Consider the following 144179-nt stretch of genomic DNA (forward strand, 5'->3'; position numbering starts at 1 on the left):
AAAAACCAGTCCAGTTTCGAAATATAGGATCATCAGCAATAAGAAAAATATATATATATTACTTTGACATTCCTGTTTAAAATCACCGCTTATTCACTTCTGTCAAAAAACTTTTACAGATTCTTTCTTTCCCTTAGGGTGTCCTCTCAAATCTTTAAATAAAGAAAAGTTCTCACCAAACCGGCACACTTTCTCTTTCGTTCTCTTTCGTTTCGAGCTGTCCCAACTTCAGCAGCTTTAATGGCTGCCTCTTTGCCGCTGGCAAAAAGAGCTTCTCCTGGATCTACCAGGGACTTTGTGATATCCCTGGGATCGACAGGATGCGCTCTTACATTCACCGTCTCTTCGGGATGGTTTAGATCCACTTGGACCGTCCAGGAGCAAAGATATCGGCAGCGATCTCAGACCTCCAAGATCGCATGCCGTATCGTCACGACGCCAGCTCCGCCCCCGAAAAACACATCTCTTGTAGTATTACTACATCAGTTACCAATACCTAAAATATTTCTTTTTCCTTTTTTAAGCTCCATTTTTTTAAAATGAGAGGTACAGAATCATAAGTTTACTTTACTTTACTTTATTGTCATTGCACCTCGTACAACGGAATCAAACACCATCTTCAGTGACCATGACCATGAAAATAAACACAAACACATATCCTTCACCCTTCACACATTGAACCGGAAACCCCCGACACCACAACAACACCGCACTATACATCAGAATTCAAAAGAGCGACTGCCCTGGGACAGAAGCTGTTTTTCAGCCTAAGCATACAAAACTAGCAGTTTGTATTCTGGGAACTTCTTCTGCAATCAAAGACTCAGGTTGCACTTGCTTCAACACAGAAGCTTTGGCATGCCGGACACGTTGCTTTTTGACTCACAGTTGTATGAGAAATTAACATGGAAATTCCACATTATATATAATAACTGGCTCCAGACATCACTTTAAAATGATAACTTGGTTAAATGAAGGAGTGTAGCAAGGTGAATTTCTTGCCCCCTCATGTTTTTCTTTTTCAGCTGAATGATAACACACACCCAAACCTATTCTTTTCTGTACACAGCAAAAGCATACATTTGAGATGCATGTTACTTCTGTTTTAGTCTCTGGAAATATTCAGCAACTTTTACCAGAAGCTTCCATTTATATTGTCTGCTACTGTTTAATAATGCCACAGTAATTGCCACGGTCTGTTTTTATTCATTTTTGTTCTTCACAGTAAAAATGTTTCTCCCACAAATTTTACTTTTCTAATGAAATTGGCGGCATAAATAATAAAAACAAGAATACAATAGTACTATTAATGAATGGAAACAACTGAAGGCTCTTTCACTCTTTTCCAAACACCAGGAATTTACATAGTGAAAGATAATTAAATCTAGTTTCTAATCTAAAACAACTACAGGGAAAATATTCTAATTAAAACTAGGAGACCTGGACATTCTCTATAACTTCTTGATTCACCTCAGACAGGCTAATACAGCAACATATAAATGGAGGAAATTATCCTAAAAGGCTTTTTAAAATGGGATGCTAATACAGAAATCATTATAATGTAACAGATGGTCAGTGTTTGTATCCTTTACAAAATTTGTGCTAATAAAAGAACAACTCCAGACTATTGTCGAAGCAACCATATTCTGGTTTTAACCAGAAGTGAGAGAAAAGTTATAAAAAACATGAGAGTCATGACTTAAAAATATATGGTCTTTATTTTAATTACAGTAATCAAAACAATAATATGTTTGGGTACTTAGCATTTTATGATAAAAAGGCCTGGATGTGGTTATGGAGAGAACTTAAAAAGCCGATAATGCAATAAAGAACAAAAAGAAGGTCCTTTTGATATTTAGACAATAAGTGATTTCAAAAAATTGCATCTTGTAGATGTAAATTTGCATCTGTAAGTTGACCAGAATCCTTGGTCCTAAATGTGCCACTCATGTAACTTAAAGGTAGGGCAGGATACTTAAAACAATGAACAAATTGCAGCAATTACTTTATAGCTTGGGTCCTATTAAAAGGTTGGAGGACAGTTTGGGTACAGCCACAGTTTATTTGCCTGTATCAATTGACTACTAAAACAAGTTTTATAAAAACTGAATTGTATTAGAAAAGAAAAAAACAGGAACAAATTACTGGAGTTGCTTCACATCCTTCCTCACCAGTTTCCACATTGAATTTGCAGATGAGAAACTGGTGGGGAAGGTCACAAATGATGATCACATTACTATGGCTCTTTGCAACATACAGTAATTACCTGCTGGACACACAAATGCCCTGATAGTGATCATATGGCTGTGGGGATACTACTACAGCTGTAACTTGGAGGACCAGTTTTACGTACATTTTTTTCAGTGACACTGTAACTTTAAATAAGCAAAGTTACGGTATCACTGAAAAAAATGGCCATAAAGCTTGACCTCCAAGTTATAGCTGAGCAAATAGACGTAAACTGAGGGCTACCTATAGTGCCTCAAACTTGTCAATGGAAGTACATCATGGTACAGTATCCTAGGCACAATCTTCATGGTGTACCAGGTTTGCTGATCAGTTTGCTTTAGTGTTGCCTTCTATATAGAAATGATATCTATACAAGATTGCACATTGCTGGCTGGCTTGGAATGTTTTTCTAAATAAGATTTCATTTCACCTAAATAGGTCAGGCTTACTCTTCTGACCTGAGTAAAGGGGGTGGAATTAAGCATAATTTATAGGCTCCTGGTAATAGTGGGAGGCATTCTGAACCTTTTGGAAGACAAAATCTTTGACTTTAAACTCAAAAGCTTCAATAAAATCGAGAATCTGGTCAATCTCCAAAAGTGGCAGCTCCTTATATAAATGATCATTGTGCCTATGATTTATTAGTACATTTTATTGTGACTTGTACATTGTCAACAGTCAGTTTATGTGTGCACATAGGAGGCTGATCTATATGTATATGATACCCTTCTCCTTTTGTGAGTTTTACTGCCTTCTCTCATGCTTGTCCATATAGAAAGTCTGTGTATGGAGCTGGAGAGCAAGCGAGCACCAGAGACGGCTCTTCCATGCTAAAAAGGCAGGAGGAGGGATCTTTGTAGCTCACGTGTCCATTTTCTCCCTCGCTCCCACCCCCTGCAATTCTCCACAGTTCTCCCTCACATCATATTAGGCTCTTCTATCCATCACTGCATAATCAAGAGGAAGAAATTTTTGTCTTTCTCCTGCCTGTTTCCAACTCTTTGCTGATTCTGATTTGCCTCTACAAAAGATTCCATCGCCTGCCCTGAACTGCTTTTTCTTCCACTCCTCTTCTTCCACCCTTCTCTTTCTCAGAAATATTCCAGAAGAAAGAGCAAAGAGGAAAAGCAAGGAGAGGCAAGGCAAGGACCAGTAAGAATCCTAGACTTTCAATGCAAAGCAAAAGAAAACGAAGAAAGGGCACTGCAATCTGCCTCCCTTGCATGCCACACAGCTGGTGCCAACTCTGGTTCCGATTATGAAGGCATTATGAGCCGCTCGCTCCAGAACTGGGTGTTGACAGTTTTCTGCTGCTTGCTGCTTTGTCATTCAGGTGAGGAAAAAAAAACTCTTTCCTTTGGCCTCCCAACTTCCCCCCCCTTCTCCCCCCGCATCTCTCTTTGTATTGCTTTGGAGTAGTGAGCACTGTACGAGGTAGGCAGCTAGGTACAGGCACTGGAGTACCAATCAAGCAGTGGGAGTTACATTGCATACATTTCTCAAAGTGACAGGGAGCACCATATTCCAGTACTGCCTCCTTTCTCCCTCCAGCAGTGGCTTTAATTTCTCACCTTTTGGAATGGGGCACATGGGGAGGGGGATGATGCGATTTGCTGTTTGTAAATATATTCCTTGTTTAAAATCCATTCTCTTCTTTATAGACACGTTTTTTACATTCCATCAGCTCTGGGACTGCAGTCTTTTCTGCTGCATCGACACATTTTCTGCAGTTCCTTTCTGAGGTGGAGAAAGGAGCAACAGCTGGGGAGAGTGGCTGAAATCGCCTGTCAGATTTACCTGGGAATAGGGCAGGGGGTGGAGGATTCCTCTCGCATATGCCATTCAAGCTTATACGGGTAACAGCCATGCCCATAGATTTCTTGATAAACACGAATGAATGGGATGAAAGAAGCTGGGGAAATGGGAAAAAGACCGAAACGCTTAGGAATGCAGTAACCCAGGGTTCAGCCTAAGTATTTTAGATGCTGGGGCCAGTCAAACAAATGATTGTAACGAACAAAAGGAAACACAGTCCTTGAGTACATGCAGAGTGCATTCCCTTCATTGTTGTCCAGTGGCCTGGAGCATATCCAGGATTGAAAGGTAGTAGATGTCAATTGTAGGAATGGGTTGACTTTTCTTTATACTAGCTATGTGCAAGTGTTCTTGCCAAGGATTGACTTCTTTTAGTATACACCAAGGTTTGGCTTAGCTTAGCTTGATTGAGAATGTGTTAGAATTTAGCCCTCAGATATCTTCTGGGGTTCAGCCTGCAATCTAGAGCAGCTTATCTGAGTATATTCAGATTTTTGCCTTCTCCTGATGTCAGAATGACCTGTTTCCCTTCCGTACCAGAATTTATGCACAAGGATTTTGACTTCCAAGTAGATTAAACTCCTTTGTTGATCTTCCCGCTACTCTTTTCTCTTTGCTTTGATTGCAGCTTGGACAACCATTGTTGATTTTGTTCTGTTTTTTCTTCTTGGAGGTTTTGTGAAGGCAGATCCCCAACCTGGTGATTTGCGGAGGTGGATCCCAAATTCCAGTTGGCGCAAAAGATGGGGTATTTCAGAAATCACATATCCCACTAGGCTGGTGAAACACAACTCTGGGGGAGAGATCCAGAAGTATCACCTGGACACAAGAGTGAGAAAAGAGATTGGTGGCAGCAGAGGAGGCGACCGAAAAGGAGGAAGCCCTGTAAGTGATCCCAAGAAGCTTCTCCCATACACCATTTCATAAGCTGGTTTTCTTTTTCTTACAGCTTTGTACTGAGGTTCCTACCAATAAGGCACAGGTGGCTGTAGGAGGGAGAGAGCAGACTCCAAGCTGTTCTTTGAAGCCAGATGGTATACGCATGTAATGGTTGGGTGGCAAGAGTTACTTCCAACTTTTTAACTGGATACTAATATTCAGTGGTGCAGCGCTTTGGCCATCAATTTTAGACAATTCAAGCATTTTTCTAGGACAAGACGTGAAATATCTCAGCTGGCATTACATCTCCTGCCTCCTGTTGCCAAAGCCAAATCTTGCCAGCATTCTGAATTAGATATGTCCGTGGGAAGGGACTTTGGACAAGTTTACCCTTGTTCAGCAAGCAAAAGAGGCTTTCACCCCAACACATCACTTATATTTATCTTTCCTATGGGATCAGTAGCAATAATTGCTAAGCTATAATTTATTGAATCATAACTTGTTAAACAAAGTACTATTATTTGGATTTCCATGGCATAAACAAATGGTTTTCCTTTCTGCAGACCACTAAATTGTCATAAAAAAATACTGGGGACTACTGCATATGCCAAGGGCTGGCAACCTACTGACTTTGAGCACTGTGGTAAATGCATTCCCCAGATAGTACCCCTAGGAGTCCAAATTAAATAAAAAATAATCAAAGACTGAATGGCCATGTCTCATGATACTTGGGTGCTTTCACCTAAAACACCTTAAGAAATTTGCCAAAACTACCACACTCTTGATAATTTCTTGATACTGATAGTGTATATGTATATGAAAGATCATAGGGGGCAAGTGATATACACTGCAATGTTGTGGCACAAATTCTGCCCCTTGTGTATTTGTATGGAGTGCAAGTTCAAAAGCCAAAGCTTGTGTCATGATCTCACAACTCACATTTTATCATTTTGATGTCACTGATACCGTGTTTCTCCAACAATACAGCCTCCACCAATAGGAAGGCCCAGCATGATTTCTAGGCATGAGGTGAAATTAAGTCCCTCCCCCAAAATTTAGGCCTATTTAAACCATGCTTTTCCCTGCCATTTCTCACATCGTTCGTTAGAACTACACAAGGTGAAGAGAAATGGGCGGGGGAAGGGCAGGGGGGATGGGGAGAAAACTTGCCTTTAGGAGTGCCCTGCAGGTAGCCTAGGCTAGAATACCCCGATAGCCGATAGAAGCTCCCTGAAGGCAGAGTCCCCAGCCGCTTTGGGGCGAGGCAGGGCTACCCGTGTCCCCTCACCTTTAGGTAGTCTCTTTCGGGCGATGGAAGCTCCCCAAATGCAGTCACCAGCCACTTCGATCGGCCGGTAGAAGCGGCCTCGGGGCGAGCGCACACACACACACACTCCCCTCGCTGCGAGGCCGCTTCTTTCGGCTGACGAAAGTTCCCTTGAAGGCAGAATCCCCAGCTGCTTCAGGGTGAGGCATGGCTGCCCGTGTCCCCTCGCCTTTAGGCAGTCTCTTTCGGGCGATGGAAGCTCCCCAAATGCAGTCACCAGCCACTTTGATCGGCCGGTAGAAGTGGCCTCGGGGCGAGCGCACACACACACTCCCCTCGCCGTGAGGCCACTTCTTTCGTCAGACGAAAGCTCCCTTGAAGGCAGAGTCCCCAGCCGCTTCAGGGCGAGGCGTGGCTGCCCATGTCCCCTTGCCTTTAGGCAGTCTCTTTCGGGCTATGGAAGCTCCCCAAATGCCGTCACCAGCCACTTTGATCGGCCGGTAGAAGCGGCCTCGGGGCAAGCGCACCCACACACACTCCCCTCGCTGCGTGGCCGCTTCTTTCGGCTGACGAAAGTTCCCTTGAAGGCAGAATCCCCAGCTGCTTCAGGGTGAGGCATGGCTGCCCGTGTCCCCTCGCCTTTAGGCAGTCTCTTTCGGACTATGGAAGCTCCCCAAATGCAGTCACCAGCCACTTTGATCGGCCGGTAGAAGTGGCCTCGGGCGAGCGCACACACACACTCCCCTCACCATGAGGCCACTTCTTTCGTCAGACGAAAGCTCCCTTGAAGGCAGAGTCCCCAGCCGCTTCAGGGCGAGGCGTGGCTGCCCATGTCCCCTCGCCTTTAGGCAGTCTCTTTCGGGCGATGGAAGCTCCCCAAATGCAGTCACCAGCCACTTTGATCGGCCGGTAGAAGTGGCCTCGGGCGAGCGCACACACACACTCCCCTCACCATGAGGCCACTTCTTTCGTCAGGCGAAAGCTCCCTTGAAGGCAGAGTCCCCAGCCGCTTCAGGGCGAGGCGTGGCTGCCCATGTCCCTCGCCTTTAGGCAGTCTCTTTCGGGCTATGGAAGCTCCCCAAATGCAGTCACCAGCCACTTTGATCGGCTGGTAGAAGTGGCCTCAGGGCGAGCGCACACACACACTCCCCTCGCCGCGAGGCATCTTCTACCGGCTGATTGAAGTGGCTGGTGACTGCATTTGGGGAGCTTCCATCACCCGAAAGAGACTGCCTAAAGGCGAGGGGACATGGGCAGCCACGCTCGCCCTGAAGTGGCTGGGGATTCTGCCTTCAAGGGAGCTTGTCTGCCGATAGAAGCGGCCTCGTGGTGAGGGGAGTGTGTGTGTGTGTGTGTGCTCGCCCCGAGGCCACTTCTACCAGCCGATCGAAGCAGCTGGTGACTGCATTTGGGGAGCTTCCATCACCCGAAAGAGACTGCCTAAAGGCGAGGGGACATGGGTAGCCATGCCATGCCTTGAAGCAGCTGGGGACTCTGCCTTCGGGGAGCTTTCGTCAGCCGATAGAAGCGGCCCTCGTGGCGAGGTATGTGTATGGGCCGCTCTAGGTGGGGGAGGAAATTAAGTCACCCCCGAAAAGACGGCCTAGCCGTTTTTTCAGGGGTCAAAAAAAAAAAAAAAGGCCTGGCCTTATTTTGTGAGAAACACGGTAGTTGCAGATGCTTATGTGTATCTCTGTAGTTTATTAGAATGATTTCAGTCTCTTGTTCAGGAACTACTAATGGATGATAATTAATAAACATAATAAAACTTTCAATTACTATATTCATGGCCTCCCTATGGTCCCTAATTATAGACTGAGATCACTGACAAAAAGTCATGGTTTAAAAAGCACACAAATTCTAAATCCAAACTAACAAAAATTTACTTGCACTGCTTTATTATAATTTGCTCAACTGATTTGATTGTGCCTGGAAAAGCAGCCGATAGTTTCCTAGTTGGGTGGGTAAATTTTTCCCATCCATCTTTTTCCACTTTGCAGAAGATGAATATAGAATTCCTTTAAGAGGGCATTTAGAACATGAGCCCACTTGACAGTTGTCAATAGGTTTTTCAGTATTTTGTTTCTGTATTATTATATATTCTGTATTTTTTTCCTTTTTGTAAGCTGCCATGTATCTGTTTAGATCAGTGTTTCTCATCCTTGGTAACTTGAAGATGTGTGGACTTCAACTCCCAAAATTCCCAAGCCAGTATGGTTTCGATTGTGATGAGATATAAATAAATAAACCACAATTGCTATATTCCCACAACAAGCTGTGTCTTCTCCAATAAACTGTATCATGGCTGAAGCACAAATTTACCAATCTGTTTTAATCTAGTCTAATGTGTTATGTGAACTTAACTCTTGAGGTGATGGTGCACTGCAGCTAACTTCATCACCCCAAAAGAAAGTAATATGGTATGGATAATGGGATCCGGGATTATTTTTCCAGCTTTTGGGGTAGATGATAGACATTGCTCTAGAATCCAATCTAAAGAATTCAAATTATGACAATCATGGAGAGACATCAGAAAAGTATAATATCTAAGGAAGTTAAAATTGCAACTCTCAGCTTTTATATAGAAAATAGCAGCAGTTTAGGATTACCTCCACTTTCCTATTTTCTTTACTAGTCAAATTCATCTTTGTCAATGTTTCTTGAAGTAGTACTGTTGGTAATTAAAGATGAGCGTTACATACTGAGCACAATATAAAAGCAAAATATTTCACAATTAGTTCTCAATTTCTGTCCATGACAAAAAGAAATGATGAAAGGCTAAAACTGCTAGAAAATAGAACTATTGTGCTTACAAGACATCTCGGATATCCATATTCCTTTTTAAAATTTGAGTTTCTAGATAGTTGGATTTCAAGATTCTACAAGCAGATATTACGAGGTCATCATTTATGTACCGTGTTTCTCCAACAATACGGCCTCCACCAATAGGAAGACCCAGCATGTTTTCTAGGCATAAAATCAAATTAAGCCCCTCCCCCAAATTTAGGCCCTAGTTTAAAACATGCAAAATAGGGGGAAGGGTGGGGGACTGCCATTTGGAGTGCCGTTGGAGCTGCCACCGCTGTTTGGAGTGCCGTTGGAGCTGCTGCCACCTTTTGGAGCTGCTCTGCCGTTTGGAGCCGCCACTGCCGTTTGAAGCTGCCGCTTCCGCGTTTGAGCACTGCCGCTGTTTGGAGCACCACCGCCACTCCAAACACGGGCGGCAGCTCCAAACACGGAAGCGGCAGCTCCAAATGTGACAGCGGCACTCCAACGGTGGCGGCGTGACTCCAAACGGCAGAGGCAGTTTCAAGACGAGTGAGCCGCCGCCGCGTTTGGAGCCGCCATCGCCGTTTAAAGTGCGCGCGTCACGCTTGCCAGGCTGCCGCTCCGTGTTTGGAGCTGCTGCTGTGTTTGGAGTGGCGGTGGTGCTCCAAACAGCGGCAGTGCTCAAACGCCGAAGCGGCAGCTCCAAACGTGACGGCGGCACTCCAAACGGGCGGCAGCAGCTCCAAACGGCGGCGGCGGCTCCGCTTCCGTGTTTGGAGCTGCCTCTGCCATTTGGAGCCGCCGTCGCCGTTGGAGTGCCGCCGTCACGTTTGAGCTGCCGCTCCGTGTTTGGAGCTGCCGCCGTGTTTGGAGTGGCGGTGGTGCTCTAAACAGCGGCAGTGCTCCAAACGCAGAAGTGGCAGCTTCAAACGGCGGCGGCGGCTCCAAATGGCAGAGGCAGCTCCAAACGGCGGTGGCAGCTCCAACGGCCTCGGCTAGAGAAAAGACCCAGCCTCTCGGAGCACGCCGGCGTCTTTCCTCTCTCTCTATGTATGAAAGAGCTCGCCTTGCTCGGAGCGTTTGGCGAAGCACACGAGTTTCGCAGTCGGAGAGGGAGGCGGCGGCGAAAGGACGCGGCGGCAACGGCAGGATGCTGCAAGTCAGGACCTTGCATTGAAGCAGCCGGGGGCACGTAGCCACCTCCTCCAGCCCACCTTGAGGATTTGCCTTTTGTTGTTGGTATACTTGGCTTCAGGCGCCTGTCGGCACCTTCCCTTTGCCGAAGGTAAAGTGAATTATTTTAAAAACCTCCGCTCATCCCGCCAGGCTGCGGCAGAGCCGTACAGGCTGGGCAGAACCAGGAAATACCCGCGGCTCACTTTCCCGGCTCTGCTCAGCTCTCACGGCTCGGGCGGCCCTGATGGGATGAGCGGAGGTTTTTAAAATAATTCACTTTACCTTCAAGGCAAAGGGAAGGCGGCCACAGGAGCGCCTGAAACCAGCAATGTCTCCTCAGGGCTCCGGTTGCAGGGAGGAGCCCTGACTGGCTGCACGTGGCTGCGCCTAAACGCCGCGGCGTTGCTGTAACGCCACGGCAGCAAGGGAGAAGGGAAAGCAACGGTGATGGAAGGTCTCCGAACATCCAAGCTGTCGCCGCCCGCCCACCCGAGGATGCAAGGGGAGGAATAGTCACCCGAAAAGACGGCCTAGCCGGTTTTTCGGGGGTCAAAAAAAAATAAGGCCCGGCCTTATTATGTGAGAAACACGGTAGAAGCATATTAACTGAACAAAATCTTACTCAAAGCTGATCAGCTTTGCAATATAGGACCACTACAAACTTAACAGATGCAGTTTTTGATTTAGCATTCATGTAGACATTAGATCAATTATTGTTTAATATCAGTGCAGCCATCTTGATTGCTAGTTGTGCTTGCAGATAAACTATCCAGTTAACCGAACCATAGTTTACTGAATTCACTCAATTATCTATGATGGCATAATGCATGGAACCAAAAGCTAGCCAAACATTTTTTAATGTGCAAATCCAATTTCTGGATTATAGAAAGAAAAAGTAGACAAAAGTCACAGAACATTTGTAGCATGAGCTGCGGTGGCGCAGTGGTTAGAGTGCAGTACTGTAGCTATTTCTACTGCTGGCTGCCTGCAATTTGGCAGTTCAACTCTCACCAGGCTCAGGGTTGACTCAGCATTACATCCTTCCGAGGTTGGTAAAATGGGGACCCAGATTATTGGGGCCAATATGCTGACTCTGTAAACTGCTTAGAGAGGGCTGTAAAGCACTGTGAAATGATATATAGGTCTAAGTGCTATTGCTATATAAAGCAATAATATGTTGTGTAGCAGTCTTAAGTCATTCTAGATTGTTCTCCCACTTTTGATGCTCACCTCTGAAATGAAAACTTTTTTAAAAAATGGAAAATTTAATTTAATAATTACATTTATCTTCTCTCTCTCGCCCATACCTTTTCTAGCATTGTTGGATTACAACTCTTATCATACCTAGCTAATTATATTGTGCTTCATATCTGGAAATCAGCAAGTTAGGAAAAATAGTCTGAATAGAGATGTCATTTACTTCCTGATGTCAGTTCATCTTTCACCCTTTCATGTTCTGCTGTCTCTGCTTTCTGTTCCTTTCTCAAAGGCTGTGTTAACATAGAACCCTGGGTCCCTGCTTGATCACATTTTAACTATGCACACATACCCACCCAAGTTGTCAATGCGTTATGTGAACTCATATTGGGTATGCTAAGAAAAAAAGAAAAAGTTGATAAATTGCCATGAATTTATGAATTGCCATGAATTGTGCCATGCAAACTCAGCCAGTGAGAATTATGGCTGCTGTTTTTGGATTCAAAAAGTTGGGAGCCTAGATAAGATGGTGATACCTGCATTATGTTGCCATGATTCAAATGGTGTGACTTACATTCTTGCATCATGAACATTTCATTTTTGTGTGTTGATGTGATGATGCACAAATCAATATTCTGATGCACGGAGCCTGTTATGGACATGTATGGCTGTCATAGATAGTTTCTTCAGGAAAGATATACCTTTGTAAGGATACTTGCATAGCTATTTACAGTGTAATACAGTGGGAGATTTTTAAAATGTTTCAAAACATAAAGGATCACTAGTTAAATATTTGTGAGAAACTTGTGCATTCCGCTCACATTTTCATCTTTCTCTTGTTCTACTGACCTCAGTATGCCAACTTCATGGATAAAATTAGAGATCTAAAGCAATTGAGGGAAGGTTTATTTGAAGAGCTGCCTTAGTTTTAAAAGTCCTGCCAAGCATAACTGGCTAGGGATGAAGCTGCAGGGAGAATTGGATATTTTTGACAGTTTTTCTTCTGTCTAAAAATAAACAATTAATTAATTTTAAAATTCCAGATAATATCTACCGTATTTGCCGGCGTATAAGACGACTGGGCGTATAAGGCGACCCCCAACATTTCCACTCAAAATATAGAGTTTGTTATATACTGCGTATAAGACTACCCCCTCTTCCACACACCTTCCACTTTTGCACTTTTTTTTTTTTTGACGCACTTTTCTGCTTTGGACAATTTTGAAATGAGCTAATCCAATTTTGAACCAGAATATGCAAATAGCTATGGAGTTTAGAAATGAGTTTTAAAAATATTTTTCATTGCTTACCATTAAGCGTAAAATATGTTGTAAATAAAATGAGAACACAGGAAACGTTCTCTTCTCAATACAGCTGATCTCTCTCTCTCTCTCTCTCTCTCTCTCTCTCTCACACACACACACACCAAAAACCCGGACACTGAAAAGGCTGCCAAGGAACAGTATATTCAATGCCTTCTCTTTAATCAAGAAACAAGGAATTCCTTAGAATCTTTTTTTTTCCCCAAGTGGCCCTCTTTAAAAAAAAAATGGAGGTAACACTTTCATTCAAAAAGTCTTCCAGTATCTGGAGTCGCTCAGACATATTGAAGTGAGGCAGGAGAGTAAGTGAAATTTGAAATGATCCAGCTACCGTTTTCTTCCCCTCCGCCCGAAGGCCATTATCTCCACATCAAAACGAGCGAGGGGAGGCAAAGAAGCCAAACACGCTAAAAAGGATCTCTTTATTTTCCTACACAAGGTCACACCTACTTTTCCGCATTCAAAGGACAACCTCTCCTCACCACCACCACACACACACACACACCCCAATACCCGCAAACAATGTTCTGGGCATTAATCACCATTGCTACATTAACCTGGTAAATTTATACCCTGCCTCCCCAGTGTTGCTTTGACGGCAGGATTTCACACAGCGGGCGCTCGCTCGCTCTCTTCTCCGCTCTCTCCCACCGTTCGCACATGTTGGAAGCACCGTAAACCTGATAACCCACCCGGGCTCCCCATCCTTAACCTACAGCCGCCCGCATGCAAAACCTGCGTGCAAAAAGAAAAAAAGAAAAAGAAAAGTACGCCGCACGTGAGGATCTTGAATCCTCTCCTCCCCACACCGCTAAGGAAGGAAGAGGGGAAAGGTTGCGCAGCGCGTGGCGAGTGACACCCGCCACACACACACACACACACACACACACACACACTCCCCCAGCGTCCCTCCCGGCTGCAACTCAAGCTCGAAGTGGGAGTCGGAGTCCTCCCGGCGTATAAGACGACCCCCCCACTTGGAGGCATGTTTTTCAGGGCAAAAAAGTCGTCTTATACGTCGGCAAATACGGTACTTCAACTTCTAGGTTCAGAAAGTTGCTATACTCTTAATAATTTCAGAGGGGAGACAAAATGTTATACACAGATAATTGTTTTTTTTTCCATTCATAGTTCAGTGAAGAAATAGAAGTTCTTCTTTGTCCCCAGAGTAAGGATATGTTAATGGATATGGTCTGTTTTTAATTTATCTTGTTAGATATTCTAGGTAAATGAAAGCTGTTGCTATTATTAGTTTATCCAGCCTTTTTAAAATATATATAGGCATATGTCAGATATATTGGGGTTTGGTTATAGACCATAGAAAGTAAATATTTCAATAGTGGATTTTTTTTTGTTTTTAAAGTTCATATATAATTGTACCATACTGTACTCTACTACTAAGTGTGCAATAGCATTATGTCTGAAAATATACGTACCTTAATTAGAAATGCTTGATTGCTAAAATACTAATAATCTGAGCTTTAGTGAGTTCTAATCTTTTTTCTGATGGAGAGTAAAGTTTTTTCTGTGAAGTGCAATAAAGCGTAGTATAATATAATGAGGTATATAACTCAAGAAGCTGGACATATTTAATAGTTCTGCTCCTGTTTTCTGCACAACAACCCTGTGAAGGCTGAGAGAGAATGACTGCCCCAAAATCATCCAACTGCCTTTCATGCCTAAGGGAGACCTAGAACTCACAGTCTCCTGGTTTTTAAGCCTGTACCTTACTATTACAGCCAAGTTAAGTGGATAGGAGAAATTCTCACTCAAATTCACACATTTTAGAAATTGATGCCTGGCCATTTTTCATCTCACAATATATATTTTCTATTTTAATTACTTCCTAGATTTAAAATATTTGCAAAATATTATTTCTATGCTATTCTAGGATCTCAGTGTCTTTTATATCATATCTTCTTCTGTGGTAGCTATTCCAAGATGATAGTTTTGTTAGATAGAGTGTAGGATTGTTCCTCAACTATGGGGTTTACAAAAGCACCCATTTGCAAAATGTAGATAATTTTTGTTTCCTGGAATGGCTTTGGCTCTGCCTTCCTTAAGACCTACTTAAGTAGAGAGAAATAGAAGAAATAGTCACACAGATTATTTTGCTTTAATGCATTTTAATTCTGGTTCTAACCACTGTGAGATCCCCTGGAGTTGTGACAGGAATTAACAGTTGGTGGCATTCTGGGAATTTAATTTCAGAGAATAATATTAGAGATGGACAGTGAAGTATTTTCTGGCAGGACATGCAGAACTGGCTCACTTCCCTATGCAAAAAGACCCACTTGCAAAATTAAAATGCTTCCAGATGGACTGCTCAATGTGCTGCTAATAGAAAAATATTGTAGAAGTAGTCTATCTGTGGTAAGAATAAAAAAAGGAGGATTATAATACAAGAGACAGGATGATCGTGCAATGAAAGCTTAGTCAAGAAACATTTGTGAGATTGCTGGAGAGGTAGTCTCAGAGTGGAAAAGTTATTTCCTTCAAACTCATGAATGTAGTGTATTATGTTTCCCTTATTTCATTAACTTGAGGCCCTCTTTTAAAAACATAAAATAGCATTTACCATGCTTTAGTATTAAATGCATTGTGCTGAGTCCGGTTTCCAATTAATTCAGTGTGAGAGACTTGCCATTGATTTTCTTGTAAAATATATTTAGCTAGCTTAATTTGTGAGCCAGTTTGGAGAGTTGGTAAAGCACCAGGCTAGAACCTAGGAGACCAGAATTCTAGTCCTTCCTGAAGCACAAAGCCAGGTGGGCGACTTTAGGCCAGTCACTTTTCTCAGCCCTAGGGAGAAGGCCATGACAAATCACTTGGAAAATTGCAGGAACTACACCAATCGCCAGGAGGAAACACTGACACAAAGGCAGAAAAAAACTACAATAAACAGTTACCTTAATTTGGATCTAACACTGTCAATGTAAAAAAGCAAGAACATTCAGGTTTTAGAACAGTGGTCCCCAACCTTTCATGGACCAGCAGCAGTGGCAGTGGGGGTTTGTGGGAGGGAAGGATGGTTTCTAATGCAAGCTACTGCTTGCACAAATGGAGCTCTGTGTACTCACTTGCCACTTGTACAGCTTGGTCCCAACAGGCCCCTTGTTTTAGAAGGGGAACCCCTGTTTTAGAAGGTTCCCATTCTATTTCAAATCTCTCTTCTGGAATTATTTTCTGATGACAAGAAGTATTTCCCCCCCCCCCCCAAATAAGTATCCCTATCCAAAGTCATTGTCATATATCAGCTACAAACTGAACATTCAGATCCTCTTAATGCAAAATAACTCTAAAGGAGGCAGGGTAGAATGGTAATTCATCCAGAGATACAGCAGCCTTTTTCTTCTGAAGATAATGTTATGGCAATAATTACATGATCAGTATGTCATTACATATTATCCGTTCTTGTGGGCATATAACTTGGCAATTACTTAATGTCAAACTAAGTAAGACCACAAAGATTTATTATTGCCTTAATAGATCTATTTATTGTCATAATTGAGACAAGAGTGGAGTAAGGTAGACTACAACTGGAAAGACCGAAGGAAGCTGGACATATGGCTTTGCACCAATTTCACAGGTTGTTCTACGGGAAAATAGAAGGAGAGAAAGCATTGTCTTGAGCTGTTGGGATAAAATAATGGTATGAATATTAATAAAAATAGTAAAATATACTTAATTGATACTCAAGATTACCACCCTACCAAGACATTCATTTCACAAAAATAAATTAAAACAGAACAAGTAGAAGTGAAATAATACAACTTAAAAAGTCAGCTTCCCCAAACAGGAAGATTTTGTAGAATCATTGAAAAGATGGAAAATTGACAAAAATTGACAGAAGAATGTAGTTAGAGGCAGTTGTTGGGAGACAGACCTCTCTCCCTGCTGTCTCTACACTCTTTCTGTAAGAACGTTCCACCTTTTATTTCTTTTTCTGATCCACTTTTGCCTTCTACACTTTCTTCACTTCCAAACCTTTTTGATTGAACTCTCTGTTCTAGGTGTATGCAAGTGTTAAACTAGATTTAATTGAAGGTGCGTAAAAGATCTCACCCATAATGAATTAGATAATCACTGTGCCACGATGGGGGCAAAGGTGAATTGCTGCTGCTGCTGCTGTGGCTGAACGTGGCAGAGTCATACAATCTATATAACAATGCATGCAGTATATGGCCAATGAGAGTGGATAGGTGTTTCAAACTACAGATCCACCTTTCTGTTTTGTGTTCTATCAAGTTTCTCCAGAGGATTATTTATCCCAGAACTAATCTTTTTTTTTTTTTTTTGAAAACAATTTTATTGATTTTCTACAAACAAACAAGACAAACAAAACATTAAAACATCAACTCTCTTATGTACGTACAGTGTGTCGGTTGGTTCATCAGTTTTGTGCATTCATTTCGTAGTCTCAATTACAGTTATGTTACATAACAACTCATATTGTCAATCCAAACTTATATATCCTAATATCACTATTAATAAATCATTTGACTATACTTTTAATCATTCATGCTTTATGGGATAACAATACTTTAAACAGTTTATTCTATAACAAATCATATAATCATACCAAATCTATCCTAAAAACACTTTATAGATATAATGTCAAATAACATAGGCAAAAGAAAAAATAAAGGTATTCCTTGCTATGTAACTTTCTAAATATTCTATTATCGTATTTTGTCATCTAGCCACTGATAAAAAAGATCCCAAATTTCATAAAATTGTTTATCCTCTTGCTCTCTAATTTCAAATGTCAATCTACTCATCTCAGCACATTCCAATATTTTCTTAATAATTTCTTCCTGTGATGGTATTTTCTCATTCTTCCAGTTTTTAGCAAATACAATCCTAGCCGCTGTTAACACATTTACAATCAGATATTTCAAATCTTTACTATATGTATCTGGTAAGATTCCCAATAAAAAGAACTCCGGTTTCAAATCTATACGTTTCTTTGTCATTTTTCCAACCACATGCGAATTTTAGTCCAATATTTTTTTGCGTCCTCACAAGTCCACCACATATGGTAATATGAGCCAGGTATCTGATGACATTTCCAGCAGTTTTCAGATTTGTTCTTGAACATTCTTGCTATTCTTGTCGGGGGAAAGTGCCACCTGTAAAACATCTTATACAAATTTTCCTTATATGCTAATCTTTTTGTTGTCTAGATAAGTAAGTGGGCAGAGGACAGATTGGGCAAGGCAGGACAGTATTAAAATTCTAATTCTGCATAGTGCCCTGTTTATGATAAAACTTGATTTTCTGGCATTGGTTTGTTTTACATTTTGGCAGGTTTGCATTTCCAAAGTTAAGCAAATCTAGGATTGCTACCCAACGTTTTTTCATTCGAGATTTTTATGAAAGTTCACATGATTTCATTGTAGAATGGTTATATTTCAAAGTTGTATCTGTAGCCTTCTGATCTTTTTCAGGCCATATTTCTGCAATAAAATGTCATCCTTTGTAAAGCTTGGAAAAAAGTACTGATTGGATTCAATATCAGTAGTGCCTTAAATTAAAAACTTGTTGCATATTCCTTTGAATCAACATGGTTGGCTTTATACTGGTGGACAGTTGATTAATTAGTCAGGTACTGTTTTTGCATGAACATGGATCATTAATTTCTTACAAAAGAAAAAAATGAGATCAGTAATTAAAGCCTTCTTCATAGGAACAGGAAGAATTAAGAAGTAATTCAATGTTCTGAACAAAACAAAACAAAAAACAAAACAAAACAAAAAACAAAACAAAACAAAAACAAGACGTGGAAACCGAAGAAAACTACTAATTTCATCAATGTAGGGAAACAAATTTGTGGTTTACTAGTCATTATAGAATAAATTTAGTTATGGAAAAAGGGAATTGTATATAGTATTATATTGACTACTATATGGATCTACCATTTAATTCTAAATCAGTCAGTGAAAACCAGAACTTTGGTTTTGATAAAAGACTGAAATATAGAAGGAACAGTATAATATCCATCTGAGATTATTTTAATAGTTTATTATAATAAATGGTTATATTTCTGTAGGTAAATGTGAGTTTCACTTTGAAGTGGAGATTTCAAGGTTTGTAATTTTATTTCATTGTTCTTTTTCTGTGGTAATAGAATAGAATACTTTATTGGCCAAGTGTGATTGGACACACAAGGAATTTGTCTTGATGTAAATACTCTCAGTATACATAAAAGAAAAGATACATTTGTCAAGAGTTGAGAACATAAGGTACGACACTTAATGATAGTCATAGGGTACAATAAGCAATCAAATCATACTAGGAAACAGTCAAGTTACAGTCCTACAGTCACAAGTGGGAGGAGATGAGTGATAAGGAGTGATGACAAGATTAACAGCAATAGTAATGCAGACTTTGTAATAGTTGAACAGGGTTGAGAGAATTATTTGTTTAGCAGAGTGATGGCTTTCAGGAAAAACTGTTCTTGTGCCTAGTTGTTCTGGTGTGCAGTGCTCTATAGCGTCATTTTGAGGGAAGGAGTTGACATAGTTTATGTCCGGGATGTAAGGGGTCTGTAAATATTTTCACAGTCCTCTTTTTGACTCGTGCAGTATACAGGTCCTCAACTGAAGGCAGGTTGGTAGTAATTGTTTTTTCTGCAGTCCTAATTACTCTCTGAAGTCTCTGTCTGTCCTGTTGGGTTGCAGAACCAAACCAGACAGTTATAGAGGTGCAGATGATAGACTCAATGATTCCTCTGTAGAACTGGATCAGCAGCTCCTTGGGCAGTTTGAGCTTTCTGAGTTGGCGCAGAAAGAACATTCTTTGTTGTGCTTTTTTGATGACGTTTTTGTTGTTAGGTGTCCATTTTAGTTCATGTGATATAGTAGAACCTAGAAATTTGAAGGTCTCTACTGTTGATACGGTGTTTTAAGATCAAAGCAGAAACAAAATAGAGATGAATATAGCAAATTAAGTGCCATGTTCAGTACACATATATAAACATGTATTCCCCCTTCAAGTTTAAATAATTTTTAATAACATCATCTCCTTCTAAAATACAAGAAATATTCCAGGGCACTTTCTTGGTTTATTATTTGTATATCTCTTTTTATTATTAGACATCAACCAGGTTTTTTTATGTGTCTTGCGTAGCATCTTCTTTCATTTCATTCTTGTAGCATTTTATTTTTGAATTCTTTTTCAATCAGTGTCAGCCTTGTCCAGTAAATCTGTTGCATAACATCTTGTAAACACAATTGATCTATAGAGGCAGGCACTCTTAAAATTAATTTGTATATCCATTGTTCAAAAATACCCTTCAATAAGTCCAATTTTAAAATATTTTGCACTATTCTCTTTTAGTAGATCTTTAGTTCCTTCTAGTTCCCTTTAGTGTCCAATTTTCAAAATATCATCCTATGTATTTTGTTGAATAATTCAAATAAGAGCATTTATACATGGGAAGAATTATTGTAATTAATTCTAAAATCACATTTCAAATGTAGCTGGACTCTTAGTCTATTTATAGGTTTTCAAAATCAAAGTTCTAATTATCCTTTTGTGTTTATTTCTTTCCCACCCTAAACATGCATTTTAATATCCTTAAACTTGTATATTAAAATTTCTTTCTCTAAGAATTGAAGGAAACTCACCTAATGTTTTCAGACTTACTGATCCAAAGCTTCCTAATAACTGAAAACCGGTTATTAAGCAATTCCTGAAAATGTTTAGAAAAAGAAGTATGCAAAACCAATCTCCTTTTACAGACACCAAACATGTTTTGAACAAGATGGTTATTCCCTTGTCCCAGAGCCCTAAACCCATTAGAGACTGTTGTCTTGCTGTCTTCTCATGAGAAGCAACTATCTGGAGCACTTGTGGGAAATCTCAAGGCCTCTTCTTGTCCAAAGAGGAATTACAATGATCTGGTATTTGCCAGCTCTTCAACCTGCCTTGGTTGTTCATTTCTTCACCATTTATTTTCCAAGGATCCAAAGATATTGTTTATAATGTATATTCAAAAATGTTGATATGCATGATGAACTTATTTCTAATATTCCTGCTGGACCATATATAACTCCAGTATTAGCCATGGGTGGCGCAGTGAGCCATAGTGGTGCAGTGGTTAGAGTGCAGTACTGCAGGCTACTTCTGCCGACTGTCGGCTGCCTGCAATTTGGCAGTTCAAATCTCACTAGGCTCAAGGTTGACTCAGCCTTCCATCCTTCCGAGGTGGGTAAAATGAGAATCCAGATTGTTGGGGGCAATATGCTGACTCTGTAAACTGCTTAGAGAGAGCTGTAAAGTACTGTAAAGTGATATATGTCTAAGTGCTTTTGCTATTAAACTTCTGAATCAAATGAATCACAGTGTAGTGTACTGTAGAGAGTTCAGAATTCCATTTCTAAAAATCTAGCAAAGCATGCAGGAACACTTAATTACTACCAGTTAACAAATAATACATATAAAGTGATACTTATGTGCCACCATAAATACACTTGCTTGCAATGATCCATAACTATGACATGGTTACACATTCATCATATAGAGACACTTGGAGCTCTTTAAGTTTTTTTGCCTTTTGGTTTTTTTTTAAAATTTAGTTTTCACTATTTTGAAATCATTTGCAAATGTGATTGCTTCACTGTATATCTTTTTATACATAAATTTTTTATTTACTTCATTGACCTCAAGAATCTTTCATTGTGTAAAATAGGCTGGCCATTTCTGGGGTAAAAGATCTAGCCAACCACTAAAAAGTGCCAAAGAGAAATACAAAATTCTAGTTCAGGGGTGTCAAACTCAAGGCCTGGGGGCTGGATCCGGCCCACGGGGTGCTTATACCTGGCCCATGAGGCTGCCCTAGAAACAGAGAAGGCCCACGGTGCCTTTGCCAGTGAAAATTGAGCTTGTGAGGGCCATGTGTGGCTCTCCCAAGCTCTGTTTTCCTGGGCAGAGAGTTGCAGGAGCCCATCGCAGCCAAAAATGGAGCTCAGGAGCCTGTTTTCACTGGCAGAGCGCTCGGGCCACCAACACCAGTGACGTTGATCTGGCCACGCCCATCCTGGCCATGCCCACCCTGGCCCCCCGAGGTCAAAAACAACCCTGATGTGGCCTTCAATGAAATTGAGTTTGACACCCCTGTTCTAGATCGTATTTAGTGGTTGATGGTTTTTTTGCTAGTGAGATAGGATAAGCATTTGATATTTTGGAGCTTATTATAAATGAGAAAAATGGATGTCACATATGTGTCTTACCACAGATGATTGTCAAAAAGTTTTAAAATATTACAAGAGTTTGGGATTTTTTTTTCTGTTGCAGTATTTTGGAACAAATTGCTATTTGGACATGTGCAAAATTCAGATAACCAATTGATGGCAGAAAGAAGATAGTAAAAAAGACTGTTTTTTTGCAGACCTGGTTTATAAATGAGTAATAGAATTTATGTTTTCATTCAGGGCTTCTCGAGTTTGTTATTTTGTTATTTGAGTATACTATTTTAATATTTAAAATTTTGTAAGCTTCCTAGAACAATCCAAAAGTTGATGACATATCAGTTTGTGAAATCAAGTGACAAATAATTCATTAGCAAGAGGACTGTTAAATACCAATCCCTGGAGTTCTTTTGTGATCCCAACTTACCTTTATTTATTTCTTTTCTGAGCAGTAAAATCCTGGGCTGTTTTATTTCATTATGTTTGTCTCATGCCTGTGGGATATGCGATACACATAAAAAGTGAGGGAATGGTGCCCTGGTTGCATTTTGCAATCACCCTATTAGCATTCTCGATACTCCCCCACCCCGCAATGGATGCCATATCAGTCGGTAATCTACGCTCATCCCAAGGTTTTTCATGAGCTTTGCATGAGAGACTTTCTCCAAATATTTTTGAAAACATTGAATATACAGTATATTTAACCATCCAACTTGTTTATTTGATTGTATTCTTTAGGGAAAAAGAAAGAGAGATGGTCTGATGTTCTTTCTCCTACTGTAGCTTTTAAATGAGCCCCTCACCATGACTCAATATGAGCAAAAGGAGTCACTATGTAAACTGAAATTTGGAGTGACCTTTTTCCTCTGTCTAAATATGTTGTAAATACCAATCAAAAGGAAGTGTTAAATATATTTCTTCTCTTTGCAATAGATACTGAACTTGTCTTATCCTTCTTTTGTGTTGAGCCTTCTATGGTGTTTTCTTCAAAAATCATGTTTTTCAGCCTTTGAAATATTCTCACCACTTCACACTACAATTCTCCTGCAGGAAAAGGAATGAGTAAACCACAGATCAGAACTAAGCCCCATGTTTGAGTAAATTTCTTTTTCTTAGCCCTTATTTTTAGCCTTAGCCCTTCCCTCGTCCGCTATTATAAAGCCAAAAATTGTATTAGTTCAATAAGTTGCAGCAGCATTTTAGCAGGATTAAATTTGAGCCAGGATTCAGTCCCAGGAGCTTTTAGTCCGTTGTCTACATTTTTTCCAATCGTGCTGATGATCCATCTGATTTCACATTCCATTACCAAACCTCCCTCCCATTAGCACACTGTTTATGTTATGTTTATGGGCATTCTCTGATATAATTTCATATCCCAATATTGAAGAAATCTTCAGAACATATACAATCAGTGCTAATACACTCTCAACTGAAGGGAAAATAGCATGTCACAAAATACATTGTTTGCTTATGGAACTCTTTGCCACAAGCTTTTATTTATCACTACTGAAAGAAGGCTTTAGAAAGGAGAGGACTCATTTATTGAGGACCCTCTAGCAGCAGCCAACTTCCATCCATTCTTGCAGGTTTTTATAAAGGATCTTTTGGCATTCTGTCATCAAATAAACTGCAACATTTTAAGACGAATGCTAATTTAAAAAGGTGAGAGAGAAAGAGGGAACAAGTAGGATGCAGCAGCTTAAACTGCCTTCTAACATGGAAGGCCATTCTTTGTGAGAAATAGAACAGAACTTAAAATGGTATTCCAATTTATGATTTCATGCATTTTTATTGAGCTTTGTGAAACCTTTACACTGCATATAATTGGAACTTTGGAATTCACTGCCACAACTACTGCTGGCTGTCATCTTGACTGGGTTCAAACAGGGTTGGAATAATTCACAGAATTCATGAGGCTCAATGGCTATTAGCCTTAATGGCCATCCACATGCAGACTAGTGGGCTTCCTTGCATAGTTGGTTGGCGGCTGGTTAGCCACTGGTTAGCAACTGTGAGAACAGACTGCTGGACTAAATGGGTTACAGGTCCAATTCAGCAGGTCACATACGTTCCTATATTTCTGAATACAAACTTGTGCAATAGGAACATAGGTGTGTTGTTAACTAAAAGTGTCATTTGTTTGTTTCTGCCCAAATTCCTGCCAGTTTCCATTTCCTGACCAGGCTGTGTGAAACTATGTTTATGAACATCCTCAGGCAACTGTGGGAAAGATATACACAAAAGTTTGAGATGTATGCAGACTCTGGAAGAAGCTTAAGAAGAAGAAAAAAGCCAAATAAAAGCTGGAAAGGAAGCAAACATCTCCTTTGGCTAGACACTGCTATTCTAAATACTGTACTTATTTGTAAAGTGCAGTTCTCTAAGCCATTACATTGCAGATCTTGCAATTCTAGTACATTCCAATAAGCCCATTAGATATTGATTGATATTTTGTCTTACTAATGTTCAAGCAAAAGTGAAATCAGAGTGCTAGACTACAAAGTGGTACAAAGATCTAGATGCCAAGTAGCTATCCCTATAATCCAGGGGTTTCAGTTGTGCTACTGCATAGAATACAGTAAATACTGATTCATCCTTTGACCTGACACCAGAACTCATAATGGCTCCTGCATCTTCAAAAAAATATTTTGGAAAAAAAACAATCATAATATTGACTCTGTGTCAGCGTTGGTTTGTGCCTGCTTTAATTAGTCCTTGCAGGTGGTCAGCTGCAGCAATTCAGTTCAACTTCATTCATTGAGCTTTCTCTTCCCTAAAGATTGCTGTGTTTGGGTGCCTGTAGTTTCCTGCAGTTCCAGAGAAGGAATGAAATAGACTGGGCCTGTATATAAATTGGTTGTGGTATCCAGAAATCATCTTCTATGTTCACCATCCTTTAATTTTTAAATGTTAATAAAATCCAGAGTTGGGCAGAAGTCTAATTATATCAATTATATCACCATATTTGTATTTTTTATAAAAATATTCTAATGAAGGAATTGCTTCATTATCTATCTACAGGTAGTTCTTGGTTAACAGCCAATCGTTCAGCAACTGTTCAAAGTTACAATAGCATTGAACAAGTGGAGTTTATGACTGGTCCTCGAAGTTCTGACCATCCTTCCATCTCTGTGGTCATGTGATCATAAACCGCCCCACATTTAAGACAGTTGCAGCATGATGAAGTCATATGGATTGCAATTTGTGACCTTTCTTGCCAGCTTCCCACAAACAAACTCTCTAGGGGAGCTGACAGAGAAGATCACAAGTTGCTCTGGTAAGTCTCCCCCATATTGCACCTTGAGTCTCGTTATGCTTGTGTCATGCCAACTTGGCTACTTGTGCACCCTGTCCCATCTCGCTGCTTACTTAACTACTGGTCTGCTTGAAACTCCCCTGGGACTGGGACTTTGGCTTTTAGAAGCTGGCAGGAAGTAGTAGTAAGGAAGTGCTTACCTGATGACACATGATCCTCATTTAACTACAGCAACAGAACTGCAGAGATTGCTGTTGCTATGCAAATGCAGTCACGGACATTGCGCTTTATGACCACATCACTTAGCAATGGAAATTCTGGTCCCAGTTCCAATAGTAATTCAGAAACTATCTGTGTCTCTTTCTCTAGTCAAAAATTGCCAAATGTCCATTTCCAAAATCTCACATCATTCTGTTTTTCCAATACAGTTAGTCCTCCTTAACAATCACATTTGGGATCAGAAAATCTGTCATTAAGTGACATGGTCATTAAACAAGACTTCATGTAACTTCAGTGCCTTATGACCTCACTTTTACTGTGGTTATTAGGTTATTAAGTTAAGCAAATTGCTGCAGTTGTTAATCAAGAAATCACGTGACTGCAACTTGCAATTTTCCTGCTGGCTATTCCATTGATTCTGCTTCTTGGAAGCCATCTGTGAAATGTGCAAGTGATAACCATGTTACCTTGGGGCTCTGCGGTGGTTGTAAGCCCCATCAGTTGTGAGGTGCCCAGATCTTGGGTGTATGGATGCTGCAATGGTTTAAGTGCAAGGACTGGTTCAGCACTCCTCATGACTTCAAATAGTTACTGGATAGGGCATTTGTTAAACAGGAACTACCTGTATCTTACTTTCATTCATTTATGAATTTTTATAAGATTCAAGGGGGAAAAAAACCATAATATTTACCAGGTAATGAGGGGGTGATGAAGTCCTATTCTCATCTTTTAATATATGATAGGCAGCTTTGAGTTGACTTTTATCCAAGCTGCTTCTAAAAACAGGATTTGAAGGTTGAGGAGTAGTGAATAGCTAGCTACTTATTGATTAGCCAAGATGGTTGAATGAAACTTTCATGCAAAAAGATGTGTACTGTTTGAAGATTGGAGTCAGAAACACACTCATTCAAAACTAGCTGAAGAAGCTATGCTTGGTTCCACTAAAACATTGAGTTGAGCTCTAAGCCAAATATAGGGTTTGGTTATTTTTTTTTCTGCATTGTGGATAGAACTTGCCTGATTACTGAGATTAATAAAAGACTTTAGGGAGGTGATCCCATTTCAAGATGGTTAGATACCTGATACTCAAGAAAAAGTCGTGTCCTGTTGGGCTCCCAGTTGTTGAATGCTTTCCTCCGGGAGGAGTGCTGGTCTTACCAAGTTTTTAACTGAATTGATTTAATTGGATTTATTTCATTATGCTGTTTTATAATTTGACTTTATTTTTTGTTTTAAGCTATCTTGATCATTCCTATAAACAGAAGGGGATAGCTTAACAAACAGAGAAGCAGCAAACAAGACAATAATTTGGGCTGTTTGGCATTGGGATATAATATCTTGCAAATAATAAGTCAGAATTAACAGAAGCCTATTTAGCAGCATGGAATTCAAGCCCACCAGCACTAAAAGCTGGTATTTTAGAGAAGGGGCTGCTATTATCTAACTAATAAGAAGGAAATGTTTTATCTCACTATTCTGCTATTTCTATTTTGTCCAAACTTGTTTGGGGTTCCAGAAGCAGGAAGTTTGCATCTGAGAAACCAAACTTGTGCCTTGTGCTAATCTTTGGGGTTTTGAGGTCTCCAGATTTTTTCCATTGCAGAGGTGAAACAGGTGGGAATGCCTTTTTCCCAGGGTCCTGAAGTTTGAAGAACTTAGATCTGTGTACTCTTCTGACTCTCACATGTACTCCCTTGAGCCTTAATTAACCAGGGCAACATGCAATTTCTGACTGTTCTCTGATGCCATCTTTGCTACGGGATGAGGTGTGATCTTAACCAGGGCAAGGTTAATTTTTATTTGCTCCATCACGATCCATTTTTCCTACTGTACAGGTACCTAAGATTGACCCTTGGGACTGCAACTACCCCAGAGCGAGTGGTTCCTTGTTCCTAGTTCATCCTCAGACTGGGGTATGGCAGAACTGAAAAAGCACAATGAAGGGCGTATCTGAAGAACACCTGCCTATGGGATCCTTCCTCCTTCCCTCTCTCCCTTCGAAGTTTTTATATCACTCCCTCAATATAGATTCTGGGCAGTTGACAAAGTAAAAACATTAAGCATGGAATGTTCTCCAAACCACAGCTCTTACCCCTCAATTAAAATAACATCAGAACAAAACCATAAATGGTTCCCAATGACCCTCAGTCAGCAAATCCGGCTGAGAATGACTTTCAGTGCCTTTTCAAAGCCAGGACCAGTTATCTCTGTGGGCCAGTATTGTACATCAGGGAGGCCCCTCCTATAGAGACCAGCTTCTTGCCCTCCTATCGCCCAACAGAACAGGAGCGTAAGGAGTCTTTCTTTAGATGACCTCATGGGATAGGCAGAATCATTTTGAGCAAGTAAGATAGTTCCTAATAAGTATTAATTCTATATTCCTCTCTTTAATATCAGATGTATTGGGTATGGTGGTTGTGAATTCAAATTCAGTGATGAGGTATTCTGTATTTTTATAAAGGCACCTGTGTCTTTTGTCTTATGTATGTGATGATTGCAATAAATTAATTTCTCGCTGTATGCATATGAAGGAAATGGAAAAGGAGAGGAGAGTTAAGTTTAAGAAGGAATATGTGTAATGAAACACAGTTAGTTACATAAACAGTATTGCAGAACAACTCTTGTCACAATTAATATGCAATGGATAAGAGCGTATTTAATATCACTGCAAATGAAGGCAAAATTCAAAGAAAGCTCTGCCTTAATTTGTTCTTGTTCTTTTAGGTTATCCATCTGGCCCAAGTGAGTTTCCTCATCCCTGCCTTTGGTTCATCCTTCACTTTGGATCTTGAACTGAACCAGTAAGTATTTACTACCAAAACGATTGTTCTTGTGTTCAAATGTAAGATTCCATTTTTTGATTGGGTGATAAAGGAAGGGGAAAGAGTGATTGTTTGGAGCCTTGCTGATAATTGGAGCCAAGAAACACATTCAGCAAAATTAGATATAGAACTGTAAATCTTGAGAAAATAGAAATTACAAAGAATAAATAAGGAAGTAGTAAAAGATGTCCATATTTAAAAAAGAAATAAATCTTGTCCATGGAAAGTTGTGTGTCATCTCAATTCTAAACTAGAATTCTTCTTTATGGTTCTTCTTTATGGTTCTTATGCTTCTTATGGTACAGTGGAGAACATTTGGGTGTATATTTTCAACATATATAATAAAATGCTTTCATGTAAAAGGATGATGAATATTGAAAACCAGAGTTGTAAAAATACCTGAAATCTTACCAATTTGCTATCAGAGGACAATAAGTAATGCTGGTTAGATAGTGTATGTGTGTTTTATGTTTATATGTGATAGCAGAACTTACAGTGGACAGAGCCATAGTCTGCCCAGAGTCACATAAGGAAATCTTGTTATTGCCATAATGGTTTCAACATCTTTTTTTAAAGGACTGATCACAGAGAAAATAAACTCTTAGGAATTCTGTTATGTAAAACTGAGTAACTTGGGTTAATACACCATGCTGAACTCTAAGTAATTTGTTAGGTTTGGGTTTGAAATATAGGTGGTCCCAGCTGTTATGATTTATAAATAATGGATTAAAGCATAATGTGTGAACCAAGCCTTTGTGACATATTTAGTAAATTGTTATCAAACTGTGATTTAGCATTTCACATGTCCAGTGTAACAAGTAAGATAACAAAAGGTATACTGTCTGCAATTTTCATCAAACTGAAATAGTAAACAATTATTGTAAGTGCTTCAGGTTATGCATTTTTTATAGTTTAATCTGGCCTATTTATATTTGTTTATTTATTATTTTGCTGTTTTTTTTTTTAATTCTGTAAGCCAAGAAGAATCATCTGTGAGATATTCAGCTATGTGAATTGAATAAACAAAAATAAGGAATTATCATTCTGGAAAAGATAATCAAGCAACCAATCAGTGAACACCTAGAGGCAAAGTAATAACCAGAAGCCAACATGGGTTTGTCAAAAACAGATCATGCCAGACAAATCTTATTGCATTCTTTGACAAAATGACAAAATTAGTGGACCAGAAGGATGCTGTGAATATTATTGACTTAGAGTTCAGTAAGGCATTTGATAAAGTAGACTACAACCTACTACTAGATAGAAAAATGTGGGTTAGACAGCATCACCACCAGATGGATTCATAACTGGCTGACCAACTGCATTCAGCATGTAGTCCTCAATGCAACTGCATCTGTATGGAGGGAAGTATGCAGTGGAGTACCCCAAGTCTCTGTTTAGGGCCCAATATTCTTCAACATTTTCATCAATGATTTGGACAAGGGGATAGATGGGGAACTCATTGAATTTGCGGACAACATCAAGCTGGCAGGAATAGCCAATACTCCAGAAGATAGGCTTAAGATACAGAAGGATCTTGACAGATTGAACATTGGGAGCTATCTAACAAAATTAAATTCAATAGTGAAAAACTAAGGTTCCACATTTAGGCAAGAAAAACAGAATGCACAGGTACAGTATAGGTAGTACCTTGCTTAATAGTAGTAACTGTGACAGGGATCTTAGCGTCATTGTGAACAATAATTTAAATATGAGCCAGCAGTGTGCTGCAGCTGCCAAAAAAAGCCAACACAGTTCTAGGCTGCAAGAACAGAGGGATAGAATCAAGATCACGTGAAGTATTGATACCGCTTTATAATACCTTGGTAAGGCCACCCTTGGAATACTGCATCTAGTTTTCATCACCACAATGTAAAGATACTGAGAGTCTAGAAAGAGTGCAGAGAAGAGCAACAAGGATGATTAGGGGACTGGAGGCTAAAACATATAAAGAATTGTTGCTGAAATTGGGTATATGTAATGAAAATAAGGACTAGGGATGGCGTGATAGCAGTATTCTGATATCTCAGGGGCTTTACTTTACTTTATTGTCATTGTACCTCATACAACTAAATCAAACACCATCTTCAGTGCACATCATGACCATGACCATGAAAATAAACACAAACACACATCCTTCACCCTTCACACATTGAACCGGAAACCCCCAACACCACACCAACACTGCACTATACTGCCACAAAGAAGAGGGAGTCAAGCTATACTCCAAAGAGGGTAGGACAAGAAGCAATGAATGGACACCAATCAAGGGAGTGAGAAATTTCCTTTCAATTAGAACAATTAATCAGTGGAACAACTTGCCTCCAGAAGTTGTGAATGCTCCAACAAGAACCATTTGTCTGAAATTTGTCTAAGCAGGGTCTCTTCCAGGTCTATTATTCTATTCCATCATTGTACAAATCTAGAGTGTGATCCTTTGTAAAATATGTTTTTATACCATCCTTTTTTCATATACAATTCAAGGCAGCAAACATATCAATATTCCTTTCTCCTCGTCTTTTCCATAGAACAGCAACCCTGTAAAGGAAATTGGGCTGAAAGACTGACTGGCCCAAAGTCACTCAACTGGCTTTCATGGCTAAGGCAGGATTAGAATTCACAGTCTCCCGGTTTCTAGGCTAACATTACACTGAATTGATTCTCTAGTTATTCAATCACAATAGTCTTAGATTAAATTTTTCATAATTTAAAGATCCAGAAAAGAAATAGAAATAAATAAGGATTATTGACGGAAAAATGAATAGATTTCTCTTTAAGCATATTTTAAGACTATAAAATAAATTTGAATGATAACAAATTCAGGACAATTAAAGGAAGGTGTGTCTTCATACCATACAAATAAATATGTATAATTTATTGCTGCCATATCTAATGTCCATTAATAAGTGATGCCCAATTTATGATGGATAAGTTCATCAATGATTCTTAGCTCCAATAGCAAAATATTCAGGAGAAGTATATAGTAATAGATTCTGGGGCAAATTGCAAGAGATTCTTGTGAATGTGTCCTTCCCCAAATGTAGAAAGAGAAAGCTGAAATAGAGTAGAGTAGAGTAGAGTAGAGTAGAGTAGAGTAGAGTAGAATAGAAATAGAATAGAATAGAATAGAATAGAATAGAATAGAATAGAATAGAATAGAATAGAATAGAATAGAATAGAATAGAATTCTTTATTGGCCAAGTGTGATTGGACACACAAGGAATTTGTCTTGGTACAAATGCTCTCAGTATACATAAAAGAGGTGGATGTTATCATGCAAAATATGTTTCATTCAAGTGATCCTTCAGGCAAATAAATAAGCAGAAATAAATAAATTAACCTCTTTGATTAAACAAAAAAATACCTATATTAATGACTGTCTGGAAGAGACTTTTTGCATGAAACAAAAAATGCACCCATGACTTCTGGTTTTGATGACTATAAAAAACTGGATAATAGAAAAAGTTGGCTTTTTTTGGAATCATAGAGTAAGAGAATATTGTTATTGTATTTATATCAATTGCAGAGGAAATTGGAAGCTTCTTTTGATTTTCTCTATGCATTTTTCCTCTTTTTTCTTCTTTTACTCTTACCAGTTTGTGTCAGTTTTTATGTTCTTTGCAAAACTTTTAATGATAAATAGATACATGATAGATAAATGGATGGGTAGATGGATGGATAAATAGGTAGACAGATAGACAGACAGACAGACAGACAGACAGATAGATAGATAGATAGATAGACAATGGAACAATGGTCATTTGGGCAAGTTTCTGAATATTTTATCCCATGATACCTTACAGAGGAATTAATATATTAAAATATAAACTTTCATCAACTGCAAGACACCAGTCACATATAAAAGTAGAGAAAATAATAGAAAAATATAAATCTCTTTTTTTTGGCAGGAGATAAAGTCTGTAATTATCTACAAATATGATAAATTATTAGACTTTATCTCATATTGACCATTCAGAGTACAATAATAGATGATAACACAATTATCATAATTTTAATTTGTTAATTAACAGCAAATATGAGATTGAACAATGCTGTTATCTCAGTTCAGATATTTGTTTTTAAAAACTGTGTATGGAAGAAGCCATGGTTTATCTTAGATTATACACCATGTTCTTCCCTCCAAAAGAAGAGACCCAAATCATATGGATGGGTTGCGATATGGGAGGTGTGAAATTTTTAACGTGGGAGTCCTCACATATGTCAGCCTCTCCCAATGTGGTATTTTCTAGTGTGTAGATTTCCAACACTCTTTTAATTCTCAGATATCTTGTGGGCATATTGGCTGGGAGTTGTTAGAACTGAAATTTAAGGCTACTTTATTGGCAAATTCTGAGGTAGTAGTAGGCAAATCATAGGCATGGATGTGGGTGCATACTTTTTATTAACATATGGTTGTAACAGTGTGTGTGTGATTAGGATAGGAGTTACAATGTGCTGGTTTTATATTTCTGATGGTAAGCCAAAATATGTGCAGCAAATGTGTAAGAAGGGGTGTTTGTCTTCCTGTTCGCTAATGTAGGTGGGTGTGCATATGTTTGCGTTATAAAACTGAATGCTTGTTATGAGTGGAAAGGACCACTTCAGTTATACTAGCTTTGTCCCATCTGCTTTTATTAAACAATTATGAAACATAGCTGAATATAGCTAAAAAGAAGAAGAAATGGAGATGTCTGGTTCCAAAGAATGTTCTGTATACAGTGATTATGCTGATCTATGTAATAAAGATTTAATTTAATTTACATATGTTAATAATTCTTGTGCTAATTAAAATATTGAGATATGGAAGGAGATACGGAAATTTCTAAAAAGGAGTTTCAGTGCCAAAGAACAAGTATGCATCTCCTGCATATGTCTTACCCTTCATTTTTGATGAATTCAGAGATGTTATAACCACATAATAATGAGAGAAAAATCACTCTGTACTTCTTTAGTGACACTACCCTTGCTATTTATAACTTCAGAGCTGTCTTGTCAATGAAAAACAGTTTTATTGCTTATGTTTCATCAAATTTCAGTCCTTCCATCTCTGAAACTATTTTACAGTATTACATCAGTATTTGTCAGAGGTTTTTTTTAATGTGTGGATGCATGTGCACAAATGTGAAACAATGCAAGCAAACTATTGACTATGATTGACATCATATTTGCTCATTTTGGGCATGTGATTATAGTCATAATTAATCCCACTCAGATCCCAGTGTTTGTACATTTATTATTATTCGTTTAAATTTACTAACTACCTAAGGAGTCAGGGGACTCCTGAAAGTATGATTATGTGCATAATGTATGTATCAATATATGAGCGTCTATGTACATATTGCAAGTTTAAATAGGATATAAATCAGGGTGTGGCTGTGAGAAACCAGAGATATTTTTCATGCAGTGATTTATTATTATATGAGCCATGCAATATTGTAAAGATATTTGGCTTTTTTTCATACTAGCTCCTAAATTTGTGTGTAAATATATATCTGGGATGAATATAGTTTGAAACACTATGCTTGAAAGGTGTGATTAGGTGAGTGCCTTTTAATATTTAATAAGGCATCTGGAAACATTTCTGTTCATCTGTTCTTCTGCTCTATCCTGCAAATAAATTAAGTTGAGGGTTAGGCACTAGATCACTGTAAGATGAGGTTGCTGATGATGAGTCTTAGTCTGTAACTAGATATGGTGTGGTAAATGAGCAGGTCAGGTAACTGAGTTTCACCTCTGGACTGTGCCTGCTTTTACCCAGGAGCCCAGATGCCCTGAAAAATGACCTGAGCAAAACTCAATGTTCATGTTCAGTCTTGGAATTGGCTTGGGACCACAGAACTGAAAAGAAATATGCAGGACTATTTGCCAGAGACTAATAGTTGCCGATAATAGTGCATCCAGGAAGAAAGTTTGAAGAATACTACAGTATTGAAGAAAGGCAAGCTATTTCTCAAACTAGATTTGCCAAGCACTGAATTCTGGTTCCTGGCTCAGTTAATCCATTACTTTTTCACTCAGGGAATCTTCTCATGCAAATCTTTGCATGAGAAGATCTGTATTCAGAAGCTAAGGTGGGAGATCATAGAAGAAAGACAGTGTGGGAATCATCGGAGACCAACAGCAAGAGATTGTTCATGCCATTCTAGAGAGCTCACAATGTAGTTCATACTTTGCATGGTAAGATCCCGGTCACAATAGTGATTCAAGAAATTTCTTATGACATGCACACGTACAAGTGCCATGATTGTCGACTAGACGGTAGTTTAGACTAGTTATACTGAGCAAAGGAGAGTGGGCAAACAGGGATAGGATCAATCACACAAAAGAAATGACAAAGGTTTTGGTGTCCTCAATCCTGTTAATTTTATAAGAATGGATTAGGAAAACAGGAGACTATGAGGCAGATTTTACCTCAAACATTGATGAAAGTGTTTATATAACTTTCATCTTTTTTCTTCTCCCATCAGCCATCTATTGTCCTTAAATTATGTGGAACGTCACTTTGGACAGGATGGAAATGCCAGCCACACTATGGTAAGAAATCTAAAGATCTATATCTGTACTGTTTGACTTAATATTTAAAAATCTGTAGAGTACCTTTGCATCAGGAGAGAGGGGGAAGGAAGGGAGGGAGGGAGAGAGAGGGAGGGAGAGGGAGACAATATTGTTACAGGATCTTGATCTGCATTTGTTTCAAGCTGATTCTCCCATCTGTTAAACATGAAAGAACTAATTGGGTGGGGCAGTGGGAAGATTGTGGATAGGAGGAGGAGTGCCGGTTGTACTTTGCAGCTGCCAGAGCAAAGATGTAGATTGCAGATGCGGAGTCTGAAAAATAATGAATGGATGATCCAGAAATAGCCCTGCTCTCCCTGCAAAAGGAAGCCTCACAAGTAGAGCATCAATAATACTAAGTGCTTGCTAAGTGGTTGGTCACACACAGCCTCCCAAGCAGCTGCAGCCAATCCTTGAGGCCATCCACATCATTTCCCTGCTTTGGCAGGAGCGATGGCTTCCCCCATTCTTGTCTAAGTTAACCTGAACCATGGTGTCTCTATAAATAGTCATGAGAGGGAGGTGGTGGCTTGCTCGCTCATGCTGCAACAACCTTGAACACAACAGGCAGTGCAGGGACACTTGTGAACTGTTTCATAGAAAGACGCAAGCAGGCAAAAGAAGGTCAACAGACAGGCATGCCTCTGCACAGAGGGTACAGCTGAGTATTGGTGTGCCAATGTCATTTCAAGTATCATTTATTGTTCTTCACTGCTGCTGGTATTGTTCAAGTGCAGTATTACCCACATTGATTTTTACATTTTAAATGTCATGCTTCTTGAGCTGTACATTCAATATCACCAAGTCATACCTGAAAAATAACACTCTGCCCCCTGTCTCTCTCCAACAGTGTTGAACTATTGTTCTATTAAAATTAAGTAATGGGAAATATGATGGGAGTCATAGTCCAACACATCTGGAGGTTACTGGATGGTAGAAAACTAGAACATATGAACGCCATATTTGGAGAGTGGAAAGTCTGCCTGTCCGCATACATTCTGACCTATTCTCTGGTTATCTCGTGTCTTGGTTCCTGTAATCTTGTCTCAGCTTTTTCACCATAATTTCAGAAGACTTTAGCCAGTTCCTTTAGTCCTCTGCCTGACTTCTGTGTAGTTTGTATCTCTACATAGCCATCCTATGTAAATCCTCTCTTTGTTACCTCCCCAAAAGCTGAAATATCAAGATCTGAATTATGCAGGACAGGGGTAGACAATTCCCATTCAAATGAGATGGTCATGCAGTCCACCCACAGAGAACATGTGAAAATGTTTTGTTTAACAGATGTGAGGACCAGATTTTTGATACTTTAAAGGCCATGTACGTAAGAAAGGAATTCAAGGGATCTGAAATGATCTTTCAACAGTGGACTTGACTGAGCAGATAATTATGATAATCTGGTCATAGGTTTTTCCACTATGATGAGAAGTATTATGTTTCCAAATTTGTATTAAGCTTGTAAACTATCATATGCAAATTTTAGGCAGCTCTGAAAATTTTGTTCTCTTTTTGGCTATGCAAAGATGTGTAAGTGTAACTGTGTAACAACAAAGAAATTGAATTTCTTCTTCCACTTTACCTTGGTGGTTTTTTGCCATTTTTTTCATGCCTATTTACTTTTTATATTAGAGCAATAGTAGTTTTGGATTGGTTGATTTAAAACAACAATAGCAAAATGAAACAAATTAAATTTAATTCAAAGTTTATTTAGCACATACTAAAAGACAAATCACATATTACATTTATATTTCTACTGCTGTAATAATGTTATTCCAAATAATGATATTTTTTTTAAAATACCCATTTTGTTTTAACTATATGGTTTAGAGCAAGTTCTGAAAAAAAGAGCTATCTAAAATAGTAACATGCAAAAAGCAAAGGGTATGATCTTTTAAAAATAATTAAGAAAACAAAACCTAATGCCAGAAAAATACAACTGAACGCTCACAGGTCTTTGATGTAATAAAATGTAAGTCATTAAATTTGTTTACCTTATATGCAGGAGGAGCATTGTTCAACAGCAAAGTGCACCCATTTGCATTTGGAAGGCATCAAGTTTAGTTTATTGCTTATTTTCATAGCAATTTGATTAGAAATTACAGTAACAAAAATACAAACTAAAAAACAGGAAAAAATTAGATACAAAAAATAGAAAAGAAAACAAAAAAATAAGAATATAGTAAAGAAAAAAAGATATATAGAAAGGAATGCCTTCTTTGTTTATTACAAGCATAAATAATTTTAATAATTTGTTAAAGGTAAAGGTGAAGGTTTCTTCTGTTCCAGTCTTGGGGGCAGTGCTTATCTCCATTTCTTAGCCGAGGAACCCAGTGTTAACTGAAGACATTTCCGTGGTTCATATAACCAGCATGACTATCACTGAAGTGCACAAAATGCTGTTACCTTCCCACTAAAGTGGTGCCTATTTATCTACTGACATTTGCATGCTTTCAAATTGCTAGGTGGGCAGGAACTGGGGCAAGTAATGGGAGGTCACCCCATCCTGCAGGACTCAAGTCTTGAATTCAGGCTGCATACATCCAGCTGCCCAATAACTTATTATCTTCTTTTAAATTAAATAAATTATCTCTTCTTCCCATATATCATCTGTTATTTATAAACCAATCTTTAAAACCGTATCATTAAAGAGCTGTGGTGGTGCAATGATTAGAATGCAGTACTGCAGGCTACTTCTGGTGACTGCCAGCTGCCTGCAGTTTGGCAGTTCGAATTTCACCAGACTCAAGGTTGACTCCATCCTTCCAATGTCAATAAAATGAGGACCCAGATTGTTGGGGGCAATATGCTGACCATATAAACCACTTAGAGGGCTGTAAAGCACTATGAAGCAGTATAAATGCTATTACTATTTCAACTCCAATCATTAAAAGTGCATGAGTCATTATAGAGGTAACAATATATGTGTTTTAACCTTGATAAAAGAAACTAACTGTATATTTCTTAGATTTATTTCTAATTTTCTGATGTTTAGTCACTTCAAATAGTGTCCTAGAATTTTATTTCTTTTCAATTTTTTCTTTGTCCCCTCTCATAAAATTTTTCAAACCTTCATAAAATATTTATCTGGGCTTACTCTCTTGGTTTGTTATTTGTATATCCCTTTTAATTATGAATATATTAACTAGGTTTTTTTGTACGTCCATGTAACATTTTGCTTCATTCTTATTTTTAAACCCACTTTCAAATTGGTCTCAGTATTGTCTGATAAAAATGTGTTCCTTTTCCATAATACCTTTTAAATAAAGTATCTATAGAGGTAGTCACTGTTAAAACTAACTTCTGGGTCCATTGTTTAAAAATATCCTTCAATATGTCCAACATTAAAATATTTTGTTCCATTTTGTATTTGTAAGTCAAATGTAAGTGTTCTTCCCTTTTAATTGTAATCTTATTTGCTTCTAGTTCATTTACGGTCCGATTTTTAAAATCTTATGTTTAAAAAAAAAAAGAATTAAAACAAAAGTATTTTCCTAGGGGAAGGATTTCTTATAATTAATTCCAAATTCATATTTCAAATTTACCTGCATTCTTAGTCCACTTGTAACTTTCTAAATAATGCTTTGGCTCTTCATTTCAAACAGTTTTTAAGTCCTTAAACTTGTAGTTAAAAAGTATTTCTTTATTTCCCTCCCCCAAAAATATTCCCATTCTTCTTGCTCTGTTGGATACTCTATTTCTCTGATCTCCAATAAATCAACTGCACATACTTTATTCCACCCATCCTTTGAGTGAGTGATGACATCAGTCACTATTTTCTACATACTCCCTTCTTGCTTCTGAAGTAGCATAGAGAATCTGAATGGTAGTGCTATGGTGGAGAGATTTGATTTGTCCCTTGCTAGTTGGTTGCTTATTTTTGCTTCTTGTATTGAAGAATGAATCAATTTTCATTACAAGAACTTAAGCAGATAAAACATGTTTTTTTAAACATTTCTTTTAGGGAACAAGTGAGCACTGTTACTATCAAGGCAATCTCCGTGGAGAAGCAAACTCTTTTGTGGCTTTATCTACTTGCCATGGCCTACAGTAAGTAAGGAATTGTGAAATGGGAAAAGAAGCCATGACAAAGAAAGTTTGGTTTCCATCAAGGCAAAGTCAGTGTGGCTGTGTTGTGTGTGTGTTTTTAAATTCACTGTTGGATATTGTCAGATATCTTGGGATCCTTTGTAGATAGAAATTTAAAAATTAATAATTCTGATAATAGACATTTAAAAATAATAATTCTGATCAATCAGAAACTAGATTAAAGTTACTTCTCCAGTGCTGAGTTGGCTTGGGGGTACAATTGTGCCTTCTATCATACTGAAAAGGCCAGTTTAGTGCCTATGAATAATATTTCCTAGTAATTCTTAAGAGTGTGTAATTTGTATATAAACGTTTCTAGGCCTAGGTTCTGTTTTTATTTCCCTGAGTAAGAATAAGGAATGTCAGCTATGACTGCTTCATGGAAATGCTTAGCATGCAACTGTTTAGAAGTGTGCAACTTTGTCCTGAATGAAGTTACTGGTGCCTGCCTGAATATTGTTTCTTATTTTTTTCCTCCTAATGTAAACATAGCCGCTTTTGTGTTTTATGTAACCTCTTCATATTTCTTTGCATTTCTTCAGTGGTGTTTTCTCCGATGGAAAAGACGTGTACCTCCTGAAGCCTCATGATTCACTTGAATATCAAGCGGTAAGGAAAGCCTGGCCTGGGCTGTAATTCCATCACTGCCATGGAGATACCTCACTTGTGTTTCATCCCCAGAGGTGAAAGGAAGTTCGTGTTGGTTCCCTCCCTCCCTGTAAACTTTTGTAGATATTGGAAGTCTGTTCTAATACAGGGTCAGTGTCAAGTGAGGTGTCTGGGCAAAATTGCTGGCATTGAATTGCAGAGGCCCAGAGTTCAAATCTCTCTTGAGCCAGAAAGCCCACTTGAAGGATAACAGCAACCATTGTCCATCAGACCAACTAACATCACTAGGTTATTCCTAGGATAGAAGGTAACAATTACAAGGTGCACAGCTTTTTTTAAGCAATAGTGACATATCAGAATAATACACATCAATTCTGTTTAGACTTTATTGTCAGAAAGAGAAAAATGCCAGCTTTAAAACTGCGAGGTCAGATCCATGCAGAGCTAATTAACTCCAACCTTTATCAAGAAGTTGTCACGTGTTTTATTTTTCTCAACACTTTTTGTTGTATACTACAATTGATATATTGATTTCAAAATTGCCTTTCTTTCTCCCTAGGGGATAGGGGGGCTATTATGGTTGCAAATCCTCCAGAAAATGCTAAAGAAAAAACAATCATATTCAGATTCTAAAATTTCTGCTCCAATATATGGAGCTATATCATATTTGATTCCGAAGAAATTGGGATCATTTTCAACAGTGCTAAATGGCTTAGGGAGCTTCTAAATCTGCTTCTCTCTCCCCCAACTTGACCTAATATATTTCCAGCAGGCACTCTTTTTGTAAAAGCCATGACAAGGAGTTTTCCAGGGTGCTTCCTTTGAATGTTGTTACCATAGCAGCAAAGGGAAAGAAATTCCATCTCCCCCAAATAATCTGCTTCCTCTACCTTCTTACTTCTCATCTACCTCAATTTGCATACATTTTACTATTGCTTTATTCCAATTAATCATTTTAGAGATTGCTCAATGAAAAACATGGTAGGGGAACATTATAAAATTTTACCCAAAACGTATTGGAGAAAAAAGAAATTGTGATAACATAAACATGAACTCCAACTTAACATAGTAGGAGGAAACTGATTTTCAACATTAGGGATCTTTTAAATATTGTAATAAGTGAACCAATAAGAAAGAAATGATTTTTAAGCATGAACAGGCTGTTCTTCAGTCTTGAAAAACATAACACCTTGGTGCATATGGCACTTCTATAGAAAATCTTTTCAGCAGTTTAGAAACAGTTCAAAGCTGTGAAATCTCACAATATTGGCTAAGAGAGAACTGATTCTTGCTTCTTTTGGCTTTTCACCAGTTCCGCTAAAATTGGGGCAAAGCTAATGTTTTATTTTGCAAAGTTTCAGATATCTAGAACATGTAAATGGTTTGATCTCTCATAGATAGAATGCTTGCTTCCACTTTGACTATTCCTATGCTGTATCTGCATGCTATTAATTCTCAGGTCCTTTAAGAGAAAAGATGGCTTAGTAACTTTGTGGCTTTCATAACACATCACAAGGTTCTCTGCACACAATTGAACATTAAAATGAAAGCAAGAACATGGATAGTGATGCTAGCAGTTGTTTCCTTTCTCCTGTATATGGAGGTGAAATTATTCTAAATGGATCAGTCAGTGTTAGTTCAGGACGAAGCCGTGATTGACTTCTGGGAAGGTGTTGTTGTTGTTTCTTTTTACATATACCCTGTAAAAGTTTTTTTTAATCATTTAAGTTTTGCCAGATAATATAAAGAGGAATAACAGAAGAATAAAAATGCAAAAAAGGAAAGAAGATAAAGTACTAATAAAACATAAGCAAAAAATATAATAATAACCAACTTTTGGTAGTGCATTCGCTCATTCCTTTCCATTTATTTTCCCAACTGTGAACCACTACCTAGATATTTTTGCTCTGCTTGAATATAAAATGATGGAGGTTATTATTAGTACCTAAGAATTTTAATTATTATTTTTAATTGATATTTTAACTCTTTTCCTAGAAAACATTCCAAAGGTCTGAATTTACCTTGCTGTGTAATGTGATTTTTTTTAATGGAGCCATTCCTGCTTGAATTTATTTATTCAATTTATATAGCCGCCAATCTAATATATGTGACTCAAGGTAGCTTGGAATAAAATACAAAGTATGAAAAAAATAAGGCAACAGTGGAGCCTCATACAGCTGGGAGACCATCTCTGTCACATGCGTTAGGGTCCTGGGCTTGAGCACAAAACTAAGTTTTCATATCCTTATGGAAGGCCAGCAGGGATGGAACTAGGGGTGGGATGCTATCGATTCTGCGCGGCTCTATAGAACTGGTAGTTCTGAAGAGCAGCAGACACTGAACCGGTTCTGTGTCTGCTGCTGTTTGGACCACCCGCCCGCCCGGGCTCTTACCTGACCTTTATTTCTGCTTTTTTCAACCTCAGCTGCTTTGCGCGGCAGCGCTTATCAGCCATCTGGGTGGCACAGCATAAGGTTTTTTTTATACAACGTAGTCACCGAACCAGTAGTAACACCGGTTAAATCCCACCCCTGGATGGAACCAGTCTAATCTCATGGGGAATGATACCTCAAAGGGTGAGCCCCGTAGTAGAAAAGACTCATCTTCTGGATCCCATTAGCCAATGCTTCTTAGCCGACAGTATCCAGAGCATGCCAGTAATCCAGTCCCTTTGTCTGATATTAGAATTAGTACCATGTGGAATAAAACATTCATCTTGGGACACCTTTAGGATCTGAACTCTGATGTAGGGTGCCTTCAAGCCACTCCCCAATAAGGAATGTAGGAGGGAGTTTAATAGTAAACATTGTAACTGGGGGACATGACACAGAAAGAAAAAAGAGCAAAAGAGAAATACAGATAGTCCTCAACTTATAACAGTTCATTTAGTGACTGTTAAAAGTTACATCACTGAAAAAAGTGACTTCTGACCGTTTTTAACATTTACAACTATTGCAGCATCCTAATGTGACATGATCAAAATTCAGAATTTTGGCAACTGACTCATATTTATGATGGCAATATCCTGTGGTCATGTGGTCACCTTTTGTAACCTGACGAGAAGTCAATGGGGAAACAACTGTAGTGATTCACTTAAAAACTGTGGCAAGAAAGGTCGTAAAACATGGCAAAACTCACTTAACAAATGTCTCAGCAACATAAATTTTGGGCTCAATCAAGGACCTAAATCAAGGACTACCTATAAAGCTAGAAAAAGTAGAGACTGGTGGATGGAAATGCACATGTACATGGACGGTTGAAAACTTGACGAGAGAGCAATCAAAGAGAGCTATGTAGCAGTACATCTTCTTTATATGTGGATATTTCACATTCTTTGTTATCTGTGTTAAAAGATTTATCAATGATCAGGAAGACTTAAGACCTTGAAGAGCTGTCAGAATATGTGATGGTAGTTGTAACGTTATGTTAGCTCTAGTATGATGCAGTTTGTTGCAAATTGACCTACGAGAGTCTGAAAAATAAAATGTTATGTGGTATAAAAGTAATGGGGTAGCATGGCAGGTAGAGACCAATGTAGGGGTAGGGTGGGGGGTATGAAATTAGCTAAGGGATGGAATCCTGAAAATTGAAATCTATGCCATACAGACGGGAAGTCTGAAAAGTGGGATTGCAAAAAATGAGGCAGTAGCAATCTTTATTGTACACAGAAACGTAAAAAGAAAAATAAAAGCAGTTTTGCACTATGCGATTACAAAAAAAAAAACAAGTGCTGTCTGATGTGGAGAAATTCAGAGACGAGAGCTAAAAGGAGACGCCCAGAGAAAGAGGTGGTTAATTGCTAAATTGGGACCTTTCTACAACACAATGGTTCCATTCCCCAATCCTTCAAAAGCAGCTTGAAGTTCATTTGCAGTAATTTTCACTTCTACTGAACTCAAAATGCTGAACACAGCATGAGCCAATCAGTTCTTCCTACCAGTAGTCCACTAGAAGGTTAAATGGCATTCAATCAGTACAATACCAGCAGGTTGCACTCATATGGTGCATTGGTGATGTAAAAAAAAAAATGTTGCTTTTACTCTATGAGAACTTCTGTATGAAGCAGGGACAATTTAGTTTGAGTAGGACCTTGGAGTCAAGGTGAGGTACATTCTCACTGATGGAAAATGGCATGCCTATAAATTCTTCAGAGTTCTATCAGTACAAATGGAAAATTCGCCTTTGACCAATTCTAGATATGGTAGCAATTGAGCCAAAAATAAATCAATTTAGCTGCTGGCCTTACAACATGATAGTGTACATCTGGATACATCTTCTGAAGCAAGGCAAAGACACTGTCATTGTTCTGAGTAATGAATTCCGCCACACTTGCTTCGGGTTGTTGTCTGCTAGATGGCTCTCCACCTTTTGTTTGTATTTTTGTTTTGCCATCTTAATGCCTCTTCAAAGGTTTGTCCTGGCCTCTTTGTCTTTATCACTGTCCCCTGCCTTAAAAGCAGAATCCCAGGCTCTCAGAAGCATCTGTACCTCTGCAGTCATCCAGGTTTGCAATTCCCATAGATTCTGATGCACTTGTCCACTGTTACGTTGTCTGTGCACACTTTGATGTAAGAGAGTATGGCATCAGTGTATTCCTACAGTTCTAGATGTTCGAATATGCTCCACTCAGTGGAGCATATTCACTTTCAAAACAGTCCTGCAGCTGACTGAGAGCACCCTCTGGTCAGGTTTTAACAGTTTTCATAACTGGCTCAGTTCTTTTCCTGAGAGGGACATAGTTTGGGCATAACAGCAGAGAAAGATGGTCAGATATAGCCAGGTGGGGAAGGGGGATTGCTCTGTAAGACTGTTTCAAGTTAGAGTACATACGGTCTAAAGTGTTCTTCCCTCCGAAACTGCACATACTACACAAACTTAGGGAGAACTGTCTTTAGACAACCTTGGTTAAAGTCCCCAGCCACGACAAGTGTTCCCTCTGGATGAGTTTGCTGCTGCTTCGAGATGACACCATATAGCTTAGAAAGCGCCATGCTGACATTGGCCTCAGGTGGAATATAAACAGCTATAATAATTATCACAGTGATTTCTCTAGGCAGATAAAAAGGCCTACATGTGACAGTCATCAGTTCCACGTCTGGGGAACAGTACGTATATATTACGCTGCTGTTAACACACTAGTCGCTATGTATACACTGCTGCATCAGGACATAGCCAGGCCTCCGTGACAATCATCACACAGCTTTCATGGATAAGCCTGTTTGCTGCCATCTGCAGATCTAATTCATCATTTTTCTGGATAAGAGATCTGGCATTGGTCAAAACGATGCTGGGCAGCGCTGATCTGTGGGGCTGGTTTCGAAACTGAGCCAACAGACTAGCTCTACAGCCATGCTTTTATTTCCGCTCCTTTTGTCTCTGTCCCAACCCGACAACAATCCATGGAGATTCTGGAAGCCTTGCCATGTAGTTCAGTATATTGTGGGACTGCTGAAAATCGCTGGTAATCCTGGATTGACTTGCGAGCCCGATATTTAATATCTCTGCGTGGTTGTAGGCAAGTTTTGCCCCTTGCACTTCACTGTGCACACACATCCATACACACATTATTCCAAGTACCACACAGTACCGTACACCACACAGTACCGGGAGCTTGGGGCCGCTGTGTGTGAATGCGCTGCCATTTTGGGAAAAACCCCAAGAGTTCAGTCCTGGGTAGTGGCAGATGTTTGTCTCTTAAAATGCAAGAAAATTTTTTTTCATCTCCAGTCGCCCAGACTCTACCCCGAATTAAAATATTATAGGCTCATCAAAAAGGGAGTTTAGTGAATGAAAATGCACAGTTCTGACATAGGGATATAAGCAGCCTGGTTTTAGTAAAAAAAGTAAAGGACTTTATGTTGTATACTTGTTTTTGCATACTCGTAATACTGCATTCCTATTGGACAGATACTGCCGCCTAGCGATTAGTAGATAACAACAGTTCTGATTGGCCGCCTAAGCGGCAGGAGTTTTAAATAAATGCCATTGGTTGCGAGCCGCGAGCAACCGCTATAAAAGGGGCTGCCGCGGCTCGACTTTAGTTGAAGTTACTGACAGTTAAATAAAGAGCTGAACTCAACTCCGGTCTCGAGTCTACTTTGTTCTGGCGATAGAACACTGGTGACGAAGGTGGGATCAAAGGAACAAAGACCGTAAGCACGTGGCAACGGAAGCCAAAAAATCTGCGAGATGGCCGGCAACAACTCGCCACCCGCACCGTTCAACTCAGCCGAAGAAGACTGGGAATCATATATCAACAGGTTCCTGATGTTCCTGGAAAGCAACGAACAACAAGGAATCACTGACCAGAGGAAGAGAGCCGTATTCCCGACACATTGTGGTCCGACCATCTTTAAGATGGCGAAGGCATTGGCGAAACCGAACGATGTCAAAAAAATGGCATGGCCGGACCTGAATCGAATGCTGAGAGCCCATTACGCGCCAGTTGTGTCAAACCTCATTCAAAGACACGAATTTTATAAACAGGATCAACAAGAAGGCGAGAGTATTGGGGACTTTGTAGCAGCACTAAGGGATATTGGAGGAGCATGCGAATTCCTCAACATGGATGAAGCCATGAGGGATCGCATAGTCGGATTGAGAGACGCTACCCTGCAGAGCAAACTGTTTAATTGACCCAACATTACCGTAAATGAAGCCATCGCTGAAGCAACCGCAGCTGAGGCAGCAAAAAAATCTGTGGCGAAAATGAAGCCAATGAATACGGCCAACAGCCCAAGCCAGAGCAGAGAAAAGAAAGCGGAAGGTACCCAGAAACACACTACCGCAACCACCCAGCAGGAAGACATCAAGTCATCAACCGACTCTGAGGAAGAAGACGAAGAGGTAAACAGACTCCAGTCAGAATGGAACCGGCGAGAAAGAAGAGGGAGAAAACCTGAATTTCAGTGTGCCGGATGCGGAGGGAATCACCCGCGTTCTGAGTGCTGTTTTCTGGACGCCATCTGCAGACACTGCGAAAAACGGGGGCATATTGCAGGGGTCTGCCGAAACAAAAAGAGCTATAGTCCAAAAAGACGAGGCAGTACCCGCCCCAGAACTAAGGAGAAGCCAACCGGAAGTTGTTGGAGCTGGGAAAATAGAAGTCAGCGACTCAACGAGAAGGAAGAAACACATCAGACAATTATTATTGGGAATGCCAGAGCAACTGATGCTAAGAAGGTTCGAATAAATGTCAAGAGAGAAGGAGAGCCATGCGAAATGGAAGTAGACTCCGGCTCATATCTGTCAATGGTATCATGGAACACAATAAAAAACTTGATACCAGACATACGACGAAAAGAACTTGAAGAGCAAAGCCTGACATTAAAAGACTATCAAGGAAACAAGATTCCAGTAGTTGGATTGGGACATTTCAAGGTAAAATTCAAGAAACACACTGAAATTCTTCCGTTGACCAAGACCGCCCCAGCCTACTTGGTTTAGAATGGTTCGCGCCTCTGGGAATCGAAGTGACAGGAATCAACAGCGTCACTGAGACAGACTGGGAAAAAGACCTGATGGAGGAGTTCCAAGACATATTCGATGGGACGCTAGGCAAGTACAGTGGGACCCCTATCTCATTTAGCCTAAACCCGAACATAGCCCCCATCCGGCTAAAGGCCAGGCGCGTCCCCTTTGCGTTAAAGCCAAAAATCGATGAGCAGCTGAACAAACTCATCGCACAAGGGGTGCTAGAGCCAATCAACCATGCAAGGTGGGAAACCCCGATTGTGACTCCCGTGAAACCAGATGGGTCCATGCGCATCTGTGGTGAGTATAAGGCCACCCTGAACCATGCATTACAGCAGAGCGCATACCCCGTTCCAGTAGTCCAGCACCTCTTGCACTCGTTGGGGGAGGAAAAGTTTTTGCAAAGCTCGATCTCGCGCAGGCATATCAACAATTGCCGGTTGATTCCGAGATGGCAGAGGCACAAACTATTGTAACACATAGGGGGGCTTTTAAATGCAACAGATTGCAATTTGGTGTCAGCATGGCCCCCGGCGTTTTCCAAAGCCTGATGGAACGCCTCCTCCATGGACTAAAAGGGGTGGTTCCCTATTTTGATGATGTATTGATATCCGCCGGAAATAAAAAACAACTAAAGGACCAGCTAAAGGCAGTCTTGCAAAAGTTTAGAGAAGCAGGACTCAAGGTCAAAAAAGAAAAATGCCAACTTGCCACAAATCGGGTCGAGTTCCTAGGATATCTTATTGATGAAGCAGGAATCCACCCCACTGGGAAAAAAAATACGAGCGATAAAAGAAGCACCCAGACCTAAAAACAAAACGGACTTGCAGGCATTCTTGGGACTCATTAATTTTTATAATGTCTTTTTGCCGCAGAAGGCAACAATAGTGGAACCACTGCATAGACTACTCGATAAAAAAGCCATCTGGAAATGGGGCCGACAAGAAGAAGCTGCATTCCAAAAAATTAAGGACTTAATTACATCCAAATCTATATTAATCCAATACAGTGACACGCTACCACTGACTGTCACCTGCGACGCTTCACCATTCTGTGTAGGCGCAATACTTAGCCACACATTACCTGATGGCAGAGAGGCACCGATCGCCTTTTATTCCAAAACGCTGTCCAAAACTGAAAGAAACTACAGCCAACTGGATAGGGAAGCCTTGGCTGCTATCTCAGGGGTAAAACGTTTTCACGAATATCTTTATGGTAGGACATTTTCTTTGATTACCGACCACAAGCCACTTCTAGGAATCCTGGCAGGAGACAGGGCCACTCCCAACATCCTGTCTCCAAGAATGACAAGATGGTCGGAATTTCTTGCCGCCTACAATTACAAGCTCGTCTATCGGCCAGGAAAAACCATATCCCACGCCGACGCATTGAGCCGCTCACCCTTACCAGACCACGACCACGACCCAGCTCCCACCACTTGCACCCTGCAAATTGAAACAATATAGAACCTGCCCATCACCGCATCGGACATCGCAAGGGAAACCACAAAAGATGCACTAATGGCCCGACTCCTGAACTGGGTGGGGAGGGGCTGGCCGGAAAATGACAAAAACAAGACTTTTAAACCATTCAAAACCCACCAAACTGAGCTGTCAATTGAAAAAGGATGCATCTTGTGGGGGGATAGGGTTGTTGTTCCACGAAAATTACAAGAAGACGTACTGAACAGACAAAGACATCGAAACCTGGGTAAGAACATGTAATAAATGCCAGTCATCCAGACCTACCCCCCCTTTAGCACCAGTCCTTGAATGGGAGACACCCAGAGGTCCCTGGTCAAGGATCCACATAGACTTCGCCGGACCCACAAAGGGATATACATTTTTAATCATCGTCAATGCCTACTCGAACTGGTTAGAGGTCAGCATCACGAGTTCAACAACGACTGAAGCCGTCACTAAACAACTAAAGAAACTCTTCGCCACTCATGGTCTACCAGATGTATTAGTATCGGACAATGGCCCACAGTTCACAGCTTTAGCTTTCGAACAATTCCTCGCAGAGCAAGGTATACGACATGCTCTGACAGCGCCAGCTCATCCGGCGGTGAACGAAAGGGCGGAACGCATGGTTCGATACACGAAAGAAGCATTAGAAAAACTTGAAGGAGGCGACATGCAAGACAAAATCAATACCATGCTCACCATTCAACATATAACACCGTGCACATCAACAAACCCAGCTGAACTTTTAATGGGCAGAAAATTGCGCACATATCTGGACAGACTACACCCCACCTACAACCCCGAGAAGCCACCAGACTCCTCCAGTAAGTACTGCACGTTCATACCAGGCGACCTGGTATACGCGAAAAATCTTACTGGAGACCCGTTGTGGTTACCGGCCACGATAACACAAATCACAGGCCCCCGATCGTACCGGCTAGAGACAACCGACGGCAGAACGTGGAAAAGACACATCGGCCAACTACGGTCTCGACACATCGAACGCAACACCGATACACCCCGGAACATGGAGCAAACACATCCACAAAACCCAATAGACAATAATAATAAAACCAGAGAGGGGGGGGACCCTTAAATAATAAAGGAAAGGAAAACCCTCCATTAACAAACCACTAACCAGAAACTGAAAACCCAAAAAGAAATAAAAACTACTTACCATTTGGCGAATTCGAAAGAAGAGAGCTGGAGGAGAACCAGGGAAGAAGCAGCCGAGCCGACTCTACCTGCCCGAGCATGCCAGAAGGGAGCGACAACGCCCGCCCAACCAAACCAACAAAGCACGGCGGGAGAGGCATGGCTGAGTCACCCTTCCAGGAGGTTCCAGAGAGAAGAACAGGAGAGACGGCGAGCCTGTCTGAACCGACCAAGGTCAACGCAGAGACTGAACTGCGCAGGTTAACTAGGACCCACAAAAGCCCCGCCTACTTACGCGACTACATCACGTAATGTTGGATCAAACCAAGAGGGGAGGGTTGTTGTATACTTGTTTTTGCATACTCGTAATACTGCATTCCTATTGGACAGATACTGCCGCCTAGCGATTAGTAGATAACAACAGTTCTGATTGGCCACCTAAGCGGCGGGAGTTTTAAATAAATGCCATTGGTTGTGAGCCGCGAGCAGCCGCTATAAAAGGGACTGCCGCGGCTCGACTTTAGTTGAAGTTACTGACAGTTAAATAAAGAGCTGAACTCAACTCCGGTCTCGAGTCTACTTTGTTCTGGCGATAGAACACTTTATGTAAATAACAATACTATGAATATTTTAATTAAACTGAACTGAATGAAGTATTGCCTGATACCAGTGTAAATACATGCTTTTTGTGGCAATATTTTTTTCTTTTTTTAATCCCATGCAGCAGGAGCCACTTCCTCACCAGATCTACCAGACACCAGTACCTCGCATGAGCCATGGTTGCACAGAACCAGGTAAAATGCCTTTCTATCAAGAGGTTTTGGTACCTTTTAATTAATTGGGAATTGGGGTAAATGAGTATTTCTGCATTCCTTTAAATTTTTGGAATTCTGTTCTTACCATAGTCTGAATAAATTACACGTATTTATTTTTGTGAAAAATAAATACAGTTAGGAATTCCTGGACACATACACACTAAAAATGAACAGTGTGTATGGTTATGAAAAGTCATGGAAAATTAGAATTAAATATGTAGCAAAATTGAAAAGTAGATCTAATTAAATAATAATTGATGCCCTTATTTTAAAACTTAGAACATATAAAGGGCAAAGAATCTAATTCATTAACTCCAACCCTACCTATTCTCACCTCTTAGGAAAATGCTTTTCACCAATGAGCACCCAGCCAGGCAGTGTTTCATAGCCAGAGTGCTTTGATCTTGACAATAAATAGATTCAGTCTGTCATGTCTTTGAGTGTCCAGTGATAGAGATTTATCTATGGAATTTGGAAAACTTCAGGAACAGACTGTTCTAGAAGATTTCTGTTAACTGAAATGAAGCTCTGCTTTGGGTACGCTCCATGAAAAGATATAGCCATTATTTGTTGCCAAGATTTTTTCTTACCAAAGAAGAAAGATGGGTTTAGATGATTACGGGTCTTAGGTACCCAGAAGTCCTGATATAGATAGCTCTGACACTGATCTGTAATTCTTAAGACATGTTTTCTGAAAGGAAGATAATAACTATCTCTTGTGTTTTTGCACTGAGTTTGAATATTGTTGTTAGTTACGAAGTCGTGTCTGACCCATTGCCACCCCATGGACAACGTTCCTCCAGGCCTTCCTGTCCTCTATCATCTTCTGGAGTTCATTTAAGCTCAGGTTTACTGCTGAAGTGACTCCGTCCAGCCACCTCACCCTTCTTCTATTGCCCTCAATCGTTCCCAGCATTAGGCTCTTCTCCAGTGAGTCCTTCTTTCTCATTAGGTGGCCAAAGTATTTGAGTTTCATCTTCAGGATCTGGCCTTCTAAAGAGCAGTCAGGGTTGATTTCCTCTAGGACTGACTGGTTCGATCACCTTGCAGGAGTCTTCTCCAGCACCATCGTTCAAAGGCTTCAATTCTTTGGCGCTCAGCCTTTCTTATGGTCCAACTTTCACAGCCATACATCACAACTGGGAAAACCATAGCCTTGATTATACACACTTTTGTTGGCAGGCAGTTTGCTTTTTAATATGCTGTCTAGATTTGCCATAGCTTTCCTCCCCAGGAGCAAGGGTCTTCTTTTAATTTCTTGGCTGCAGTCCGCATCTGTGGTGATCTTGGAGCACAGGAAAATAAAATCTGTCACTACATCCATTTCTTCCCCATCTATTTGCCAGGAATTGAGAGGACCAGATGTCATGATCTTAGTTTTACTTAATGTTGAGTTTCAAGCCAACTTTTGCACTCTCCTTCTTCACCCGCATCACCCGCTCTTTAGTTCCTCTTCACTTTCTGCCATTAAAACGGTATCATCTGCATATCTGAGGTTGTTGATATTTATCCTGGCAATCTTAATTCCAACCTTTGATTCACTAGCCCTGCCTTTCTCATGATGTGCTCTGCATATAGGTTAAATAGGCAGGGCGACAGTATACAGCTTTGCTGGACTCCTTTCCCAATTCTCACTGTTGCTTCTTGACCAGCATATATATATGCTTCTTAAGAGACAAATAAGATGGCCTGGTACTCCCATCTCTTTAAGAACTTGCCACAATTTGTTGTGATCCACACAATCAAAGGCTTTAGCATAGTCAATGAAGCAGAATTATATGTTTTTCTGGAACTCCCTAGCTTTCTCCATGATCCAGAGTATGTTGGCAATTTGATCTCTAGTTCCTCTGCCTCTTCGAAATCCTGCCTGTATTTCTGATCGTTCTCGATCCACATACTGCTGGAACCTAACTTGCAGGATTTTAAACATAACTTTATTAGCATGTGAAATGAGTGCAATGATGTGATCGTTTGAACATTCTTTGGCATTGCCTTTCTGTGGAATTGGGATGTAAATGTAATCTTAAAAGACGATGCAGTAAAAGTGCTACACTCAATTTGCCAGCAAATTTAGAAAACTCAACAGTGAGTTTTAATAGAAAGCAGCAAAAATATTTCTTCCAATCGGTGGTGAGTATTTAGATGATTTGTTTTCTCGGGCATCTCTACTGGTGTTCTGACCAAGGTTTCCTGAGACCATAATTAAGCACACGCTTAGTCCAAACAACTCTTTTTTTATTTCAACACTGGGAATTATTTTCATTCCCAGCCCATAATGAGTCCTAAACAGTCCCTCAAACAGTCCCACCCACCTTTATCTCCTTTGAATTGCTGCCAACAACTAAAATGCCAAATTAACTGTAAAAAAAACCAACCAAAGTACAAAGTCCACACAGAGCTTCAAGGTTTAATTCAAACAGAGCGAACAAGTTTGCTTTCTGCAACGACTTTGCTTCCTCTACCTTTACACTTCCTTTATACCTTAGGAGAGGGGCAATCACTCCCGAGTCGCCCCTTTTGTCTTAGCTGCTCTTGCCTTCTAGCAGCTCTGTGCACACGCACACTGGGAACAGGCTCCCCTTGTTCCTCTGCCTCACTGCTGCCAGACTCTGGAGATTCTGGAGTCAGCACAAACTCCCAGATGGTCCTGGCCCCATCTTTGCATCAGATGCAGGGCCCTCGTCTGACTCCCGGACTGGTCTCCGTTCTTCCCACTGTCCGATTCCGCTGCCATCTGCACAGGCTGCCGGCAAACCACAACAACTGGTATGAATTGAAAGAAATCATATCATAAATTGGTATGATATAAACCACAACAACTGGTATGAATTGAAAGAAATCATATCATAAATTGGTATCAGGTAGTTATGCTAGATATTTCAGTATAATTGTCTCAGAATGGTACCATAAGATTATAAGTCAGTATATATAGATTGTTTTACTGTCTCTTACCCGACCACATCTTTTGTCCCAGTTTAAATATCTGAAAAATCTGATTACCTATTTTTCCATATATTATATTCCTCTCCAATATCTAATATGTATTCTTTTATCCCAGGGTGTTTATTTTCTGCATTGAACTACCACATTCCTCCTGGGCTTCCTAAACTGCGTCGACGAAGACAGGTAAATTTACTACATGACAGTAATAATCAGTTTTAAAAGCAGAGGACCAAGAATATGAATTTATTGTACCTGAAAAACAGAGCACTATTTTTTTACGCATAAACTCCTGGCATGACCTATTATGCTGGGATGGTCCAGACCTTTCTCTACAATCTTTTTTTTTTTTTTTCAACCGAGAATCAAGATCATGTGAAGTGTTAGTACCAGTTTATAATGCTTTGGTAAGACCACACTTAGTACATCCAGTTTTGGTTGCCACAATATAAAGAAAATGTTTTATTGAATGAAATGTTAAAAACATTGGACGTGGTATGATCGTCCTGACAATCCTGTTTGTCATACGTGTTATGGTATAGAATAAATGTTTTATATACATTTATACAATATTTTCTATTTCTAATAATCCGTTCTGCCAACCCTGCTTTATTTTGATTCTAGATCCTTCTTTTTTCCCACCATTGATAAAATTTATCCCATACTTTATAATATTCTGTCTCATCTTTATTTTTCATTTCCAAAGTTAATTTATCCATCTCAGCGCAACTACATATCCTTTTATTACTTCACTTTCATCGGGAATTTCTTATCTTTCCACTTTTGAGCAAAGGCTAACCTTGCTGCTGTGATCACATGTATTATTAAATAAATCATCTCTTTGTTATATCCTTCTGTTATAATTCCGAGTAAGAAAAATTCCAGTTTATATTCCACTTTATGCCCAACCTCTAGCCACCTCTGGATCCTGTGCCAAAACTCCTGGTTTTTTCTACATTTCCACCATGTGTGATAATATGATTTGTATTCCTGAGTACATTTCCAGCAGTTGAGTGATATTTTGATACATTTTGGGCAATTTTGCTGGCGGGAGGTACCACCTATAAAACATTTTATATAGGTTTTCCTTATATGATACGACCAATATTATTTTTTTATTTACTCTCATAAAGTTTGCCATTTATCCAAATTAATACCATGCCCAAAAATTTTAGCCCACGCCAATATTGTTTCTTTTACCTGTTCTTCCTCCAATTTATAATGCAGTAAAAATCTGTAAATTTTTCTTATCAATTTATCCTCTGATCCAAGTAGTATTTCATCTAATGTTGTTACCTGTCTATTAATCCCCCATTCTTTCATATCTTTTCCATATCTTGATTGGATTTGTAGATAGGCCCACCATTCCAATTCCACCCCTTGTTCTATAAAGAAAATGTTGAAACTCTGGAAAGAGCACAGAGAAGAGCAAAAAAGATAATTAGGGAGCTGAAGGCTAAAACATATGAAGAATAGTTACAGGAATTGGGTATGCCTAGTCTAGTGAAAAGAAGGACTAGGGATGAGATGAAAGTATGTCTTCCAATGTCTGAGTGCCTGCCACAAAGAAGAAGGGATCAACCTATTCTCCAAAACACCTGAAGGCAAGATAAGAAGCAATGGATGGAAACTAATCAAGGAAAGAAGCAACTTAGAACTAAGGAGAAATTTCCTGACAGTTGGAACAATTAATCCATGCAACTGTTTGCCTCCAGAACTTGTGGGTGTCCTATCACTGAAGGTTTTTAAGAAGAGATTGGACAGCCATTTGTCCAGAATGGTATAAGGTCTTCTGCTTAAGCAGGGGGTTGGACTAGAACAGTAATCCCCAAACTTTTGACCTTGGCAACCTAGCCTGGCACAAGCAGAAGGCGCTTGTGTTCACATACAAAGTGTGATGACCTGGGGCAAGGCACAGAGGCAACACAGTCAGCTGATAGTTCAAAACGTCCCTTTATTGCTCCGACTTTTCCCCAAACAAGTCCCAGAGGAAAGGTCTCACACAGACACCTTCAGCAGCCTCTGGCTGTGAGTAGTCCAGCAAAATGCTGTTAGCACAATGGCTTCAATGCAAGAAGTCCAGCGGGGCAAGGGAATAAGTCAGTGAGTCTAGAAAGCAAAAAAACAATGCAATGAGTCCAGGAGCAAAAGAACAAGGCAATTAATCCATGGAGCAAGGAATAAAGCGAGAAGTCCAGCAGATGCCAGGCACCAGCACCAGCACACAAAACTCCATGAATTCAGCGTTTGTTCCTGACAAACGCCCCTCCCTACAGCACCTCCTTAAGCCTCAGTCCTCAAGTGTGCCTTGTGAAGAGGAGTGGGCTGCTCTCCTCCCGAGTCATTGGGTTGGACTGCATTGTTCCTGCCTCCTCTGCACTCTCCTTGCTCGGGGATCAGCAGGAGGCAATCCTTGCTCGTCGCCTGAGCTCCATCGCTCGTCTCCCCTGCCTGCCCTCTCTCAGTTGTCCTGCCCCCGTTCCTCCCTGCTGGCAAGTCATCCCAAGCCCAAGGGGCCTGGGGCTGCCTCGTCCTGCTCCTCCCAGTGTTCCTCTGAAACCAGGCCGCCACCTCGACCTCCGTTGAGATCCAGCTTTGGCTTGTCCTTCTCTGCAGATTCAGGCTCCAACAGTAAGGGCATGATACTAAGCTCCACTTATGCAAGTGGAAAGTGCTTGCATGCAAAGCTCCATTCGTATGTGAGTGGAGCTTCATGTGCGCGTGTTTGCCCACTGCTCACGCAAGTGGTGCTTCGCACATGTGCTTTCCTATCGCATGTACAGCCTGGTTTGAAACAGGCTGCCGCCTGGTAGTTGGCTGTGGCCTGGGGGTTGGGGGCTCCTGAACCAGAAGACCTCTAAGATCTCTTCCAACTCTGTTATTCTGTTATCTTCATGGAATTTGCTTCCCATTCAATATAGGCCAGACATAAGCAGCATTAATACTTTACACACATATCAATCTAAAAATCTCAGAGCCCCCATACTCAATGAACTGTCATGACTTTTTCAAAATATAGGAAGATACCATGTTGAGGAGCCTCTGTGGCGCAGTGGTTAGAGTGCAGTACTGCAAGCTTCTGCTGCTGCAACCAGCTGCCTACAATTTGGCAGTTCAAATCCCACCAGGCTCAAGGTTGACTCAGCCTTCCATCCTTCCGAGGTGGGTAAAATGAGGACCCAAATTGTTGGGGGCAATATGCTGACTCTGTAAACCACTTAGAGAGGGCTGTAAAGCACTATGAAGTAGTATATAAGTCTAAGTGCTATTGCTATTGTTCCCTTTCTTCCACTGAGTGCAATACTATGCTAAGCAATCTATTAGTGGCCATTTATGCTTTTCAAAAAAAGAGGAAATGTTTCATAAGAACAGAAGTTGTATTTGTATTCAAGTTTTGTAGGTACTGATAAACTATGCCTATTCAAACTAAGCACTGATAATTGCAACAATTTGTAAATCTTCAGTTGTCTAACTAGGTCCAGTTTACTTCATTTATCTATTCATTTAAATGGATAGCACAAAGCAGGTACAATTCTCTTCCCCTATATTTTTGTATATTTTTAAGGGTGCTAGTCTAGAAACCAGAAGACTCGTAAGTTCTAGTCCTGTTTTAGCTATGAAAACCCAGTTGAGTGATTATCTTGAGTTACTTATAAAGTAATAAAGGCAAGATAAAAATCTAATAAATAAAATAAATAAATTAGTTCGAACTGAGAACGGAGCTGGAAAGCAGGTTAGTGGGGTGGGGAGGTAATGGAGATTTTACAGTATCCTTCCCCTGCCACACCCACCAAGCCACGCCCCTCAGGCCACACCACACCACGCCCACAAGCCACATCCACAGAATCAGTAGTAAAAAATTTTGAATCCCACCACTGATGTAGATGTATCTTCTTCCAATCCTAGGTTCACCGAGGTCATCGGACTGTCCACAGTGAGACCAAATTCATTGAATTGATAATTGTTAATGACCACCAGCTGGTGAGTACTGATAATGGCCTAGAAAGACAAATATGGATAGGTCTGCTGTTGCAGATCCTTTAAAATTCTTCCTGGAGAGAAGCAAATGAATTGCCTGTCAAGCCTGTTTCTTTTAGCAATTTGGCAAACAATGATCAGAGTGTTTTTCCTTTCCGTGTCTTAAATCTGATTTCTTTTCTTTTCTTGTTTTTAAATTGGTCACTATATCCTCTGTCAGGATCTCTTCCACAATGCCATTCGCAATTCAGATAAACTGTCCATCAGCTGAGCTTGCTGGATCAAAATAATTATACTGTCAGTATGACCAGTGTAGATTGATAAAGTATGCTCAAAGCTTTCTAAGTCTACTGTGTCTTCCATTGGTAGATTTTTTTTGTTTGTTTTGTTACAGTTCTTATTCTTGTTTAGTGCTATGCATTCACTGCAGAGTTACTAAAGAATCCCTGGTAATTGTTCTGAAATAAACAATTCAAAATTGTGATAGGGGCCTTTAATTTATGATTTTATTATTTTCTTTTCATTTTTAAAATGCAAAATGATGTTATTCTTTCTATCTTGTTCAAATAACAGTGAAGAAGTAACATGTATAATGAAAGGTTCTTTCTCAACATTGAACAGAGACGGGCAAATTGACCCTGTCCTTTGGAATATTTTCCTGCCAGAGTTGAGATGGGCCTCTATTCTTCTGGCCTTTTCAGAACAGCTTTAAAATCTGGCACTGCTGGGGGACCTGATAGGAATGCCAAATGACTGGCAGGGTAGAGAGAAAATTTCCACCCCCTTTTTTGCCTGTCCACTTGATTTTTTAACCTCCATTTATTTGTTCTTAATTTTAGTCATTTAATATTATCTTTTTAACATTTTGTAAGCTTCCCAGAGTTGCTGCAACAGTGAAATGCTGCAACAGTCAAACAAACAAACAAATAAATAATTCAGTATAAGTTAATACATTTACAATCAAATATTTCAATTCCCTACTGTATATTTCAGGTAAAATTTCCAATAAAAATATCTCTGGTTTCAAGTCTATGTGTTTTTTTGTCATTTTTTCCAACCATGTGTGGATTTTAGTCCAATATCTTTTAGCATCCCCGCATGTCCACCAAATATGGTAATATGAATCAGGTGTCTGATGACATTTCCAACATTTTCCAGATTTGTTATTGAACATTCTTGCTATTCTCGTTGGGGGTAAGTGCCACCTGTAAAACATCTTATTCAAGTTTTCTTTATATACTGTTGACATTGTCATTTTATAATTTTGAGACCACAATTTTTGCCATTTCTCTAAGTCAATCCCATATCCAAATATTTGTGACCTGGATTTTCAAAACATCCGCCAATTCTTCCTTTTGTCTTAATAACATATTCTTTGTCAAAATCGTCGTTTTATCTTTGTTTATTTTCAAACCAGCTACTTTTCCATATGCCTCTATCTTTTCTATCAGTTTAAATGCTGTTTCTAATGGATCTTCTAAAATGAAAACCAGGTCATCTGCAAATGTTTGTAATTTAAATTCTTCCTTTTTAATTTTCATCTTCAGTTTCTATTTAACACTTCCAAAGTTAACACAAACAACAGAGGTGACAATGGGCAGCCTTCTCTTGTCCCTTTTCTTATATCAATGGAATCTGTCAATTTTCCCTCTATCACTACCTTTGCTGTTTGGTTATGATATATAGCTTCTATGGCATGGATAAATTTCTTACCAAAGCCCATCTGCTCCAACTGTAATAACATGAATCGCCAGTTCACATTATCAAAGGCCCTCTGCATCTAAGAATGTCAAAGCCATTTGTTTTTCGGGATGTACCTCATAATATTCCAAAGTATCTAAAATTATTCTCATATTGTCTTTAATTTGTCTTTTTGGCAGAAACCCATTTTGATCAGGATGAATAATGTTGTTCAAATATCTTTTAAGTCTTTCTGCCAATAATGAAGCAAAGATTTTATAGTCTGAGTTTAACAGGGAAATAGGTCTATAGTTCTTAATTTGTTGTGGGTCAGCATCCTCCTTTGGGACAAGTGTAATATATGCCTCTGAAAACGATTTGGGTATCCTCTTCTTTGACATAACTTCATTCATAACTTCTAGCAATGGAAGATTCAACGATTCTTGTAGTGTCTTATAGAATTCTGCTGGAAGTCCATCTGGACCTGGTGCCTTTCCATTGTTTTGCTTCTTAAGTGCTTCGGTTAACTCCATCATCATTATGTTAATTTCTAACATTATTTCAGTCTCTTTAGGTATCTGGGGTAGATTAGCATTCTGCAGGTATTGTTTAACTCTTTCATCATCTATATTCTCTTGTTCATACAGTTTCCCATAGTAGTCTCATATAATTTTTTTCTTCTCTTTACTTCCATAACAAGCTTGGCCTTGATCATCTATTAATTGCAATATTTTTCTTGATTCTCCCTCCTTTCTCAATTTATATGCTAACCATCTACCTGGTTTATTTGCGTCTTCGAAATAGTTCTGCTTTGCACCTCTGATTTTCTGTGCTAATTCTTTTTTTTTCTATTAATCCCATTTTATGTTTAATTGTATCCATTTTTAACTTAATGTCCTTTTTCTGTGGCAATTTCTGTAACTCTTTTTCAAGTCTTTTATACTCATCCTCTAATGTCTTAGAGGCTTGTCTTTTCATAATATTTCTTTTCCTTGTATAGTCTATTATCAAGCCTCTAGCATAAGCCTTCATTGTATCCTATAAATTCTGCATTGATGTATCTTCTTTTTTATTTTCTTTGAAGAAAAAAGCCAATTCTTTCTCCATTTTCTGTATAAAGTCTTTTTCTTTAATATAGTATTATTTAAAGTCCATCTGGATCTTTTTCTTTGTCCTTTCCATTTAATTGTCATTGGATTATGGTCTGCCCAAGTACTTGTTTCTATGTCAATTTCTTGTAGATTAGCGATCAGTTCTGTTGACATCCATATCATGTCTATTCTAGACCATGATGAGTGTCTGTTTGAATAAAAAGTGTATTGTTTGGTCTTAGCTTTCTTTCTCTCCATGCATCTTTTTAATTTATTTCATCTATCATTTTAAAAAAGGATTTAGGGAGAGTCTTTCTACTTTGCTTTGTTGTTTTTTGTGTTGTATAGTCCAGTTTATTATCTACTATTCCATTAAAATCTCCCATCATACAAATGTCCAGTTCAATTATTTTTGTATGTAATTTTCTATAAAATTCTTCTTGATTATCATTTGGAGCATAGTTTGCTATCAGGAGTGTTTTCATATTATTGTCCATTATTTCCACCATTAAGAGTCTTCCATCATCATCTGTATAAATCAATTTCGCTGGGATAGTATCTTTAATATATAAAACCACTCTTCTTTTCTTGCATTGTGTCAAAGCCATAAATATTTTCCCTAGCTTTGGCTGTATCAATATTTGTTCATGTTGCTTTATAATGTGTACTTCTTGTAGGCAGATTATATCAAATTTTAATTACTCTAATTTATGGAAAAATTTCCTTCTTTTAACAGCTAAGTCCATTTATATTAATTGTAATCAGTTTTTTCTCTTCCATGGTTATACTTTATAACTAGGTTTTGCAGCCCTTGTAGATCTTGGTTCTCGTTGTTCTCTGACTTCCATCTTTCCACCAACAGCACCTTCTTCTTTTTCAATCGCTGCTTGACAGTCCTCTTGGAATTCGATTAGTGACATTTCTTTTTCCATCTCCTCCTCTTTCCCTCCGAAGTATTCTGTATAAAATAATTCTGCTTTCTCAATTGAATCAATTCTGTGTCTTTATTCCTGCCATGTAAACATTAAGCCTTCTGGTATCAGCCATCTATAATTCACCTCTTTTTTGAGTAGTATTTTAGTCAAGAATTGATACTCTCTTCTCATCTCTCTCACTCTTCTGGGTACTTGTTTCAGGACTACAATCTCCTTATCTTTGTATTTCAATGTTTTCTCTCTTGCCACCTGTAGTATTTGCGTTTTAATAGCTTTCTTTGTGAATCTAATGTGAACTTCTCTTGGCAAAGTATTTTTCATTGCATATCTTGTGAAAACTCGAAAAACCTCATCTATTCCATCCATCATCTTCTCTTTGGTTATTTCCAATGCCTCAGCCAAAATTTCTATCATTATCTCTGCCAAGTTTTGTCCCTTTTCTTCCTCCATGTTTTGGAATCTAAGAGAAAATTATGATCTGTCAATCTCCCATCCCAGCATCCCAGTCTTATCTTGTTCAACCACAGTTAATCTGCCATCCATCTCTCCAATCTTCTTATCTCGTTGTTTATCTTCTTCTTCAATTTTTTGTAGTCTCTCATCATACTTCATCATCATTTGTTGAATGTTCTCCACCTTTCCATCAGTTTTTCCTGTTCTTTGTTCAATGTTCTCTGTCCTCTTTTCAATATTCTCTGTTCTTGCTTGTATGTTTTGAATTCCTTGCATAATCATCTGTAGGGTCACCTTTTCCTGTTCTTTTTCCTGTTGTAACATCGTCTGTATTGAATGTTGTCCTCCAGATGGTGAAGAGGAAGATGTAGGAATTGAAGAACCAGCCGCCATTAGTTTCTTACTCATTTCACCAAAAAATTTTAAGGTTGTAAACAATTTAAAATCTTCAGGTTCTTCTAGACCTTAATCCACTCGTGTAGTAAGCAATTGTAATTCCAAGTAAGAAATAGCGAAGAAAAAAGGAAAAGAAAAGAAAAGAAAAATTTCTTCAGGTTCTTGTACACCCTAATCCAATAGATTGATTAATTGGCAAGAAAAACCCAAAAAGAAAAAATAAGGCCAAAAAAGGGAAAAGAAAAAATTATCAAATATAAAGAATGAAAAAAAAATAAAAAATAAAATTCTTCAGGTTCTTCAACACCTTAATTCAATTAAGAAGTCTCAGCGGTACAAAAAAATATAAGAAGGAAATAAAAGGATGAGTGAGGGGAAAAAAGCTACTCCCTTGGGGAAAAAAAAGAGAGAAAATAATACTAATAGCAATAAGAAAAAACAGGTAGAAGAGAAAGGATTTCCTTTTTAAAAAAAATAAAAAATGAAAATAATAAAAAAAATAGACTTAAAAAAAGGAAGGCAAAAGTAAATTCCAAAAGGCCAGAATCCCAAGTATCTACCAAAAATAAGTAGCTAGCAAGGAGGGGGTGAGTAGAAAATAGCCCAACGTAAGCAAAAGGTAAAAGAAGGAGAAAGAACACACTGCACCAATATAATATCCAAGGCTTTTTGTTAAAATCCAAACAATTTTATAACTCTCTTCTCTAGGGTCTTGTAATCTTCTTTCTGTAAATTCCAAACTTTCTTTCAACACCAGACTCCAGCCACTGATAGAAACCCAGAAGAGCACCTGTAATAACACTTTCCCATGCTCTTCCCTCTATCTTATCAAACAGGCTCAAAGTCCTTGAAAAGAAGCCTCAGTTCTTTTCTCAGCTTTGTCTGGTCTTAGAACAGGGGTGGGCAAACTTTTTGGCTCGGGGGCCGCATTGACTTTTAAAATTTGACAGACGGGCCGGGTCAGCACAAGATTTTTGGGAATCGCCCCCACCTATCCCCCCTCTTCTCCTCCTTCCCCTCCCCTCGGAGGCCCTGAGTCAGGAGTTGCTACCACCGGCGCGGCTCTGCGCGGCTCCAGTCCCGCGTTGCCTCGGGAAGGGAAAGGCAAAAAGGAAGAGCCGAGGCTCAGGCTCAGCGGCTCCTGGTTTTGCCTTTTCCTTCCCAAAGCAATGCGGGACTGGAGCCGCGCGGAGCTGCGCCGGCGGTAGCAACTCCTGACAGCCCCAGCTGGACACCTGAGCGGAGCCCGGGTGGAACTGCCTGTTGCTGCTGCCGGAGCACTGCCGGGTCGCCTACTCCAAGCAGCCCGCCCACCCGCCGGGCTTCCCCTCCGCTGTGCGGCTCGGGGCCAGGCACGAGCGCCCGTGAGTTAAAAGGAAGCCAAAAGTTGCTGGGAAGTTGCTCGGGTTTCCGGGGCTTCCAGGCTTAAACTTTGCACAGGCAAAGTTTGCAGGCGGGAGCATCTTCCCGCCGAGGAGCAGGAAGGGTTCCGCCCGGCGGCGGGCGGGCTGCTTGGAGGAGGCGACCCGGCGGTGCTCGGGTTTCCCTCTGCCGCGCGGCTTGGGGCCAGGTGCGGCGCCCGCGAGTTAAAAGGAAGCCGAAAGTTGCTGGGAAGTTGCTCGGGTGCTGGGAGCAGGCTTTTAAAGTGCCGCCGAGCAAAGTTTAAGCAGCCCGCCCACCTGCCGGGCAGAACCCTTCCGCTCCTTTGCCTTTGCAAAGTTTAAGCCTGGAAGCCCTGGAAACCCGAGCAACTTCCCAGCAACTTTTGGCTTCCTTTTAACTCGCAGGCGCTCGCGCCTGGTGGAGGGGAAGCCCGGAGCCTCCTCCAAGCAGCCCGCCCGCGGGCCCGCCAGGCTTCCCCTCCGCCGCGCAGCTTGGGGCCAGGCGTGAGCGCCCGCGAGGAAAAAGGAAGCCGCAAGTTGCTGGGAAGTTGCTTGGGTTTCCGGGGCTTCCAGGCTTAAACTTTGCACAGGCAAAGTTTGCAGGCGGGAGCGTCTTCCCGCCGAGGAGTGGGAAGGGTTCTGCCCGGCAGGCGGGCAGGCTGCTTGGAGGAGGCGACCCGGCGGCGCTCCAGGTTTCCCCTCCGCCGCACGGCTCGGGGCCAGGCGCGAGCGCCCGCGAGGAAAAAGGAAGCCGAAAGTTGCTGGGAAGTTGCTCGGGTGCTGGGAGCAGGCTTTTAAAGTGCCGCCTGAGCAAAGTTTAAGCAGCCCGCCCGCCTGCTGGGCAGAACCCTTCCCGCTCCTCGGCGGGAAGACGCTTCAGCCTGCAAACTTTGCCTTTGCAAAGTTTAAGCCTGGAAGCCCCGGGAAAAAAGCGGGATCGGCGGGGACTCACCTTCGGAGAGGTCGCACTCGAAGGTGATTTCGAACTCCCAGCCGAGGCCTTTGCAAAGTTCTTTTCTTTCCTACCCCGAGAGCGCTCTGCACTGTTTTGTAGCTTTGGGAGCCACGCGGCACAGGGCAATATGCCACACCCAGCAATTTTTTTTCAGGGGCGGGCCGGATTGGACAGACCAACGGGCCGGATGTGGCCCGCGGGCCGTAGTTTGCCCACCCCTGTCTTAGAAAGTAAAAGAAAAAACAATGTTTCCAAGCCTCTGGGTGGCAGTGTTACAGATTTTCCTTCACTTTCACTTTCCCCCTCCTTTTCCAAAACCAAAAAAGTATTTTAATTTAGTAAATAATTAATTAATTAATTGAGTTTTTAAAAACTTAGGGGAAAAGACTAAAAAGGAATCTCTAACCTAAAATATTATAAAAGCAAGAAGAGAAAAAATACAAAGAGAAAAAATAGAATAAAAAAAACCAGTCCAGTTTCAAAGTAAAGAAGCATAAACAATCCAGCAGTAAAAAACCCCTAATTTTGACTTCCTGTTTAAAATCACCGCTTAACCACTTCTGTCTTCAATTTTACAAATTCTTTCTTTTTCTTAGGGTGTTCTCTCTAATCATAAAGTCAAAAAAAAAACAAAAAACCTCTCACCAAACTGACACACTTCCTCTTTCTGTTCCCTCCCATTTCGGAGCTGTCCCAGTTTCAGCAGCTTTGATGGCTGCCTCTTTGCCGCCGGCAAAAAGAGCTTCTCCTGATTTACCAGGGACTTCGCTGTGTCCCTGGGATTGACAGGATGTACTCTTTACTTTCACCATCTCTTCGGGACGGTTTAGGTCCAGGAGGACTGTCCAGCAACAAAGATATCGGCGGCGATCTTGGATCTTCAAGATCTCACATTGTGCCGCCACGACGTCAGCCCCGCCCTATTTGTCACTTTGAGGTACAAGATAGTAAAATAGCTCTTCTCAAGAACCAAAAATACACTATTATTTTTGTTACCTATTCACCAAAGCAAAATACAGGTCTCATGGCATAAACCCAGTGGGTATCTACAGTGAAAGACTGAGAAGGTAGATGGTGTGTGACTGTTTAACCCAACATGCTCCTCCTAATCCAAATCTAAACAAATCATATGATCACTTAGTACAATATATGATCCTCTCCTATGCTTTTAGTAATTCCTTGCCTTTAACCACATCAGCTATGGGAAAGAAACAGCTTTATCACTGGACTTATTTCTATGCAAACATGATAAAAGTTTATGCCTAAGAAGATAGGCATTTCCAAGAATGTATAATGTGTTAAGAATGGAATTGACCTTTTGGCTGCTTTTTTAAGTTGCGGAAAGTCACTTCATGAACAAAGAGGTAGAGAAGGGGAAGACCCCTTCAGCCTCAGGTTTCATCAAATGAGGAGTGAGTTTCCTGAAACTAATTTTTCCTATATCTATTTTCTTCCAGTTTGAGCAAATGCGTCGCTCAGTCAGCCTTACCAGCAACTTTGCAAAGTCTGTGGTAAACCTTGCTGATGTGGTGAGTGTGGAATACATTGCAGTTTTCTCCAAAAATTACATGCAAAAATAAGTTGAGAATGAAAGAAGGGAAAATCTAGCCCTATGCAAAGGATTCCATGGTGGGTCCCTTCTACAGGCCACCGTCAGGTACAAATAAGTGACTCAGTACATTGAGTTCTAGATCAGTCTCACGTATATGTAGTCTTAAATCCTAGCATCTCATTTTCACAACACTCTGCAGCTAAATGTGTAAGCACACATAACGTTGGCTTTCAAGTATCCACAAGAAAATTTAGACAATATTTCCCTCAGAAGTTTTCATATTCAGTACATGCCAATATATATTTGTGAAACGTGGAACTGTACAATCAGAATGATTAAACAGTTAAATATTTTTCAGTAACACTGTTTGAGAAAAATCATCCCTGTCTTATATTGTGATCATATTTCTAATGAAGAGGTACTACAAAGATTAGATTTAGAACATCTATTGAGAACTGTGAATGCAGCTTGTTGGCAATGTCTTATGCATATGCTGAAAGACTAGCATACCAAAATTGCATTATGTTGGATACCTCCTGGAGGAAAGTGGAAACAAGGCTGGTCTCAAAGAAGATTTTAAGATTATTCATGTCCCTAGGGATGATGCCAAAGATGCTGTGAATGATTGAAAACCACTTGCTGCCCAATGTGTTTTGCATAGGGCATGATGATCATGATCATGATGATGATGACGACATGCCAAAGGACAACTATTTTAATTCTCATAATTAGTTTAAGAAATGCAAATTTAATTGGTCAAACATTGAGCAAAGTTTTTTTTACTTATCTTTATATTCTATACGTACGCATCTTTTTTTTTAAATCAGTAAACAGTTTAAAGAAAGAAGTACAGACTAGGAGAGATAAAATATGTATTAAATGAGTAAGGGTAGGTAAACAAATTACTAATAGTAAGATATAAATAACTAAAAGTGATCTAAATTGCCTTGGAGACTACAGTTCTTCCGTAAAATATTAATTACTTATGAAATTACAAAATGTACCAGCTTTTAAAGGAAAAAAATAAGAATAAACTAATAAAAATAGTATAGCATAAATCAGTAATTAAAATTATAAGATATAATAGATTGAATTTAATTTCCCAAATATAGATTCTCTCCATATAAACCCCCCACATTGTATTGCTTTTTGTTTGAAATTTTTTTTTGATTCCTTGTATGAAAGAATGGGTAGACAAATTGTAAGAGTGTGCTTTGATGTCTAGAATAGATCTATATTTATTTAAAATATTTTTATTAAATTTTATTTCTTAAATTTAAATATTCAGATTTAATTTTAAACAGTGTTATTCAAGATTTTTTTCTTTCTCTGTTTCCAGTGAGAAACATGTAATTTCCATGTAACAAACACATACAAAACTAATTCAGTATCCTTTGAAGGATTGTATGAATTGGTAAAATTTAGTACGAATGTCTCAAATTGCAGCTAGGAATTCAACTTTTATAATTTCTTTAATTTTAATGGGAATTATTTCCCCAAAATGCTGAGTTATCAGTATTTATGTCAAATATGAAACAATACTTCAACCTCATTTTATTTTCAACATTTTAGTAAACAAGAGAGAAATAATAATGTCAACAATAAAACAACAGTTATAATATTATAATATTCCACTAAAATAGATATGAAAATAAATTGTGGGAAGGAAATAAACTGCTTTAGTTATCATTTAACTTCAAGGGTATATTTAGAAAATTATGGCTGCTTTGGAAAATGGAAAGGATAGCAATAGCATTTAGACTTATATACTGCTTCACAGTGCTTTTTACAGCCCTCTCTGAGTGGTTTACGGAGTCAGCATATTGCCTGCAACAATCTGGGTCCTCATTTTACCCACTTCAGAAGGATGGAAGGCTGAGTCAACCTTGAGCCTGGTGGGATTTGAACTGCCATACTGCAGGCAGCCAGCAGGCAGCAGAAGTGGCCTGTAGTACTGCATTCTAACCACTGCACCACTAGGATATCACATGTATGGAAGGGGGAAAGTAACCACCTAAAGAAAATCTATGTTTGGTCACAGATTTTTAAGGAGCAGTTGAACACTCGAATCGTGTTGGTTGCCATGGAAACATGGGCATCAGGGGATAAGATCCAGACGGATGAAGATTCCCTAGAGACACTGAGAGAGTTTATGAAGTATCGCCAAGAGTCTCTTCCTGAACACAGTGATGCTGCCCATCTCTTCTCGTGAGTTTTAAATGGGAATTGTGATCACTTTTATGCCACACAAATGCAAAATTAACTATTATAGTTCTGATAGTAAAAATAGGCTGAAGTAGAGATATTTGTAAGGGATGTTAAGAAAATCTATGCATGTAATGAATCTTTTCTTTTGCTGAACAAGTTGCCCAGAAGACTGCTTTGCTGGTAAGCACACATAATATACCTCCTGGTATTATAGCAAATGCAATACAGCTTTCTATTATATGTTCACTTCTATTTATATTCCTTTTAGACCTTTAGAATAACATAGAGACATTCATCACTGGTTAAGAGTATTAACTAATATAGTAGAAATAAGATGTTGGCAAAAAAGAAAACTTTGCCAGATTCTTTTTATACAGATACAGGTGAAACTCAAAAAATTGGAATATCGTGCAAAAGTTCATTTATTTCAGTAATGCAACTTAAAAGGTGAACCTAATATATGAGATAGACTCATTACATGCAAAGCAAGATAGTTCAAGCCGTGATGTGTCATAATTGAGATGATTATGGCTTACAGCTCATGAAAACCCCAAATCCACAATCTCAGAAAATTGCTTGTGACTTATGATTAAAATGCATATTCATTTGATCAGATATCAACAAAACAACAAGAAGTTTGGATTAATGTAGATCAGTGTATAAAATATGGCAAGCAGTGTCCATTTGGACTTAGTGCTAAGGTCAGAGTTTCTGACTGAAATGGAACTAGCTTTTGTGCTGGAATGTTGCTAGGAGTATTCATACATGAACATGCCTCCTCTCTCTTCTGTAGTTAACTAGAACTAATGAACACACATCTACCATAGTGAGGAACAAAGATAACAGACTGATGCAAAAGAAATGAATTCCTGCCCAATCCATACTCTTGCTCTATTTTGATAGTTTTAATTGTTCTAGGTTTAGTAAGTAAATGCCAAGAGGACAAAAAATCTAGCAGGTCAAGGCTATGTAGCTTTTTCTTCACCTGTATAGTAAATCTTCCTTCTTACTCTCTCAGAGGGCACACTTTTAGAAGCAGCCGCAGTGGTACAGCTTATGTTGGAGGAATCTGCTCAGTTGCTAGAGGCGGAGGTGTGAATGAGGTGAGTTGAGTTATAATGATTGGGGCTGGAGTTTAAAGATACAGAATTAAAGTCTGCATGCTCTTCCAACCGTATTAAATTTGTCTGTTCAAAAATCTCAAGTTCATTTAGATTTCTTTTCTCATTTTGAAACTCCTGAAGCTTTGAATATCACTTTCCCTTGTGAGATACTACTCTTCTACCCTTTAAAACCCTTTCAGAATCTTTTATTTTCTGTGAAGCCTTGTCTCCATACTCTAACTGAACTAATACCTGAGGTTTTTGCCACTACATTTGCTGACACACATCCCTTATGCTTCCCCCTTCCCCCTTTTTTTTCCTTCAGTCAACTAAATTTATATTATAAGACAATTGGGTTGGTGCTTCTCTTGTTTCTTTACATGATTCTACAAAGTAGCTGATGTATCTTTATATGTCAATCATAGCCAGGAATTCAGTGGTCTTTGCAGGGTGAGGAATATGTCCACAGAGAGAAAGGGCAGGTAACTTCCATGGGGCTTGTGAATAATCTGGGAAAGATCTGCCCTCAAAAATTTAATATTTTTATGATAGTTGATCACGCTATACTCAGGCTACCCAATAACTTGTTGTCCTCCTTCCCAAAGTATGGTACTGTTGGAGCGATGGCAGTAACATTAGCCCAGACCTTGGGACAAAACATTGGCATGATGTGGAACAAGCACCGCGCTTCTGCAGGTAAGTAATTGTGTGATGAGCCAAGTGCTTTCCTAATCTCAAGACATAATGAGAACCTGAGAATTGCTTCAACCAGTAGTTCTCAACTTTTTCTTCACCACAATGTCTTCTGTGGCCACAGCTCTCCAAGACTTCACTCAAGATTTAAATCATAACATTTCTTCAAGCCTTTGCGGACCCCATTAGATAACATGGTGGTTCCCTAGGGGTCTGCAAACCACAGATTGAGTCCAACAATAATTATGAAACTATGGTTTGCCTAAAGGACCTAATTTCAAAGAGATCTAGAGCCCAACAGGCACTTTTTTTCCAATAGATTTAAGAATTACTCTATTCCCAAGTTTTGTCTCCTGTTCTGAAGAAACTTGAAAAAGTAATTCTTAGGTTTCTACTCTAGTACTCCATTATCTATGTTGGGTTTAATATTTTTCATGCATCATGAACTTTTAAGTGTAAGTTGAGATTATTTCTTTCAGATCAGGGGTTACTTTATTCTCGTTTCCAATTTGGAAATCTCTACTTTAAAAGATTCTGAGTGGATAAGGTGTAACTGATGTTGGGGCTTGAATCTGGGTTTACTATGGCTATGATTTATGTTGTCAGTCCTCCAGATCTAATTCGCTTTTCTTCCACATCCTCTTTGTCAGTGTTTTGGGTGCTTCTTAAGGTCGTGATGATAGAATGGGTAAGCAAAGGCAGTTCTTTTGAGGTTAATAAGATGAACCTGGCTAAATAATAAAATGTTACTGCAAAAAAATTGCAGTTGATCTTTCTGGGGATTCCTAGTTAAATTTTTTCAACTAATTAACAGGTTTTGCAGATGTGTGTGATATGTGACAGATTATAAGTACCTTATCAATTAATAATTTACCTTTTTGGGGACCTTCTGAGATTGCCTGAAACATTCTCTAATCTGTCTGGTATGTAACTTTCATCTGCATATTGAACCTGCTTTCCCCCCTTTTCTTCATTCCAGTTTAAAACTACATTGGACTAGCTATTAATAAATACTATTAAGTCACCTGCAGCATTTTCTTTACTGAACATTATAAGCTATTAATAGTATTAGCTGGATATTGGAGGTAGTGTATTTATTAAATAATCCATATAGACTAACAGGTCACATTCTCAAGGAGAAAATGAAGAAGAGCAATATATTAAAAATAAATCCATTAGAATACATCATTACTTTAAAAAAGGAGAGCACTAATATGTGTACATGTAGAAAAAGCCTTTGATAAGTTGGAATGGGCTTTTTATTAGCCTTTTTAAAACAAACTAAATCCCAGACAAGAATTTAAAAGTTGGGCAGATAACAAACCAACAGCAAGCAGCAAGGATTATTGCAAATGGAACTTTTTCCACAAGATTTCCAGTAAGGAAACCACTGAGTTATGATGTTTACTTTCTCCCTTTGTAATTGGTTTTAGAAGTTTGGGGAGACAAAAGTTCGCAAGACAAACAAGCACTTGAAATTAAAATTCAGGGAGAGAATGCAAATTGAAATGTTATATAGGTGATGTACATGGCCATCTTCCAACATCTAGTTCAGATTTTATAGAAAAAAGGGTATAATCTTAACTATAACCTTTTTGTAAGGCTTAATCTTAGAATGGGATGTTTTATTGAAGATGAAGAAAATAAATAGTACTTGATTATTTCAGCTTTAGGAATATATGATTCTGGGTTACAATTTGAAATAGGGGATTTGGACACAATAAATATGAACTAGAAATAGAGAATGTATATGTCCCATAATTCTTTGAGAAGATCTCTATTTTTTTATTGCTCCTTTTCTCTATAGGAGATTGTCGCTGTCCTGACTTATGGCTGGGTTGTATTATGGAAGATACTGGGTAAGTTGTAGAAGAAGTGAGGATAAGGCCAAGGTGTTGGGTTAATATTTGAGATCAGGAACCAAGGATTTATTAAAGCATCCCCCAAACTGTTCAGATCTTAACTTTACATCTTGCTGGCAACATAAAACTCTCTTTGATTGATTATTGTTAAGTTCATCTATTTCCCTCACTAGCTGGCTTCAGAAGAAAGCAGGTAGCACTTTGTGTAGGAAAAAGAAAGTTACATCTGTTCAATTTTCTTTTTTTAATAATCTGACATCCACTACATCTGGTTATCTTGTCAGTTTTTGAATTCAGTTTTCTATCAGCCTTCCCCCTACCCTCCATCCCTGCTGTCTTTCTCAAAGAAAGGAAAGGGGATTGGTGTCACTAATAGACTCTCTGGGCCAGAGAACATCCCAGCTTAAGCCTCTGGCATGAACTGAAAACAAATTCAAGATGCAGATGTACAGTTATATTAATGATCTTGCATCTAGCCATATTGAGCTTACAAAACTTTTAAAATAATTTTTATTAATGATTACAATCATGCAGATAAAAAGTAATTGAAACTGTAAAATTAAGATCAAAAATAAAAAAAAATTAAAGTGCAAGAGAAAAGAAAAAAATGTAATTATAGCAGAAAAAAAGAAATATATATATAAAGAAATAGCTCCCTTCCTTGTCACAAGTATAAAAAATATTTCTAACATACCACCATTTTATCTTAACAGTTACTAACTGTAAGAGGAAACTAGGATTCCTAGTGTCCAACTATTGAAATATAAGCCAGCATTGCTTTAGCTGCCCCCAAACCCCAGAGCAATCTTAGACTGCATCAGCAAATCAAGATCACATGAAGTGTTAGTACAGTTTTATACTGCCTTGGTAAGACCACACTTGGAATAATGTATCCTGTTTTAGTCACACAATGCAAAAAAAAGATGTTGAGACTCTAGAAAAAGTGGAGAGAAGAATAACAAAGATGATTAGGGGACTGGAAGCTAAATGTACAATGAATGATTGCAAGATCTAGGTTTGAAGAGAAGGACTAAGAATGACATGCTAGCAGTCTTCCGATATTTGAGGGATTGAGAGAATTCACAACTATGTATACACTTATACTTATTATCTTGTAAACAATTGGCAAATCAAATAAATAAATAAATAAATAGGAGGTCAACCTATTTTCCAAAGCACCTGAAAGCAGGACAAGAAGCAATGGATGAAAACTAATCAAGAAGAGATCATACCTAGAAATAAGGGGGCATTTCCTGTCAGTGAGAGCAATTCATCAGTGTAATGGCTTGCTTCTAGAAGTTATGGATGCTCCATTGCTTTTAAAGAAGAGATTGGACAGCCTTTTATCCAGAATGGTATCGCTTCATCTCTTCAAAAAGATTTTTTTTTCTGAGTCTTTTGTATTTTAAAAATATTTTGTTATGGATTGAAGGTGATTCACCCTCTGTGATGTTCCAAGGATTCTTAATATTTAAAAAACAGTAAAAAATAATTCTAGAAATTATTCAGATATGATCCTAATCAGCAAAAGTCTATTGAGGGTTACCAGAATACCAATGTATCTATTTTAAATTTAATCCAAAAGCGCACTTTATAATACCCCTTTTCCTTTTGTATTTCATGCTTTATCTATAAAGAAATCCCCCAAACTCATCATCCAATCATAATACATGAAAACCCATTAGTTTTATTTTATCCTGCTCTTATTATTTTCATAAATAACTCAAGGTGACAAACATATAATATTCTTTTCTCATATTTTCCCACAACCTGTGAGGTGAGTTGGGTTGAGAGAGAATAACTGACCCAAAGTCACCGAGGCAGTTCTCATGCTTAAGGCTAGGTTCAGGAAATGACCACATATTTAATATTAAGATTACTTAAAATACTTAAAATACAAAATAAATTATTTTTCCCATATCTCTCATCTGAACAGAACTTTAAAACCTCTTTATTCAGTCCTGGTTAGCAACAGTCATTTAATGATTTTCAGACAATGCATCTGTTTTACCCATGATCAATAAACCTAATTTATATTTGTCCTGTTTCAGTTTAGCACACAAACACATGCAGGCAGTTGCTATGGGGATAAGCAGTTAATAATAGACCAGATTGTAAATCAGGGTCTGTGCAAAGAGACCTTGCCTCAATAAATTGCTTTGAAGTTTAAGAAGCAATAGAGGTGATCCAAATCCATTCCAGGAATCAGAGTCCTGAGTCCTGTAGACCAGGGATCCCCAACCTTTTCGACGCCGCGGCCCGGTTCCGACATCAGCTGGCGCATGCCCCGGTGTCAGCGTCAACTGGGCGCCGCCATCTTTTTTATGAAAGGCGCTTCCGGTGACATCACGAAGCGCTGTTTCGTCATAAAAAGATGGCGGCGCCAGCGCTTCTGGTGAGCTTTTCGGGTAGAAATGGCTTTCTACCGGAAAAGCTCACGAGCGCTAGCGCCGCCATCTTTTATGACGAAACAGCGCTTCCGTGAGCTTTCTACCCGGAAAAGCTCACCAGAAGCGCTTTTTACCAAAAAGATGGCGGCGCCCAGCAACCAGCGGCCCGGTAAGGGTTGTTCCGGCGCCTGTACCGGTCCGCGGACCGGCGGTTGGGGACCCCTGCTGTAGACAGCCAATCCAAAAGTCAAAAGTTCAAGAATAAGTTACACAGGAATTATTATCACAAGCTAAAAATCCAAATGGTTGTTTCCAATAAAGACTAAAGGGAAAGCAGCTACATAAAGCTATATGCTGCAATTATTCAGGCTTTGTCCTTTACCTAGTGAAAAGCCTCATTGAGTGGCTTTGGACTACTGGGGCTTGAGGATCATACCTTATCATGTGACTGCTCCATCTGATCAGGAGATTCCTATGATTGCTTAACCTCTTCAGATGAATCCTGGCTTGAAGGTTCTTAGGCCAACAACCCATAAGACGCAGCTGGACCAACATGGTCAGAATCTGAATCTGAATCCTGGCCCATGACAATGTTTCTTTCCCTTATTCTGTACAATTTTAGTTTTTAGTTCCCTCAAATAAGGTCTTTTCCCCTCATTTTCGTCTCCTCTCAGAAAATGTTGAAACTTTTATAGATCTCTTTCTTAGGAGTGATTTCCCCCCATTTTTGTTTTGTCCTTTATCACTGAATTTGTATGTTCATGTACATTCAGTATTTCATCTCCTTCCATATCATTCTTGTAACTCTATTGAATTCTACTGTGTGGTGCAATATTAATGCAATATTAGGGGTTTTAAATTCAATGTATGGAATGTGAAGGATGTGTGTTTGCATTTATTTTCATAGTCATAATGTACACTAAAGATGGTATTTAATTTCATTGTACGAGGTGCAATGACAATAAACTAAACTAAACTAAATTAAACTAAACTTGTCATTTCCAGATCCACATTTAAATCAGTTTTAGTTTTATCTAGCAAAACTTATTCCTCTTCCACAATATCATTTACAATCTGTTTATCTATAATAGTCAATATTTTTAAATTAAATATCTTATATTCATTGTTAGCATTCCAAGTAATGCGCCCATTGAAAGCAGAAGTCTGAGGCAGGTAGATTCCTCTAAGAACATGTTTATTGGGTACATCCTTTCGGCATAGCCAGTGAAAATCAACTCAAGTTTCCCCGCGGTTTTCACCTAATTAAAAGAATAATAATATTTTGCCCCTCCTCAGTGTCATTAATGACATTGTCCTATTGCATATGGCTGGCAGGCTCCTCTCCTTTACCAGCTACCTGTTACAATGACCCTGGTTCCCACAAGAAAACTTTTTATTTTGACTGCAAGCTAGGCTATCTTCTTCCCCGCTCCCCTTCTTTCTCAGGCAATTGTGATGGCTTCAGCCAGGTTCGCTTCAGAGTTGACAGTCAGACCTCCCCCTTTAATTGGAAAGAATTTCCTGAAAAATTAAATCATCTCTCCCTCCCTCCCTCTCCCATGAGGTGCTCTTGGGCCAGCTTGTGGGCTATCAAGAGACTGGAGCAGGCTACAAAACGAGCTTGCTTAGAGAAGAGGTCAATCGCTGCCCATATGACCGTGTTCCCCCACTCTCAGGAAGCTGTACTATAAAATCCATGGTTATTTCTTCCCATGGCCAGAAAGGGCCAGGCGCTTGCTGGAGCAGCCCTGGGGACTTCCCTGGTCATTTTTTCATCATGGCACAAGTAGCACAGCTCTTGACATAGACCGCAATGTCCTCTTTCATATTTGGCCACCAAGACTGTCCTTTGCCCAAGTGCAGGGTCTTCAGGAAGCCCAAGTGCTTCTGTCATGGCTCCTTTGCAGTACTTGGAGGCACAGTTTGTTGGGGACATACAGTTTGGAGCCCTTCCAGGCTAATCCGTCTGTAAGGGTCAGTAGCTCCTTGTTGTCTCGGTACCATGGATCATTGGGTACCTCAGTTTTCAACTGTTGAGTCAAACCTCCTCCCTCATCAAGTTTTTGCCTCTGCGCTTGTTGGCTGGTTGTAGCTTGGCTGGCTTGCTGAGGGGGAAGGCATCATAGCGTGGGCCACCTCCTCATGCTTGCTGTTATATTGTGGCATTCATGATAAAGCATCTGCCAAAAGTCCCCCCCTCCCCTGGATGTATTTTAAAGTGAAATTGAAGCGGTTGAAGTACTGTGCCCATTGGACCTGCTTTGGTGAGAGCTTCTGCGGGGTCCTAAGTGCCTCCAGGTTTTTATGGTCTGTCCATACTTCAAATGGCACTTGGTTCCCTTCAAGGAAGTGGCACCAGGTTAGCAGAGCCCAATTGACTTATGCTTCTTTTTTCCCACACGGCCCACCTCCTTTCAGTGTCTGTTAGTTTTCGGGAGGTGTAACCGCATGATTCCCTTCCACATTTTTCCGGAGAAGGATTGCAGCCACTGCTACGTTGCTGGCATAGTTAGTGGGTCAGTGGGAGGTGGGGCAGCGCATCACATTCTGTCTCACTGAAAACTTCTGTGAGGTCTTGGTATTCCTTGGCAACCAGGAGAACTCCTGGGACATGACTTTTGCTTTATTGCTCTGCTTAGTGCCCTCCAGCTGTTGGACAATTCCTTTCTCAGGGCTGATGGGAGGGGGCAGAGGGCCTATTACTAGCCTTAGCTTTGTTTCCCTCCCTTCCCATCAGATGGTAGGAGCCCATTTGTCCAGCCAGGACAGTCTAGGATCACCGCTTCAGTTATTGTTGGCACCACTGCAAAACAGTGTTTTCCTAGGGCCTGCCCATCTCTAGTCTCACTGGTTTTATGAGGGGTGTGGCAGCCCCCCCCCATCAATTTTCCGTTGCCTTCTTCGAATCTGATGGGTGGGGTCAGGTTAGGGCCCTCACCCTGATTTCTAACTTTAGGTCAGTTTGCAAGCTTAGGCAGCAGGTGCATCCCAAGTCTATTATGGTCTTTGCCTCTCCTGGGTTCTGGTTTTTGGCGCTGTGATTTTTGAGAGGATGCCGAAGGGACAGATGGCTTCACTTACCATCCGGTCATCCTCACCCTCATTGTTGTGCCATAGGGCACCATGTGCTGGATGTTTTCTGCTGGAGATCTCTCCCCTTCACTGGAGGGGGGGGGAGACCTCAATGGCTTGATGGGCTAATTTTCCCCTCTCTCTTGACTGCTGAAGGGGCTTCTTCATCTTGGCAGGTTTTGGAGGCTTCCCCCTAGGTTGGGGAGCTGGGGCGAGGCATTCAGCAGCCCAGTGCCCCTGCTGGCCACAGCAAAAGCATTTGATGGGTGGCCCCAAAGCTCCTCTGGAAGAGCCTGTGGCTAGGCTGGGGATTGATCACTTCCCCAGTTGTCACTTCTCTGGTTGGGTCTTAGGCTTTGGCTCTGTGGTTCCGCGTCACTTGCATTGTTTTAGCTCGAGGTCCATCACTACTGCTACCTGGTAACCCTCATGGATCTGGTCAGGGACCCCTTGGAAAACCATGCATTTAGCAGCTCATGGTCCAGGCTCTCTTTGAAGAAGTAGACCAGTAGTCTCTCCTGCCATTGTTGCAGACTCCCAGCCACTCGGCAGAACTCTTGCATGGATTCTTTGGTAGGTCGGCCACTCTGCTTTAATTCACGGATCTCAGCTTCAGCTTGAAGGGCCTGGGAGTCGTCCTCAAGCTTGTTCCTCAGCTCATGTAGGAAGGTGTCAATGTTCCCCAGCTCTGGTGCATCCTCATCATGGAGCTTGATCACCAATTCAGTTGCCTCCCCCTCTAGGTTAGCTGTCACAGCATGGATCATCGCTCTGTCACTGTTTGTGGTCATCAGGTGGTTACACCTGATTCACGAAGAATGCCAGTTTCTCCGGGTCCCTGTTGAAGGCGGCCTTCATGGCAGGAGGGGCGAATGGACAAGGAGGTGGAGGTGGAGGGGCACGAGGTTGCGGCAGTGCCCAAGCCGGGACCCCAGGGGTAATATGCTTGTGGTGGAGGACCTTACCATCCTGGAGGGTGGGGCGCATGGCTGGGTGGGCTTGCTGCCCAACAGTGGTTGGGGGGTGTTGAGGTAATTCCCCGTTAGGAGAATGAGCGCATACAGGGAGATGTATTTGAGAGTAGCGTTTGAATAATACACACACAGTACACAGATACACTGTACAGTAAATGTAGGTTTTACTTCCAGACAGTTTAAACAAAGTTCAAGATAAGCAGTCCAAAAGTCATTCGCAGGTAAATCAGTCAGTTTTTCAGTCCAGGGATAATCCAAATATCAAAGTCCAGTGTCAAAAAACAGTTCAGTATCAGACTTACATTAAATCCAGTAATATCAGTCAATTAGAAGAAATGGAGCAACGGCAATACTTTCCAACAGAAGGAAACAGAGATACACTTACACTCTCTTCTGAGACTCAGACTAAACAACTCAGGTTTCTGGCTCCATCTTATGTCTGTTTGAGAAACCACACCCAATTGCATGCTCTTGCATTCCCTTAAAGATATAGTACTAAAATGTTTATCTTGGTTTATATATTTCTAACCCAAATACCTGTTAGGTGACTTATATTCCTAACAGGGGGGCTCCGCTGTGGGCCTGGGCTCGACTGCTGTGGAGGAAGACTAGCTGGCTGTGTTGCTGCCACAGATGAAAGAATATTTAACTCTCCTCATTGTCATCAGTTACATTGTCCTGTGAATATGGATAGCAGGCTCCTCTCCTTCTTCACCAGCTACCTATTATGATGATCTTGGTTCCCACAGGAAAACTTTTTATTTTGACCACAGAAACATTGGTTCCTGCTGTCTACACACCAGTAACAGCTATCTGGAATATGTATGGGCAATCTCACAATCTCTTCTTTCTCCGAGAAATTTCAGTAGCTCAGATCCAGCAGTAAGTTCCAAATTCAGCTGTAATGTTGTCCCCCTGTTCTGGAACATCCATTTCTCACTGGAAGTCTCTGGACCAAGGAAAACGTTTTACCTCTTTTGACATTTTGTTGGCTTTTAATCTTCTATTGGCTGTCTTCCTGATACACAGATACTACCTGCCACGGAAATTTTCACGCTGCAGTGTTGATGAATACAATCAATTTCTGGCTGAAGGAGGAGGAAGCTGTCTCTTTAATAAGCCTTTGAAGGTAACATTAAAACACTTTCATTTGATCACATTTGTAAATAAAAATTATTTCCAGACAACATTTTCCATCTCTTATATCTTGGCAATTCCTGGAACTATAGTCAAACCAAATTCTTGTTTTGTGATCAGAATATCAGCCAGAGATCTAGGTAAGGTAGGACCATATTTTTCTTAAGGTACTTTAATAGGTGTACTACCTCTCAACTGACCTCACAGAATTGTTGAAAAGATCAGTTTCAATTTTTAGAAAAAAGACAACAATTAACTCATGTTGCACTTCATAATTGTTTTCTTGTCAATAGTATGAAAGTAATTTGCAATTTGGAGTTTTTTTTCACTTTGCCAATCTGCTCTGCAGTTTTGTGATTATTATTATTATTTTTTTGCAATCTAAGCCCCATTTATTTTTTGAAGACTTGTCATCAGCATGTGTTGCATAGACTTCAGCCAATGCTTTAGGCAAGCTTGAGTGACTTAGATCCAGTGTAAGGCATCCTATAGAGAACGTTCTCTTGAACATAGTTGAATTAAGTTAACATTTTCAGTATTTTAATTGGTTTTAAGCAACTGATATATATAATATATAAGATTGCATGGTAAACTGAAGGTAATTGCTAAAATCCAAGCAATATATGTGCCAATAGCAGTAGTCAATTCTACGAATCAAGTGGTGGGATTAAAAATTTACCACCACTGGTTCTGTGGGTGTGGCCAGGTGGGCATGTGACTGAGTGGGTGTGGCCAACTCAACATCATTCATGGCATGGTACCCACTCAGTCACATGACCGATGTTGCAGAAACAGGGCGATTTCCTACGTATCTTTCCCTCCCCTACGCCCTTGGGCTGGCAAAAGTAAAGAACCACACCAGCTCGTCAAAGTATCTTAAAGGGACAGACTGCGGCAGCTACCAAGTTTGGCAAGTCTTCTTCTCCTTCTTGGGCATACACACAGAGCACGCCGTGCACAAATTTCATGGCGCTGGAGGGACTTTTCCACGCACCATCTCCTCGCAATAGCCCCACGTGTGCGCACAGTGTGCGTATGCCTAAGAAGGAGAAGAAGACTTGACCAAACTTTTCTGCTTCCCTCTCTACTGACTCACACTGGCCAGGCAAGTGAGTAGCATCGCGTGCGGCAAATGTCCTCCCAGCAAGCACAGCCATGCGGCTTCCCAGTCAGGGGGAAGAATGCTCTCCCGTTCTCCCACCCAGTGCAGGCCGCCATGTGGCTTCCCAAACGGGGGAAAACACTCTCCCATTCTCTCAGCCTGTGCAGCCATGCAGCTTCCCGGCCAGGGGGGAGAATGCTCTCGTTCTCCCAGCCAGCGTTGCATGAGGGAGGTAGTGCAGCAGCCTAGGCTGTCCTGGGAGCCGGCACTTGACCACTTGACTGGTGCTTGTGTAATCAGTCAGTCACCCAGGGTGTTCAGGACCACAGCGAAAGTCAGGCAGCAATGGCAGGAGAAGGCAGGTTAGCAATGGTGTGGTGGGTGAGATGAGGAGTGGCTGGGCAGGGCGGGATGAGTGGGTGGCAGGTCAAGCGGGCAGGACGAGCGAGGCGGGGCAGAGCAAGCGGGCAAATAGGGTGAGCAGCATCCGGGTGGGTGGGAGTGAGCAGCGACAGGCAAGCGGGTGGGGCCAGCCCAGGGGTGGTATTTGCCAATTCTACGAACCACTTCAAATTTTCCCTACCGGTTCACCTGAACCAGTCCGAACCGCTTGAATACCACCCCTGATATGAATCATAAAAGTTTAAAAGTCAAAATAAATTCTATCCAAGATATTAAATATCTATTCTGATTTAATACATGTTGTAGAATATTAAGTCCTTGCTAAAAAGAACCCTAAATTTTGAATGTTCTACAAGCATATGTATAGAACGCTAGTTCAAAAATGTTTCCAAGTAGAATTAGATTTTGTGTAAGATTTACTTCTGAGATGCAAAGTTATTTGGAATGTCAAGGCATACTCCCACCAAATAATTAGCCATTCTTTGGCTTAATTAGCTATGTACGTTCTTTCCAGCAGGAAGCATAAAGAATCTTTGCTGCACTTATCAATATTAGTTTGATGTAGTTTGTGGGAATATAAAAGCAATATTTAATAAGAAAATAGATTGGAAAGACATTAGTTTCATTCTAGTTTAAATAATTTTCCAGTTGCTAAACTCTATAACAATGCCACCAAATATGAAAAAGAAATTGATCTGGTCATTACAATTTCTATCAAGTGTTAGAGTATAAGCTTTCATTTTAGCAATCAGTATTGGAATAATATATCAACAATAAACATCTTACATCATGTGTATGATATTTGATGAAAATACAATGCTTTTCTTTAATTGAGATTTCCATTGTTACTTATTAAAAATAGTTTTATTCAAATATATCACCATTTCTTAGTTGTATTAACAAAGCTTAACATAGATGATCCTTATCTATATTAACATTATGTGGTTATTTAAATCATGCATTTTGTTGCTTTATAGTTATTTGTTTTGTTTTGTTTTAATTCTATTTTTACTTTGTTTTGATTGTTAGCTTCTCAGAGTCATGTATTCATAAATTTATTAAGTTAATAAATAAGTGTTAGTAATTATCAATTTTACACTCTCTAGCATATAGAAACAAATACTGAACATATAATACATATATTCCCAAATTTGCTTTTTTATTCTATTATTTTACAGCACAGTTTTAAAATTTCTGTCCCTGTCAATTTTATACTTAATGGGGTTCTTTATTAAGTAAGTTAAAAACTTTCAGTTTCTTAGTCACACTGCTTATTTCGATGTATATATGATATACAATGACAATAAAAGCTTTGAACTTTGAACTTTATGTTGGGTGATATAAACTGAATAAATGACTGGAGCTAACAAGTAATCTTAACCTTATTCAAGGCTCCTTTTTTAATATAAAAAAAGAGTAAGGGATTTCCTACACATCTCTATGATCCCTGTCTCACCCAAAAGCATTAAGATTTTAAAATGATATTCAAAGCAGGCTTATACACTGTTTGGTGATCCACCCTAGGAAATAAGGAAACCCTTTCCATCCCAGAGAGACATAGACATTCTTCCTTCCCAAACATAATCAAAGTGTAACTCCAGTAATTTTTTGTTCCATAAATTCTTTGAATTAGAGCAATCTTTTTTCTACAGTACTAAATGAAGGCATGAGCTTTCTCTTGACTGATTAAAGACCCTAGAATTTAACATTATTTTGGTATCTTTTGCTGTTCCCTTAGATGCAAATAGATTGTACTATTTCAGTCAAGATAGAATAATCAAGATTGTAGATTAAGATAAGTGTTGTAGCATAACTATAAATAGGTGAAATTTTGACGGTTTTATATTCCAAAGACCAAGATCCCCAACTTTTAAAACCTCATTGGTGTAATGGCTTTGCTTGAATGGTATTGGGCCTACCTTGCCCTGAATAAGCCAATAAATTGATACATCTCTGAGAAAAGAACCATCTAGCATATATAGATATTGTAGGAGAAGCAGTTTCTCTTAACGTTTGCTCTGCTTTAGGAAAGATATCATAATTTTAGGCATTTATGAAGTACTATATAGCAAATTTGTTTCCCAATGGATATTTGACAATTAAATCCCAAAATTCCTTTGCCTTGCTATTATGTCATAATTCTGAATATCATTTTATCATAAACAGTATAGTGTCATTCTGAGTTCAGTTTGCTTAAATTATGGTCCCGTATGAGGTGACAATTGGTAAAATAATGGAGGAATTTACTTTAAATTATTGTTTACCTTTAAAAAATTGCTTTCACTTTCATTGTTGATTCCTCAAATCTACCACCTCCCAAAATGGAAACATAAAAAGGAGAAATTTCAAGAGAGTTTCTTTATCTCCATTTTCAAGCGCCAGCGAGTGATGTAGATGAACATGTTATTAGATGATGTCATGGAGCCTTCTAATGATTCCATTTCCTTCACTGCTATCTCCTTAATGCAGCTCCTTGACCCTCCTGAATGTGGTAATGGATTTGTTGAAGCAGGAGAAGAATGTGACTGTGGGTCCTTTGCGGTAAGCAACAACTGAGGCTAAAAAAAGGTGCCATCTGACTCAAAATAATATTACTAGTGTGTGAGATGGAATGCTATTACCAGGCTTTGAATTCTGAGTTCTGTTTTATGCATGCTGAAGAATATCTGTTATTTCATCTGAACCCCAACAGTGCTCTTATCAAAGGACAAATTTATTTTTCTTCAGAATGTTTTTTTAGATCCATAAATGTTGGGACAACCCCAATATTAATGCTGGATAGAATCAACCAGCATCTTTTGTCTGAGCAAAGGCTCAAAACGAACAAAGACTTGCAACAAAAGTCAAAGATAATAAAAAAAGTTCCTTCCAACATATAAATAACAAGAAAAAAATCACGGAAACAGTCGGTCCACTAAAGAGAGAAGACGGCAAGGAAGTAACAGGCAACAGAGAGAAAGCAGAACTGCTTAACTCATTCTTTGCATCCATCTTCACACAAAAAGAAACTATAGCTCAACCCACCAAAAACATAACTGTAAAAGACAGACCAGAAATAAAAATTAAAATAAGCAAAAAAATAATAAGAGAACACCTGTCTGATCTTGATGAAAACAAATCACTGGGGCCTGATGGATTACATCCCAGAGTTTTAAAGGAGCTGGCAGAGGTCATCTCAGAACCACTGCACCATATCTTTCAAAAATCCTGGAGCACCGGGGAACTACCAGAGGACTGGAAAAGAGCTGATGTGGTTCCCATCTTCAAAAAAGGAAGAAAAAAAAACAGACCCAGGAAACTATAGACCAATCAGCCTAACATCAATACTCGGGAAGATACTGGAAAAGATAATAAAAAAATAGATCTGCCAACATCTAGAAACAAGTAAAGTAATAACTAGCAGTCAGCACGGGTTTGTTAAAAACAGATCATGCCAAACCAATCTCATTTCATTCTTCAACACAGTGACTAAATTAGTAGACCAGCAAAATACTGTGGACATAATATATTTAGATTTCAGCAAGGCATTCGACAAAGTAGACCACAACCTACTTCTTAGTAAGCTAGAAAAAAGTGGAATAGATAGCACCACCACTAGATGGATTCGTAACTGGCTGGCAAACCGTACTCAACGAGTAGTCCTTAATGGGTCTAAGTCTACATGGAGGGAAGTAAGCAGTGGGGTGCCACAAGGTTCTGTCTTAGGCCCAGTACTCTTCAATATCTTCATTAATGACTTAGATGAGGGAATAGAAGGGGAACTTACCAAATTTGCAGATGATACTAAGCTGGCAGGAATAGCTAACACCCAAGAAGATAGGCTCAAGATGGATCTTGACAGACTAGAACACTGGGCCATATCTAACAAAATGAAATTCAATGTAGAGAAAAGTAAAGTCCTACACTTAGGCAAGAAAAACCAAAAGTACACATATAGATAGACTGGGTGAAACCAGGCTCAATAGCAGTAACTGTGAGAGGGATCTTGGAGTGTTAGTGGACAACCAGCTAAATATGAGCCAGCAGTGTGCAGCAGCCACCAAAAAAGCTAATGCAATCCTAAATTGTATTAACCGAGGGATACAATCAAGATCAAGGGAAGTACTAATACCACTCTATAAAGCCTTAGTAAAACCACACCTAGAGTGCTGCATCCAGTTTTGTTCACAACATAATAAAAAGATGTTGAGACTCTAGAAAAAGTACAGAGAAGAGCAACCAGGATGATTAGGGGACTGGAAGCTAAAACATACAATGAACGGTTGCAGGAACTGGGCTTGGCTAGTCTAGTAAAGAGAAGGACCAGGGGAGACATGATAGCGGTCTTCCAATATTTGAGGGGCTGCCACAGAGAGGAAGGGGTCAAGCTATTTTCTAAAGCGCCTGTAGGCCAGACAAGGAATAATGGATGGAAACTGAACAAGGAGAGATTTAACCTGGAAATAAGGAGAAACTTTCTGACAGTGAGAACAATCAACCAATGGAACAGCTTGCCCTCGGAAGTTGTGAGAGCGCCATCACTTGAGACTTTCAAGAAGAGATTGGACTGCCATTTGTCAGAAATGATGTAGAGTCTCCCGCTTGGGCAGGGGGTTGGACTAGATGACCTACAAGGTCCCTTCCAACTCTGATTATCTGTTATCTTATCTGTTTTACTTTGGTATTGTTCAAAATCCACAAAAACAAATATCTGTTCAGACCTAGTCTTAGCAGGAGCAAAAAACAGACTCCTTGTCACACAAAAAAACCCATTTTTATTTACCTCTTATGAATTAATTGCATTCACCCACCAAAAAGTCCAGGCTATAGTCCTTCAAAGAGTTAACGGCAGCAGTTCCTTGTGATAATTACAAGGCCGTGAGCTCCCAGCTGAAAGACTGCAAATTAAGTTCTGGCAAGCAGTCTCAATGAGCAAAGTCTTCAGAAAGATGAACTGTTGTCTCCTCCGACAACCACCCCCCTTTCCTTCTATTTATTTCCCCAGCCATGGAAGGGCCATTCAGCGTCCATGTGTGCTTGCTTCCCAAGTCAATTCCCTGACCTTCGTTGTTCCCCTCTCCTAACAGCTCTGTGCATACGTGCATCTGGAACAGACCCCAGCTGTTCCTCCTCCCCACTCATATCAGTCTCCAAAGGCAGTTGTCTCTCTGGTGGCTGGGAAATATTGGATGGCCCTGGCTCTATCTCTGTGTCCAACACAGAGCACCCATCAGAGCCTTCCCCAGACTCCAGAACTGGCCCAAGTTCCTTCCCAACCTCCTCATTGTCCGACTCTGCCACCAGCTCTGCTGGCAGCTGGCAAGGCACAACAATATAATCTGTTCATGATATTTACGTCCCAAAAGAAAGTGTTAGTAAAAACTAGAAGCAAACATTATGGAAATTGATGTTATAAACAATATAGTTATCTCAAGTGGTAAAAGGAAAAAAAAAAGATTTTTTGAGAATTGATTAAATCTGCACATAAAGCAACGTATGTTAGGAAAACTTGCAAATTCAAGTTTTCATATTGGAAACTTCATATTTCTACTGTATTCAAATGGCGGGTGGTGGGGGTGTTTGAAAATAATACCCAAATCTCTAAAACAATGTTAGTTAAGATCTAAAAAAAAAAAACCTGTACTTTTCTTGTTCCAACTTTGACCTAAAATCCCAAGCAAATCAATTGTTAAATCAGTTGTTTTTCTTTTCTCAAAGGAGTGTTCCAAAAGTGGGGGAAACTGCTGCAAGAAATGTACCCTTACGCATGATGCTATGTGCAGTGATGGGTTGTGTTGTCGAGAGTGCAAGGTAAACAAGTTGGAATGGGACATCTGTCACTCGATTCTGTGCCCACCTCTCACGAGTTTTAAGCAAAACTATTCTTCTTGGGAGTTACACAAGCAGGGCATCATCCGTGCTTGCATATCAATGCTGCCTACAGAAAACAAATTGTAAAGTCAGGCCAAGGTGCAATTGGGTGTCAGCATACATATTTTGAGGTGTCTCAAATATGCATGATTTTCTACAAAATATTTCTGAACAGCTCAAAGCATTATACTTTACATAAATCATGGGAATGAAGGGGTGATGGGGTTCAGCAGCCTCCCCCTTGAACAAGTCTTCACCTACTTAATTCTTGCAGCTTCACAGTGTGAGGTATTCCCAACTCATGGATGGATCCCTGTGCATGTTTAATATTTACAGCACAAATCTGTGGATGGGTTTGGTTAAGAGCTGAGACATGCTTTCTTTTCTCTTTTGTTGCAAAGAGGAAGATGAAGAAACTAGGATTATATAGAGCAGTAAGCCCTGTTGCTCCTTGCATGGTACTAGGGATAATTTAGTTCTCCGCTTTTCCTGCATTGAGAGTGGGGGGGAAAAGAAGGAGGTTAGAGAAAGCCCTCACCCGAGATACTCTTTGTTTTATTCTTCCTTTGCCAGCTTAGTATTAAACTCCACTTTTATTTTTCTCCCATTTTCTCCCATGAAGTATGAGCCACGAGGTGTAACTTGTCGAGAAGCTGTGAATGAATGTGATGTCCCAGAAACTTGTACTGGGGACTCCAGTCAAGTGAGTTGGGGGAATTATAAGGAATGTGATTTACGAGTAGATGGGGGCAGGGTGAGGGATAACACTGTAACCTACTCGTCAAAGGACCCATATTTTTGTTGGTTTCTGTGCACAACAACTGATGGCAGGTTGTCTTTATTATTGAAAAGTTCGTCCAGAATTTTATTTTCTAAAAAAGAGATGTTATGAATAAAATTGTCTTGAAGGCATATTCCTTTAAAATGGGCCCCTCCCTTTTCTAGCCTTCCTAACCTGATGCCCCAAATATGTGCCATGGAGGATGGAGGATTATAGAATGTTAGCTATACGTCTGGAGCATACTAGGTTACCAGTTTTCCTGAGTTGTATTTATCTATATTTTGTCCTTCTTGATATAATTCTATTTTTTCTCTCTGTAGTGTCCAGCTAATGTACACAAGCAGGATGGCTACTTTTGTGAGAATGAGCAGGTATAGTTGGTATCTCAGTTTCATAACTAGAATTCCTGGAACTGCAGGAAATAGGAGGGGAAAGGTTAATTGCAGTTGGACCCATCTGTCAATCCCAGTAAAAGGAGTATCTTTGGAAAATTGTAATTAAATCAGATTGAACAAGGAACAAGTTTCTCAATGGTTATTTAAACAAACAAACAAACAAGCAAATAACTAAAGGTTAATGTGGAATTGTAAAGCCAGATCTGGATTCTCAAATCCCATAAACTGGGTATTACACTTCTCTAAAACATGCAAGTTGAGAGGTTCTTGCATGAGCCTCTAACAAGTCCCATTTTCTGCTGTGTAGGGCCGGTGTTATGGAGGCCGTTGTAAAACCAGGGACCGCCAGTGCAATGCATTGTGGGGGCGAGGTAAGTAGCTATTCACTCGTAGAAAATAATCATCATAACTAATGAGTGCAAAATCTAAATAGCCAGTATGCCATATAAAAGTTTTTTTTAATCTCTTCGCTGCCATCTAGTGGTAATGCAGACCTAGCTGTACAATATAATGGCACTTATATTTGAGTGACATCTGGTAATATCCGTGCTGGAGATGGAATTGTCCTCTGGTTAGAGAAAACCTATTAATTCTATTATCACTTGATTGAGATACAGTTTGATTCTCTTCTTTTATGCATAGCAGTTTGCTAAGCAGACTGCTTGAACTCTGTTCTGGAGGTTTTTTTGTTAGCAGCATTCTCTGGAAATAGTTAATTGCTTGAATCAGTGAGGGGAACAGAAGATGCCCCTATTGCTGTTTTTTTAGGGCTGATTGTAATCACCCATTAATAGCAAACACCTGCATTTTGTTTGTTTTTCCATTATTGTTTGCAAAAAACACAAACTATTTAATCTAGAGAAAGAGGTGGCTGTGGGATGAAAAAAAAAACCAGTCTTCGAAATTCATCCAGACCTACTTTTCAGTAACACCAGGCAATTTCATTCTGAATAGTTATGCTTGGCTTTTGTTCTTTCTTGCATTCATCTTCTGATTTTTCCAGTGCCAAAGAAGAAACCAAAGGCATGAATTTTGCATTATTTCAAGGAATTAGAAAATCATAATGGGGGAAGGGCCACTTAGGCCTCCCTATTTGGGGTAGGAATTCAAATTAAAACTTCTCTACCAGATGGCTCACTTTCATACAAGCAGATGGAATGAATGGGAACTCTCTGGATAATTGGCTTCACTATCAAACTGCTTCTTACTGTTAAGTTTTTTTTCCCACCTAACATTTAATCAGCATCTGGTTTTCCATGACTTTAATTCATTATTTCATGTCCTGCAATCTGAAAGAGAAAAAGTTTTCACTTACTGCTGACATACTTTCAAATATTTGAAAGGAGATATCTTATGCTGGCTCACCTCCATTTCTCAAGGTTAAGCATGTATAGTTCCTTCAATTTTACTTCATAGGAGTTAATTTTAGTCCCCTTTTAATCCTCTTTGTGCTTTTATGAACCTGTTTCTGTTTATCTGAAGCCTTTTTAAAATGTGGTAACCAGAACTGAACACAATATTTAAGGTGGGTAGGCCAACATTGCAGAATGAAGTGGAGCTTTGATTGTTATTACTTGGAAACTACTTTAGTAAATGCAACCTAAAACTGCATTTACTTTTTACTTTTTGGTGGCCTGCATATTTGGTGGCCTAGTGCATATTAAGGGGCATGCATAAGTGTACCATCATGCCTACCGTCCCTGTCCTATTGTCCCCATTTATTCGTACCTATTTCCTGTATTCTTACTCATGTTTATACTTATATCTATTACCTTGTAAGTGATTGACAAATCAAATAAATAAATAAAATAAATATTCATATTTGGATTACAATCAATTATCACTCCAGTAAATACTAATACCAAGCAGGTATTCAACATTCTATAGCTATGCTTCTTAAACTTAAATAAATTGTTTCCTAATTTAATATGCATTAAGTTTCATATTCTTATTTTTAGTCATTTCTTTAAACTATCAAGATTATTTTGAATTTATTTCTGTGTTTTAGGGCATTATTTCCCAGTTTTGTGCAATTTTGATCAGCATCTCTTCATCATCCCTTAATAAATAAAAATATAATACAGGGCCCAAGATTAGTCTTACAATGTATGTCTTTCTATTTTTGTGAGATATCATTGATGAGCACTCTTCGAGCCATCTGTGTATTTAATTGCCATGTCACCCAAACTGTGGTTTACTAGTTTGTTAATTAAATGTAGTACTATGTTGCTGAAATAAAAGTAAATTAACTCTACAGTATTCCCAAAACCACTTATGAATTTACCCAATAAAAGTGAGAATTTCTTACTTTTATAAGAAAAATATGTAATTATCACACTGTTCTAAAAATGCGCACAGATTCATTATTTTATTGACTACTTTAAACTCTGCTGTATTAGTGTCAGAATGACTTTTATGTAATCCTTTCCCTCCTTCTTGAAGGAGCAAAACATGCTCTTTTCCAACCATGTAACACTTCACCTGTACTCCAACATCTCTCAAAGGCCAGACCCTCAGCAAGTTCCTTTAATATCCTAGGATGCAATTCATCTGGTCCTGGAGATTTAATGCAAAGTAACAAATAATGCCAAATATGCTTTCATCAGTCTCATACCTCGGTCCTGCCTTCTTCATTCTGTTCTTTACAATTTTCTGGGTCAAAATATGCCTTCTTGCTGGAGAAGATGGAGACAAATGAGCAACTGGTCTGTTGATTATCTTTTTTCTTATCATGGCTAAAGAAACACATATTTTTTTTTGTTCTCAGACTTCTTCATTCAGCTCAGCATGTTCTGAGTTTTAGCTTTCCTAACACACTTTCTTGAGTTCCACACTATTAGAATTGTTTGCAGTTGTTCTTTGAATACATCCTCTTTTTAGGAACATCTGTTCATTTTGTGCTTCTTTTCCCATTAATTTCTCTTACAGTGGAATTCTACTTATAATTTATTTGAGTGTGTTAAAATCTATTTTGTTCTTTCGTACCTAGTGGCTACAGGAAAAGAGGGTGGTCTGAAAGATACTGATTTAACTGCCTAAACTAGAATAGCCATGGTGTCCATGAATGGGGATTTTGTGTGTTTGTGCATGTGTGCATGTGTTATATGTGCATGTTCCTAAAGTGACCAATAGAAGCTTGACTGATTCCATACATTAAAGATCACCTGGTTGTGCCCATAAGAGAATGATTGGTGAAGTATGGCATATGTATATGTGGCCAAAAAATATATCACGATTTAATGGAAAGTACAGCTTAAATACCAAAACTGTTAAGGAAAATTGAACGTTGCCTGAAATAGGGACTGGGGATCAAATGCAGACCGTGTCATGATGACCAAGCAGTAACAAAGTTGTCAGAGCTTATTTGTATTGCAGTTACATAAAGGGGGAAAGGCCCTACCGCTTAATGCATCTTATGGAAGTAATTCATTAGAAGAAATGAAGAAAAATAAAGAAAAACTCCATAACCATGCAACAGCTGTGGATATAATGCCAATGGACTTAATTTGAAGCGAACAATTTGAGTCCCTCAATTGGGCTACTAATTGAAATTGGCACTGCTGTGCACTATTGCTTTATTCTAAATTAACACAGAAATTCCCAACTGAACTGTAATCTTGCAAGATCCTAGCCCTGTTATTTGCTTGCGCCAGAGATATTTACCATTATTCACTTTGCTTATTTCAACTTCTGCCAAACATTTAAACTACAAACAGAAATTAAACCCAATAGCCAAGAAAACAAATGAATCGGACTATTTGTGTATTTACCATATTTAACATGTACATATGTTGTGCTTTATAGAAAGCTGGAATTTCTATTGAAGCAGTAATCTAATTTAAAACACCCCTGCATATAAGGGAAAGGACTGGAAAATGCAGGGGAAGATTATGTGTTTATTTCAGTTACATCAACTTGCCTTGATAAGGCTTCTTTCAGAACCCAATAACTTCCAGATGAGTTGGATACCAATTCCTACAATTTATCAGCAGAGGACAGAAACTAGTTTTAACCTACAGTATCTGAAGGTTTCAGATTATAACAGATTGAATAAAATATAGCAATTAGAGACTCTGCAAATGCTGAAAATGGATTTAAACAGAAGAGAGTACATACCATGAACCCAAAAACAGCAGAAGAGAAGAACAGAAAGAAAAAGATGGGATGGGAAAAAAGACAAAACAAAAACCATCCACATCAGTGCCAATCCTTAGGGATTACTGGATAATCTGCCTTCTTATCCACCTGAATTAGTTCATGATTCCAGACAATACAGCCTCTTTTTTCTGGCTGTTGCTAAAATGATGTCTTCGTAGTGCAAATTAGGAAAGAAGGATAGGAACTTGATTTGGCACCATGAACATATTATTGTCCGTTATTTACTGAAGCAAGTTTTACTCGTTCCTTCAAACCGAAAAGACTTGAGGAGATTTGAAGCTCAATAAAAAAGCAAAATGTTTTTATCTTAGATAGCAAAATAAACCTCGAACAGTCTCCCCCCCCCCTCCCCTTGGCATTGTTTGCACATTTCCCATTTTAAGGATGGAAATCATGTACTTGAAAATAGTGTTTTAAAAATCTTAAGCACTTTTGGAGTTGGCCAAACATTGTACATCAAAAGCTAGGTCAGTAGAAGACTTCCAGATGTACAGTAAATAAATTTTTTAATTAACTGGGTTCCTTCCGGAGCTTCTCCATGCACCAGCATCACTGCTGACCTAGTGATAGAATGTATTCTCTTCATTGTCAAATATAGAATATTCTTCAGTATTTAATATGTGAAGTCCATGGTTATTATGCTCTTTGGCTTGCTGTTACTCTCTTTCTCACTTTTCTTCCTGAAAATCAAGCTTCAGCTGAAAGGTTTTGCTACGAGAAGCTCAATGTTGAAGGCACTGAGCGTGGGAACTGTGGGCATGAGGGAAACCGCTGGGTGCCCTGTATCAAGCAGTGAGTAATCTGAGATTTCTCCTTTTTCCATAATATCCTTTCCCATAGTGTGCTGAATCAAACCACACAGAGGGAAATCACTAGAATGCCATGACCAATAAGTTGAAGCAGGAGCCAGTCTTTTTAAAAGTATGTTATGTTTCTCTCCTCCCATTCCAATTAGGGATGTATTGTGTGGATATCTTCTCTGTGCCAATGCGACAGGATCTCCACGTATTGGTGAACTACTAGGCGAGATCACAACAATGACATTCTATCACCAGAAGAGATATATTGATTGCCGGTAAGTCTTGCACTCTAAGACCCAACTTCTTCATTCATGCCAACTTGCTGAAGAATTGGAGAGATGAATATAGGAATGTTATGGGCTGCAGAGTGATCCCCTCCCACCATAGAATAAGTTTCCGAATAATTTTGGGGAATGTCTGCCTGCCAGCCACAATCCCGAAGGCGCAGAATCACGGATTCCTTAAGGTGTATAATGTAATGCAATCTAATGAAGGGGGCTATGAAAATGAAGTGCCTATTGTCCTTTCTTCCTCAAACTTTTCACCATTGTCGACATGAACAAAGATATTTTAAAGAGCATTGGAATATTCCTTCACTCAATGGAGCTTTTTTTCCCCACCCAGGGGTGGCCATGTGCAACTGGTGGATGGCACAGATCTGAGCTACATAGAAGACGGGACACCCTGTGGGCCCAACATGTTGTGTCTTGATCACAAATGCCTTCCCGTCTCTGCCTTTAATTTCAGTATCTGCCCAGGCAGCTGGGGTGGCCAGATCTGCTTTGACCATGGGGTAAACATTCTAAATAAAATAAGTTGTGTTTTCTGTTTCTATTATATAATATTGCAAAAAAAAAAAGAAAGAAAGAAAGAAAGAAAGAAGGAAAGAATGAAATGTATCATTTAGCAACTATCTTGCCAAGCATGATCTATATTAATGCCAATATTGTGCCATCTGCACTTTTTTTCTTGGCTTTATTTACTTGCTGATTAAATATTAAAGATAAAATAGGAACATTCAAAATAAGAGCATGTCTTTCTTAAATATTCCTGAAGTGTATTTATTAATTAAATTTGTTAGCCCACCATCTTGCACAAGTTGGCAAGTAATGATGGGTCGTAGAGAAAGCTGATTATGATTTAATAATTACATATGGTTAACATGACCTACTTACAGTGTTATGGGATGCCAACAAAAAAAGGATTATTGCATTGAGGAACAGGCATTCTTCAGCATTATTAAATAATATAGACTTATTGTGGGAATTTCTACTTTTCTCTTGAAAGCTTCATTTTTGTCAATTCATTGTGTAATGGTATCCACTGAAGAAAAAAAAACATAGCTCAAGTAAGCACATAACAAATTTCTGGAAAAAGATCGTTGGAATGGCTTTGAGGAGTCCCACAAAAAGCATCTTGCTTAATTACAGGTCTGCAGCAATGAGGGCCAGTGCATCTGCTATTCAGACTGGACAGGAAAAGATTGCAGTGTCTATGATCCTATCCCAGATCCTAAGCCTACTGGGGAAACAGAAAAATACAAGGGTAAGTTTGTAGGAAAGAACTTCTTTGCAGACAGCCCAGAACAGTCACTTAAGTAAGTAATCAAAAAGGTTTCTTGCAGAAACCTTATTCTACCTGAAAGCCAGGGGTGGGATTCTACCAGTTTGCACCTATTTCCTAGAACCGGTTGTTAACATTCTAAGCAGTTCGGAGAACTGATTGTTAGAAGAAATTACTGGCCTAATCCTGTAAGGAAGGCAGGAAGGAAACATTCTGGTGTTGCTTACAGAAACTGCCTCTCCGTTAACCCTTATTACATTCTTGGCAGGACTAGACTTCCTGTCTCAGGAACGTCTCTGGAGTTTTTCCCCCCTCCTTTGCTGGTACTTTGCTTGTGTGGAGTGACCATTTAAAGTTACAATGGCACTGAAAAAAGTGACTTATGACCATATTTCACACTTACGACTGCATCCCCACAGTTATGATGAGAGGCCAGGTGAGGAGATGCATGCCTAGATGTGAAGGATATTGAGTTGGCCACACCCAGCCAATAACATGACCACCAAGCCATGTCCACACAGTCACATGACCACCAAGCCACACCCACCACCTAAGCCACAGAACCGGTTGTTAAAAATTTTGAATCCCACCCCAGCTGAAAGCCCTTCAGCCATTTTCCATTTTGGATCAACTCCTGTGTGCACTTTATTTGTCCTGGTATTTCCTGATTTTTCTGAGAAAAGGAGTGAGGAATGCAAGAATCTTCCAGGACTGGAGAAACTTCAATATACTGTATATTGCAAGGTGAATGATGTGGCAATCTACTGTTGAAATAGCCTTCTTTTCTCCCTTTTTTACTTCTTGGAATCTATTCTAATATTCTTCTTTTCCTATTTAAAAATAAACCCTTTTTCTGATTTCCAGAAGTTTTATATGATGTGTTATTGTAATTATTGAAATATTCCTGTTGTACAGCTGGGTTCTGCCCATTGTGCATGCATATCAAGAACACACATAATTGTAACACAATTCATTTTTGTCTCTTTCTCCACAGGTCCCAGTGGTACCAACATCATTATTGGTTCAATTGCTGGAGCCATCTTGGTGGCTGCTATTGTTCTTGGTGGCACTGGATGGGGATTTAAGTAAGCAGCGTCAATATGCACATATTGTGCTTCTCAAATCGTTGTGCCCTTGGGCTAGATTGCTTTGAGGTTTTCCTCTCTATTGCATGTATTACAGGTGCCTTTTGCAGTGGCATTTATTTGAGGGAATTGAGCCAAGGTATGGCCCATCCATCCCCAACTTAGTTTTGGGCTGAAGGGGAGGATCCTCTTTAGGGTGGAGTCATACAAGTATTCCACAGGTAGTCCTTGACTTACAATTGTTCACTTAATGACCGTTTGAAGTTACAATGGGCTTTCCCAGAGCTACTTATGACCCATTTTAAAGTTACAAAGCTGCACTCATCCCTGCGGTCATGTGATTGCAGTTTTTAGTGCATCATAATCGATTCACCTTTGTAATTGTTTGCACCGTCCCACAATCATATGATCATGATTTCTGACATTTTTTTTTGCTGGTTTCCTGCTGTTTTTTTTTTGCTGGGATTTACTTCTGGTTTCCAGCAAAAAAAAAAAAAAGCCAGTTGAGGAAAATGGATTTGTTTAGTGACAGCCACATTTACTTAATGATTGCAGTGTTCATCTAATGACCAATACAAAAAGAGTAGCAAAAATCAAATCTGGTCATATAATGCCTTAAGTTACTAATGCAATGAGTTATGGCTGAAATTCCAGACTCAATTACAGTTGTAAGTCAAGGACTACCTGTACTAAAGGTGCCATGCAACAAAAACGGTATTTGCAAGCTTGTTTCCATGATGCAAAACCTTATGATAGTACAGCAAAAGCATGGATATTTTTGAGCTAGCTATGTCTGACTACATGCCTGGACTGGAAACAAGGAGCAGACTTGGATGATGGATTGAATCTTTACTGCATTTTAAGTTGAAGCTGGTATTAAGAATCACTGGAAGGAACCATCAGTGAATAGAGAGGGGTGGCAAAGGAAGATGTATGAAAATGAGATGTTGGTCATCATGCAAGTTAGATGTTGGTCAATAGTCTGAATCCATTTCAGCAAAATAAGAATTGGCTATTGTAGAAAAATGTGACAAGTTGAGCTATAGGTCTGAAAAAGGTGAAGAGAGACAGAAGGTGTACAGTATGATGGAGACACAAACTAATATTTAATTCTATTTCCAGGCATGTAATGTGCTTGATAGACAAACCAAAGACACCCCCCTCTTGTGGTGAAATCCATATTTAACGTATCTGAGAATAGAAGTGGAGAAAATACAAAAATGGTTTTTGCTTAAATGTGGTATATTTTAGTTATTATCACAAGATGTTATATTGCAGGGATGTCAAACTCAAGGCCTATGGACCAGATCCGGCCCACAGTGTGCTTAGATCTGGACTACAAGGCCAACCTGGAAACAGCAAAGATCAGCTTACAGTGCCTCTGCCAGAGAAAGTGGAGGTCAAGAGGGCCAGGTGTGGCCTTCTCAGGCTCTGTTTTTGGCTAAAATGGCCTCCTGCAGTCCTCTGCCAGTGAAAATGGAGCTTGTGGGGGCACACCCCCCAGCTTGGCATTTGCTGGCAGAGGACTGCAGGAGGCTGTTGCGGCCGAAAACTGGGCCTCAATGAGTGACATCGAGCTGGCCATGCCCACCATAGCCACACCCACCCCAGTCACGCCCCCGGCCCCCTGAGGTCAAACACAGTCCTGATAGGGCCCTCAATGAAATCGAGTTTGACACCCCTGTTATATTGGAACAAAAGTGTGACCAAAAGTGTTCAGAAGTGTGATATATTAAAATTGCATTGTAGTATTTTCCACTAATGAAAATAATATATGGTAAGTTTTAGGATACTTCCTAGTGGGATTGGAGAGAGCAACAATAAACTGAACTGGAAGAATTTTATAGTGATCTACTCGCAAGGATTGCCTGATATTGTTGTAATTTTGTCATACAGTTTCTTCTCCTCTTAAGATGCTATCTTGCTGGTCCCCCAACAGTTAAAGCAGAATTTCTCTTTCTTTCTCATCTTGAACATAATAAGAGAAATAATAACTGGAAGGGGACTACAAAGTGTTCTCATTACTTCCCCCTGCCCCCCAGACAAACACACGCTAGTTTCCTAGATATTAATGTTGCTGGTTTATGAAAGTTCAGCCAGAATGTTTCCTATTTCTTGTTGTATGTATAATTGGTTTTTGATTTTTTGGTTTTTTTGCCTTGGGTAAAAGTGCCATTTGGTTTATAGTTCATGCAGTTTGGTTAAGACTGTTGGCTTAGTGAGGGGAAGAACTATTTGGCAGGAGAAATTCAGATTGGGAAAGAAAAGCAGGGCTAAGACAGAAATCGAGGGACTTGCAGACCGACTGGGGGTAGCTATTGTTCCTCTCTGATTCACACCAGGCTTCCTGTTATGTTTTGCATGGATTGACAATTGCATGAAAGAAGGAGCGCCTGACCTGGGGTTGCACGAATCAGATACGATGATGATGGGGACATTGGCATGGAGGTGGAGTGGGGAACAACACTCCTTAAATATATATTCCATCCCCCAAAGCAGCTTTGTAAAATCCAGTCTTAAACTACACTTCCACTATTCTCAGCTTATTGGTAGGAGATAATATGAGAGTCATCCAATCCAATAGAGAGTTATCTAATATATCTATATATCTATATCTATATCTATATCTATATCTACATCTACATCTATCTATCTCTGTCTATCTATCTATATCTATCTATCTATCTATCTATCTATCTATCTATCTATCTATCTATCTATCTATCTATCTATCTATCTATTAATGCATAAGAAGTGGGAGAAGCTGCTTTGGGTATTCTGCTCATAACAAAAGCTTGAGGTACATTCTATAAAGTTAATTGTATCCCACTTGGACCCCCCCACCCAAGATCTCTTGCTGTCCTGCAGAGTTTATTGCTGATATGATATGTTGTATGGGTTTGTCTGTTTGCACTATTGCACTGGGGGTGGGGGTAAGGATATAAATTTTGCAGCACCACTGTTTGGGAGGCTGGAAGGAAGGAGACGTTTGAGGACAGAAGATGAGGAAAGCACCTTCAAACTGTAGACAATCACTTTGGTTTCTGAGGTCTAATAGTTCTGGAATCACAAACAACTTTTCTTGCTTCCCGAATCACATGAGCTCCAGGCATTTGGAATGTTGTTTTGGTTGCAAAATTTGAGTTCTTTCGTCATTGATTTATTTTTACCATCTGTTGGGAAAGGTGATACAAGGAACGAAAAAAGTAGCAGAGGGAACTTAATGGAAGGGTAAGGAAAATGGAGGACATCTGCCCTGCAGAAAATCCCTTTTCCCTGGCAGCTTCTTCTACATTCCCTCTAGATCTACGTGTGGTATTCTTGGTGTGCAATTACAAGTAAACTTTCTTTAATACAAGCAAACAACACTGACATGTAGTGTTTCCAGAAGAAATGCAGGCTGACACAGACTAAGAAGGTGAGGCTCACTTGCCTTGGAGAATGTGCTGCAGGGGAGAGTGAAATGAAGGTGCTCTTCTTTGCGATATATCCAGCCTCCCTTTAAGTTCTGACAGGAGCCACACGATCTAACGGAGTTCTCCAAGAATGATGGTAATTGGACCTCTGCACAAAAGTTGTCCTGGATGGTAAGAAGAAATTGCATGTTAGGCTAGTTTGCATTACCAACCATAGCATGTGGCACGAAGACTGGAGGCGGTCAGGCCAAGATGTACAGCTGAAGTTATCCGCTAACCCCTGCTCCCCCTCTCTCTTTCCTTTTCTCTCTTCGGCTTGCAAAGGAACATTCGCAGAGGAAGGTACGACCCAGCTCAGCAGGGCATGTAGCAGCTTCCCCGAGCACATCTCTCCATCACCTACCACCTCCATCCCATCCTCTTCATCGCCTTCTCCCTGCTCTTGCTGCTTGCAGTGATCCTTGGCGCAGAAGGGGCCAGAGCTCTCATGGAGGCCTGTCTCAGCAGAGAGAATTTCGTCTGTGCCGCCAGTTCTCTCCATGCATCCATCCATATCAGCCTTGTTTTCCGTTTCCTCGGTTGCTATCATGAGGGGATGTCTAAGTGAATAAGTAAAATGGCCACAAGTGTTCTGTCCAGGCATCTGATGAACCCCTGGTACTGCTTGCTGGATGATAGGGATGGAGATTAATCTTTCTCCAGATTAAGGCCCAAGTAACAATCTTTTATTTCATGTTATGGGAAAATGAACACAGGATTTTACTATATCATTTTCACGGTGGAATTTTTTTCTCTCAAATAGAAACAGTTTGCAGTGAATTATGTTGATTTTGAGATGCAAAAGATTTCCACATATATCTTCAAGGACCTCTCCATGTATACAATATAATATACACTTAAATTGCCAAAGATAGGGCATGTTTTAATTGGGAAAACACTCATTCTATTATAGAAGAGAGTAGATACAGTGCTGAATTAATAAAGCATCAAGCTATATTATAAAACAGCCTTCTAGAACCTGAAGACTTCAGGAGTGTTTAATATTAATTCTTAGATTTCCCAGCCAGCTGTGGAATCTATAGTTCAACGACGTTAGGAATTTGCCACGTAGGGGAACCCTAAGACAGGTGTTGCAGTCCTGATTTATAATTAATACCCCTGATATATTTGAACGAATCTACTTCTAAGTTGAAATGGATGCAATTGAACCTTCCTAGAGTGCATACATAGACTCACAAATGTTTACTTACATTTCCTGTGTTTTTTAAAGTTCCAAAATATATGTTTCTGTGGTGGTATTTAGAAATTAGGGGTTCCCCACCGCCAGTGAAACACATGCCACACATTTGCAGTTTTGAATGGAAAAGTGGCCAGTAGTGAAAGTATTAATCAGTGTAATAATTCTATGATTACTAAAATAATAACAATAATGATTCTTTTGCATAGTTTTAGTCTGATTTCTGTAGAACAGAAAAGGCCCATTTAATGGCACTAACAATTTCGGCTACTTGTTTTGGTTTATGTACATTCACTGGCTGTAGTTCACCCAATGGGATCTTTATGCGGTGGGGACCAAAATGTTTATATTCTTCATGTGGAAACAGAGCATATAAAGGCCTACTTAAGAAGATAAAACTTCACTTGAATCTAGTGAAACATCACTAGAAGATTGACTAGAACCATTCTGATGTGTCTACATGTAGGGTGATTATATCTTTCTCATTCTAATTAATAAATGCAAATCTTGTTTCTTGCCTTAGGAATATTCCCCTTTCTAAAGTCTAGGGCCTCATTCAAAACTTGGGGAAAACAGTCTGCCCCAGTATATGCTATGCAGCATACACCTGTGCTTTCCTGCTGCTCTCAGTGTATAATGCATTACTTTCTTGAATGTGATTTGATTGCTTGCTTGCTTGGCATTTGTTCTCATTTCATGGTGTTATTCTTCCTTGAAGTTTAAAAGAGCCAGAGTATTGGGGATGCAAAAGAGATTGTCATCTATATTTACTTGCTTTAAACATTAGATACTTATATAATTAAAAATTTTGTGTTACTGACATACTACCAAGTTAGTTTTGCTAGTCATGGATTGTATCATACAGTAAATAAGTGCCTTTCAGTATGGACTAAGTCTTCACAACATAATAAAAGTATTCATGTATTAAAACATAATAAAAGTATTCATGTATCAAAGGTAGATTTTTTAGGAAATAAATACATTTCTTTTAAAAGAAGAAATAGTCATACTGCACATATTTGAATTTTTCCATACATACAATACATACATGCATACATACATATTATGGTATTAAAAGGACACAGCCCTATGAAATACAGAACCTAAGGCTTTCAGAGTTTAAATAAACCTTTTTAATTTTTGCGTTGGAAAGGACTGAAAACTAATTATTCCTTTAATTTTTCATAAGTTAACAAGTTTTCACTATATGATCCTACAACCTCTCCCAAAGTATATTTCAATTGTTCATTCTATAATTGATACTACTAGTAACTCAAAATTCATTCTTCTGCCAAAAAGTAATGATTCAATTTTAAAGATATTTATACTAGTTATATTGGGAGATATGGAATAAATAAATAAAAATCTGGAACCAAGACTTGGATAATTTTGTATCAAGTATATTTAAATGTTAGCTTCAGAAAGTGTTTTTTTAAAATAAGCCAATTTTATTTCCAAATGTATCACCAGTTCCACTGGCTGGTGGAACATCAACTTAGTAATGTCTGTGGATTAAAATAATAATAATGAAAAATGTAGTGACCATAAGCTGATTTTTTTTATATCCTGAGAAATATTTGGCTTTTTGAAGCAAATTTGAGTTAGAAAAAAAGTGATTATTTCTATATTATTTACAACATGCAGTAGTTTTTGTTAATAATTCTGTATAAACAGAGCAAGTAACTTGGTACAAATTTGGTATATATTTTTTCTGACAAAGCTTCACTTAATCAGTGAAGATTTTAATGTAAAAATGAGAAAAAGCTAAAAAAAATTAAATCACTGATAAAACCAGTCAGGCACACCCATCTGATAAGGAATTATACTGATTAATCCCCCCCCTTCAAATGGTACAAGGCTAAATCCCAGCAAAATGTTAAAAATTGATGGTGCAATGGATACAGAGCCCCTAAGATCCAGGCAAGGGCAAAATGCAGCCTATGTGGATCTTTGCCGTCATTCAGCAATCGGCATTCAACTGAAAGAATGTGAGAACAGGCCCTGGTTCTCATTTATTAAAAATAAAGACTTAAGGTTTATTGGATGTCTATTATATTTGTTTAATTTTGCAACTTTACAATTTCTAGAAACTTAAACGTTCTGAAATGGCTGCTATATGTCTGGCCTAATATCTCTGGTAGGAAGAGGAACCAGGTATGTTCTTTCAAAATATAAAATAAAACATGCAGTGTCTATTTTGCTCCTACACTGGGAAAACAGTAGGTTAACTATCACTCACAATATTTGTATTCATAATAAAAGACTGCTTTTGTTGGGTTGGATTATTATAAAGCAGTGGCACAGTTTTGAGGAAGACAACAACCAAGCTTCTAACGATGACATGCAACTTCCAAAACACTATTTTTCATAATCTAAAGCTGTGCTTTTCTCCCCTGGAAACTTTAAGATGAATGGGCTTCAATTTCCAGAATTCGTCAGTTGACCATACTCATTGGGGAACTCTCAAAGTTGAAGTCCACACATGTTAAAGTCTTCGGAGCTAAAAACAACAACACTGATCTACAGCATCAATTCCAGGTTTTGCTTCTGGATTGAGTGAGCTCACAAGGGAATAAGGAAAGGGATATTCATCTGGCTCTTTTAACCATACTAGGGAATCATCACAACAGCCCCATCCTCTCCCCCATCCTCCCCCATGCACCATCGTTCATTCTTCTTAGTACTCTGACCTTAAACAACCCCCTTGCTTCTGTGTTACAGGTCTGGAGGGGCTTAGCCCCAAATCCTAGCTTGATCTTTGTGCTTCTGGGTCAGTATTCTCACCATAGGGTGGAAAAGAAGGTAACAGCACCTTCTTCCTTTTCCTTTTCCTGGCCAGCAAATAATCAACTCCTAATCTACCAAGTCTTCCATTGATTCCTGGATAGACAAAGGCAGGGATGAAGCCCTCCTTTGAAGGGGCACCACGTTGCTCTGCTTCACTGTATGGAAAAAGATCTTCATGAAGGACCTCCGGCTCTTGCCAGATGCACCTTTTCCTCTCCATCCAACATTGTCTGGGGAAAAAGAGAGCCCCAAAACAGCATTTCTTCTACCCGTGCAGGTCTTCATATGTGCCTCACTTTACCAATCCCACCAAGGAATGTGCCATGTTGGAATCACCAAAATACTACACACAACTCAGGGGTATAACAACACTCTTCAGCTTCTGGAAGATGCCATTTGGAAGACATACAAGCCTGTTCCTTCCCATGAAGTAGTTTGAACAAAAGTGGATATTTGGGATATGTTTGGGTTCTGCTAAAATTTTGCTATGATTCCAAATCAGGGAATTGTGCATTCATGTCTAATGCTTAAAACATTACTGGGAGTGAAGAAATGACATGTATTCATCAATTAAATCCAAGCCCCTTCCGTATTTTTGTTCCTAAAAGTTTGAGCTATAAGCTTTCCTATTCATGCTGACTGCACCAAGAGCATGCCATTCTTGTTTAAAGGGAAAATAACAGAAACATGATGATAGTATGCTAAGGTAGTACTCTAAATAGACCAGACTTATTACCTTTGCCCTCTACCCCCACTTCCAAAGGTTATATTTTCTGTTTTGAATGTGATGGCTGTTTTGTTTGCACTATTGCAAACCAGTGTTGGGCCAACCAATGTTAGGAATAGTGACTTCTTGGTCGGGGATTGAGGGTGGAGCTAATATCACAAGTTTCGTAAGTGTATCAGAGCCCTTCTCCAAAAGTGAGAATGGACAGTTTTGATTTATTTATGGTTGATCTATTCCATCTCACCCCCCATTTTATTTCTTTTGTTTTAAACTTTTTTTTTCATCAGCACGAATGGAGAGGAATTATGTCAGCTTCTGAGTTCCAAAAACTGAAATCCATGGATTTATTTTTTTTCTTTGTAGAGATTTGCAAAAGCCATTATATAAGCTATGTACTTTTTATGTTTAGGTACACAATATACCATCCTTAGAAGTGGAGTGACTAATCAACCAGAAGCCAATCTTTCATAAAATTGTAATTTTAAAGACTACTCCCCCCCCCAAAAAAATATCCTTATTCTCTATCCCTCTGGTATACCAGAAAATGTCTGTATTCTAGGAAGCAGCTTTAAAATTCATTTTCAGTCTTTCAGAGCAATTAGATGTATATATGGGAAATAACCCCATGCTAAACCAAACACGAAATAACTCAGAGAATGGCGTAAGAAGAAATGTTAATAGCAATGGGTAAATTTTAAAAAAGAGGTGGAGAATTCTATCTCCCACACAACATGTACCTGGTCATTCTTCTTTTTAAGTGTTGTGTGTGATAAGATTTCTTTTAGTAAATTATCTTAATAATGCCAAGTAATACTAGTAATGTTTCAGTACAGTAAGAAAAATGGCTAGGAGGCCATAACTCAATAGCACAGCAGGTTTTTGCGGGCAGGTATTTTAAAGCTTTTGAGAAACAAGGAAAACCAGATGGGTTATAAGAATTTTGTGGCCTTTCCCCCCTTTGTAAGAGAAAGCCCGCCATACTGAATGGATGGTGCAATTCATGGACCAGCTATTCAACTTAAAACCAGCCCATCTCAGAAGGTGCTAAGTCTTTTTCATGTAGAGATTTTAAACCAAAAATTTGAAGTATCCTTTGGCTCATAATAGATCTCTTATACTAGCAGAGGACAGGATCGGATGATATTTCATCTCAGGTCTAAACTTTTCTCCCTAAATGAAGGCTATTCTGCCATCACCATGAAAAGTTGCTAATGGCCTTATCAAAGAGTTTTTTCCCCCCCAAGGACAGGTTGCAGGAAAGTTCCCAGAAAGCAGATTCTACATAGGGAAGAGTTACATATGCATTTAGCTGCAAACAGTAAACTGGGATTAAATTCAGATTGTTTAATTTCAGCTTTAAGCAATGACAATAATTACAAATCAAGAAAGAACTGCTCAACTGTCACATCTATTTTGTAAAACAACTACTGCTTGCATTCTGCTAGGGTTCACACACATACACACACAAACACACACACACAGACACACACACGACCCTGGGGCACACTTCTACGTGGAATAGCTTCTAGAACTACACCTTGCTGCTTTTTTGTGCCTTTTCAAAATTTGAAGTAATGATCAGTGGTGGTATTCAACCGATAGCAAGGATTTGGCATGGGTTGCCGAACTGGTAGTAACTTCTGGCTGGCCACGCCCCTGTCCTGGTGGACCCTCCGCTCCCCACCCAGTCAGTCCTTATTGTGCATACGCAACATTGCGTGCATGCCCGAGGTTTCTGATTGCATTCTTCCCTGCTCAGTCACTTCTTAAGCTTTCCCCCCACTGACAATCAGCTGTTCCTATGATCAACTGTCCCAGGATTCCCCTCTTACTACTTCACCCAGGAGGCTTGCCTGAGGCCCAGGAAGGCAAAAAATGGAGGGGGGCGCAGCAACCCCCTGCCCCATTTTTCCTTCCTGGGCCCCAGGGAAGCTTCCTGGGAGAAAAAAATGCCCCGTGAGGCTTCCGTGAGGCCCAGAAGGCCCCAAAACAGAGCATGTGGGGGAGTGCTGCATGCCCCCTCCGGGCTCCATTTTTTTTCCTTCTTGAGCCCCAGGAAAGCCTTCTGGGAGCAAAAACGCTCCCCCTAAGAGGCTTCTCTGAGGCCCAGGGGCCCCCAAAACAGAGCTCGGGGGTGCTGCATGCCCGCTCCAGGCCCCATTTTTTTTCCTTCCTGAGCCTCAGGAAAGCCTTCTGGGAACAAAAATGCCCCCCAGAAGGCTTCCCTGAGGTCCAGGAGGCCCCAAAAACAGGGGGGAGGGGAGATTTGCTGGAAAAAAGCCACATCCACCCAGTCACATGGCCACACCCACCTAGCCACGCCCACCTAGCCACGCCCACAAAACTGGTAGTACAAAACTTTGAATCCCACCTTTGGACTGTATCCTCTGCCCTCAGTGCCACCGAAGCAGAATTTCCACCTTCAATGAGTCCTGTCAATTGTTTGCCTTCTTCCAGTGAAGAAGCATGTCCACATTGATAATTTAAACAGTAATACAAGAGGGAGGATTCTTTGAAAATTTCATCCTTTCAGTTTCTCAGGAGCAGGTGAAAAGTTATAATAAAGTGAGTCTCAGTTCTCAGAAAATTGGGAAATGACTTAAAATTTTCTCAACATATAACATGAATAGATATAGGTTCAGAACTGCTCTAATTAATAATAATAATAATAATAATAATAATAATAATAATAATAATAATAATAATAATAATAATAATAATAATAATAATAATAATATAATCCCAGATAAGCTCTTGGAGATTTGATTATGATAACCATGCTTGGTCCAAGATGTTTCCTGAGGAAAATTGTGAAGTTTTGTGCAAATTACCATTTGCAAGCATTGATCTTGCCTGAAAATGTGGGTCTTATCTAAGCATCTGATAATGCTCCAATCCAATTCTGCAAGGAAATTCTCTGCAAGCTTCTCATTTGGCAGGATCCCTAACATGATATTTATTTGTTTGTTTATTCCCCTGTGTTTAATAAGGAAAGAATAAAACGGAGAAGTAATGGCATATTAGCATGCAAGGTATATAATATGTTGCTTTCCATTTGATAACAATAAAAAATGAAATTCTAGACTGGTCAAGGAATAGGATTGGGATGGAATTTATCCACTTCAAATTTGCACCTCCCAACTTGGAATACAAAATGGTATGCAGTGATACATCAAAATCTGCACTTTTCCAAAAATCTGTAATAGCTTGTAAGTTGAACAATTGTGTTCATGTTAAATGTATCAGGAGAAAGAGCACATTGAGTGAAACAGGAAAAATAACTCTGTTACAGAAATAAGACACAGCAAACAACAGTGGAAAAAATAGGAAGTGAATCAAATCAAAATTACTCTTCCTGACTATAATGTTCATTATATTATCTTAACTGTACCATTTCACATTACTGGTAGCTATTCATATGAGTGAAAACTTTTCTAGAAATAATATTTGGATATGAGGAATTCACAGGTGCAAGATAACACATACTTTTTGGTGTTCTGCTATAGTTCTTTAGAGTCTTCATTCATATGAATCCCTCTCAATGAGATGCTGGAAAATTTGATAATACACATATTTTAGAGGAATTTCAAAGGAGAGGAAAGAAATGGTGTAAATTCAAAGAACTGCTTTTTAAGTTGATCTTTTAAAGTTATTTTCTGTATAAAGAAATTTATAAGTACCGATAGTATTTGTATGTTTTTTGAGACGGGACAACTTTATATTTGGGAGACTAGATACATTAGATTGGAGAAATAAGGGAAAATAAATGATCTTTTTATTCAATAATTCTTTACAATTAGACTAAGGACCCCATGAAAATGAAGAAGTTTCAATGATTGTTTACATTTTCAACTTGCTTGATTCCAACAGGAGTTCCCTTCTGTGTGGAAAGCTATCTAATGTATTACCTATCAAGTTCTCCAGTCCTAGGCAGATTAGTCCTTTATTGTTCAGTCATGTGATTTCATTACTGAGCATCTTGCCCTTGTCACAATGAATTATAGCCATCCCTTATTTTTCCTTTCCTTTCCTTTCCTTTCCTTTCCTTTCCTTTCCTTTCCTTTCCTTTCCTTTCCTTTCCTTTTCCTTTCCTTTTCCTTTCCCTTTCCTTTTCTTTCCTTTTCCTTTCCCTTTCCTTTCCTTTCCTTTCCTTTCCCTTTCCTTTTCCTTTCCTTTCCTTTTCCTTTCCTTTCCCTTTCCTTTTTCTTTCCTTTTCCTTTCCCTTTCCTTTCCCTTTCCTTTTTCTTTCCTTTTCCTTTCCTTTCCCTTTCCTTTCCCTTTCCTTTTTCTTTCCTTTTCCTTTCCTTTTCCTTTCTCTTTCCTTTCCTTGCATAGTGGACTGACACTACTAGGGTATTCCACATGAATATCATTTCATTTTTTGAAATGAATGAATGAATGAATGAATTAATTAATGTCCTCCCTTTTCAAAAAATAAAATGATATTTATGTATTAAATGACCTTTATTCTTCTTACAAATAACTTAAGATGATGAATATATTCCTGAGGGAGACTAAAATTCAGTAGTTCAAATCCTGTCTTAAATACATGAAACAAGCTTCAATTGATAAGAAATAAATTGTATCTAGTAGTACATTTCTGTCAGCAAAATAGACACAATTAATCATTTTCCTAATCTGAGAGTAGCTGCCAGGCATCTCTGCAAATGGAAATTGGATCGGAAATTCTCACTCAATAAGCAGAAGTTCAGTTGCACAATGTTGGATTCATTCATTCATTCATTCATAGCTAATAGCTGGTCATAGTGAAAACGTTATTTTCAGACAAAAAAAAGCAATGTATTTCATTTCATGCTTTCTCAACCATTTGTCTGAACTGCTCTTTCTATTCCCCTTCTTTTTATTTGAGCATCACAGTATACTAAGTCTCCTGGGCAGGTAAGAACCAAATGGAGTACACTGCAACCTTTCTTACCTTCCTATTTTTGCTGCAAGTCTTTTCTTCCTCCCTTATCCTTAAGATTACGGCTAGAGAAATGATTTGGGGATGTGTAATTTCTTTTGGCTCCAGTGAGGACAGGCAGTTGGCAAACTGAAATTTGAAACAGGTAAGGTAATTTTCTTATGACATCACAGGTTGTTCATTTCAGAAAAATCAAGTTTTTACATAATCCAGAAAGTGTGGTGACTTTAACCCCATTTGAGTAATATAACTTAAGGGTGACAGTAGCTGCCTTTGCAGTATGTGCACATACTGCTGTGAATGTAACTGTGTGTCTCTGTTTGCAGTCAGTGTGATGAATGTATGCAAACTCTGCAGTCTTGGTGCAATGGGCAACCAGAATCTTTTCTTTTTCTTTTTAACATTCACACAGTAGCAAGGATCAAGGCTCCTAAGACTTCATAGCAAATCAGTGAAGAAGAGTGAGGCAACATTGCAACAAAGAGCACAACTATAGAAGAAGCTTACATTATAACATGCTCACTTTGGATTTGGCCATCTCCTAGCACTTTGGTTTGTGGGAACCTAGAACTCAGAATGTTATCGCTCATGGATTGTGTGTGTATATATATATATATATATACATATATATATAGGCTGTCTTCCCAGAGACTTGTCTATGTATTGTAATGTGCCCAAAGACTAATTCAAATGCCACTTCTGGGCATTGTTGTAGAAATATCTTGTACTTTCACTGCACCTGCTTCATGCTGAAGACTGAGCAAGGAACACTTCTTGGTCTTTGGTTTGGGCAAATAGCAACAGCTGAATGCTAGGCCTTCTTGTTTTGTGTTTCCTGCTAAGCCACATACATATCTACCTACCAATATTTGCTAAAATGAAAATATTCATTTAGATTGTCTCCTGACCCTGGAATCCTGGTCATCAGCACAATAAGGGCCAATATTTTAAATTTCTACAAAATTCTGCAAATCCTAGTGTCTACTATAAGAAAAAAAATAGTAAAACACATCCAACTGCCATGTCTTAAGAATAAATAATAAAGATTCACCTTTATTTGAAACTTATTGTCACTGTCTGCAACTGTTGTTTTGCAAAGCATAAAATATTTTATCCTACTCCATTGGTGAATTGAAAGACTTTCACCTGTCTTATGGTATATGGTGCTGTTGTAAAAGTTATTGTGCTTATTTGCCAGTCCCTATTTGGCCTCCACTGCCTCTGTTCTGCCTTACTACGTAAGGATGATGTACTGACTTTGGAATGTTAGAGAGCCAGAGTGTTAGAGCCAGAGTGGGACTAATGGGCGTCATCTAATGCTTTGCGAGCAACTGGCCAGTTAAGCTGGAGTTGAGATATCCATTTGTCTAGTGACTGGATGTTAGGCTTTTCACGAGGAAGCTCAGGTATGGGCACAAAGTCTTGTCCCGACGCCACTTTAAAGGGGGTGAACCCGATACTACTATGGACAGAATTGTTGTATGCCACCTCAGCAAACGGCAATAAGTCAGCCCAATTATCCTGTTGATAATTTATGTAACATCTGAGGTATTGTTCTAGCACAGCGTTAGTTCTCTCACAGGCCCCATTGGTTTGGGGATGGTGGGCAGAGCTTAAGCCCTGGGCAGAGCCAATCAACTTCAGGAACTCCTTCCAAAAGTTCGAGGTGAATTGAACCCCTCGGTCAGAAATTATACGTTCAGGGACACCATGCAGCCTATAAACGTGCAGTATGAACAGTTTAGCCAACGATTTTGCAGAAGGAATCTTAGAGCAAGGTATGAAATGCGCTTGTTTGGAAAACAAATTGGTTACTATCCAAATAACCGTGTTTCCGGTACTCTCGGGTAACTCTACTATAAAGTCCATGGAGATTTCCATCCAAGGAGCTGTTGGCCTGGCCACATTTTGTAACAGACCTGCTGGCTTGCTTCTTCTTTTGCACTCTAGTGACCACTGGGGCAGCCAGTTGTTTGGTAGAAACAATCGGCCGTATCACTTCCTGGCGAACACTGTTGTACTGAGGCAGTCTAGATAAAGCATCCACCATAAAATTCCTCCCCCCCGGAATGTACTTTAGTGAGAAATTGAACCTTTTAAAATACTGGGCCCACCGAACTTGCTTAGGAGACAGTTTCCAAGGCGTTTTTAAGGCCTCCAAGTTCTTGTGGTCAGTCCATACCTCGAACGGGTGTTTCGCTCCTTCCAAGAAATGTCTCCATGTCAGTAGAGCCCAGCAAACTGCAAAAGCTTCCTTTTCCCAGACAGCCCATCTTCTTTCGGTTTCAGTCAGTTTACGGGAGGTGTAGGCGCAGGGTTGCAGAGTTCCCTTTTCATTGATTTGAAGTAAGACCGCCCCAACTGCCACATCACTCGTGATCGGCTTGGATCACGAACGGGGCATCCATGTCCGGGTGCTTTAGCACTGGTTCTGCAGCGAACAGTCGCTTCAGCTTTTCAAAGGCTGCTTGGCACTCCATGGACCACTCCAGCGGTTTGCTGGGCTTCGGTTTCGCCTCCCCTTTGGTTTTCAAGAGATTGGTGATAGGCATTGCTATCTTAGCAAAGGACGGGATGAATTGTTGGTAGAAGTTGGCAAATCCTAAAAAGCTTTGAAGTTGTTTTCGGGTGCGTGGGGGGGCCCACTCCAACACCGCCCGCACCTTCCCTGGATCCATTTCGATACCCTCGTGCAAAATGCGATACCCCAAATAGTCGATTTTCTCTTGATGGAATTCACATTTGGACAGTTTAGCATACAATTTGGCGGCTCGCAGTTTCTGTAGCACTGAACGCACCAGTCTCACATGTTCATCCCGAGTCTCTGTGTAGATAAGGATGTCATCAAGGTAAACCAAAAACCCCTTGTATAAATGTTCATGTAGCACTTGATTTGCATGAATATGGCTGGGGCCCCCTGTAGGCCAAAAGGAAGAACATTGAACTGGAAACAACCCATCAGGCAATTAAAAGCGGTCTTCCACTCATCCCCTTCTTTAATTCGGATTCGATAATATGCTTCTCTCAGGTCCAATTTCATGAAAATTTTCCCTTTAGCCAGGTGGGCTAACATGTCCTTCATCAGGGGGAGGGGGTACACGTTTTCCATGGAAATTGCATTCAGGTTTCTATAGTCCACTACCAAACGCTTGGAGCCATCTTTCTTTTCACGGAACAACACTGGGGCCGCTACCCGAGGTCTAGCGGGTTGGATGAAACCACGTTTCAATTTTTTATCAATAAACGATCTCAGCTCTTCCAATTCCCGTGGTGTCATCGAATATAGCTTCGGTTTCGGGAGCGTCACCCCCGGCAGGATTTCAATACTACAATCTGTTGACTGATGAGGAGGGAGCTCATCTGAAGCCTTTTCGCTGAACACTTTGTTAGTTATAACATTGATACCAAATATGGTTTGGGTGAATAAATATATGAAACTTAGATATCATGGTTTAAGTGCTTATCACTTTAAGCACAATGTTGCAGGCAATTAGCCCATTAAGGGTGCGGTTAGAAGTTACAATATAAGGAAGCATTAGAAGCTGGAAAGCTTACTGTGAATAACTGTGAATACTGTTTGTACTGTGCCTGTGACCGAGATGATCCTGTCTGCTACTGTTTGCTGATTTACTGCGGAATTCAACTGTTCTACTGTTTGAGCGTCTTGCTGAATATCCAGCGTTTGTTTCTCTGGAGAGAGCACCGGAGGAGGAGAAGATATCTTTATCGGCTGATAAAGATATTGTAAGGACTCTTAACTTGGACTGTAATAGTGAGTCTTACTGGATGGAAATATAGTGAATGACAAATGGACTGAATGACAATGCTTTAAACTCTAAATGGATTAAAAACTATTTAAACTACAAACAGTGTTTGTGTTCAGTGTGTGTATACTCTGGGGCCCTTCCACTCTCGTTTGGCTGCCTGGCTTGACTACTGCTGCAATACTCTGCTAGGGGTTTATCCCCAAACACTAACATTGGTTATGGGCCCAGCAGCATAGTCTAACTAACCAGGATATAGCAGAGAGAGTTGGTGTGAGTTGCACATTACTGTAAAAACAAACTGTTTTAATTAGTTTAAAATAGTCAAAATATCTGAAGAGTAATGGCACAAGTAAATTTGTCACAACTATCCATGATATCCAGGCTGGATGGAACAAACTATGTTTCATGGTCAATGAAATGTAGTTTACTTCTACGCAGAGAAGGTTTGTGGGACATTATAGCAAACCCACCAGATGTGAGTAGCTGGGATCCTGCTGATGATGATAACGAAAAGTTACAAGACTTTAAACTGAAAAATGAGCAGGCTTTATGCATCATAGGACTGACTCTCTGTGATCAGCAGCTTGTCCATATTCATGGAGAAGAAAATGCTGCAAACTGCTGGGAGAACCTCAGAAAGATTTATGTTCGGGACAGTGTAGGAGCACATATAAATCTTACACGGAAGCTTTTTCGGAACGCATCTTCAGAGGAATGGAGATATGTTAGTTCATTTAAACTGTATGAAGAGCATTTTTCAAGAATTGCAAGAAAAAGAGCTTATATTTAATGAACTGCAACAAGTCTACATCATATTATCTTCATTAGATCAAAGCTATGATGACTATGTGACTTCGTTAGAGGTGTTGCCAAAAGAAAGCCTCTCATTAACCGACATAACAGGCAGGCTATTAGAAGAAGCCAGAAGAAGGCGTGAGCGTGACGAGCTGAGAGAAGATAAGAAAGAAGAGAAATTATCTTCAAAGCTTGAAAGAAACCAGCTTAGCAAAATACAGCACATGGAAGAAAAGAATTTATCTTCAACAGCATACACAATTAAAAAATGTTTTAATTGTGGAGGAAGAGGACATTTGGCAAGTTTCTGCAAAAAGGGAAAAGCCAGAATGTAAAAAAGCCAAAGAAAGCATTTGAACTAGCCATGTTTAGCAACTCTGATGTGAAGAATGATCTATGGGTGGTTGACAGTGGCGCATCCCACTGCATCACAAGAGATAAGACAAAATTTATAAAAATGTCTACAAGCTCTCAACATATATCTCTTGCTAACGGCTGGAATCTGAAAGCGAAAGGTGAAGGTCTTGCACATTGTCCGTGCATAAACCAGGATATAAAAATGTTGTATGTACCGCAACTAAAGTTTAATTTGCTTTCAGTAAGGGTATTAGATAAATTAGGTTATGTAATTACTTTTAAGGATAATAATTGCATAATTGAAAAAGATAACAAAAGGGTAACTGCAGCTTTAAATGGAACATTATATGTCTTAGATAATAGTAAGAAAGGGGAGGCACAGACTGTATTTAATAATATAAAGCCTCATAATGAATGTATCCATTTATTGCATAGGCGTTTGGGGCATGTAAATTTTAAAATGCTAAAACATACAGTTGAGTTATCTGAAGGAATAAGGTTAAAACCTTGTGATAAATATTTGCGTTGTAATGTTTGCTGTGAAGATAAGAGCAAAGTATTGCCTGCAAATAGGCTAAATGGTTTCAAAACAAAAGAACCTTTAGAAGTAGTATTTGCAGACATAATAGGTCCAAAGAAACCCAGTATGGGGGGTGCTAGATATATACTGAGCATTATGGACCATTATTCTAGATATGGGTTTTGCTATTTAATGAAAAGCAAAACTGAAACATATCAACATTTTTTCAATTGGCTTAAATTTGCTGAAAGAAAGTCTAAACGGCAACTGATAACCCTGGTGACAGATAATGGTATGGAATTTATTAATAACAAATTCCAGAACAGACTTAAGGTAGCTGGAATAGAGCATAAGAAGTCTGCTCCATACAGGCCAGAACATAACGCTTTTATTGAAAGAAGAGGCCAAACACTACAGGCAATGGTTAGAACAATGTTAAATGATTCTGGGTTACCTGATTATTTGTGGGGGGAGGCTACAATGTGTGCTAATAACATATTGAACAACGTTGTTAACACAACAACAGGTGAAATACCATTCACCAGGTGGCATGGCAGGAAACCTGACCTAAGTTACCTGCACACATTTGGTGCACCAGCATGGGTGCATATTCCTGCACAACTCAAAAAAAAAAAGGGAAACATAGAGCTAAACGATTTTTCTTCGTTGATTATCAGGCAAACCATAGGGCATATAGATTTTGGGAGAAAGGCACATCTAAAGTGTTATGTAGTGCTAGTGCCCAATTTCTAGAACATGAAGGATGGGAGAAATTAGAACAGGATGCCAATAAAGATGTAATTATTGAATCCTATAGAAATCCCATTAGTTATCCCTGTAACTTTAAAAATAAAGTAAAGAGACAAATACAGGATGAAATAGTGCCCATAAAGGAAGAAACAGATTCAATAGCTGAACAGGATGAGGAAGATGAACAGGTAGTAGTTCAACAAAGTCCTCCTGTAAGCCCTGTAATTCCCAGAAGAACTACACGTGTATCTAGACTGCCTGATAGGTACCAGGCTAACACAGTGTGCCAGATTAATCAAGTTCCTAATTCTGTAGAAGAAATAAAAAGTATCCTACTAAGGAAAAAGAAAGTTGGTATGCAGCAATGAATAAGGAACTGAATTCATTAAGAGATATGAAAGTGTATGAGAATGCCAAATTACCTGTAGGTAAGAAGTCCATTGGCTGCAAATGGATATTTAAGGTAAAAACAGATAAAGATGGTAATTTAATCCATAAGGCAAGGTTAGTAGCCCAAGGTTTTAGGCAGAATGCCAATGACTACGATGAGGTGTTTGCACCTAGTCTTAAGGCAGCAACCTTGAGGGCAGCTTTAGTGTGGGCAGCTAGTAAAAACTATATAGTTAACCATCTAGATGTGGAAACTGCTTACTTGCACGCCCCATTAAAACATACTATTTATATGAAAAAACCTGTTGGTATTAAAAGTGAAAATAAGAATAATAATGATTGTTGGTTGTTAAAGAAAAGCCTCTATGGTCTTAAACAATCAGGCTATGAATGGAACCAGTATATTGTAAAGGAACTAAACAATATAGGATTTAAAGCTGGTTTAGCCGATCCATGTCTGTTTAAGAGGGAGACAAATGGGAAAGTATCATTATTATTGTTGTTCACTGATGATATTGCATTGATAACTGAAACTAATGATGAAGCAAATAAAATAATAGCATCATTAGGAAAGAGAATAAAGATCAAGCAATTAGGGGAGATAAAGAAATATCTCGGTTTAAATATAAAGAAAACACGGAAAGGTTTTAAGATATCTCAGGAAGATAAGATAAGCAAATTGCTAAAAGATTATAAGATGGAGCTTTGTAAGCCGGCTAAGACTCCAATGAGTCAGGAGTTTAGCAACACTGATGAACAAAGCCCGGAGTTTGATAAGGTGATTTATCAATCTTTAATTGGTAGTTTGACTTATATAAGTAATTGGTCTAGACCAGATATTTCGTACTGTGTGAATCAGTTGGCTAGATTCAATTCTGCACCGTGTGAAAAACACTGGATTAGAGCCAAAAGGTGATTTAATTCTGAGTGCTTATGCAGATGCTAGTTTTGCATCAGAAAGAGACACTAGAAAGTCGACTTCAGGAACAGCCATAATACTGGGTAAGACATTAATAGGCTGGAAGTCAATAAGACAACAGCATATAAGTTTGTCTACTATGGAGGCAGAATTCTCCTGTTTATCTCTGTTATGTACAGAATTAATAATGTATAAACAAATGTTAATTGATATAGGTATAACTGTGGATTATCCTATAATTATACATGAAGATAATCAGGCAGCAATTCAAATGGCCACAAATATTGCAGTAAAACAAGGAGCAAACATACAGATCTAAGATACCTAAACGTGAGACAATCTGTAAGAAGTAAGATGATTCAGCTAGAGTACTGTATGTCGGAGGACAATTTAGCTGATAATTTTACTAAAGCCCAAGGTGCCAGTAAGCACCAGGAGAGTTGTGAAAACTATGGGATTAGATTGTAAAGGTATTATATATTTATTTCACCCAAAAGGGGAGTATGTTAGGTATAACATTGATACCAAATATGGTTTGGGTGAATAAATATATAAAACTTAGATATCATGGTTTAAGTGCTTATCACTTTAAGCACAATGTTGCAGGCAATTAGCCCATTAAGGGTGCGGTTAGAAGTTACAATATAAGGAAGCATTAGAAGCTGGAAAGCTTACTGTGAATAACTGTGAATACTGTTTGTACTGTGCCTGTGACCGAGATGATCCTGTCTGCTACTGTTTGCTGATTTACTGCGGAATTCAACTGTTCTACTGTTTGAGCGTCTTGCTGAATATCCAGCGTTTGTTTCTCTGGAGAGAGGCACCGGAGGAGGAGAAGATATCTTTATCGGCTGATAAAGATATTGTAAGGACTCTTAACTTGGACTGTAATAGTGAGTCTTACTGGATGGAAATATAGTGAATGACAAATGGACTGAATGACAATGCTTTAAACTCTAAATGGATTAAAAACTATTTAAACTACAAACAGTGTTTGTGTTCAGTGTGTGTATACTCTGGGGCCCTTCCACTCTCGTTTGGCTGCCTGGCTTGACTACTGCTGCAATACTCTGCTAGGGGTTTATCCCCAAACACTAACACACTTCTTTTAAGTCCCATATTCCTCCATATAGCTCCAAACTTGTGCTAGGAAGAAACCCAGGTCTTTGGGATTTCCTACAAATTTCACCTCTAATGGAGGCAGCTTGGGAGCTATGCATCTTCTAGGGATCACACCTCCCGCTGGGGGCCCTGGGGCTACAGCCAGTTGCTGCGCTGACGCTGGCTGAGCTACGGGGGTGGAGGCAGCCTGGCTGGCTGAACTTGCTCCCCCTTCCCCCTCATACCTTGGAGCGACGTGAGGCTGACCAAAAGCTTCATTAAGGAGCTGCCTGGCTTGATCCAGCAAAAATTCTCTCTTTTCCTTCTCTTGCCATGGCTCGTCTCTCCCACGCCTTCGGGTTGTGGTGATTCCAGGGGGGGAGGCTCTTTGGGATCCCTCCAGCCGACACCCAATGACCATCTGGGCCTCTCAGCTGGAACTTCCTCCAGAGTAAGGTCAGCTAGCATTTCGGCTGCTGGCACCTCCGGTATCAGCAACGACTGCCCCCCCACAGCTCCCAGGTCGTCCTCATCACTAGTTGGAGATGACATGATGTAAAACCCCCTCAGAAGAAAACTGGATATTTTCTCCGGGTGGGCTGGTGAGGAGATTCAGAATAATGTCAGTCTGTGCTCCATTCAAAATCCAAGAAAGAAATACTTAGACTCCATAGATTAGAGGAAAGATATCTTTTACTGAAATTCGAAGTGGAAGCTACAGGTAGAATTCTGAATCTGAGAAATTAGGCGCGCAGATCACATATACAAAGTGATGGAATTGTTCCCACCCCCCAAAGTTCAAAAGATTCTTCCAATTAAAAGTTCTGAATATGATCATGTGGACATCTTCAGGTGGTGATGAGGCCTCTGTCCGTTGACCTTGACATATTTTGATAAAAATTCGCAGTTGCGCAAAGGAAAGAAAGCTAAGCAAGGAAATAGAAATTAAGAGCAGGAATTTATACTCCCCCCCACTCCTCATTTTTTCCAACACAAGAATGTAACACCTCCAGCTCTCTTCCCAGACACAACCCCTCCCCCCATTACTCATGGCAGCCGAAAGATGCAAAGCAGTAGAAAAGATCTTGGAGGCTGACAGAGACATATGAGAGAGCCAGAATGGCATAGTGGTGAAGCAGTGGAGTAGAAGCTGGGAAACCATAAGTTCTAGGCCCATCTTAGGGACAAGACCAGCTTGGTGACCTAGGGCCAGTCAAATTTTACCACCCAAGCTACAAATATTCACTTATTATTCCAGTCAATCACACACACACACACACACACACACACACACAAAAACCCTAGCCCAAAGAAACATTTTATCTTGTAGAATCTTGATTTAACTCTATTTTTAGAGTCAGTTTGGTGTAATGGTTAAGGCACCAGGAAATTTTAATTCCACCTTAGACGTGACATCAATTGGGCTAGACTTTGGGCAAGTCATGCTCTCTCAGCCTTAGGAAGAAAAAAGTCTTAAAAGATCTTTCCAAGAAAGCTGCAGAGACTTGTCCAGTCTGTTTCCAGAAATCAACAATGACTCAAAGATGCACATACACAGACACCCAGAGATTAAAACAGATGCACACACACTCAAAAACTGGTTAAGGAAAGTGATTAGTGTAGGTTAAACTCTCTAGTTTTGGTACCCTCTCCTTTTCTGATCAAGTAATAAAACAAGCAATAAAATACACACCAGTCAGGACAATAATACAGGAATGGGTTTGGAAGATGGTGTTTTGACAGACAGCTCAGCATATCTCTGGCTTTAGCATGGATGTCAAAGCAACATGACACACCTGTCAAAGCACACCAACTCCATGTGTTCACTAAACAGTTGTTCAGCAGAAGGCAAAGGGTAAGTTTGGACAGGTGCCCATTCCTGTTTTATTACATATAAGTCCACTTGCCAGTTTTTCAAATCTGCTGGACAGCTGCTCAGTGGCTACTTTAGAATCTGCTTATGTTCTGAAATGAAATAACCTCAATTTCAAAACTCAGCAAAGAATGCCAGGTAAAGCATAGTTCTTTGGGCTGTTCCACATGTTGAAGGAACTGCAAGGTGTTATGCAGCTATGTCCAATTTGTTCCACCAGAGAGTAAAAATTGTGGCAGAGGTAATATCATAAGAATTTAGCAGAAAAAGGTTGCCATCTATATTTGTTCTATGTTTAGATGCAAGGTTGTCTCAGTCATGGGCTGGGGATCAAGGCAAGCAGCATGCAAATACAACAAGAAGAAGACATTGTCAAGGCATATTTGTGCCCTGGTTAGATACATCTGGAAAAGGCCTTCTGTCTCAGTACTTTCACATGGTACTGTTTCTGTTCCCCAATCTATCCAAACCATAAGGTTGGCTGCTCCACCACTTTCATTGATGCAGATGTCAGAATACAGAGAACAGGCAGGGAACACCTAAAGTGTTCCTCCCCAACTGTTCCTCAGTGGTTACTCCCCAACTGAGAAGGAAATGCAAAAAGCATGATTCAGACAGTACTCTGATCCAAACTTAGTGGATCCACTTTCTCCATGCACAATGGGTTTTTTAAAAAAACACTGCTCTTCCTCCAATCCATATCTCATTGGCTATTTGCAAAAAGTCCAAATGATTGTTGTAAAGTGTAACTGTGAACTGTGAACAACTATGAACAACTGTGAACAACTTACCATTACTATATGGTATTTAAAAGTATATTGGTAATTATGAAATGAAAAGGCAATCTGCCAACATTTTTTTCAAGGTTTTCTTAGTAACTGAAAGCCAAGGTTGCATATTGCTGGAGAAGAAAAGGAGAGAAAAACAGTATAAGAATGTTTATATGCAAACGTCATGAGGTCTAAAACCTGCAAAAGAGAGAGAGGTGGCCTTGGAGTTAAAATGTATACCTCCATCTGTGCAAAAAGGAATAGAAGGTCACACTTCACTTTCTATCCACAAAGCAGACCTTGAAACCATAGATTTAAGTATGCAATGTATTGTTTTGCAAAGAAGGAGGAAACGGAATTTTTATCAGCTTCATTTCTAATACATATCGATTTTACAGAAGACAATGTTGAAAAAGCACTACACAATCTAAAACCATCTCTTTCTATTGGACCAGACGGAATATGTGCTTATTTCTTAAAAATGCTATCCACTGCCATAGCTGAACCTCTAAGCAAAATCTTTCAGGACCAGCTCCTTGCCAAACCTATGGTCACTAGCCATGGTCATCCCCATCTTCAAAAAGGGAGACCTCAGCCTAACTGAAAATTACAGACCAATCTCTTTATGCTGCATTACCTGTAAAGTCATGGAATCAATTATTAACCAATCCATCATCCTCCACTTAGAGACAAACAACCTACTCTCTAATAAACAATTTGGTTTCAGAAAAAAACTATCCTGTAATCTGCAACTCTTACACTGCAAAAACATATGGACTACACATTTCGATCAGGGCAAAGCAATAGACTCAATTTACATAGACTTCTGTAAAGCCTTTGATTCAGTGGTACACAACAAACTACTCCTAAAACTAAAATCTTATGGTATCTCTGGACACCTGCATAAATGGAGAGAAGCATTCCTGTCAAACAGACAACAAATGGTCAAAATTGGGAGCATCCTATCAAATTCTGTACCTGTCAACAGTGGTGTCCCCCAAGGCAGTGTTCTAGGACCAACTCTCTTCATACTCTAACATAAATGACCTCTGTGATCATATTAAGAGCAACTGTGTTCTCTTCACTGATGATGTAAAGCTATTCAACACCACCGACAATACTGCTACCCTCCAAAAAGACCTTGACTATGTATCAGAATGGTCAATCAAATGGCAACTTCAAATCTCAACAAATAAATGCTCTGTCTTACATACTGGCAGGAAAAAAATCAGAAAATAAAATACAAGCTAAATAGTCAAGACCTTGTTGAGGATCCAAACTTTGTCAAGGACCTTGGAGTACTCATCTCAAATGATCTAAGTGCTAGAGCCCACTGTAACTACATAATCAAAAAGGCATTAAGAGTTGTAAACCTAATCCTGTGTAGCTTTTTCTTCAGTAATATCTCTACTAACTCTACTAACTAGAGCATACAAAATATTTGCTAGATCAGTGGTTCCAAAGTGGGCGGTACCATCCCCTGGGGGGCAGTGGGATGCCTTAGGGGGATGCTAAGAGGCAAGGGGGCTGGCAGGGGGGTGCTAAGAGACAGCAGGGGGGCGCTGGAGGTGGCCCCCGCCACAAAGCACAATTCAGGGGTGAGAAAAAATCCTGCCGCCACCACGGCGTTTGAGGCAAGGCCCCGCAGGATCACTTTATTGACTTGCACACTCTGGTGCAAGGGGCTCAAGGGGTAAGCCCGTGGGCCCTCACCCTGAATACAGTGTTGGGAAGGGAGAGCAAACCAGAGTGGCTTTGTTCTCCTTTTCAAATGTCCCGCCACCTCCACGTTTGGGGCTAGGCCCCTCAGGATCAACCCATTGAGCCCTTTGCGCTGGAAGGACCTGCCCAAGCAAATCCGAACGGAGCGGTGCACCAAGTCGCCAAGTCTGAACCATCTACATATGGTAGATAGCTACTAGATAGCTAAAAGGGGGAAGAAGGACAAATGGGGGTAGGTGAGGAGAGGACACATTAACTGTTTAACATTCTTGGCATCCACAATAAAAATTACAGTGAGAAACTACCAAAAAAAAGTATTTAAGCCTATTTATATATTACATTACTTTACCAACATTGGAAAGATTGTTTTTTCAGACACAGGAATGTGGTTAGGTTTGCCTTCTCTGTGTAATTAATGAGATTTTTTTCAAGTTCAGCTAGCAGGATAAGCCAACTAGTTAAGGTCATAGATTTAAGCTTGTTAACTTGTAGTTAGCACTTATTAGGAAATGCTGGGGGTGGGGAGTTGTTCAGGAACAGATTTAGTACTCAAAAAGCAAACCGGGCAATATTTGATTTTAAGGCTATGCCTGCCAGACAGAGGAATAAAAGGAGAACATGCCCTCTTTTTGCCAGAGATCTGGTAACACTAAAACTACATGAATCCTAATTATTTTCATAGATTGAAATTACCAGCACGAATACATTTGTCAGATTGTATGGAAAAAAATTATGTTATCCGTTCAGTTGTGTCCAACTCTTCTTGATTTTATGGGCCAGGTCTCCAAATCTTCCAATCTTGCACCCCTCCTTTGAGTTTTTCTGTACTCTAGCTGGTGTCAGAGCCAGGGAAGGGTAAACCAGTGCTGTGAATGGTGAAAATTTTGTGAAAAAATCAAGCTACTTTCCCTCTTTAAGGATTTGCAAGTATTTTTTCTACACAGGTTACAATGAGATGAGCTATATATTGTGACAGGAAGATTGTATTGAGTTAACCTGAGATGAGACAAGACAATCAATGCTGAACTTCAATGTCAGAAACAAATAATCCCCTCCCCACCCCTCAATATTACATACACTGCAAATGACTTGGCTCCTGAGTCATTTCTTCAATCTGACAAATGTATTCATTCTGGAAAGAACTCTGGACTGATTTATTCCATCAATAATTTGTTCTGTGATTCATCTGCATTCTCATTTTTAAGATAACCCTTAAACTGGATTGTTTAACCATGATTTACCAAATCAAAATAAGTAAAAAAATAATAGTTTGTACTATTATAAACCAATATTTTGCAAAAACAAAAATGACATTTAATTGATTTTAAAATTGACTACTTAATAAGTTAGTAAACACATATTACCCTATTTTTCAAAAATATACAAACTAATATCCTATTGATTTAATAATGGAAAGAATAAAATTAAAATATATGTCTATATGATAAACCAGTTAAACTACTCTGGTTCCTGTTCTTTATACTCAACATTTTAGATATCCAGCTTGATTAGGATACAATCATTTGATTTCTTAGTTTTTCAAGTGTGATTGTTACTAAATTAGACTACATGATAATACATTTGGAAAGAAGAAAAATGCAATATTTGGTAAAGTTGGGGGATGCCTGAGGAGGGCAGTGTGATCCCATATCTCTTTGTTAGCACTGTCATTGGATACAGTAGCGGAAAGCTGAACAAGAGAAGTGAAGAAGATTCTTGGATGAGAGGTGAAATATTTTAAAAGGGAAGCCCGCCCCCCCCAAGAAAGTCAAATTGTCATTTGGAAAAACACCTTTTGGATTGAGAATCTCCATAGACAGAAAACTGAACAGGACTTTGCCCCTAAGAAACAACTGGCAGAAACTGAAAAATGTCTTTGCCTTTTGCCTTATTTGAAGAAACATGGAGGAGTCACAAGAGTTTTCCCTTGTATGTTTAATATTTGGGTATGGCATGATATCACAATTTCATTCATTTCATGGAATGTAGGCATACATTCTTTGCATTGCGCAGTGGAGTATCATAGCCAATGAGATTTATCCAAGGCGCGATTATTGCTAAATGAAAACTTATAAGAGCCACAAGGGTGCAGTAGTTAGAGTGCAGTACTGCAGGCTACTTCTGCTGCCTGCTGGCTGCCTATAATTTGGCAGTTCGAATCTCACCAGGCTCAAGTTGACTCAGCCTTCCATTCTTCTGAGGTGGGTAAAATGAGGAGCCAGATTGTTGGGGGCCATAGGCTGACTCTGTAAATTGCTTAGAGAAGGCTGTAAAGCACTGTGAAGCGGTATATAAATTTAAGTGCTATTGCTAAGTGCTATACCCTATTTGTCACTGACTGGAAGCAAATATTTTGGCAATTGGATTTTGAAGAAAAAGAAGAATAGGAAGTGTAGTGATGCTTGTGAGCTTTGGTATTGGAAGAAGATTTTTGAGAATACTATGGACAGCCAGAAAATAAATTTCTGGATCATTGAACAAATTAAACCAGATTTCTCAATTGAGACACAAGTTCAATTATTCCATTTCAGACACATTGCATAATTATCTGAAGAAGACTGCAATGTTGGAAAAGAGTGGAAGGAAAAAGAAGAAGAGTATGACCTCCAGCAAGATGAATGGAGTCAGTCACAGTGGCAATGAATGCACAGTTGATAGAGTCAAGTGTGGGGTTAGGGTTAGGGTTAGATCATCATGGAGAAAATCTCCATTAAAGCCAACTGAAATTTCCCCTGACTCATTTACTTACCTCATATTTAAATATCAAGATCATCTAAAGAATTCTGCCCACCACATTCTGAGGAGCTGGGAAGCATGTCTGAAACACAGAGAAAAACTATTTTCTGAAGTGATTAGCAATAATACTTAATGTTGTAGAGCAGGGGTGTCCAACCTTTCACCTTCCCTGGGCCACATTAGAAGATGAAAATTTGGTTTGGGCCGCACATAAAATAAAATAAATTAATTAATTATTTATTAAAAATTATTTATTTTTTATCACAGCCAAATTTTCTGACCAAATTTTGCGGGGTGGGGGGAAGAAAGCTCGCCCGCCTCGCGCCTACCTCTCCTCCTGCAAATGGCCCAGCTGGATGCGGCAGGACTGGAAGGCGAGGACCGGGAGGCTCGGTGCAGCAGCAGCAGCGGCGGGCGGCGGCAGAAGCAGCAGCGGCGGGGGCAGAAGCGGTGGCAGCGGCACAAGCAGCAGCGGTGGCAGCACAAGCAGCAGCGGCGGCGGCGGCGGCAGCAGAAGCAGCAGCGGCGGCGAGGGCAGAAGCGGCGGCGGCAGGGGCAGAAGCAGCAGCGGCGGGGGCACAAGTGCGGCAGCAGCTGCACAAGCAGCAGCGGCGGCGGCAGAAGCAGCAGCGGCGGCGGCGGCAGAAGTGGCGGCGGCGGCACAAGCAGCAGCGGGGGGGCCTGGGGAGCATGACAAGGGGGTTTGGCCAGCTTTTGCAGCCTCCCAGAGCTCCATTTTTGCTTGAACAGGGCTGCAGGAGGCCATCACAGCCAAAAACAGAGTCTTGGAGAGCTGCACGTGGCTCTCCTGAGCTCCATTTTAGCTGGCAGAGGCACCACGGGCTGGTCCTTCACTGTTTCCAGGGCAGTCCTGAAGGCCAGATCTAAGCAGCCTGCAGGCCTTGAGTTTGACACCCTGCCCTAAACCATTTCAGATAGGTGGCTGTTTAGTCCCTTCTTAAAAATCACCGGTGATGAAATGTGGTGGCCAAAATTGGATGCAGTATTCCAGGTATAGTCTTACTAAGGATTTATAAATGTTATTGGATAGGGCCTTTTGTTCAAGTCTGCCAAGATCTTTTTGGATCCTGTCAGGATTCCAAGTAATACATCCACACTAAACAGAGCTCAGAGGCAAGAAGGTTCCTCAAAGAATTGGTTTATTGGACATATTAAATTGGCATAAGCTGGTGAAAACTGACTCTGAATATTCCTATGGTTTTCTTCTAATTTAAAATAAAAGTTTCTCCTCCTTCCCAGTCAGTCATGTGGTCCAATCAAGGTCCCGTCCGGGTATCGGGTGACATCACTCCTCCTCTTCCTGGCCACCTGTGGAAATGTCCTTGGTTCCCAGGAGAAAGTATTTTGTTTTGACTACAAGCCCCCTCTATCTTAATTTCCCCCTTCCTATCTCTCAGCTCCAGTGTGGCAACACTGAAGCCTCAAAATGGCCTTGGTCAAGCCAGCTTCAGGGTTGACACTTGTCTTCTGGGTGTTGGATATTCCTGCCATTTTAGTGTACATTCTTTAATTTCCTCTGATTTGAAATACCCATACATTTCCTTATGCATATGTGTATTTTACTAATAAATCATATACTATATATGCCACAATTTTATCACAGTACTCCAAAATGTTTAATATGGAGTCGATTCTTATTTTTCCCTCTGAAAATCATTGTGTTTCTCACTCACTCTTTATCATCTGTCTGTCTGTCTGTCTGTCTGTCATTTGTGATGTGATCAAGAAGGGGTATGCCTGGTATCTAACAGTCTGTCTGTCTGTCTGTCTGTCTGTCTGTCTGTCTGAATGTCTATCATCATCATCATCATCAACATCATCATCATCATCATCATCATCATCATCATCATCATCAACATCATCAACATCATCATCATCATCTAATTTATTATATTCTGCCTATGTAATACATGCCATGGAAATGCAAATGCTCCGTCAGTTATCAGGTATACCCCTTCTTGACCACACCACAAATAACACCATTCAACAACATTTTGCTGTGGCACCAGTTACAGAGAAGGTGAGACAAGGCCGGCTTTGCTGATATGAACACGTCCAGAGAGCAGCACCTTCCACCATTGCCAAGACTGCTTACCAACTAGAAGTCAATGGCCGGCGACCTTGTGGGCATCCAAAACACAGATGGCAAAACACCATCAATAAAGATGCGCAAGCTGCAGGCCTGTACCCTGGAGATGCAGTTGACTGTGCAAAGTGGTGTTCAGTGATACGAAAAACGGATCCTGCACCTGTGGGAATATGTTAAGAAGAAGAAGAAGAAGATATAATACATAGAATTTCCCCACATTGCTTGCCTTACCTTGGGAAAAGATAGAATAATAGAATAAAAGAATAACAGAGAAGGAAGGTACCTTTGAGGTCTTCTAGTCCAACCTCCTGCACAGGCAGGAGACCCTGAAACATTCTGGACAAATGATTGTCCAATCTCTTCTTTAAAACCTTCAGTGAATGGAGCACCCAGAACTTCTGAAGGCAAGCCGATTCACTGGTTAATTGTTGTCACTGTCAGGAAACTTATTCTGAGTTCTAGACTGGTTCTCTCCTTGATTAATTTCCATCAATTGCTTTTTGTCTTGCCTGCAAGTGTTTGGAAAATAAGTTGATCCCCATCTTCTTTGTGGCATCTCCTCAAATATAGGAACACTGCTATCATGTCACTCCTAGTCCTTTTTCCATTAAACTAGACACACCCAATTCTATATCTCTGTTAATGCAGCCTAGGAGTCCATTGGCTTCTTTGGCAGATTCAACATACTGTTGGTTCATATTTAAGTGATTGTCTACTGACTCTAACCTGGATTCCTACATCCATACATGCAGTTATTGTATTGAGCCAGTTGTTGTACATTTGGTTTTTCTTGCCTAAATGTAAAACCTATTCTCTCATCTAAATCATTTAAGATATTGAAGAGTACTGGGCCTAAGACAGAACCTTGGGATACCCCACTATTTACTGCGAACTACTGCGAACTACTTTGTTTTTTATATATATATATATATATATATATATATATATATATATATATATATATATATAATATGTGTGTGTGTGTGTGTGTGTGTGTGTATTTTCTTAAGTTTTCATGGTACTTACATGTATGGCATTCAGCTTTGTTAGAGTATTTTCCCGTCATTGTAGTTGTGCTTTTAAAGTTGTAGCAGCGTTTGGCAGAATCTCATCTGCCATCATCAGGCTTCTGGGAGGCGAACTCAATACAGAAGCCTGATGATGGCAGATGAGATTCTGCCGAAACGCTGCAACTTTAAAAGCACAACTACAATGACGGGAAAATATCTAACAATTCTTGAATGCCATATATATATATATATAATCTATAGTATTAGTATACTATAGTATCTATACTATAGATAGGTTTCTATACAGTCTACTATAGGTGGTGTCATTCCTGGATCTCTTGCAGCCACAAAATGATCCAAGGCTAATTTCCCACTTGAGTCCTCCTCCCTGTCTGGGAAACACCTCTTTTCTTTTAAAATAGTTTCTAGTTCACATGTATCTCAATTCTTTAATAGAAGGGGAGAGGGAGAAATTGCAGTTGCTTCAGCTACAGTGAACAAACAAATGGTCCACTGGTAGGAAATAAAAGTTGAGTGAAGAGATATTGAAGAACAGCATGATTATGAAAAAATAAAATACAGGTAGTCCTTGACTTACAACAATTAATTTAGTAACCAAAGTTACAGCAGCACTGAAAACAGTGGCTTGTAAGTGTTTTTCATACAACCATTGCAGCATCTCCATAGTCATATGATCAAAATTCAGATGCATAGTCATATGATCAAAATTCAGAGGCACCACTTAAATAGCAATGAGAGATATAATGGGGAAGCTAGGAGGATCAGAGCCACTAGAACGAAGAAGACTGCCTTTCTCAATTGCCTCATTAGTTTTAAAAGAGCAAGTGGGAGTGGAGAAGGTAGGAAGTACCTGGTTTTAAAGGGGAACAAAATCCACCATCCCCAAGTATTTCCTTCTTTTTGATATGGGTAGAGAAACATATTCCTTCTAGGAGCCTTCGTGGAAGGCTGTACCATCCAGCACATTACAAAGTAGAGCAGCCGAGTTACAGGACTATCTGATACTTGACTGGCTGCCCAGAGGAGTGAATGCCAAAGCTGAGAGATTGGAGGATGCTACCTGAAGAAGCCTGAGGGCCTCAGGTTTCATCATGACCATTTGAAGGCAACAGCAGCTGTTCTGCCAACAGGCACAGCTCGTCTCCAAGCTCCCACTCCCGAAGCCAGTTAGAAGGGAGAGAAAATTGGACCCTAAAAGGGTCTTTGGTGGGATATTGCTCACACCGTCAAACAGTAAGTAGGCAACAAAATCCCAGTTGCTGGCTGGCAGCTTTCATGCCTCACAAATCGTCTTCTGCTCTTTTCTCTCCCTGGTACAGGATGAGTTCCTTAACTTCCATGTCTTCTTGCGTGGCTAATTATTCATGCTTTGCTTCGATTACCCTGAGGGAAAATTATATGTTGCTACTGCTAATGCTGTTGCTATCACATCTTTGGCAGAAGGAATGTTTGGCTATGTGTGTGCTCCTCCCCCAAAAAAAAACAAAGCAACCCCCCTTCCTTCTTTAAGTCCCCGGTGGTTATAGCGGCTCACAATGTTACAATGTGGAAAGGGAAAGAAGGGCCTGGAGAGAGAAGTGGAGAGACGGGAAAGTAGAAGAGAGCTTGGGAGGGAAAAGGGGTGTCTGTGGACCAACTACATGTGCAAGAAGAGGTAAAGGACATGGCTGAGATGACCAAGAAGCTGCTTAGGGCTTACAGAGAGCTAAGACTCCATCCTCTTCGTGCTTCAGAGGATGACTTGAATCTTGGCTTTAAAAGCAGAAATACCCCAGCTCTGGGCGTCTTCGTCTATCACTCTAAATATAAACACAGGCCACACAGGGGGTTACATGGAAGGACGTATAAGTGCTATTTGCTAAGGCAGCATTTAGAAAGTAGGATATGTTCTGAATTTGGATTTCATCCGTGGAAGTATTAAGTAAGAATTTCAAGCCATCTGGTATCCTCTTGACCTGGAAGTCTCAGAAATCAGTAGGTTGCCCAGCAGCTCAAATAATGGCCAAAAGAGACTACGGCCCATGTTCAGAAACATACTTCTCTGTATTGTTTACTATATGTTTGAAGGATGAGTTTAGGATTGAGGCCAAGATCGATTTGAAATCCTGGGAGAAGAGGGAAAATAAATGAACTGTCCTTATATTGAGTGAATGTTATTCCTTGCTTGGCTATTACTGATATTCCCTGTATGTGATTTGATATGACTGGGTCAAAAGTGCAAGAACATTATTCAAATGTTGTGGTGCATGTGAGGTCTCACCAAAAAAAAAAGGATCTTTGTGCCCAGTTATGGTGTGGTTTGATTCATTCCAGTGCTTAATGAAGAACATTCTGCATTGGAAGCTGAACTATTAAAGCAAACTGCTCTTCAACTACCCCTACTCCAGGCCCTGCCAAAGGAGGAGGGGAAGCAATAGTAGATACCTTCTTTGCCTTGATGGAGGACTTTGTGCTAGATGACTAACCACTTTCCCATAGAGAATATCCAGAAAATAAAATAATTGTTTATGTGATAGACTTATTAAATAAAACTGTATCTTATTTTCCTGAAATAACAAGTGCTGGGACTCAAGCCAGTGTAGAATTAGGTGAGAAAAATATCCAGCATAAGATCAAAAGTACTTTAAAATGTGCATTTTGTTCAGTTAAACTTGGCTCTTGTTGGAGTGTGCCAGAAAATCTTTCTCTTAGTTAGGACTCATTCAGGTACCCTGAATGAAAAGCAGAGCGGGGGACAGACAACATAGGAAGTCTTTGATTTGTGACCACAATTAAGCCAAAAATTTATGTTGCTAAGCAAGACAAGTTAATTTTGCCTTGTTTGACAATCTTCCTTGCCATGGTTGTTAAGTGAATCTGGCTTCCCCATTGACTTTGCTTGTCAGAAGGTCGCAAAAGGTGATCACATCATGACCCCCGGACACTGCAGCCGTTATAAATACGAGTCCATTTCCAAGCATTGGAACTTTGATCATGTGACCATGGGGGTGATGCAAGTTTGAAAACCAGTCATAAGTCATTTTTTTCAATGCCATTGTAACTTTGAACAGTCACAAAATAAACTGTTGTAACTCCAGGAGTACTTGTATATTAATCTGTTCATTTAACTACTTCATGCTGATATTTCCTGTGTCCTTTCAAAGAACTTTAAGAATTATTCTATAGGGAAAGGCTAAGAATCTATATTCTACTAAAACTTTACTGTTTGCTTGTAACCTTCAATTATTGCTTCATAGGGCAACAATTTTTGAATCACTTGTATCTCAGATGTGTTATCCTAAAAAAAATCCATCCAAAATCTGGGAATCATTACTCCCGTGCATTTGAAAATTCGCAAAGTTGTCAATGTGATCATAATTTCCAATGCTCCCTGCCAGCTTCCCACAAGGAAAGTAAATGTGAAAGCTCACAGGAAGCTGGAAGTCACTCCTATTCACACTGCTGCTTTGCTTGCCCATGTCAGTTCTTAGATTAGCTAAGGAAATATTTTGAACAATGACCTAACAGATCACGTTTGTCTAGTTTTCTAATAAATATCATCAGACCTTCAGATCTTGCACTCAGACAATATGCTAAAGTAGCTAAAGCGTGGTTTATATGTTAATTATGAGAATCTAGCCACTTCTAAAAATGGGAAGTAGTCAGTCACATATTATAATATACTATAACTATATGTTGCTAACCAATATTTGACGTTCAACACATTGTATAAACTCAGCTTGAGTGCTATAGTTCAGAAAGAGCTCTTCTTATAGTTCTGGAGTGCTTCTCAAGGTTTCCTTAAAGCCAATGTCAAAGTTCCGACTGATGAATCCAACCAAGCCAGCAAGTTGAGACAATCCGATCTCTTTAAGCATAACTTTATTGAGTACATCATTTCAGCACTAGCTATTTCCCGTGGTTTTTGCCAAATTAAAGAATGAATTATTTCCTCCCCTCCTTCATCAGTTGATAGTTGGACATCCCCTAGAAAGTAAGAAGCACTTGGAAAATAATAAGCATATACATTAGTTATTTTTGGGGGGGGGGGGGGGGAAGCGATTGGTCTCCAGGAAGAGCCCCTTGACCTCTGGGGATATTTTGCGTGAAATTTCTCTACTAATCTATCTGCCCTCACATTCTGCACTTTTACCCATCTGGTAAACATTAAGTATCCCTTCTACTGGACTAGGTATTGGAGTTTTCTCTTGTATAGTCTAGAATCCAGAATCCATTTAACTTCATAGTGTTTCTCACCCCTCACCCACTATAGTTGGACCTGGGGCAATCTTAGTCAGTTTTTGTTCATACCCCACCACTGGCTTAAGCAGACTGCAGTGGAATATAGGGTGCACTTTTCCTAATAGGCGAGGTAGTTTTAACTCTACTGTGACTGGGTTTATGAATTTTACTATGGGGAAAGATCCTATGTACTTTGGGCCCAGTTTTTTGCAAGGTACTTTCAGCTTAAGATACTTTGTAGACAAATATATCCCCCCCATGTGGAAGGGTTTCTTGTCTGCCTGAATTTTTTTGACTTTTGGTCACTTTAGCTAGTGTTTGCTTTACATTTCCCCAGGCACTTTGGAGGGAATCAACCCATCAGTCGAGCTTACAGAGGAAGGGAACTCCCTAGGGTACTCTGGCATAGATACAAATCCCACTCCTGTAGCTACTTTAAAAGGGATGAGTCCCATGCTACTATGGACTGCATAATTATACGCAACCTCAGCAAGCAACCGGAGGTCTGCCCAGTTAGATTTCTGATAGTTGACATAGCAATGTAGGTATTGTTCTATCACGGCATTCACTTGTTCGGAGGCTCCGTTTGTACTCAGATGAAACACTGAGCTAAGCTCTTGCAGGATCCTATCAGTTTTACAGATTCCTTCCAGAACTTAGCAGTGAATTTGACCTCCCACTTCGGAACCCTGTGCAATTGGTAAATACGTTGAAGAAACATCTTAGCCAGTCTCTGGGTGGATGGGAAGCTCAAGCAGGCAATGAAGTGGCCTTGCTTGGAAAATAAATCTATTACTGTCCAAATCATAGCATTCCCTCCCCCGTCCGGGAGCTTGATATAAAGTCCATTGTGATCTCTTCCCAGGGCAGGGTTGGCTCTGCCATGTGATGTAGCAATCCTGGATTCTTCTCTGGTCTTTTTTCACTGCCGCACACACTGCACAACTTTTCACACAGCTCTCTATGTCTCTCTTCATGCCTGGCCAGCAGAACTGTCTCTTAATCAAATGCAAAGTCTTTAAGAACACAAAATGGCCAGTTTGCTTGATGGTATGGCTCCATTTCAGGACTGGGACTCATAGGCTTTTGAGAACATATAGCTTGTCCCATGCTAGCCCTTCTCTCAATGCTCCCATGGGCTCCAAACCAGGTATCAGACTATAATTCCTTTTCCATCTCTTGAGTCAGCTCACACTGGGATCTGGCCACTTCTTCCTTGCCTGTTTGCTTATGGTTGCTTGTGCTGCCCCCTGCTTTGTGGAGATGATTGCATTTACAGCTTCTTCTTGGTTACTTTTGTACTGCGGCATGCAGGATAGAGCATCTGCCTAGGAAATTCCTCCCTTGGGATGTACTTCAATCCAAAGTCAAATTGATTAAAGTGCTGGGCCCATTGGACTTGTTTGGGGGAGAGCTTTTGGGGAGGGGTTCTCAGTGCTACCAAATTTTTATGGTCAGTCCACATCTGCAAAGGCACTTTAGTTTCTTTGAGAAATTGCCACCAATGCTCACCTCACAGTGAAATCTTTCTTCTCCCACACTGCCCAACGTCTTGGTGAGTTTTTGGGAAGTATAAGCACATGGTGTCATAGTTCCGAGCAATGAACCCAATTGAATCAAGACTCAGAAACTCTATTCAGGCTTGAAGACCTTTTACTGAGTACATCGTATCGGCACTTAGAAAGGTGAAGCTCTGAGTAATTCCCATGTTTCAGAGTAATAAAAAGAATAGAAACTTCCCATCTCCTTCAGTGTCCTGGATCATGTTAACCAATCAGTCCAACTGTAGCTCCCTCTCAATCTCCACAGATGTTCGTTGCTATGATCTTGGTTCACACGCTGCATCTGGTTGGTGTTTTGTCTAGTTTGGTTGATGTTTTGTCTAGTAGGCTAAGACACCACATTCCAGTCCTTTCTAATGCCCTCCCTCCCTTCCTCTCTCCAAGAATGGCAACTAAGAAACAACGCAAAAATAAACATGGCTTCAGCTGAAGTCATTTCAAAGTTAACAGGGGGCTCCCCTTCACCAAGAGAAAAGCACCTGGAAAGTATTAAGCATAGGCACAGGTTAATGACTGATCAACTCCACCCCCCACAAGATCCTCCTTTGTTTTTTGGGGATACTCCACATGGAATTTTTTGATCAGCCTCACCGCTCTTAAGTCCCTACTTTTTACCCATGAGACTTCTGACAAGGGGTACCCTTTCCACTGAACCAAATAACTTTCAACTTTCCCTTGTATAATCTGGAGTCTAAAATCCATTTAATTTTGTTGTGAGTCTCCCCTTCCATCCAGTCAGGCTATTGGCCTTAATTCTGATCTTTCTACTGGTTTCAACAAACTACTGTGGAAAATTGAATGAATTTTCCCTAATAGAGGAGGGAGCTTCAATTCCACCATAACTGGGTTAATCGTTTTCACTATTGGGAATGGTCCCAGAAATTTAGGGCCTAGTTTCCTGCAAGGCAGCTTTAGCTTCAAGTATTTCGTGGAGAGGTAAACCTTCTATCCCACATGGAAAGGTCTCTGAGGGGACCTCATCTTATCTGCCTGACTTTTTTGAATCTCTGCTGCTTTAATTAGCACTCATTTTACATTTCCCCAAGTGCCCTGCAGAATCTCTACCCACTCTGTGGGTAACCAAGGAAGGGGGTTCCTGAGGGTACTCGGAGATTGAGACAAACTCCACAGCGTTCAGGTAGTGAGTCCCACGCTGCTATGACTGCATTGTTGTATGCCACTTCAGCAAACGGCAGGAGTTCTGTCCAATTAATCTGCCAATAGTTGACATAGTACCTCAAATACTGCTCCACTATTACATTAGCTCATTCTGCCACACCATTTGTATTCGGATGGAAAGCCGAACTAAGGCCCTGGGAGGGACCAATTGATCTAATGAATTACCTCCAGAATTTTGCTGTAAACTGGACCCCCAATCTGATATCATTCTTCTCGGCATTCCATGTAGGCAGTAGATATGACTCAGGAACAGCTTCATGAGCTTGTGGGCTGAAGGTAGACTGTGGCAGACTCTGAAATGCACTTATTTTGAGAACAGATTGATTTCTGTCCAGATTACTGTATTCCTGTTGCTTTCAGGAAGTTCCATGATAAAGTCCATCACAATCTCCTCTCAAGGCTGCATTAGATCAGCCACTGGCTGTAGGAACCCAGGGGGCTTTCCTTGTTGCTTTTTCATCGCCATGCAAGTTGCACAGCTCTTGACGTAGCTCTCAATGTCTTCATTTTTGGCCACCAAAATTGTTGCTTGATGAAATGCAATACTTTCAGGAATCTGAAGTGTCCAGGCTTGCTTGGAGTCATGGCTTCTCTGTAGAACTGGAATCTGTAAAGTACTGAAGATGTACAATTTAGAGCCCTTCCATGCTAGCCCCTGCTGGATGGTCAAAAGTTGCTGGTGGTCTTTGAACCAAGGGTCAGTCAGCAATTTGGCTTTAAGTTTTTGGGCCAGTTTGTTACCAGGTTCAGCCGATTGTCTCTTCATCTGCCATCTGGTAGTCACCTGGGCCACTTGCTGAGGTGGGGAATAATGGTGTGGACCACCTGCTTTTTACTGCTTTTGTACTGGGGCATTTGTGAGAGGGAGTCGGCCAGACATTTTTCCCCCCAGGGATGTACTTCAAGGTGAAGTTAAAATGATTAAAGTACTGTGCCCATCTGACCTGTTTGGGTGAGATCCGTGAGGGGTGCAAAGGTGATCAGTCCCTACCTCCAACAGCATCTTGCTCCCCTCCAGAAATTGTCGCCAGGTCAGTAGAACCCAACGGACAGCAAATGCTTCTTTCTCCCATACTACCCACTGTCTTTCAGTGTCTGTGAGTTTCCAAGAGATGTAGGGGCATGGCTGCAGTTAGCCCCTGTCGTTTCTCTGTAAGAGGACTGTCCCCACAGCCACATCACCTGCTTCGGCCTGAATCATGAAAGGCTTTTCAGGGTTCAGGACCAGTTCTTCTGCAAACAACCTTTTTAGGGTCTCGAAGGCTTGCTGGCACTCCATTGTCTGCTGAAGGGGTTGGTTGGGCTGGGGCTTGATTTCCGTCTTCCCCATTTTCAGAAGGTCTGTTATCAGCAGGGCTTCTTTTGCAAACGAGGATGAAAAATTTGTGAAACCCAGGAAGCTTTGCAGCTGCTACTCTAGAATGGCTGCCACTTTTGCCACATCAGAAGCACAAGCCAGCTTTGCACCTTGGGGTTCCTGAGGAGGCAGCTGCTGGTAGAGGCACTGGCACAGCTCTTAGCTCCTCTTTAGCTTGGCTTCGGGTTCTTCTATTCTCCTATGTTGTCACCACTGTTGTCATCCAGTACTAGTCATGGAACTGGTCAGCTATTCCTGGGACAGGCAGGTGTGGAGCAACTCCCAATTCAAGCCATCTCTGAAGTGGTAGACCAGTAGCTGCTCCAGACAGCGCCTTAGCTTGCCTGTGACCAGGAGTCAAGATTCAAATTTTTTAACAACTGGTTCTGTGGGTGTGGCTTGGTGGTCATGTGACTGGGTGGTGTGGCTTGGTGGTCATGTGACTGAGTAAGGCACCAAAATAACCCAGATGTCTCCTGCTGGAGACAGAAGGTTTGACTAGATGACCTCTGAGGTCTCTTCCAGCCCTGGATTGCTGTACCGTTTCAAAGCATCCTCTGAACTGCTTCTACTGCCAGGGTTTGTGGTCCTTCCTTCCTCTCCTTTCTCTCTCTCTCCCTCCCTCCTTCTAACCATCCATCCCTCTAACCATCCCTTCTTATCTCATTTACTTTCCCTTCCCTTCCTTCTTTCTTTCTTCCCTTCCCTCATTTCTTTCTTTCTTTCTTTCTTTCTTTCTTTCTTTCTTTCTTTCTTTCTTTCTTTCTTTCTTTCTTTCTTTCTTTCTTTCTTTCTTTCTTTCTTTCTTTCTTTCTTTTTCTTTCTCCCTTCCCTTCCTTCCTTTCTTTCTCCCTTGAAGGCCTCCCTGGAGCCTCCTGGCAGCCAAACCACCCTTGCACCCGGTTTTGGGCCTAGGAAGCCTCCCTGGAGCCTCCTGGCAGCCAAAATGGGGCATCGGGGGTCACCGTCGCACCCCCTGCTCCTGTTTTTGCTCTCAGGAAGCCTCCCTACATTTACCTGGGAGCCAGACAGGCCTCATGGGGACTCCTGGGAGGGGCGGGAGGGGCTAGCTGGTTGTCGGAACTACCAGTTCACCGAACTGGATGTAAAATTAACATCCAGTTCACCTGAACTGGCCCAAATCGGCTGACACTCACCCCTGCCTGTGATCCTCCGGAACTCATGGATGTATTCTGTCATTAGTCGGTTCTATTGCCTGAGGGCCCGTATCTCCAAATCAGCTTTTTAGAGTTGGATCTAATCCTCAAACTCGGCTCTAAACTCCACCAGGAAAGCATTGATGTTTCCCAGTTCCAGCACCTCTTCATCATGGAGACCCGTCACTCACTACTGCCATTTCCCCTTTGAGGTTGGCGGTGATGGCATTCACCATTTTTACCTCATCAGGATAGGCTGGGGCGTACCTGCCTAGGTGTGCCCACACCCAGTTCAGGAAGAAAGCCATCTTCTCCGGACTCCTGTCAAATGTGGCCTTTATTCACGAAGGATCCACTAGAGGAGGTAGAGACACCCAATATCCAGGAAACCAGCCACACCCAGGTGGATAGGGCCATGGCTGGGCAACAGCACACCTGGATAGGATGATGGCTGACCAGCGGCAACTGTAGGTGGGCTCACAGCTCAGTGTTGTCTTGCAGGGCCTTGCCTCAGAGCAGGGCTGGTTGAGGCTGCAGCTCTTCACGGGAGGCTGGCTGCCCCTGCTGCCATGGCCGGGCTTGGGCTCTGACACAGGGGGATGAGTGGGCTGGTTGGACCACAGCTTTGGCCAGCATGATTCAGCTCCACGCACGTCCAGGTGGAGAAACTTCTCCCTCAGCTGCTCCAGCAATGGGCTGTGGCAGGCAGTTGGGTATCTCCACTCCATGAGCTCATCCCATTCTGCTGTTCTCCCCACTCTCCACTTTGGCACTCAGGGGAACAAAGTCTGAGAAGAAATCAATGGGAACTTGGCCTCAGCTGCTTTTAGTGCTCTCCTCCACCAGTTTCTACTCTTCTGCCTGGTAAAGGTTCCCCAGTTGCCATGGCTTCTTCCTGCACCACTTGTCACACAGCCTTCTCTGCTCAGCCTTTCAGGCAGGCTGCCATCACCCGGGCTCTGAAATCAGCTTGGGCTGCTCTGAAATCGGCTTGGGCTTGATGTAGGACTTCCTTCATTGAGCCTACTCTGGACTTCACTGCTGGGTCCTCCTTGTGTTCCAACTCAGCGGTCTTCCCTGAATCCTCCCGAAGTCCTCCCGAAGGTAAATGGGTTGGCTGCTGGGGCTCAGGACCCCAAAGAGATTACCTGATAATGAAAGTTTAAAAAGGGAGAATTGGTTAATGTCAAGGTTCCAACTGATAAACCCAACCAAGCCAGCAGGTCGAGACAATCTCTTTATGCATAACTTTATTGAGTACATCATTTTGGCACTCATGAAGCAAAACCAACTCTGGCTATTTCCCTCCATTTTCATCTAATTAAAGAATGAATTTCCTCCCCTCCTTCGTTCAGGTCACATTGTCCAATTAGGTGTTGTGATGTCTCTATGGTAGGGGCAGGCAGGCACAACACAGGTTATGTAGACAGTAAACACAGTGTCAGACATAAAGATCTCAAGTGCCTATATACAAATGCACAAAGTCTGGGGAACAAACAGGGTGAACTCGAACTACAAATACATGAAGGTAAATATGATATAGTTGGAATAACAGAAACTTGGTGGGATGAAATGCATGATTGGAACATACTGGTAGAAGGATACAAACTATTAAAAAAAAAAACCAGACCCCATAAAAGAGGAGGTGGAGTTGCACTGTATGTAAAGGACCACTATATTGCTACAGAAATGCATGAAACCAAAGATGAAAACCTCCTAGAATGCATATGGGTCAATATAAAAGAAAAAAAGAATGACATGGCCATAGGTGTATATTATAGGCCACCCAATCAAGCAGAAAATATAGATGTCCTTTTTGCCAGCCAACTGACAAACATATGCAAGAAACACACAACAATAGTAATGGGAGACTTCAATTATCCTGATATCAATTGGAAAACTAATTCTGCACCAAGTGAGAAATCAAATAAGTTCCTAACCAACCTAGCTGACAACTTTGTTGTCCAAAAGGTAGAGGGTGAAACTAGAGGGACAGCCATACTGGACTTAATTCTTACAAATAGAGAAGAAGTGATAGAGGGAGTTGAAACTGCAGGAAACTTGGGTGACAGTGACCATGTCATATTAGAATTCAACATAACACAAACACAAGCAACAGAACATAATAACACCAGAGTCTTGGATTTTAAAAGAGCTGATTTCAATAAACTCAGAGAGAACTTGGGAAAGATTCCATGAATGAAAATCCTAAAGGGGAAAACAACTCAAGAATCTTGGGAAGCTCTAAAAAGTATGACCATAGAAGCCCAGACCAGCACAATACCACTGAGAAAGAAAAACAAGAAATCCAAGAAGAAACCAGCATGGCTGCACAAAGATCTCTCTGGCAAATTGAAAGAAAAAAAGGACAAGTACAAAAAATGGAAAGAAGGATATACAACTAAGGCAGAATATCAGCAGATAGCCAGAATCTGCAAAGACGAAGTCAGGATAGCAAAGGTTCAGAACGAACAAAGACTTGCAGCAAAAGTCAAAAACAAAAGATAATAAAAAAAGTTTCTTCCAACATATAAATAACAAGAAAAAAAATCAAGGAAACAGTCGGTCTACTAAAGAGAGAAGATGGCAAGGAAGTAACAGGCAACAGAGAGAAAGCAGAACTGCTTAACTTATTCTTTGCATCCGTCTTCGCGCAAAAAGAAACTATAGCTCAACCCACCAAAAACATAACTGTAAAAGACAGACTAGAAATAAAAGTTAAAATACGCAAAAAAAATAATAAGAGAACACCGTCTGATCTTGATTAAAACAAATCACCGGGGCCTGATGGCTTACATCCCAGAGTTTAAAAGGAGCTGGCAGAAGTCATCTCAGAACTACTGCACCATATCTTTCAAAAATCCTGGAGTACCGGGGAACTACCAGAGGACTGGAAAAGAGCTGATGTGGTTCCCACCTTCAAAAAAGGGGGAAAAAAAACAGACCCAGGAAACTATAGACCAATCAGCCTAACATCAATACCCGGGAAGATACTGGAAAAGATAATAAAAAAAATAGATCTGCCAATATCTAGAAACAAGTAAAGTAATAACTAGCAGTCAGCACGGGTTTGTTAAAAACAGATCATGCCAAACCAATCTCATTTCATTCTTCAACACAGTGACTAAATTAGTAGACCAGCAAAATACTGTGGACATAATATATTTAGATTTCAGCAAGGCATTCGACAAAGTAGACCACAACCTATTTCTTAGTAAGCTAGAAAAAAGTGGAATAGATAGCACCACCACTAGATGGACTTGCAACTGGCTGGCAAACCGTACTCAACGAGTAGTCCTTAATGGGTCTAAGTCTACATGAAGGGAAGTAAGCAGTGGGGTGCCACAAGGTTCTGTCTTAGGCCCAGTACTCTTCAATATCTTCATTAATGACTTAGATGAGGGAATAGAAGGGGAACTTACCAAATTTGCAGATGATACTAAGCTGGCAGGAATAGCTAACACCCAAGAAGATAGGCTCAAGATGGATCTTGACAGACTAGAACACTGGGCCATATCTAACAAAATGAAATTCAATGCAGAGAAAAGTAAAGTCCTACACTTAGGCAAGAAAAACCAAAAGTACACATATAGATAGACTGGGTGAAACCAGGCTCAATAGCAGTAACTGTGAGAGGGATCTTGGAGTGTTAGTGGACAACCAGCTAAATATGAGCCAGCAGTGTGCAGCAGCAGCCAAAAAAGCTAATGCAATCCTAAATTGTATTAACAGAGAGATACAATCAAGATCAAGGGAAGTACTAATACCACTCTATAAAGCCTTAGTAAGACCACACCTAGAGTACTGCATCCAGTTTTGTTCACCACATTATAAAAAAGATATTGAAACTCTAGAAAGAGTACAGAGAAGAGCAACCAGGATGATTAGGGGACTGGAGGCTAAAACATACAATGAACGGTTGCAGGAACGGCTTGGCTAGTCTAGTAAAGAGAAGGACCAGGGGGAGACATGATAGCGGTCTTCCAATATTTGAGGGCTGCCACAGAGAGGAAGGGTCAAGCTATTTTCTAAAGCGCCTGTAGGCCAGACAAGGAATAATGGATGGAAACTGAACAAGGAGAGATTTAACCTGGAAATAAGGAAAAACTTTCTGACAGTGAGAACAATCAACCAATGGAACAGCTTGCCCTCGGAAGTTGTGGGAGCGCCATCACTTGAGACTTTCAAGAAGAGATTGGACTGCCACTTGTCAGAAATGGTGTAAGGTCTCCCGCTTAGGTGTGGGGTTGGACTAGATGACCTACAAGGTCCCTTCCAACTCTGACTATCTGTTAAATCTGTTAAATCTGTTATGGCAACTCCAAGTCCTTGCCAAACATCTGTTGAGATGACCTTGGCTCCCATGTGATGATTTCTTGTTTTTGTCTGGGCTAGCATTCCAAATCTTTCCCTCTCCCCATAGTCTGTAGCAAGCTGAGGAAGGAAAAGATGGTTGCGACAACATAGGCATGTATCGAAGTTGATACCTTGCCCACTACAAATGCTGAGAACCAGTTCATACAAGTATCAGAGCAGGGCTTCTCTGAACCATTAATTTATTATTATTATTATTTCTCCAAATTTAAATGAGATGCATTGTTTTGATCTCTCTATATTTTAAGTTTTAAAGACGTGTTTATAATGCTTCACTTTTGAGGCTGCCATTGAGAAGAGATTTATGCATTACTGTTGTAATGTCCAGATGTAAATTAAATATAAGCATTTTCTTGCTGTTCCTTGAGACTCCTGTCTAAGAAGTGATCCCAAGTCACATTCAGTTAATTTCCTATGAAAATTTTCAAAACTGAGTAAAATGAACACTTTATATGAACACTAATACATTACAAAAAAGGAGGAAATATTTAATGTAAATCTTCTTTTTGATGAAATATAAAAATCAATTCCAAACCATGGAAGTAATTATTGTAATTTAACTAGAAATATAGCATATTTCATCTCAGCATGAATAAGTTCTTTGTCAACAGTGCTGGTTCTAACTGTTTATGGTCAACTTCTTGCTCTTCTTATTCAGATTTGGGCTGGACATCTGAATGACCTCTGTGTTGGACAGATGGCCTTTCAGCATAAGTTTTTTTCCCCCTGGCTATTTAGCACTTGATAAAAACAATTTCCAGTATCAAGTTTGGAAACCTTAAACAGAATATGAGCCATCAATTCTAAATTAGACCATATGATACAAAGCAAGACCAACAGCTTTTTTTGTGTGCGTAGGCAAACAAACTGGAAAGCTACAAATATTCAAAATGGATTTATACATAGAGGGCCTTTTGGGAAGCAATTAATTTTGTTTTTGATTTGAGTGTAATGTATTAATTCTGAACATAGCTTCTTGCTTTGCTTATGTGCTTGCCAAAAGGAGGAGCAAAGTGGAAGACTTATGCCATGTGCAGCATCCCCGGTATTCCAGAATTTGTAAGAATGAGGCAGATGCAAACTTAAAAATTGATTTTGTAACAATAAAATATATTCAATGAATTGTAATAATAACATGCAATACAATGGTGAACTTTTTTAAAAAAAAAAGTTGTTTTTTTAAATGGCAGAGCAATTGATAGATATAAGAATGGGATAAGTGGACCAATGATTTAACTTTTGTGAGAATCAGCTTCACTGTATTTTTCATTCTACTCTCACACTTACTAGGGGTATAGTTTCTGTCCTGACGGGAGGGGGAGGCTTATGCTCCTGATATGGTTGTTTTTAAACATTCCATTAAACAGTGTGCTGCAGCTGTCAAGAATGCCAATGAAATCCTAGGCTGCATTAACAAAGATATAGAATCAATATTACATGAACTGTTAATACCACTTTATAATGCCTTTGATGATCATGTTTGGAATACTGCATCCAGTTTTTATCACCATGATAAAACCATGTTGAGACTCTAGAAAGAGTGCAGAGAAAAGCAACAAAGATGATTAGGGACCTGGAGACTAAAATATATGAAGAGTAATTGCAGGAATTGGGTATGTCTAATTTAATGGAAAAAAAGGACTGGGGTGATATGATAGTAGCACTTCAATATCTAAGGGGCTGACACAAAGAAGAGGGGGTCAAGCTATTCTCCAAAGGACCTGAAGGCAGGACAAGAAGCAATGGATGGAAACTAATTGAGGAGAGAACCAACCTAGAACTAAGAAGACATTTATTGAAAATTAGAATAATTAATCAGTGGAACAACTTGCCTCCAGAACTTATGGGTGCTCCAATACTGGGGATATTTAAAAACAAATTGGACAGTCATTTGTCTGAAATGGTATAGGGTTTCTTGCTTGTAAAGGGGGTTGGACTAGAAGACCTCCAAGGTCCCTTCCAATTCTGTTATTCTGTTCTACTCTTTCTGTCACTTGCAGTCAATAGACATTGAACAGATATGTTGTTTTTTCTTGATATATATTTTTTTCCAGTAAAGAAGAAAATCTGTTTAAAGTGGGAAAATACGGGGGAAGAGTACACACAGATCTGTGAAATCCAACAATTGTACTTAGTCACAAGGACAATTGCATAGCAACAGGCTGGTCTGATGTAATTTACCAGCTATAGAATAGAGATCTTTCATAAATGAGTTAATTAGTAGACACCTAGCCTTCCTCACTTCAAAATACAGCTGCTAAGACTAGGATTCAGCCAGGTGTTTCATCTGTTAGATTTGGCCAATTAGCATCCTTGCACTATAATATATGTACCCCAAGAGAAATATTAATTCAAGGGTCTTAAACTTTTTAAACAGGGGCCCAATTCATGGTCCCTCAGACAGTTGAGGGGGATCGGACTATAGTTTGATCTGCCTAATGATTGGTTGGATGGGCTTGGCTAGGTGGTCATGTGACCGGGTGGGTGTGGCTAGGTGGTCATGTGACTAGGTGGGCATGGCCAATTTAGGAATCCATTTTGCCTTTGTCCTTCCTAAGTTGTACTTGCTCAATCCAAGGCATCTATTTATTTAATAAGAGCCCCTCCCAGAAGGGAAAAAGAGTGGAAACTTTCTTGCCACTTGCCTAACTTCATTACAACAGCAGCTTCAGGTTCCTTAAAACAAGCCATTAAAAAAAAGAATAAAACAAACAGGATTTCTTTCAAAATAACTCCTGATCATATGTTTCAGATGACCACACAATAAACCAGACTGAGAACTGCACCAATTAAGACTGTAACTAAAACTCCCAAGATGGGCATTGAGAGACATTGGAAGCGGGCGGAAGAAGGTGAGAAACAACACAACAGCCCCCCACTCCAACCTCCAATGGTGCATTAAGGAGAGATAATGGTCCCTCAGGCTGTTGGGTGGCCAGACTGTAGTTTGGAAAAAAACATGAACAAATTCCTATGCACACTGCACGTATCTATTTGTAGTGCAAAAAAACATGAAATAATAATACAATACTTAAAATGAAGATAAATTTTAACCAGCATAAACTTACTAGTATTTCAGTGGGAAGTGTGGGCCTGCTTTTGGCTCTGAGATATTAATGTCCGGTTCCATATTTGGTACTGCCAATCGTAACAAGT

General features: G+C 40.0%; 2 protein-coding genes, 1 long non-coding RNA gene and 1 pseudogene across 16 annotated transcripts in view; 3 read left to right on the forward strand and 1 right to left on the reverse strand.

Moving 5' to 3' along the window:
* Positions 1–3110: 3110 nt before the first annotated feature.
* On the forward strand, positions 3111–109399 carry ADAM11 (ADAM metallopeptidase domain 11). 14 transcript variants are annotated; one of them, XR_015745938.1, is made up of 28 exons: positions 3111–3562; positions 4718–4929; positions 28048–28124; positions 34613–34679; positions 38662–38747; positions 39329–39395; positions 50214–50283; positions 53363–53430; positions 57151–57225; positions 65572–65643; positions 67708–67874; positions 68893–68977; positions 69583–69673; positions 71478–71529; positions 78998–79097; positions 83079–83150; positions 86307–86399; positions 87082–87162; positions 87561–87611; positions 87943–88006; positions 92486–92585; positions 92749–92868; positions 93218–93386; positions 94024–94138; positions 95151–95241; positions 98427–98828; positions 98982–98999; positions 102616–103273. XR_015745938.1 is itself a non-coding variant. In XM_087947086.1 (28 exons), exons 1-27 carry the CDS (start codon positions 3499–3501, stop codon positions 102629–102631), a joined length of 2343 nt encoding a protein of 780 aa, XP_087803212.1. In that variant the 5' UTR covers positions 3111–3498; the 3' UTR covers positions 102632–102664; positions 102959–103041. The 14 variants fall into 14 exon arrangements, 12 of the variants coding, with proteins under 12 accessions (XP_087803212.1, XP_087803219.1, XP_087803211.1 ...); XM_087947086.1 differs by lacking the exon at positions 98427–98828 and having other exon boundaries at positions 102616–102664; positions 102959–103041; XR_015745937.1 differs by having other exon boundaries at positions 98427–98999.
* Positions 89277–90134, reverse strand: LOC148128964 (uncharacterized). The gene is made up of 2 exons (XR_015745939.1): positions 90047–90134; positions 89277–89393 (listed from the first exon to the last, which is right to left on the reverse strand). It is a non-coding gene; the product is annotated as an uncharacterized LOC148128964 (long non-coding RNA).
* Positions 109400–123297: 13898 nt separating the features above from the next.
* Positions 123298–123449, forward strand: LOC148128965 (U4 spliceosomal RNA; annotated as a pseudogene).
* A 4674-nt stretch (positions 123450–128123) lies between these two features.
* The window catches only part of LOC113426134 (sodium channel protein type 4 subunit alpha-like), a 145031-nt gene continuing 128975 nt past the window's right edge, over positions 128124–144179 (forward strand). The window contains 1 exon segment of the mRNA XM_087945221.1: positions 128124–128406. The gene's annotated coding sequence lies outside the window, so the exon portion shown is untranslated.

This window comes from Notechis scutatus, chromosome Z (assembly GCF_049901735.1).
Source record: "Notechis scutatus isolate UNSWTSFEM ecotype Mainland chromosome Z, rNotScu1.2, whole genome shotgun sequence".
Taxonomy (NCBI): domain Eukaryota; kingdom Metazoa; phylum Chordata; class Lepidosauria; order Squamata; family Elapidae; genus Notechis; species Notechis scutatus.

What these genes read in the sequence shown, in the direction of transcription:
- ADAM11 (XM_026688478.2), top strand. Translation starts at nt 3,499, where the DNA reads ATGAGCCGCTCGCTCCAGAACTGGGTGTTGACAGTTTTCTGCTGCTTG. An exon ending in TTGTTAATGACCACCAGCTG is followed by an intron (nt 57,226 to 65,571) that starts GTGAGTACTGAT and finishes ATTTTCTTCCAG; the next exon opens with TTTGAGCAAATGCGTCGCTC. An exon ending in TGGGTGCCCTGTATCAAGCA is followed by an intron (nt 92,586 to 92,748) that starts GTGAGTAATCTG and finishes CATTCCAATTAG; the next exon opens with GGATGTATTGTGTGGATATC.